Below are 115,614 nucleotides of genomic sequence, written 5' to 3' on the forward strand. Positions count from 1 at the left end.
CAGCTTCTGATACGGCCCGACGGGTTATAATTAGGAGAATGAGTTTCAAGTTGTATGTTTTGGATTTTAACTCTTCTGTTATAACTTCCCTCTTTCTACTATAAACTTTTGACATATAAATAATACTGGTTTACGGTTCTAAATAAAAATCTTAACATTAGTTCTTTTGCGGCAAGAAAAAGGGGCTGGACATTCAAGTCTGAAGCCCACGTAGCTGAAATGGCGAAGAATAATCATCAGACATAAATTGGCAGATTTTCGAGGGCCTTTGGTATAGGAAGAGCAATGTTTAGTAAAGGCAGTGTGTTAGAAAGGTCAATTTATGCATTTGCTCTTCCTTTACCAAATTAGTTTAAGGAGGGCGTTATAAGAATCATTTAATAAATAATGCTAAAATTTAAGGATTTTGATAAAAATTTATAATAAATCTAATATTCTATTCACTTGTAGTTTTCTCTCACATAAACAACCCAACCCTAATATCGTCACTACTATTAACATCACCATTAGTATTACAGAACTTGCAAAGTTTACCATCATTATAGTGTTAGAGGGTGTTTTATTTTTGCACTTAATAAGTGATTTTCACTTAATAAGTGTGGGCCGGCAATTTTAGGCCGTTTGATTTTTTCACTTAATAAGTGAATATCACTTATAAGTGATGTCAGAGTAAGTGCAGAAAAGTAAGCTCCAACTTGGAGCTTATTTTTTTGCACTTACTTTCTGAGTGCTAAAAAAGACATTTTTATCCTTCTCCGAATATAATAATTACTAATATAATTATATCTAAAAAGAAAATCTTAAACCATTGATAAGTCAAAAATCTTCCTACGACTTTAGCGATGACTCTTTTCCTTCTCCACTCATCTTTCACCGAAGTTTTTCTCCTAAATTTTTTTCCCATCCCTTCCTTCACTAATCACGGAACCACCCAAACTCCATGATGCAACGTAAGTTCTTTCTCCTTCATAATTTTTAATTATTTGAGGTTAATATTTTCGACACAAAGTATTCATAAACCATAATTCTCTTGTGTTCAAACTCGCAAGCATAATGAATTAGTATGAAATACTAATATGTTAACACTTTAAGGTCAAAATCGACAATTTCTCATTTTTATGACATTTAGAATTAATATAAAAACCAAAATCAATCACTTAGAAGTGATGGAAAACAAACGTCATACAACTTACAAGTGATATCACTTACTAAGTGATTAGCACTTAGTAAGTGGTCGTACTTATAAGTGTTAAAAAATCAAACGCCCTCTTAGTTTCAAGCTTTTAATGATGCCTCGAGATCTCATCGATGAGGAACCACCATTAATGAAGAAGGAGGCAACCTACATCAAGAAAGAAGAGTCCTTTGACTTAAATGACGACACCGACTTAAACGAAACCATCGACTTAAATGAGGACATCGACTTAAACGAAGATATCGACTTAAACAAAGACATATATAATGAAGATAATATGCCTCAGGTAAAGAAAAATCATTTCCTTCTCTTCTCTATGATTGAACAAACGTTTTAGGGTTTTAGGTCGTTTTTGTTCCGTAAAGGATTTTCGGTTAGGTCCGCTAAAAAAGCCAACAGATTTTGGCCGGTGCGATGAAAAAAACAATAAATTTGGGCCGAGCCAGCTGAAATTGTTCTGTTTTTTCATCCGCTCAGATGAAATTTGTTTAAATTTTCAGATGTTCTGGATGAAATTTTTTACTGTTTTCATCCATGAATTTTTATTTATGCTAAGCGAATTTTTTTTATGAATCTTCAAAAGTTACTTTAATCAGTGTTAAAACCCTGAAAATCTATGGAGAAATCAAACAATAACGAGAGCTACAAACCCCTCTATGGAGATGAGTGTTGTGTTAGTCATCTAAGGTTTAGGTTTCCATCTTTATCCCTCTCTCTTTGATCAAAACGAACAGATTTAGGATTTTTTTTCTCTCTTTTGGTTGAGCAGGTTTTAGTGGTGTTTATCTCTCTTCCCTCCCTTTGATCGACGAACAGGTCTTTGGTCGAACATGATTTTTCTCTCTTCTCTATCATTTGGTCGAAAATAGTTTGAGGGGAGGGACCAAAGTTTAAAATTGGAATACTTTATAAAATAGTGTTTATCTCTCCATATTCTAAAAAGAATGCTCTCCCTATCTAATGCACTGTCTTTGCTAAAAGTTGCTCTTCCTATACCTTTCGAGTACTTAGGTGTAAACGAATGTTCGTGGTAGAAGAAGTGGGAAATGCATTAAAGGGGTAAAGTACACAACTCACTCGTCCTTATCCAAATAGTTTCAAAATGACAAAAAAAAAAAAAAAAATTCTTTTTTCTAATCTAACCAGTTCTTGTGTTCTTCAATTTGTTTAGTTTTATCTACTAGTCCATTACTCACCAGATCTTGTCAGCCAAGACAAAATCAAACATAACCTTATTATTTATGGATGTTACTGTACACAACTTCAATTTTACTAAAGACTACTGTTGGACAAAAATAACTAAATAAAACTAATTAAAATAGTGTCCTAAATTGCTAACCGACACCAAAAATAAAAAACAAGTATAAACGAATTTCTCCTCCATGTTATACAGAATTCTATTTTATTCAAAAAACTATTATACAAAAATAACTAAATAAAACTAATTAAATATCTCCGTAAATTGCTAAACCAACACCACAAGCAAAAAATCAAATATAATCAAATTTTTTGTTTAAAAATCTTGGGGTTCAAAATTTTATTACCATAATTAATTGTTCATAAATAAAATTTTGTCGAATATTAAGCTAAAGAGTTAACCAAATTTTAACAAATAACCAAAAAATATTAGTATATTCCAATCAGAGCATCCCATGTTGTAATTTCAGGTGGAATTGAATCATTTTGTTTTAAAATTACCTTGACAAAGTGATGCCCCTTCTCAGATATAGCAAGTGCAACATTTTTTAAAGTCAAATTAGTAATCCTTTTCTAACAAAAATTATGAAAAAATTGTGTTAGAGTCAAATTATTTTAAAAATAAATTCTATCTATTTTATAATTATTATTTTTTGGGTTTAATTTGGAGTCTTTTTTTAAGATTCTCAGTATAATATTTGCTAGATAACACCAATAAAACAATTTTTTTTATTTTTTTAATAATTTAACAAAAGAAAAGGATGATCCTAGTAAATATTTTGTAGAGTCAAAACATAATTGTATATATTTAGCAATTTAAGATCCAACAAAATATTTGCTAGATAAAACCAATAAACCAACTTTTGGTGTTGTTTAGCAATTTAATAAAAAAATCAGTTGTGTCTAGCAAATAGTTTTGTGAATCAATTATACAGTTGCTTTTAACATTTGTCTTATTTATTTAAGAGTTAATTTTGTTGAAGTCCCCAAGTTGTGATTAACTCATCGTTTGGTTCTCATAAGTGTCTGGCAGTTCGTTTTAACTCCCAAAGACTAGAAAAACTCGAACTCTTTCCGAAAAAACATTCAGGAGCCTAAAAAGAACTCCCAAAAAACTTAAAAACAAAATAAATCCACCTCATATCCCCACTGTCCTCCATTCATCACCTCGCTCCTTCACTCCATCTCTCCCTCCCGTCAGCTCATCATCTTCTTCGACAAAGATTGTCGGCCTGTTTTTATGGCGACCTTCAAATTTAACCAAAATATTTCTACTCATGTCTCTCTCTTCAATTCTTTCTTCCTTTCCTCTCTTATTTCTCATATCTCTCTACCTCTCTACAACGAAGGGAAAAGCTGGAGAAAAAGAGTAGATAGAGATAAGAGAAAGGAAGGGAGAAGTAGAAAGAGGAAGAAGATGAAATAGAGGAGAAAGAGAAACATGAGGTGGATTCAAATTTTTTCAACTTTTCTTTTGGAATCAATATCTTTTTGGCCCCCTATAGATATTTTCGGAGGCCCTTGGGGGCCAACTGAAATGTCAGACACCTATAGGGCCAAAATAGTAAGTTGGTCACAAATTGGGAGCTAAAACTGAATAACCATTTATTTAATTACACTATTTGTTCTTTTCGGGGATTACAACCTCCTCAAACCCCTTTTAGCTATTGTTAGGTTTTGTGTTACTTCCATTTTGACCTCCAATTTGTGATCAACTGGTGGTTTAGCCTCTATAAGTGATAGACAGTTTAATGTGACTTTCAATTGTGTCTGGTAGTTATATTTGCCCCTGATTTTTGTCATATTTACTATTTTACCCATATGGAATTTTTTAATTAAATTTTTTTTATTTGTCCACCTCAATCTTTCTCCCTCTTCCATTTTCCTTTGTCATTCCTCTACTCACATGTCTCTCTTTACCTTATTCTCCTTTCCAACCTCAGAAGGTCGTTCTCCATCTAGTCGTCCCATCACCAATGACTTAGAATTTTTTTTAACTCTCCCTTCTTGTTCCACCTCCAACAACTTTTTTCTCTTTGTTACCGGAAAGGCGATAACCCCTTTAGGTGACCTTCATCTGGATTTTAGGGAAATCACACACCCAGATGAAACCCCCATTTATCTGGAAAACAAACACGAAGGCATCTTTCAGACCAAATGGCATTGTGTCTGGATTTTGAATTCTAGCTCTAGACAGACTCGACTCATTTTCGTCTGGATCTAAGGTTCCAAACCATATGACGATCTGGTGAAAGGGTTCTCCCTTAACCAGAACATATAGAGAAACTAGGAGAAAAAAATAGAGATGGAGGGAGGGGACAGAGGGTCGAGATAGAGAGTAGGTGTTACTGGTGAATGTGGTGTGATGAAAGAAGGAGAAAAAAGAAAAGAAAAAGAGGTGAAGTAAGGGGATGTAAAGAGATATGAGGCGACAAATAAAAAGCCATGATTACAAAAGTACAATAAACAGGGTACAATACGAATTTAGAACTAATTTTATGAGTATGTCTTTCTAGCTTGAGAAACTAACTTGTTCTTCCATCTCTACTATTTCCCAATCCACCAAACTTCTTTGAACGACTTATCACATCCCAATTGATAAATATGTATATCTTTTGTTCATCTTGGGAATTTCCCCACAAGAGTTTTTTTTTCCTTTTTCTCTAGTTGACAAAGTACATGTTTAGGTGTTTTTTGAAGGTTGAATGGTTAGGTACAATATGAATTTAGAACTAATTTTATGAGTATTGTCTTTCCAGCTTGAGAAACTAACTTGTTCTTCCACCTGAGAGTGTTGTGTGAAATTTGTCTACCAACCAATTATAGTTGTGTATTCTACTGCTGGGTGATGATAACTGTTAGGAGAAAGACGTGATGATATCAGGAGGAACATGAGAGCCAAATATTGGACATCTTCGTACTCGTAATTCCATGTAATATATAGGTTTTTAGGATCATTAAATTATCCTCATCTCTCTTGTAACCTCTCTTTAATGTCGCTATGCGAGAGTATTAATGAATTTATATCTTTCTTCGTCAAAATCAAAAGTAAAAAACGATAGAAGAGACTATAAAAGTAGACCTACTCCAAACTTAAACATCAAAAAAATCGTCCATCAAGAATAAACAAGTTCACATAGAGAGAAATAAAGAGTTGATTAAGAAATACAGGTTGTTGATTTAATGTAGGTCTGGAGTAAGCTTTGACTTATAGCCTCTTCCACTCTTTTTCAAAAAAAATATTTATTTTACATATGGCCCCCTAGTTTGTGATCGGGTTCCTTCATGACCCCCTACTTTTAACAATACCCAGATGGTGAACTTTTGAAATTTTCCGTTCATTCATCATTCATTGATTGTTTTATTTTCTTATGTTTCCTAAAATACTGTTGTCTAACTTATTTTACTTCTCTTAATTTTTTTGTTTTCTTTCTTTTACATCATCATATTTTCATCTTTCTTGTTCCAATTGATATTCACTAATGGGGGTCCAAAAATTAATTTCGTAATTTCTTCTTTGGAGAGAGAATATAAATGTATTTTATGTTTCTTCTTCTTCACATACTCATTAAAATCAAATTCAAAACGAATACGAAAACCAAAATCAAAATCTTCTTGTGGTTCCCGATACGTCAGGAAAACCTTCTTCACCTCTGTAGGTTGTGTCTGATTAAGGATGATGAAAAAGTAAACGGCAAAACCAGCTCCTCAATTGCTGGAACAATTTCTTTGATTGCATTGAAGTTATCTCAATTAAGGCTTTTCATCAAATTCTAAGTTTACTTTTTGAAAAATTTATAGAGTATTAACGATATTTTTACTTGAAAAAAGTTAGATTTTTTTTTTTTGAGTTAAACCAGAATTTCATTCATACGTAAGAATACAATCTAACACATTACATGGTTTTGAGTCTTTGAGTACAACATGAATTTTTTTTATGAAAACAAATTAGAGTAATACTAGTTCATAAGTTCCTTTACTTTTGGAATTTATTTCTTCTACACTAATTTTTCTTTTTAAATAGACTTCGTTAAAACAATACAAAGAATTTAACTAACAGAAATCATGAAAATAAATTTTTGTAAAAATATGAAAAACAAATATATAAAATGTAGTTGTGGACCTACATTACTGGAAATCCATTAAAAGAAAATGATCAAAAAGAAGATGATGATGATGTAGAAGAAGAAAGAGAACAAAAAAGTATAAGAAATAAAATAAACGGTTAATTTCATTTTGGCCTCCTAAAGATGACCAACTCACCAAAATAGTCCCCTAAAGATGACCAACTTCTAAAAGGGCCCCCTTTTTAAATTTTTCGTCTATTTTACCGTCTAACAATTATTAATATTATTCTCAATACCCAGTTTGCCCTTGTTTTTTTTTTTTACTTTATGTCAGGTTATGAGGTATTACGTCCATTTATGCCATTATCACATGCAAAGTAATAATGAGAGAGTTATGTTGAGAGTGAAACTATTATTTGTTCTCCCATTGTTTCTCTCTCTAAAATTGTTTCATATTATCTCTGTAAATGTCTCTTTGTTTTTGAAAATCGTAGAGAAAGGTTGCAGAACTCCACGAAGGAAGTAAGGGCATTGATGAAAATACTTTGATGAAAATTAGTTAAGGCTCCATTGACTTCAATATATCTTTGAGACTTGATTTGTTCTTGTACATTTGAGATTCATTCCATGAAAAAGATGTGGTTACACCTAGTTTGTGTTTGATTTATGAGACATTTAATCGCAATTCTTAAAGTGTAAGTTGATAATTATTTGGTGAAATTTGTCAAGACTGTGAACAAAGAGAGATGGTACACATGGTGGGAACTTGAGCAATGAAAATGATTTTATGGAGAAGGTGTGAAAATAATGGTCAAAGAGAACAAAGGTGCTTAGTTGGTGTTGCATGGATGGAGAAAAATGGTTTTCTTATTAAACAACATGAATAACCCAACAATTTTCAAATTGGGAGAATAGGTGCCTAGTAGCACAATGGATTGAATCTCTCTCCAACCTCCATCTTCAGATCCAAGATCTTCGGGTATCGTCGAAAGAAAATCAGTTAGATATTGCATGAATGTTCAGATTTAAGCTATGTACCTAATATGATGTTGATTTTCAGAGTGTAATTGTACCTTCAATGGAGGTTAAGAGGACGATGTTAACATAAAGTTTTGGTTGAAAAAGAGGGAAGTAGAGAGAAAGAGAGAGAGAGAGAGAGAATGAGCGAGAGAGAGAGAGAGAGAGAATGAGCGAGATGGTCGTATCGACATGCATGGCGCCGGTAGATTACGACAGTAGTAGTAGTGACAAATTTTTGCCTCCCATGTTATCACATACTCTCTCCTAATATTGATTTCTCCCTCCTAATATATACAAGATAGATTAAACATATTATCACAAAACACATGACGTCTGGCAAATATGGTAAAAGGGTAAACTGGGTATTATGAGAAGTGAAATAATTGTTTAACAGAAAAGTAAACGAAAAAACTCAAAAGAGAGTCATATTAGAAGCTGGTCATCTTTATGGGGCCATTTTGGTGAGTTGGTCACCTTTAAGAGGTCAAAATAAAATTAATCCTAAAATAAATTAAAAAACGATATTTTAAAAATCATAAATAAAAAAAGAAAACATTCAATGTTCGAAAAAATTCAAAAGAGCACTATCTGAATATCTTTCTACACTTAAAAAGCCAGACAATCATTTCGTCATAAACTACCCAACCATATTACAAATGACCTAAAAAGAAGAGTCCATGGGTATATAGTCCAAAATAATGTTCAAAAAGGGTTTAGGATCTAATCTTCCAAAAAATGGATTTTTAGTCCTTTTACCATATAGACATAAAAACCCCCACTTTCTAAAACATAGTCCCGTCAATGTCCCACCTTCATATTTCACGGGTTTTTAATTTGGGGACAGAAAGAATCTGGAAAGGCAAGATGTGGACGTGATTTGGGGGTTTTTATAGGAAGTAACGGATCAAGGATATTTTCCAAAACAGATTTGGAAAACAGATATTTTCTAAAACAGATTTTCTCTCTCATCCTTTCAGATTTGAAAACCAAATCTATATATCACTTTCTCTCACTTAACTTTCAGATTTGGAAAGAGTATATTTTCTGAGATCAATTAGCGTGATTTGGGGGTTAATATTCAAAACATATATATCAACTTTCTCTCACTTAACTTTCGTTTTTACTCATACATAAACACACATCAAATACAAATTATGAAACAAGTTCGTAAATTATGTGTTATTTATGACGAGGAAACCATCATTTGTCATGTATACAACGTAATGTATCATATGTATGTGTGTCATGTCCGTTATGTACCGTTGAATACTTAGATTATTTTCTGACATAAATTACTTGTTGTTCACGCGTACATGTCCATTATGTACCATAAATTATGGTAACATGTTAGGAAATGTAAATCTGAAATCATGTTTTTTGTTATAAAGTATGTGATTTATCATAAATTATCTATACTGTATAGTAAATAACACAACCTTTGTACAACTGAAATGAAATTTTATTGAACAATAATCTCTGTTTTATTGTAAATGAAAACAACATAGTAGACTAGGTACCTTAAAAACAAACTCCGTTGGAATGTTGCCTGAGCTCTCGATCCTCACTGTCTTTGGTCTTCCAGGTCTATGGCGTATCAAACATGGTAGTGTTTTTTACTCTTCATTAAATGTACGTGGTTCATCAAAGTTAGAGGTAGGACTTATATGTTCCTTGTAAGTCTTCACATAAGACTCCGTTATCCAAACAGGATCATAGAAACAATCTTCTTCATCGTAATTTATACTTCTATAGTTTATGTGATGATTCTGTAAGAAATTCCATCAGTGCTGGTTTACTACAAGAAAAAAAAACATGTACATTAGTTAGAAAAACTTATAATTTATCATAAACGACATTAAACAATGAATAAATTATCCATAATGTTTGATAAACTTCAACATGTGTTGCAGATAAATAGTATTTTAGTTTGAATCACATTGACACTGTAATATAATACAAATATGTGTAATTTGCTATAAATTACATGTACTGTTTCAGATATTACGCAATTATACGTACCTTATGAATAATTAAACATTCTTTTTAAATAAGGCTGCTAAAGTATGTATAACTGTTAACAGATTACATATATTTTACATTATGTTATACAGTTGCAGTACGACCGGAATTGGCGTAATGTACTTTAAAGTATGAAAAATTTAATAGGAATTACTTATAATGTACATTCTGTTAAGAGAAACCGTACGGAATAATATCTTGATAAAAAATTGTACGGATGCAAAGTTCTGATGTGAAGAAATGTTAGAAAATCAAAAACCTAATATCAGAAAATCAAAATTCTAAATTACAAATCTGAAATCTTCTGTATGAAAAAGAGAATGAAAGATGTTTCGATTTTAGAAAGAGATCAAAATCTGGTTTGTAAACAAAATAATTAAAACGATTTATTATCAATAGGAAAACTAAATCTAATGAAATATGATATGATGATTCGATGATAAAGTGATTACAACCATTCATAAACAAAATTATATAAATGTTAGAAGATGTTAAGCGAAAACATAAATTTGAAAGATGGTTTCTTACCTTATAATAAGATGAAACTGTAGATCTTGAAAATAAACTTGATATGAAGAGATATAAATGGAAATGGAGTTTTGAGCTTGTGTATTGGATTAGAAGACGAATGTTTGAAAAACAATCTAATGAAGATGAAACAAGATTTCTGAGTTTAATGGAGGTTTTGTTATGTGAATCGGATTTAGAGAGAAAGAGAATAAAGAGGTTTCGCTTACAAAAAATAATGATTCTTTGTTTGGAAATGTGATTGGGGAAAGAATGTGGGAGATAAAAATGGAAGAAGATCTTTATGGATTTTAAAAATAAATCAGTTATAATATATATTTCTTTGTTTAGAAACGTGATTGGAGAGAGAATGTGGGAGATAAAAATGGAAGAAGATCTTTATGGATTTTGAAGATAAATCAGTTATAATATATGAGGAAGGTTAGATTAGGAATTATGATTTATTTGGTATTCTAGGGATTTGTGTTTCCTCTCTAGATGAGACCGAATGGACTAGATATCCATTTATATTATTATTTTGGTTTTGAAACTCTTTATAGGATTATAGAAGACTATATCTCTTATTAGGACTCGTTTTTTGGGCCATAAATTCAAAAATTATAAAAAGAACTACTATAGTGGAAAGATTATTTATTTATTTTGTTAAAAGTATATATATTATTAAACTATAACAGAGTCGCATTACAATACATATTAAGAAGAAAATACGGAATACAGTTTCACTTTTTACATCTTTCCTTTTCGACGCGCCCATTTCGCTAGCTTGTTTGCTTGAGTATTCTTATCTCGCTTGATGTAATTGAATTTTACCTGTTGCATCTCCTTCTTTACGTTCCTGATTTGCCGAATGTGTACTAGTGATTGCCATTGAACTTGATGCTTTGAGTTATTCAAATGTTTGATCAGATTTATATTGTCACTTTCAATGATGACCTGCATATAATTGTTTTCTTTTGCCCAAATTATACAGTTGAGTATTGCTAAAGCCTCTCCTTCCTCACTGTTCCTTGCTCTTCCAATATTCACACTTGCAGAGATAAACTTTGACCTATAATCAAGGACAATATGACTAGTTCCTATAATTTGAGCTACATTAACAAATGATGCATCCACATTAATTTTCACAAAAGGCTGGGTCGGAGGCTGCCAGTTAGACTTAGCAACGTTATCTTGATTTACTTTTTCTGCACTAATTTTAGGAAAAGTTTTGATCAATTCTATGACTGTATCCACATTATATACCGATTGTTGAAAGCAGTGGTCACATCTCGTTTTCCATATGTACCATAATATTGTAACAAAATGAATATTTTCGATAGTACAATTGGTTTGATCCTGATTTTGCCAAGACATAATCCATTTAGTTAGCGAAGGGATGTGTTCTGAAATAATATTAAAGTGAAACCATATCCTCCTAGCTATGGGACAATACAAGAGAGCGTGCTATATCGATTCGATTTCTGTACATTTTGGACAATGAGTTATATTCCCGATGTATTTACCTATGCGTTGTCTGACTGGAAGTGCTTTCATACATATTTTCCATATGAAAAGTTGGATTCGAGGAATAGTGGGTAAGGTCCAAATGAAACTCCAATTAATTTCTCCTGGAGAAGAAGATTGATCGACTGTGCTAAGATGCTGATACATAGATTTAACCATGAAATTTCCTGATTGCGTTAACTTCCATTTCATTTTATCTATTCCTTCTTGTTGAATCCGAATTGTTTTTATCAGATTACAAATATTAGCAGGGAATGTATGATTGAGGATGTTTTCATTCCATTTATTATTACATATAAGTTCAGACACTTTATTCAAGCTTGAGTTATTGTTGTTTTGAAGTTAATGAACTTCACCCGGTATCCAATTATCTTTCCAAATATTAATGTTTTCTCCTGAATGAACTTCCCACGTGATATGGTTTTCTATAAGATCATAATGCCTTCTCAGAATTTTCCATATCTAGGAGTGATAAGGTTTCGCCGGACCTGGGTGATCAGATTGATGGAAGTACTTAGCTTTGAGGAATTTCACCCAAATTGCATCTGAATCAGTCTTAAGACGCCAAGCCAGTTTGCTAAGTAGGGCTTGATTATCCAGATGCGGATGGTGAATGCCTAACCCTCCTAGCTTCTTTGGCTGACAAATATATGACCAAGCTTTGGTACATATACCTTTGGATTTTCCCCACCAGAATGACTTCTGAGAAGTCGCTATGCGTTTACTTGTGCTCTTCGGAAGAGCAAAGCATTGCATCTGATATCGGGGAATGGCTGCTGCTACGGCAGAAATGACTACCGTACGCCCAGCCTGAGAGAGGAATGCATAATTCCATTTCGATAATTTATTATTTATTTGATCGAGGATAGAGTTAAAAACTTTCGTCTTCTGAGGACCTATGAAGAGTTGAGTTCCAAGGTATTTTTTCGATGTGGAAGCATATTTCACTTTTAGAGTTTTCATTATGATTCGTTTGAATTTTGGATGTGAGTTTTTGGAATAAAAGATATTAGATTTGTTGTAATTTATCATTTGGCCAGAAGCTGAACAGAAAGAGGATAAGATTGCTTTAAGATTGTGCACATTCTCAATAGAATTTTTACCGAAGATGATGCAATCGTCAGCGAAGAGAAGGTGAGAAATCGAAAGATTCTGGTTCTTGGTAGGAAAACCTAAGAATTTACCATCACCTATATTAGCAGTAAGCATACGGCTGAGACCCTCCATAGCAATAGTGAAGAGAAAAGGGGAAAGCGGGTCTCCTTGCCTAATGCCTCGAGTAGGATGAAAGGTAGGACCTGGATGACCATTAATGAGCACCGCCATAGAGGCCGTGGACACACAGTTGAAAATCATCTTTCTCCAATGGTCAGAGAATCCTAACTTCTCCATTATATCTATCAGGAATGGCCATTCAATTCTATCATAGGCTTTCGACATATCCAACTTAAGCCCAAAAAAACCTGCTGCACCTTTCATGTGCTTAAAAGAATAGATGAGTTCCTGACCCATAATAATATTATCTGACATCTGTCTGCCTGGAATGTAAGCTGCCTGAAAAGGAGAAATAATGTCATTGAGATAAATTTTTAGCCTCTCTGCTAGGATTTTTGTGATGATTTTGTAAGTGGTGTTAAGCAAGCTAATAGGTCTATAGTCCGCAGGATTTTGGGGAATGGCTGTTTTGGGAATAAGACAAATATGAGTATGATTAGTGCCTGGAGGTAGTTCCGCCGTCTGAAAGAAATTCTGCACCATCTTGTATATATCTATACTGACAGTATCCCAGTTGGCTTGGAAGAAAAATGGCGGATATCCATCTGGGCCTGGGGCAGAATCCTTCTTCAGCCATTGAATAGCCAAATCAATTTCCGACTTATCAGGCATCGCAGTCATGTCAAGGTTTTGAGCAGGAGTAATAACAGGATGAAAAAGATCAAGGATACTAGCAGAGCTAACACAATTAGATGATGTGTTAATGTTTTGCAGGTGATTGGTGATGATATTAGTGACCTCATCCATGTCATCCTTCCAATCACCATTATGGTCTCTAATTGCTAGTATTCGATTACTTTGGTTTCTTTGGATGGCTTGCGAATGGAAATATTTTGTACCTAAGGACACAAAATTATTTCGTGATTTCTCTTTCCACAAACTTTCCTGCTGCCTATATAGATCTTCTAGACGACTTTTATGTTTGATTCTTTCATTACTATTGATATTTTTATTCTGGATGTAAGCAATTGTGCTATTAATTTGAGTGTCAAGATTACCAAAAACCTCCTTGTTCCATTTAGAGAGATGTTTTACCTAGTTTTGACAGGTTAGGTTGAATCATATGAGGGGATGGGTCACTATTATTTTTCCATTTATTGGCTATAAACTCATGGCAATCTGGATGAGACATTCAAGTTCTAATGAATTTGAACGGTTTTGGTTTCTGTTTAGAAGTATTAATAGAACTCAAAAAGATTGGATTATGATCAGATCCACTAGTGTCTAGATGACTAAGACTCGAATCAGGAAAAGACTTCAACCAATGCTCATTAACTAACGCTCTATCTAGTCTCTCTTGAATAAGCTTGCCATCCAGTTGCCGATTCGTCCAAGTAAAAGGGTTACCCTTATAACCTAAATCTACCAGCCCTAGAAGTTGAATGATATTAAGAATATTGGGTAGGTGTGAATTAGAGGTCTCCTTACCCCCACTTTTTTCCTGAGGATCAAGAATGCTATTAAGGTCACCTATAACTGCCCAAGGAATATTAATGTTAACATTAAGATCTATAAGCATTTTCCAAGGCTTCATTTTATTTTTGGTATAAGGACACCCATGGAAACCTGTAATATAGATAGACGAATTAAGAGAGTCTTTAATTTCAGCATGAATAATGTTGGCATTAGACTGGAGAATCTGGATGTTAATATGGTGCTTCCAAAAAAGAGCTAGACCACAAGCTCTGTTCGTAGGTTCTACGTAATGGCTAGCATAAGTTTTCCTTATGGGAATATGCTTATCGATATTGTGAGATCTGTTCTTCGTTTCAGACAGAAAGATAATATCTGGTTGTTTGATTTTCACTAAATTGAGAAGATATTTTCTAGAGATGTAGGTGGCCGTACCTCTGATATTCCAACTAAGACAGGATAAACAATTGTTGGGCATGGATCGCCGCATGGTAGACGCAGCCATGCCCCAGCAATTGACTAAAGCTCTATTGGACTGATAAGGTGTAAAAGAAGAAGCCTGTACCACCCGCGTCCACCACTAGAGTGTCTGAGTGCAAAATCCCACTAACACACAGAGCAACTACCCGAAACAACCTTTTTTTTTTTTGTTGAGAAAACATGAAAGAAAAAAGAGAAGAAAAAACGAAACTACAACCGAGCCAGCTCCATCAAAGTAATCGACGACCATGACGTTCTTTCCATCTTCCTTCTACCCCATTTTGCGAGCTTATCTGCCTCTTTGTTATTGTCTCTCGAGATGTGTCGGAAGGCTATAAAGTCGAAATTATTTCTGAGCTTACCAATTTCATCGAGATGCTTCTCAGACTGCCAGTGAATCGTAGCTCGTTTGCTATTAAGAATGTTAATTAGGTTCTGGTTGTCACTTTGTATGAGAATCCTTTTAACTCGAAGGTGTACCGTCCATTGAATTGCTTTGAGTATGACAAGGCATTCACATTCCTCAGAATTCTGTCCTCGAATATGGTCCGCTAAAGCCATCACTAAGTTGGAACATTCATCGGTCAATACGCATCCATAACCTGCTGGTTCCTGGGCCGTAGTGAAAGATGCATCTACTTTGACTGTCATATAATTACCTTCCGGTTCTGCCTCTGTCTGATCTATGACCTTGTACTTAGTGTTTGGAAGTGGCTTCATCATTGCTACTGTGTTTTTTATCACTGCTACAACCTGTAATGGGGATTGGTCCCTTCCTGCAAAAATTTTTTCGCATCTTGCCTTCCAGATAAAGTAGATAATTTTCGCAAATAGTATAATTTGTTCTTCTTCTAAGTCTTTCCATTGAATGATCCATTCGTCTAAGTTGTCAATCTTATCGGAGTGTACATGGAATTGGCACCATATTTGTCTAGCATAGTCACACTTCAGTAGAATGTGAGATAACGTTTCTACTTCATCACAGTAGGTACATGTAGTGATGTTGCCTATATATTTCCCAAATCTATCTCTTACCGGTAAGCTATTTGTGCAGCATTTCCATAAGAATAATTTAATTCGGGGGATAGTTTTAAGGTCCCAAATGAAATTCCATTTTATCAATTCCATATCCTGGTCATTTTGGTTTTTTTGTCGTATAAAATGGTACATTGATCGTATAGAGAAATTACCTGTTTTTGTCATTGTCCATCTCATCGTATCCTCGTTGGATTCCTGTAAGTTAATACCGAAAATAGCATTACATATATTAGGTTCAAATGTTTGCATAATAATGTTTTTGTTCCATTGGTTGTTAATTATTAATTGAGATACCGTCTCCAGCTTGCTATTATGGTTATTCGCTATAGGCGGAGGATAGTTTGGAATCCAGAAGTCATTCCAAATATTCACCTTAGTACCTTTATGGACCTCCCAGAAAATCAGCTTTGACACCTGATGATAATGTTTGAATATTGATTTCCATAACCAGGAGTGGGTTTGATTGACTGCTCTGGGTTGGGGCTGTTTTGGAAAGTACTTACTCTTCAGAAGCTTCGCCCAAGGCGTTTCTGGATTTTTCAATGCCCGCCACACTAATTTACTGAGGAATGCTTGGTTATCAATAGTAGGTAGACGGAAGCCCAGGCCTCCTTCTTTCCTGGGTTTGCAAATTCGAGACCATTTGATCGTATGAATGGATTTAGCTTTTCCCCACCAGAAAGACCTTTGTAAGGTCTCGATGCGGTTGCTTATACCCTTGGGAATGGCAAAGCATTGCGTTTGGTATCGGGGAACGGCCGCCGCTATGGTGGAAACCACAACCGAGCGGCCCGCTTGGGAGAGGAGGTTGGTATGCCACTTCGAAAGTTTACTCTGGATTTGAGAAATCAGGGAGGAGAAGATTTGTTTTTTGTTAGCTCCAATGAAAAGGTGAGTGCCTAAATACTTGTCCAAGTTGGAGGATTGGTGCACTTTGAGAGTGCGAATGATCATGCGTTTGAACTTGGGGTGGGTGTTTTTTGAGAAGAAGATGGTAGATTTGGAGTAGTTGATGATCTGACCCGAGTTCTTACCAAAAATCTCGAGGATGTTCATTAGGGTGTTGATGTTGTCGATAGAATTCCTTCCAAAAATAATACAATCATCAGCGAACAATAAATGTCTAATAGAGAGATTGGAATTAGGAATAGGAAAGCCAATAAATTCAGTAGGATTGTTGGTACTCTCAAGCAGTCTGCTCAACCCCTCCATCACTAGAGTAAGGGGGATAGAGGATCCCCTTGTCTAATGCCTCGAGAGACATTAAAAGAAGGGCCCGGCCGCCCATTAATGAGGACCGCCATCGAGGATGTGGCAATGCAAGAATGAATCATTTTAATCCATTTCTCCACAAATCCCAACCTGGACATCACTAGTTCTAGATAGGACCATTCAACACGATCAAAGGCTTTTGACATGTCAAGTTTGAGCCCAAAGTAGCTCTTGGATCCTCGCGTCTTTTTAAAAGAGTGTGCTAGCTCCTGGCTGATGATGATATTATCCGTAATTTGTCTTCCCTGGACATACGCCGCTTGAAAAGAGGATATCAGAGAAGGCAGAGTGCTTTTGAACCGGTTGGCTAGGACTTTGGCAATAATTTTGTAGGTGGTGTTCAGCAGGCTGATTGGTCTGTAATCCGCGGTGTACTGCGGAGTCTTAGTTTTGGGTATCAGACAGATGTGTGTGTGATTTGCACTCTCTGGGAGAAAATTGTATTGGAAGAAATTCTTGACTACTGCTTCTATATCCCTGCTGACTGTTTCCCAATTGGCTTGGTAGAAGTACGGGGGATAGCCATCAGGACCTGGAGCTGCATGCGGTTTAAGAGAGAAGACTGCATTTTTTATTTCTTCTATGTATGGCGTCGCTGTTATTGTTGTATATTGAGCTTCAGAGATTTGGGTAGAGAAAAGGCTCAGGATGTTATTCTCCGCAGCATATCCATTGGTGGTAGAAATATTCTTAAGATTAGTTTGAAAGATGCTTGCTATTTCGCCATGCTCATTGGTCCAAGAGTTGTCTTCCTTTTTGATAGTCATGATTTGATTTTTCCGTCCTCTGTGAATCGCTTTCGAATGAAAATACTTAGTATTTCTGTCTCCTAGTTGGATGCTGTCTATTCTCGATTTTTCGCGCCACAGGCTTTCTTGTTGATTGTACGCTTCTTCCAGCTCTTTGGAGATTCTGTGAACAGAGTCTTGGTCTCTGAGCCCCTGAAGTTGAATCGTCAGATTTTTGATCTTGTTATCTATATTCCCAAAGACTTCTTTATTCCATCTCGAAAGATGTCCCGCCAACTGGTTTAGCGACAGTTGAATGTGGGCGGGATTGAAAGTCCATTTCTCATGAATGAACTGGCTGCACTCTGGATGAGACATCCAGGTGCGAATGAACTTAAACGGTTTGGGACCCAGTCTAGGCTTTGGGTTTGTTGTTGATGAGACATGAAAATGTCTCATTTGAATCTCTTAACTCCGGTTAGTTAGTCCAGTTCGAGCTGTTACTCTGGTGATTTGCTTGATTTTCTTTCTCAGGTATCTTTTACGGAGTTCAGGGTGAAAAACAGATGAAATCGGGAGAAATTGATGTCAGGGGTATTTTGGTCATTTTGTAATTCTGATTTCATGATCAGTATTAGTGCTCGGATGGAAAGTAGAGTCCAAGGTGAACCCGTAGGCGAAAACGGAAGTCAAATCGGAGTCCGGATGAATAAATTAGAGCAAGTCAAAGTTCGGGGCAAATTTGGTATACTAGAAGTCAAGAGGGACACGTGGCATGCATCCGGCAAGAAATCGAATGAACCAGGGAATACGCGGGCTACTGTCTGTCACGTCCAGAGGTACACCAGGCTATACGTGTGATCCGGCCAGCCCGACCCGACCCGAATCGATGACGTCAGCTGACGTCATCATCTTCTTCATCCTTTCCTTATAACCGAGACCTGTTTTCACCGAGATTTTTCCCAACTTTTAAAACAGAAAAGAAAGGAAAGAAAGGAAAGAAAGGAAATAAGAGAGGAGATAAGAGACAGAGAAGGAAAGAGAGAAATGGAGATGGAAAGAAATTTAAACCGAGAAGACAAAGAAGGAAAGGGGGTGAGCTGGATATATAAGAGAGAGAGAGCAACCATTTGAAAGACATCTCGGATTGGGAGCTCTCAAGCTCAACTACGAACAGAAAATTAGAGAGAGAGAGAGAGAGAGAGAGAGAGATCACCAGCTCGGTTTTAAAAGAAGAAAGTTAGAGAGAGGACGAGTTTCGAAAGGGAACAGGAAGGAGAGATAGCACGGTTTTGAAGAAGAAATGGAGTTAGAGAGAGAGGCAACCGAGAACACCATCCATTGATCATCATCATCATCATCTATTTTTCTTCTTTATTGTTTTTGGTGAGAGAAAGGGATAACAGAGAGAGAAAGAAGTTAAAGAACAGAGAGAGAGAAACAAAGAGATAGAGAGATTTGTAGAGAGAGAGAGGCAGAGAATTAATTAAAACCGTTTATTTCATCTTCATATTTCTTGTATCTCTCTGTAATTGTTTAGTTCTTAGTTATAAGAGAGAGAGAGGGTTTAGAAGAAAGTGAAAAACAGTAGAGAGAGAGAGAGAAATCAATTGAGGAAGATGAGAAAATTGAGTTGAAAATTATTTTCTCAGAAGGAAAATATTTCCGGGAAGACGAGAAAATCGTTTTCCGGGAGGGTGCGTTTGGCAGAGCAGTGGAAAATCAGAAGGAAAACTATTCCCTTAGGGTCTGTTTGGTTTGGAAAAAGCGAAAAAGTTGAGTTTTCTTCTTCCTCTCTTTATTTAATTTTCTAATTTATTTTATATATTATCCATGAGTAACTAACTTTCCTATCTAGGGTTTTAGATGAAGTTTTAATAATTGTTCTAATGATAAATTTATTACAGTTTTTATTATTTTAACGATAATATCTTCCGGGTTTTTAGACCATTCATGGACTGAAAACCTGAGTTATATAAAGAACTATCTAATCAGACCAAAATAAATTGTCGTTAGAATTGTTAGAGGGACGGATTCAGAAAACCCTAGGCTCTCCCCCATTTGAGTTCCTTGTATCATTTGTAATTATTTTCTTTTCGTAAATTTATTTTTAATATTTTATTCATTTTAAAACCAAAACTAAAATCAATTTCAAAATCCTATTACTTCCTAGTTTTAGAATAGATTCAACTAGTCTCTGAGGAACGAACCGGTCTTACCGGAAATTATTACAACTTGACACCCGTGCACTTGCGGGTGTAGACCTATTTAGGGTAACCTTTCTAGGCCCATCAAGTTTTTGGCGCCGCTGCCGGGGACTAAGTTCAAAATTTTTTTTTTCTAAACTTGGAAAGTTTTTATTTTTGGTAAGTTTTTATTTTTGGCCACTTTGACTTGCTTCTCTATTTTTGGTGTGCAGGGCATTAAGGAGCGAAAGAGAAGGCGCAAACAAGGAGGAGGAGTCGAAAAGAAGAAATTTACAGTTTTATTTTATTTTATTTTTGGTGAGAGAGAGACTTTAGACTTTCTAGACTTTATTTTTGGATTTAAGTTTTGACCCTAATTTAAAGGGCATAAATTGTAACCGAAAAACCAAAACGAAGCCTCGGGTTCGAACACTCGCGGGGAGAGTGGCCCGAGTCGTCTGCAAAGGTCGTCGCCCGTCTCGAACGGGAGGTAACTTTCTCTAATCACCCACGAATCCCCTGTTAGTGGGTACTTTTTATAAGATCTTAATAGTGCTTCCTCGGTTTTCGTGTTAAAAAAAAAAAAAAAAAAAAAAAAAAAAAAAGGACCAATAAAAAGGAATCGAGTGTAGTTTTTGCAAGTGTCAATTCTTATCTTGTGATCGTGCCTAACCATCATGGCGCGTTTTTCTAATGGTTGGACGTACCCTGTTGATGATGATGACCTTGATTTAAGGGGACCCGTCATCAACCGAACTGACATAACCTTAAGAGAATGCATACAGTTGCGTAAAGACTGGCTTAACCAACGTGGTACGACTCTAAGAGATTGTCAGCAACTTAACGAGGGGAATAGGCTAGTTGAGCCTAACCGAACTGGTATGACCCTAGGAGAGTACCAACAGATGTGTAGAGACGAGCCTAACCGACCGGGTATGACATTTCAGGATTATAAACGAATGTCTAGAAACAGTCCGATTAGTGAGTGGAGTAGACCATATGAGCCTGATCGATCTCATATGACATTAGGAGATTATCAGCAAATGTGTAGAGATGGTCCGATTAGCGATGGATATGGTCCGACGCCAAATATATATGAGAGACCTTATTGTCCACACTATTCTGAGACCAATGACTTTAGAGACAGGTATGATCCTAATATGTACGGTGAGAGTTTTTATCAAGAGTCTTCATTTAATTACACTAGTGAGCCTTATTATGAGGAGACTCTTGAAGATAGATCTCGATCAGAGTCCGAGAGTCGTCTTATTGAGATTATGTCACAATTTACGACTCAAATGCAGCAGGATACTGAGTCCTTGGCTCAACAGATGAAAATGTTTAAGTCACAGTTATTCGCCGACGAGGAAGGGGGTTCACCACCCCAAACTCAGGAAGGTACTAGGTACGATGACGAGGTTAATACGTCTAACCCTAGTACTAAGTTAAATGTCGATGAATTTACTGATAATACCCTAGAGCCTGAAAGGTCTGATGACCTTGTTGTCTTGCTTCCTCCACCTATGTCATCTCACCATGATAGGACTACACTAGACATTGATATTCAAGATGATGGCTCTATGAGCAAGTTTGGGAATGACACTATTCTGAACTTTCCGACATTTGAGATTTGTAAGGAGTCAGCCTTAGATGAAATTCTAGGAAGGCATGATATTATACCTGACTGCGAGACTCCAGATGTATTTGAGGACATTGATGACAGTAGAGACATGTTAGATAGTTTGTCAGACTGTTTACCTAAGGAAACCGTGGACCTAGACTTGGTCCCCGAGCATATTGCCTTACCCTTAGAGTCTAGTTTGACCTTCCACATGGTCTCAGACTCGGTTGTTGATCCCTTTTGGGACACTTCAGATGTCTCCTCGAGAACGTCTATGGAAATAGTGGATATTCTATCCACTAAACTTGCAGATGACTTTCTGCCTTCGACGGATATATTGGCCCTTCATTGTTATGTCGATCCTTTTGATGACTTTTTAGTCATTGGTCCGAGTATTTATAGTTACTTAGTGGACTGTGCATCCACTAAGTTTGGGGATTGCCCCTCTTCTTTGATAGTCTCACATGCACTCTCTGCAATTCACAAAAATGTGAGACTATCGTTCACTGAAAACTTTGTGTTTTGGGTGGACCCACAGATGTATCGGTTATTGGTTTACAGTTAGTTACATTTTTGTAATCCAGTAGGTATAATCTTTTCTATTTTTCGAATCATCTGTTTCGTCTGGCTGAAGACGTTAAACTTAGCGCTTTCTGGGAGGCAACCCATGCAGAGGACGCTGAATCGGGTAATATCTCTCCCTTCACCCTGTTATTTTTTGCATAGTCTTCAGAACATTGAGGACAATGTTCGGTTTAAGTTTGGGGATAGGGGAATGAATTTTTTGCTAAGTCCTTATTTCAAAAATTCAAAAGGGTTTAAAATCTTTCAAAAATTTTTATTTTTGGATTAAAAAGTTGAGTCTAGTTGTTTTTGCTTGTTAATAGTTATAGAGTCTAGTTTGTCAGACTATCCGTTTGCTAAAGGTTTTTCCACGAATTTCGAGTCTTGAAGTTGTTTGTGCACTAGCCATGTGAGTGTTAGATAGGTGAAGAGTTGACTTTTCTGAGAGAACTTGATTGATCATTAGTGGAGACTTAACCCATGTGAGATTCTGAGCCTTTCTTGTTGTTTTGAGTGATCTCTTCTGAGCTAATTCTGAGTAGAATGAAGAGCTACTCAACCTCGCAATATTGAAAGAAGAACTCATTTGATCTCTTGAGTTCAAATTTTACAACCACTAGGGATGTCATCAGGAAGTAAACCCTTCTCTTGTAGTCTGAGAAACTTGAAAGCAATGTCAACTAGAGGAAAATAGATCCAATCCATCATTTAGAACCCTGAGAATAAGGCATGAAGCAAAGTGGAGAAAATTATACCCAAGGAAATTGTTATTTGAGTTGCATTATCAAAAAAAAAAAAAAAAAAAAAAAAAAAAAAAAAAAAAAAAAAATAGAAGAAAAAAAAAAAAAAAAAAAAAAAAAAAAATAGAAGAAAAAGAAATAGAAAAAGAAAAAAAGTGTTTGTGTAGTGTTGTTTAAGTGTTTATCCCTTGAAGTAATTCTTGAAGATTTGAAGACGTCGAGTTTTCAGGAGTTCTAGTCACATCATCATTATAGTCTATTGACCTCTAGGAAGCATTGTTAGATAGTTGATCAGGTGAGAAGAGTTGGTTAACTTCCCCATTTCGTATTAGTGGTTGTTTCCTTCTTTGAGATCAGTCGTCCACTAAATTTTAGTCTGTCTTTTTCATGTGTTGAGTTTTCCTTCATATTCATACTAACACATCGAGTGAACCATTTCTGAGTGACTTTAATTTTTGAGTGTATGACCGTGAGGCAAAAGTCGAGGCGAAATGTATTGAGAAAGTGATCGAAGTCTTGTCTGTTCGGAACTGAAATGATGCTCATATTGGCTGGTCACGTGCACTTCGAGTCTTGATTACTAGTGAAGGGATTTTTTAGCTTTCGTATGGTTTGGTCAACTTTGATTTCATTTCTATTAACTTTTGAAAACTTACCGGATAAACATTTTTAATCCATCTCATATTTGACCCTTATGCATTTTTGAGATTTTTGAATTTTGTGGGTATATTCACTGCAAACCCTCACGAGACAAAACTCGTCCTCTTGGGTAACCTAGAGGTTTAACGGCTTGTTGCACGTGCTAAGTGCAATCGTGATCCCCTACGAAAGTGGTGAAATGGGTTTAGTTTTGTTTTCTGTTTTGCTCGAGGACTAGCAAAATCTAAGTTTGGGGATGTTTGATGAGACATGAAAATGTCTCATTTGAATCTCTTAACTCCGGTTAGTTAGTCCAGTTCGAGCTGTTACTCTGGTGATTTGCTTGATTTTCTTTCTCAGGTATCTTTTACGGAGTTCAGGGTGAAAAACAGATGAAATCGGGAGAAATTGATGTCAGGGGTATTTTGGTCATTTTGTGATTCTGATTTCATGATCAGTATTAGTGCTCGGATGGAAAGTAGAGTCCAAGGTAAACCCGTAGGCGAAAACGGAAGTCAAATCGGAGTCCGGATGAATAAATTAGAGCAAGTCAAAGTTCGGGGCAAATTTGGTATACTAGAAGTCAAGAGGGACACGTGGCATGCATCCGGCAAGAAATCGAATGAACCAGGGAATACGCGGGCTACTGTCTGTCACGTCCAGAGGTACACCAGGCTATACGTGTGATCCGGCCAGCCCGACCCGACCCGAATCGATGACGTCAGCTGACGTCATCATCTTCTTCATCCTTTCCTTATAACCGAGACCTGTTTTCACCGAGATTTTTCCCAACTTTTAAAACAGAAAAGAAAGGAAAGAAAGGAAAGAAAGGAAATAAGAGAGGAGATAAGAGACAGAGAAGGAAAGAGAGAAATGGAGATGGAAAGAAATTTAAACCGAGAAGACAAAGAAGGAAAGGGGGTGAGCTGGATATATAAGAGAGAGAGAGCAACCATTTGAAAGACATCTCGGATTGGGAGCTCTCAAGCTCAACTACGAACAGAAAATTAGAGAGAGAGAGAGAGAGAGAGAGAGAGATCACCAGCTCGGTTTTAAAAGAAGAAAGTTAGAGAGAGGACGAGTTTCGAAAGGGAACAGGAAGGAGAGATAGCACGGTTTTGAAGAAGAAATGGAGTTAGAGAGAGAGGCAACCGAGAACACCATCCATTGATCATCATCATCATCATCTATTTTTCTTCTTTATTGTTTTTGGTGAGAGAAAGGGATAACAGAGAGAGAAAGAAGTTAAAGAACAGAGAGAGAGAAACAAAGAGATAGAGAGATTTGTAGAGAGAGAGAGGCAGAGAATTAATTAAAACCGTTTATTTCATCTTCATATTTCTTGTATCTCTCTGTAATTGTTTAGTTCTTAGTTATAAGAGAGAGAGAGGGTTTAGAAGAAAGTGAAAAACAGTAGAGAGAGAGAGAGAAATCAATTGAGGAAGATGAGAAAATTGAGTTGAAAATTATTTTCTCAGAAGGAAAATATTTCCGGGAAGACGAGAAAATCGTTTTCCGGGAGGGTGCGTTTGGCAGAGCAGTGGAAAATCAGAAGGAAAACTATTCCCTTAGGGTCTGTTTGGTTTGGAAAAAGCGAAAAAGTTGAGTTTTCTTCTTCCTCTCTTTATTTAATTTTCTAATTTATTTTATATATTATCCATGAGTAACTAACTTTCCTATCTAGGGTTTTAGATGAAGTTTTAATAATTGTTCTAATGATAAATTTATTACAGTTTTTATTATTTTAACGATAATATCTTCCGGGTTTTTAGACCATTCATGGACTGAAAACCTGAGTTATATAAAGAACTATCTAATCAGACCAAAATAAATTGTCGTTAGAATTGTTAGAGGGACGGATTCAGAAAACCCTAGGCTCTCCCCCATTTGAGTTCCTTGTATCATTTGTAATTATTTTCTTTTCGTAAATTTATTTTTAATATTTTATTCATTTTAAAACCAAAACTAAAATCAATTTCAAAATCCTATTACTTCCTAGTTTTAGAATAGATTCAACTAGTCTCTGAGGAACGAACCGGTCTTACCGGAAATTATTACAACTTGACACCCGTGCACTTGCGGGTGTAGACCTATTTAGGGTAACCTTTCATTTGTGACCCAGTCTAGGCTTTGGGTTTGTTGTCAGCAGAATGGGGATGTGGTCAGAACCAACCCCAGGGAGATGAATGAGATTAGTACCAGGGAATTCTATTAACCAGTTGTCATTTGTGAGCGCCCGATCCAGCCGCTCACGGATTAAGTTGCCCGAGAATTGCCTATTCGACCATGTATAAGGATAGCCACTGAAGCCCACATCCCGAACCCCTAAATTATTGATCATGTTATTAATGCATTTAACATGGGCCGGAATGTTTTGACTACCTCCCATTTTCTCATCCGGGTGAAGAATGGTGTTCAAATCCCCTATTATTACCCAAGGTAAACTATTATTAGGTGCTAAGCGAACTAAAGTCTGCCAAGGGTCCATTCGGTTGTGTTTGTAGGGACTCCCGTAGAAGCCAGATAAATAAAATTTGAAGTTATCGGGCACGAAAGAGGCTCGGGCCTGAATAATATTCTTATCAGCATGCACTATTTCCATGTCTATATCCTTTGTCCAGAAAAGACCTAGCCCCCCCGCCTTATTATTGGGCTCCACTGTGTAACTGGTACAGTCCATACCCAAATTCAGAAGCTTGTTTATGTTGGTGTTCATGCACTTAGTTTCGGAGAGAAATATAACCTCCGGCTTATGTTCTCTAATCAGGGTCCACAAATGCTTGCGGTTTAGGTAGTTACCACAACCTCTAACATTCCAGGCTAGGGTAGACCATCCGGCCTTAGGCTTATCCATCTGATGGATTGAATAGATGGAGTGCCTATAAAAACACAACCTCCTCACTGACTCAGGGCACCACGTCCCTCCCACACAGACGCTTCAGCAAGCACCGCGATCACCTTACTGTCTAAGGGCACCCTCTATACTGGGGTCTCAATAATCTAATGACACTTTTATTACCTAGGCAGTTAAATCTAAGGGCCCGACTATAAGAGCACCTGGTGTCTAAATTTAATGACACCCAGAACCAAACAAAGAAGGCTACAAAAAGAGAGAAACAAAAAACCAAATTAACTAGCTAGTCAAGCATAGAACAGAACATAAACACTAACAGGACTCAGACCACACTGGGCTCAGCTGGTTCACTGGCAAGAAATCAAAAGGAAGACCTTGTCTCAATGTCTATATCATTGAGCTAGGCAAGGTCATCATTTACCCTCCAATCCTCACTGTGAAAGGAGCAAATTTCTTGCATGCGAACCAACCGAAACACAAAAGCCCACACAAGCAACAAAATATTAAAAACACGACTCAACCAAAAAAACTACAACTGACTTGGGACACAGACTAGAAAGTAGACTACTCGGGTAGATGATAGTCCTCTGTCTCCTCCCTGTTGGTCATGATGTCCAGGCTCCTATGTAAGAACTGAGCTTCTTCCATCATTTCATGCTCATCCACTGAGTCTTCTGATGGGTCAGATGAGATAGAATGATGACTCGAGCTAGCTCGAGTACGCTTACCAGTAGGTGAGAAAAGCTGATGTGGTGGGATAGGATGGTTGACTGGGGAAGGTGGAGGTGCCACTGGTTCAGGGACAGTAGGGGTATAGTCTGGGGACAATACAATGGTCGTATCCATGGGATCCTGGTTGGATTCTTCTTCATCAGAAGTTTCAGGATTGATTGAAGGACATCGAGTGAGAGGATGTTCTACTATCCTACACTGTTGACAAATTGCTCCCGAGAACTTCTGGTAGCTTAGCTTAATCTCCATTTCTCGGTCCACGAAAATGGGGTTAAAGACAGCAAGTAGTGGCATCCTCACATCATAGAGGAAATGCACCCGAATAATTTGGTTATTAACAAAGCCCAAATTCCTTGGCTTAATCTGGATTATCTTTCCCATCCGTTCAAATATTATTTCCAAGTCCACTCTGTTTTGGATAGCAAGAGGAATTCGATAAAGAGTGCACCACATCGGTTCATAAAACAAGTCATGAACATCCTCAGTAAGGGGAAAGTCCACTTGTTTTAACACCACCATCATCCCTCTCATAATCCAGGGTCTCCCAAAGTTCAATGCATTGAGAATAAACAGACTTTTGGGTTTGATTAAGAAAGTGTTTATGGGTCCATCTACCTCAAAATAGTCACAGTCCCTGAAGAACCTGGATTGAGGGTAGAGAAGCCTCTTGAGCTGGTTTAACGAAGCCGCATAAGGACAACACCACCTAGCTACGAACCCCTGATTGATTGGCTGTAGCTCCTGGTTTGTCGAAGGTTTGGAGTAACGAAGAGATAATCTTCCTCTGTTAGCTACTGCATAGTGAGTGGCCATTGAGACAACACACAAGATGAAGAGATGAAGGTGAAGGGTAGAGAGTAAGGAGACAAAGAATATTAGTATGAAAGAAAGAACTAGAAGAATAGAGAACAGATGAGTGGTGTTTATTTGGGAGATGGCCGGAAGGTTATAAATGGAGGAGGAGCTGGGTATCCAAAATACCATGATTGTCGTGCATGCCAGGGGATTGGTGGAGGACTTGCTACCCGAGCCGTCTACTCAGCCGGAAAAGACCTTTGACATCCCTATCGCCTGAGTATATCTAATTACTACTCTTCTACAACCTAATTCAACTAGAAAAAACAAAAACTAGAGAGAGAGAGAGGGGGAAGTAATGATGAAGAGTGAGTTGAAGTGTTACTTATCTCAAGGCTTGGCCTGCATGCATGTCTTAATGACGTCGGTTCTCGGTCTTCGGGTGGATTAGCGTCTGCTTGTTCCAGCTTCCGACCAATCCGGTTGTTCTTCTTGGGACTACACACTGTTCCGTTGGCGTGTGAGATCTCAATTAATGATGCGTGATCTTGGAGTTTATGACTCCTATGGGAATATCAAAGGGTTTTTAATTGTTCTATGAATGATGAAGGAGGAAACCTTGACTGGTGATGGAGGCTGAGTAATGGTGCTTGAAGAAGTTGCGGCTAGGGTTTGCAAAAGGAGAGAGGAAAAACCTTAGGAAGGTGACGTCAGCCCAGACACTCTCTCTCCTCAAAAAACCTTAGGTCCAGTCGTCTGTGGTCTCAATTTGCTTTTCTACCCGAAACAACCTAAAGAAATTAAAACCAAGGGCGGAGCTATGTGGGGGCTAAACCTGGCTGTAGTCAGGGTTAGAATTTGGTATTTGTATTTATAGGAGGAGGTTATGAAAGAGAAATTAAGTAGCTCAGTTGGTTCAACCCTTGTTAGTCCACCTATGTGGTTACTAGTTCGAGTCTGTGAGTAGTGTTCTCAATTGTCCTGCTTTTTTCAATACATTTTCTGTTTGAATCCTTCCATCTATTTCTCATTTTCTCTATCATCTCTACAAATTGATCTCTGTCACTTCACCTCTTTCATTATCTCCTCTCTCTGTACAATTTCATCGTCCCTCTCTACAACCTCACCTTTTGAATCATCTCTCTACAATTTCACTTCTTAGAAATCCATCTCTCTCTACAACTTTCACCTCTTAGATTCTAAGCCTAATAATCAAATGGTCTATCTTTTTAATAATTGTGATGTTTGAAAAATGTGGTTTACAAATAGAGATCTAGACCTCTTTCTCTATATTCTAGATTATGAAGTGAGGTTGTGAAGCAATGCATTGTGGCTATATCGAATAACGACCACTTCGTCATCTACTTGAATTTAGAATTGATGAAGTTTTTTAATGTGTTGAAATTTTTTAAGATCTACTATCACATATCAAATTTTTTGAGACGTATCGATGTTTGTAACGGAGTTCCGGATAACTAAATAGGTCATTTTGATATATCTAATATAACTCGTGGTTTTCAGGCTAGCCAGGACTAGGTTCGGATCCTAGCCCCGCCCCTGATTAAAACTAATACTAACTCTAATTCTTATAAGAATAATATAACTAATTTATATCTAAATAAATAGTGGAAAGATTAATTTAGTTTGATAAAAAAAAGAACGCGTAAATAACGTGGTAACCATGCTTGAATTTGAGAAGTAAGAAAAAATGGTTGGTGGTAGAGAGACGGAGACCTCTCTCTAACGTTATGTATTATTATCATGACATCCGCATGTAAAAAAAGTCCTTCTATAAAATATAAAAACACAAATCCTCCCTATAATCTCTCCCTTCCTCTCTTTCTTCACCGATCCAAGAGGAAGAGAGAGAGAGAGAAGAGTGTGTGCGTGCCTTCCAAACAAATCTCCCCCTTCATTTTCTCTCTTCCCACAACTTTTGCAATTTTCCCTGGCTCTCTCTCCACCGGAGTAGCAGCCATGGACGTTCGCCGGAGAAACCCCAAACCTCCTCGCCCATCCATCACTACTACCATCAAAGCATCACACGACCACCCTCATCAACAGATCAAGGCACCTCCATCCCCAAAAGCATCTGATGCCCTACCTCTCCCTCTTTACCTAACTAATGGTGTCTTCTTCACCCTTTTCTTCTCCGTCGCTTACTTCCTCCTCCACCGATGGCGTGAGAAGATCCGTTCATCTACACCTCTCCATGTCGTTACCTTATCGGAGATGGCTGCTATTATATCTCTGATCGCATCTTTCATCTATCTCCTTGGTTTCTTCGGCATCGATTTCGTTCAATCATTTGCTACTCGCGCATCTACCGATGGTTGGGACGATGAAAATGATCAATTCATCATGGAAGAAGAAGATAGAAAACGAGGTCCTTGTCCTGCTGCCCTTGATTGCCCTACTCCTCCTTCCTCAACAAAGATTGAATCTCTGATCACTCTTTCATCGGAAGAAGATGAAGAAATTATTAAATCTGTGGTTTCTGGGTCTATTCCATCGTACTCGCTCGAATCAAAACTTGGGGATTGTAAACGAGCGGCCGCTATCCGCCGTGAAGCTTTACAGAGAATGACCGGAAGATCTCTGGGTGGATTGCCGTTAGATGGGTTCGATTATGAGTCAATTTTAGGGCAATGTTGTGAGATGCCAGTGGGTTATGTTCAAATACCTGTGGGAATAGCAGGTCCATTGTTGCTTGATGGAAGAGAGTTTATGGTTCCTATGGCGACGACTGAGGGTTGTTTGGTTGCTAGTACGAACAGAGGTTGTAAAGCGATTAACATTTCCGGTGGAGCTTCAAGTGTTCTATTGAAAGATGCCATGACTAGGGCACCTGTTGTTAGGTTTGGAACTGCTAAAAGGGCAGCTGAGCTCAAATTCTTCTTGGAAGATCCAGCCAATTTCGACACTTTGGCTGTCGTTTTTAACAGGTTTTCTGTCTTTTTCTTCTCCTTTTGAATCATTATCCATCATTATTTGATCCAATTGGGTTGGGGGTTTACTGGTTCTATTGATTTTAACCTAATTATTTCATTCTTGTTAATATTATTATCCAGATCTAGTAGATTTGGGAGATTACAAAGCATCCAATGTGCAATTGCAGGGAAAAACCTGTACATGAGATTCAGTTGTAGTACAGGAGATGCCATGGGTATGAACATGGTTTCTAAAGGTGTTCAAAACGTCTTAGATTTCCTTCAAACCGACTTCTCCGATATGGATGTTATCGGTATCTCTGGTTAGTCTTACAAATACCCACTTTTCGATACTAATAAGATCTATTTTTGTTTTTGTTATATCTAATTTGTTGTGGTGGGATTTGAAATTTTGTAGGGAATTATTGTTCAGATAAGAAACCGGCGGCTGTGAATTGGATCGAAGGGCGTGGGAAATCGGTTGTTTGCGAGGCAATTATTAAGGATGAAGTGGTGAGGAAGGTATTGAAGACCACAGTTCCTGCTCTGGTTGAGCTTAATATGCTTAAGAACCTTACTGGTTCAGCCATTGCTGGTGCTCTTGGTGGATTTAATGCTCATGCTAGCAACATAGTCTCAGCCATATATATAGCTACTGGTCAAGATCCGGCACAGAATATTGAGAGCTCTCATTGTATCACCATGATGGAAGCTGTTAATGATGGAAAGGATCTTCATGTCTCTGTCACTATGCCTTCTATTGAGGTATATTCTTAGTACCCACACCTTACTTTTGAGTTTTATGTCCTCATGCTATGCCATTATTAATCTAAAAACAATATATTGGTTGTTAATAAACACCAAACTAAGCTTGGTACCACCATTACTCAACCACCCTTCTTTGGAAAAGAAGAAGAAGAAGAAGAAGAAGGTAGTAGGTAATGATGATTTTGTTCTTTATAAATGTTAAAAGAATCTATTTATTAAATGTTTGGGCCCAAATAGCAAATGGGAAAGTACGTTATAGCGGTCATCTAGTTCAGATCTTTACGAAGAGTAATGCTAGGGAACAAGAAAAACTAGGCATACTTACAGCAGAAATTCTATGTGGCTTGCCATGATTCACGGTTCCGTGGAATAGTGGATCGGATCAGAATCATCGGAACCGCGAATCAGAACAAGCTACATAGGATTTTCTACCCATGAGTCTGTCTAGTTTATCGTGTTCCTAGAATTTCTCTTTACGAAATACGAGGGAAGATGAATTTGGAGTTCTGATTATGGCATTATGTGTTTATATCAGGTTGGAACCGTTGGTGGGGGGACCCAATTGGCATCACAATCAGCTTGTTTGAATCTACTAGGGGTGAAGGGTGCAAACAAGGAATCAGCCGGATCAAATGCAAGGCTTTTGGCTACTATAGTTGCTGGTTCAGTTCTAGCTGGGGAGCTTTCTCTCATGTCGGCACTAGCAGCGGGGCAGCTTGTCAAGAGTCACATGAAATACAATCGATCCAGCAAAGACATGTCAAAAGTTGTCTCCTCCTAGAGAGAGAAAGAAAGAGAGAACAGCAAAGATGGGGATCGATCTAGATGAAAAATATAATAATTAAGGGAAAGAGGAAAAAAGAAGGAAGAAGACAAGTGATGAAGGTGGTGGTGGTGGGGGAGAGTAAAGAAAGAAAGAAAGAGAGAGAGTCAAACTTGTAATTCTATTAATTTTATTCTTCACCCATGTGAGTTTTCTTGCTGGCTAGCTTGCTTGCTCCATCTCTCTCTCTCTTTCTTACTCTCTTGACTTACCTGTAGTGGGCTGCATTGTTTAAGTTGGTGTGTGGGGCTGTTGTTGCTGCTGCTAAGGGTTTCTTTTTTATCTCTCCTTCATCTCTCAGAGTGCCACTTGCTAGCATCTGAGTTTCTCATTATGTAATGTTTGCATTTTCTGATATTTTCTTTGTTCGTTTTCATTTGTCCCTTTCAATATGTTGTTATTAATGTAGCAGTTTGTAATTTTTTAAGTTGAAAATGTTCATGTGAAGGTTTTTAGAGGTTTGTTTGTGGTGTATGTAATTGTGGTTGTTTTTATCACTTGTCAATTTTATCTCTCTTTTTTTTCTTCGATGAAAGAATTTATCTCACTTGTGTCTCTATCCCTCCGACTCTCTCATGTGATCCACACTGTCAGGTTTTAACTTCCTTCCTGTAGGAATTTAGTCAATTTACATCAGGTTTTATCTTCCTCCCCCTGGGAATTTACAAGTGGTTTATTGCTTTTTGACATCTTTGTTTCACGAGAAAACAAGTTGGGGAAACTTATTATCATGAAAGAATTTGTCACATCAGGGCCACGAAATCTGCGAGGATGGTCTCACCAGAAACCCTCCTCGATGTTAGGTTCCAATGAAAGGTACACTTTCTTTGGTTGGAACAGTGTCTGTGTGAGAGGGGGAGAGAAACAATGAAAGATCGAGATCGAGAGAGAGAGAGATCGAGATCGAGAGAGAGAGATCGAGAGATCGAGAGAGAGAGAGAGAGAGAGAGAGATCTATGCCCCTGAGTCAATATTTATTGACAGAATCTTTATCTGGAGAATTTTTTTTATTCCCCAAAGTCAAGGCCTTCTAAAATTGTGACATTTATGAATTTAGGAGAAATTAATAAGTTTTATAACAATTGGAGTATAAGGTTTATTAATATTAAAAGGTTGCGGCTTTGGGGAATAAACAAAAGTCTCGGAGGAATAAAGATTTTGGTAAAAAGAATTTGACTTCTGCACATCTTTATTCCCCATTACCTCTTCTATCCAATTTCTTTCTACTTTCTTTTTCTACATCTACTTTCTAATTCTATTCCCAATTTCTTCCTCAATTTCTTCTCTACAACATATTTCTTTCCATTTTCTTCTCTAAAATTTCTCTTTTCTTATCTTCCAAAAAAAAGCTATTATTTGGATTTGGAGCATAGTTTGGAATATACGTGGAGAATATTTTGGAGCAAGGATTTGGGCTACTTCTTTTCTTTGTCTCATTTATTTTCTTGTATTTTGTTTTATCAATGTATATGTCTATAAATTTAATAAGTAGCTAATCTTGTATCTAGGGTTTTAGAGGAAACCCATACTTGGGCTTTTTTGAGATATGTTTATTGACTAAATAAATCCTTCTTTTGAACTTTAATGTCTTTTTTTTTTTTTTTTTTGTGATGAAAACTTTAATGTCTATTAATTGTTATTTCATATAATATGATCTTTTCATTGTTCATGCTTCTTAATTAGATATTTCATGCTTTTGTTAAGTTATTAAATGGGATGTGCTTTTTAGATGGTGAATGATAGTTAAGGAGTATAGTCCACTACAAAAATCGAGGTTATTGCCCACGGCTCTTACCGACGGTGATCCTAAATTCCGTCGGCAATAGCTTATATGGTCGACGGTTTTCATATTTACCGTCGGTATAGGTTACTACTGCCGACGGTTTCTCGTAAAACCGTCGGCATAGATCACTTCCGTGAACTTCCCGTGTTTCCTTTTCCCGATAGTGTTTGTCGACGGTGATATTTTCCGTCAGGAGTGGTTAGTTGCCGACGGATTTTATTCATTCCGTCAGTGATACTTTGCGCGGGGATATTTTATTTTGGCGGAAAACAAAGCGTTTCACGAAAAATACTTCCGCCAAATTTACTCCCGATCACTTTATCCCTTGCCGTCGTTAGAGTTCCCACTATGTCTTATCTACAGGAGAGCAAAATAGCCCTAGATGAGAACAAAAAAGCCCTAAAACCAGTTTCACTCCTCTTTCTCTCTCTGGTCTGCTCGTTACTTTCTCCAGCTTTTGGTTGAGGAAATCAATTCCTAGCTCTTGGTTGAGGAGATCCTTCATCTTGGTAAGTTCCTTTCTCTCTGTTTCTCTCTCTTCTTCACTCTCTCTTCAACGTGATTTCGGAGTTGATTTAGGAAATTGCTAAGCCTTTATCTTAGCTTGGTTTATGATCCAAAAAACTTCTTTGGATTCAATTTTAGGTTAAACTGTTGTTCTTTTTGTATCTTTTTCTACATTCCAGTTCAACATTGGCTATTGGATTAAAGAAACTAAATAAGTAAGCATTTGAGAGGAAGAAAGGTAACTGACTAATTTTTCCTTCTAAGTTTCTATTTTTTTTCTATTGAAAATATGCCTAATTTTTCTTCTCTGATTTTATTAGGTAAGTCATCATCTTCTTGAGTTTTAGTTAAAGATTTGAACCAAAATTGTTGGATAACTTAATGTGAAAAGGGATTTGTGGAATTTGAGTTTTAGTCAATTAACAATCTTTAGCATCTGGGGCATCAAATTTTGGGTTTCTAGAATTCTGCCATCACAAGTGGGTTTTAATCAACTATTGAATAAATTTGGTTTAGATGTGATTGTCTTTATATATGTGATTGTCTTTACATACGTGGTTGTTTTAATATTGGATCTTATGTTAAATGTTCATGAAATTGTTAATAGACAACTATGTTGGTTTGATTAGTTTGGAATTTCTCTGGTTCATAAGAATAAAGTGAAAATTGAGAATGAATCAGTTGGATCATGAAATATAATCGGCTTAGACTTCATCACTTCTGTATGTTCATTAGTATTTTGTTTGAGTTATTATTAAGATGTCCGGATGTGGGTTTGTACTTTGTAGCCCTAAGCTTTGGTAGTCTTTCAAGGTTATAACCTTCTGAAAGACTTAAACCATGAAATCTATTATTTTCTAACAACGGGTTTCCCCGAGCAGGCGTATTGTTTCCACTGGAAGAGCTTCCGAGGTTCAAGGGACGATGGATGCACTCAAAGTGAAAGCAAACAGTAGCTTTGAGCTGGCTTACAATGTTGTTTGTTCTTTGGTCGAGGTGAATAAATATACAGAGGCAGAACAACAATTGCTTTCAACTAGAAGGTATGTATATTGAGTTATGGAATTATAACGTGAAAGCAAACCGTAGCATTTCTGTTAGTTGGTGCTTGGTCAGGCAGCCAAGCGAAAAATCGTTGTTGCGTTACCGGACTCCAAAACTTTTTCATCCCTTTATTGTTTACTATTCATGAATGAGGTTTATGGTTGTTGTTGCTTATAGTCTTGTACCACTGGTATTATGCGTTCTACTGTTTTATGGTCTGAGCATCTTTATGGACCAAAAATTGAAGTATAAGAAAGGTGATGGGCGCAAGTTATCAAGTCTATCATTACTCCTTTGTATGTCGGCTTTGGATTCATTACCCTTTATCTAATGGGGCCGCGTAGTGTAAGCTAATGTTTTTTCTTCTGACTTTCCGTTATTTTTATGTTTACAAAATTGGTCAAGAAACTCTAATGGATGATAACTATGTTGATGATAAGATAGAGATTGAAGTTACTCCTGTTGCTGTACAACTAGCATATGTTCGACAGGTTATTAAATTTTTTTACTTGTCTAATTGTAATTTGAGAACTTCATGGTTTACTTGTTTCCTATTTATTGAAGAACTTTTAATTTGCGAATTTCACGATTTTCTTGTTTTACTCTCTATATACGCATGCATTCGGAAGTTGTATTTTTTTTCTTGTTTATGCAGGTTTTGAAGAAAGATGTTTGAACCGCCAAGAAATAACGGAAGGGGTCCGAAAATGAAGAAATGAAATTGCGAGATAAAGTATGATTGTGGATAATTATATTTAATTTATGAATGTATTGAATTCTATAAATATACATTTGGATTGATGTGTTATTAATTTGTTGAGATTTATGTTTATGATAGAAATAGCAGGTTATTGTTCGTTACGTTGCTGCAGTTTACGGATCATCAACTGCAGCAACGGGTGCGGATTTTTTTTTTTAAATTTATGAAAAATATTGCCGACGGTATATATTCCGTCGGCAATGGACCTGCCGACAGTGCAATTCCGTCGCCATTTTCGTCGGCAATAGTTTTCCCGACGCCTTTTTAGCCGACGCTTTCCTTCCGTCGAGAGTAACTATTTCCGACGGCTTTTTCTATGTTGTCGACGGTATAGTACCGTCGGCAATAGCCTTAATTTTTGTAGTGGTCTTTATATGATAGTCAATTAAACTTGCATGATTTTGAAATGTGTTAGTAAAGAATATCTTCCGAAATCTAAATAGTTCATTATGTTAGATTTTGAGTTATATAGAAAAAAGGATTAGTTAATAAAGGCCGCGGCTTTGGGGAATAAAGAATAATCTCTAAGGAATAAATTCTCTAGGGAATTCATGTTTTTCTGTACATTCTCGGGGGAATATTTTATTTTAGTCCAAAAACTGACTTGATCAAACATTGCCCCCTAATCTTCATCTTCTTTATCACCTTCACCACCACAACTTCACACCACCACCATTCCGACCACCACCATTCCGACTAACTTCACAAATTAAATCTAACCCAGATTTTTTTATTATGAGGTTTAGCTCTGTTAACTTAATATTCATTAATGGTGACACCCACAACATTAGCTTTTGAATGTGAAGCAATAGCTCTCATGGGTCCACCTACACCACAACCAGCATCTAAAATTCTATCACCAGGTTTGATTTTGATTAAATCAACAGCCATTTCTTCATGAATTCTAGTTGCATCCAGGTAATGAAAGTGAGAAATGAAAAGATTGACCCCAACTCCATTCATGAATATCTGTAACTAGATTATAAAAAGTATCAACAAAAGCTGGAACATTTTCTTTCTTCTCGATCTCTTTAGGACGACGAAAGAAAGACCAGTACTGGTTATAATTATCTTCAACTTTTTCACGAGAAATTGAACCACCTGAAAGATCTATGGCTCTTTTACCCTTTTGTTCAACTGAACCAAGAACACTGATGAACCAGTATAGACCTCCTCCTGCTAGGAGAGAGAAGGTGAAGATTAGAGGGAGAGAATCCATGGATGTATGGGTTTTAGACTGTAGAGAGAGAAAGTGAGAGGAGGAGGAACAAGAAAAGGGTTGGATTCTAAAAAGAGATTTATTGAAGAAGAAAAAATCTGGGTTAGATGGTGAGAGATAGTGTGGTGGGTTTTAGACTTTAGAGAGAGAAAGTGAGAGGAGGAGGAACAAGAATAAGGTTGGATTCTAAAGAGAGATTTGTTGAAGAAGAAAAAATCTGGGTTAGATGGTGAGAGATAGTGTGGTGGGTTTTAGACTTTAGAGAGAGAAAGTGAGAGGAGGAGGAACAAGAATAAGGTTGGATTCTAAAGAGAGATTTGTTGAAGAAGAAAAAATCTGGGTTAGATGGTGAAAGATAGATATATATATATAGAGAGAGAGGGGGGAGGGAGAGAGAAGATGAAGATTAAGGAGCAATGTTTGATCAAGTCAACTTCTGGACTAAAAACAAAATGTACCCATGAGTCAATATTTATTGACCAAATTTTTATTCCCCGGAGAATTTTCTTTATTCCCCAAAGCCGCGACCTTAATAAAATGCATGTTTTAGATAGTCAATTTATGTGGTGGACTCAAAAACTCTAGATTTCTTTCCCTTCTTGATTTCATTTTTCTTAGTTTATTATCTTTTGCTCTTTAAAATAGTTTTCAAAAACCAATCAAATTTACGAAAGGGGATGTTATTTAAGATTTAAGGTGAAGTCTTATCCCTTGGAACCAGACTTACGAACTTACTATAACTTGATCCCGTGTACTTGCGGGAATAGACCCGTTTTGGGCCTATCACAACTCTTTTATCATTTTATTGATGTAGGGGATTGTTAGTTTTGTTTGAATAAAATCTTTAGTTTTTATTTTGGAATAAAATGAGCTAAAGTAAGCTCACCTGTTTGGAGGGAAATTTTTTGAGGGAACTATTTTAATCCATAAACAAACAAAATACTCTTTGTATTTACAACACTTACAGAATAAAGTGTAAAACCTTTTCATCCTCTTTACTAATATAGAAATGGAAACTTCAAACTAAAGTGTTTTGTCCCACATCTTTCGAAGAGAAAAACTAGTTTGTGTTTATATGGAGAAAGTTGGGTGTAAGGGGTGTGGCCTCTTGGGATTACAATAGTGCTCTCCGGAGGAGAGACCCATCACTTTTTAGAGGCACGCCTTACCTTAGGCACACCTGGTCTTGGTCTTGGCCTTGGTCTTGGTTTACCAGAAAAGTGCCTTATTTTTCTCTGACTTTTTCCTCCTACTAATGGCTAGTAGAAATGTCCAAGTACGTGTGTACTGGCTAGTTATGTTCCACCGTTGGATCAAAACTACCTAAACTCATATGATCAAGTTTCCCACTATATAAATTGGGAAACCTCCCAGAAGGAAAAATACACAGGAAAACGAAATCGTCTTCTTTTTTTGTTTCTCTCTCTCTCTCTCTCTCTCTCTTCTGTGCTTTTATCTTCTCTATTATAGTTCTGTCAAGATCAGAAGATCAGAATTGAAGTTTGCTTCTTTAGTTTCTGATAAAGAACAGTTGAACCTTAGGAGGCTTCGCCCACATACTGCAAAAGCAATATCAAATTCGACGGTAGCAGGAGCGTTTTAAGTCTTCAGGACAGTGAGTCTAACTCGTGCCTCTGTTTCACCATTACTGTTATATTGTTTACCTGCAGGTGCATTATCTCAGTTGGTTCACTTACTGTTTATTTGAAGTTCTGCAAAAAGATAAGTTATCTTCTTTAACTTACTGTTTTATTGCTCAATTTTAATTTCCAATTTTCTTTAATTGGTTTTAATACTATTTTACTAACAGATTTCACACAGCTATCAGTTTTTTCCCATGACAAGTACTCTGGATTTGAATATCTCTTTCTCCTTCTATTACAATGTTTGATGGAGCTACAATTGTTCTATCTAATATCCATAAAATCAGTACGAACCAGGATCGTCCAAAATTGATCCTTCCAGATCAAATACTTTGTTCCATCAAGTTTTTCAGAGATGTAATTTGACAATGAGAGATTAAATTAGCTGAACTAGAAGGAATAGGAGAAGAAGTTGATCAAAGACGAAGAAAGGAAGAAGATCAGAAAAAATAACCCTCGCTCTTAAACCATAATAGAAATTAGAGAATATTTATTAATTTAAATGAAGTTTACAACTATTTATAATAGTCACAGCGAGAAAGAGAGAAGAGCAAAACTTAACTAACTGCCCAATTACAAACTCTATAATGACCTTTCACATTCTGTTATGAATTTTCATCAACAAAATGGGAGATTTTATAGGCGATGTCCGTAGTTGTTAAAGGCAATTTCGCTAAAGGCAATTTTTCTTTTGGTTAAAGGCAAATTGTGTTTAAGAGGCAATGCCTCCACCAAAAGTTTGACTCGCCGTTGGGAATGCTCCGACCGACGATCTTGACTGACTTTTTTATTCGGTATCTTCTTCCTTCCTTCTTCATCTTGTTCTTTCATCTACTTCCCTCTCAAAACCTAGAGGCCATAAGATACATCATAAGACTAGAGAAAGAGAGAGAGAGAGTAAAGAGATAACCTCCCTGCAAGCAGCATCAACCTCGGCATAAGCATAACAAACCTCAGCAGGGGGTATAATTTAATGACCATCATGTTGTGAAACTGGATTAACTTGTCCAGATATATCATCTGTCTCGTGCTGATGGGTAGCCAGGGTAGGTGTGGAAGTTACGGTGGTTTGGCCACTTTCAAGTTCTCCCCATTTGTGATCTAATCTACTAATACTATACGGAAATGCCTTATGATAAAGTGTTATTAATTTTGCTACATCTTTCACATACACAATTGTATATGCGAACGCTGGTTACAATCCTCTTCCCGTTAATTGGGTTGCCATTATTCCTAACTAATTTTCTTCCATTTGATTCCATTTTTTTTATTGAAATCATAAATAATTGTTTACCTTGCCGTCTGGATCTAGGGTTCGTCCTCAAATTTAGTCTAAGCAGGAGGTCCCCCAATCGTCGGCGAATAAAGACAAAAGAGAGAGACGAGAGGGAAGAAGAAGAAAATATTTTATTTCATTTTTCTTGAAATCGCGGCAATCTTGCCGATAAGGATGGATGAAATGAACCTTGAAAGATAGCATTGCCTTTAACCAAACTTGGTCATAAGAAGTTGACCAAGATAGCCTTGCAAACTAAATTGCTTAATTGCCTATACCAGTATAGGGCATTGCCCATAAAATTACCCCAACAAAATAACTTTCTGTTATGAAATCTATAGGCACCAGCAACGATCTGTTTAGGAATCTTATAAACACTCTCTTTAACTTGAAGTTAACACTCAAGTTACACCACATCTTCATACTCTAACATTAAGGTTAGTATCTAGTTTTAGTGCGTCAGAGGCCTGAACTCTTTTTTCATTGTTCAAATCAAAGGTATGAACTTAATATATGTAATCATTCTGAAGTGGGATATAGTTTGTAATTTATCATCATTAATCTTTTTTTTTTTTTTGAATTGTTTAGCATGCCTCGAACCCTTGACCTCTAAAGTGGAAGACTAAACCTCTTAACACTCCAACCAAGGGTTGTAATTTATCATCATTAATCCTAAAAACAACACTCAAACTCATATGAGAAAAAATCAGTGGTTGTGGACACCTCCTAACCTGGACTAATATATGAACAACAAATACTTTTGGACAAGTGAAAACTAAGTGGGCTGAAAAGTTTCCAGTTGCTGGAGACAAAAAAGAAAAGCTAGCTCCACCAGGACCACCACCATTGTACACCATCTTTGTTTTTGCTAGTAATCTCTTCTATTGCATGGATTTTGATAGAGGCCTATTATACATATGGAACACTCAAACAGTAAGATATAGGAAACTTCCCCAAGGGTTGCTTCTGTACAACCAAAGAAATGCTGAAACTTAAGTAGAATGATTTGATATATTACTCATATCTTACATGGGTTTTGGTTTAGAATAATAAGAATTTTATTTTGCAAGAAGAAGAAGACAGAAGAAGACAGAAGAAAAGGGAGGTGAACTTCACCCAGGTTAGTTGACCAGGTGTTTATAGAAATCTCGGATCAATAGTTATTGACCCAAGTCAATGAGACGGCCGCCGCCTATAGCCGTTTGGCCCGGTACCTATAGAAACGCCCTAATTGATTTGGCAGGATCTAATTCCTCATTTATTGAACTAATATTACCTTGGATTGTAATTGCTTTCATCAATAGGTTTCAAGTTACAGTGAATTTTTTATGTCTATCACATCTACTTTTTGAGCACCATTTTACACACAATCTTTGAGCAATGAGCATGATCCTAGGCGACCCTTTAACAAATAAAAAGATGAGTAACCATGAGAAGTTGTAGATAATCCATTGGCAAAAGTTATATTGATAGTGACAAAAGATTTAATGAATGATTACCACCACAAGTCTAATAGTGATAGTAAGTGGAAACATCCAACGGCTAATTCTTTTCCCCTTTTCTTTTTCTATATACATGTAACAATGATGACACCCCAATGAGGTTTTTTAACTGATTATGCCACTATAGCCCTGAAAAGTTAAACAAAGAATGTGAACCCCACCCATAGTGAATTGAAATTTTTATAAATACTGACAATATATAGTGGTTTGTATAATATAGTGGTATGCACATGCCCTAGGTGCTCATCAATCATGATATTGTTATCTTCTAGAGACCTAATTAGTTGATGTGGATTTGGATTATGTTATTAGTATAAGCACAAAGTTTAATAAGAATGGGAGAAGACAATGGTGAATATCTGATACCATGAAAATAAGAGCCCGGAACGTTGGAAATGTGTAATCTCAAGTGAGAGACAATTTGCTAAAAAAAAAGTGAGAATAAGCTTGTTTTTCATGGACATAGAGTTATGGATTTGAGGAGAAGCATCATCACAAATAGGAAATTTTAAAAGGTACTTGGGAAAGAACATAGGGTTGGTGAAGAAAAATTCAAAAAACCCAAAACCCATGCACATCCAACTCATTTTGCAGCAAATGACATTTGAAATCCGGAGACAAGTTTAATCATACCGACCCGATGAAATAAATGGACTGACATCGAGTTTTAAAGTGGTATTTGACATCCTGCTTAATCTGATTCTTTCGTGTTTTCTCAACAGTACCAATTTCTAATTAGACGAACTATAATACATATTTTCATGCAATTAATGAGAGGAACTATATTCTAAGTCAAAAGTAAGGTATAGATTTCTTCATTGTTAACTTAAAATAAAATCGAAAGTAATTTATTTTTTTTTAAATTAAACATAAATAATTTTGAGCAAAAACTATAAAAAAGGTCTTCACATAAATATGGTCACGGTCTCAATGTCTTAATGTAAAAAAGAGAGACGGCTTCTTTTACTAGTGAATTTGGCATTAGTTTTCTTTATAAATTCCGAACCCCCACAATTCATATTTGTCTTATGTCTCATTGTTCTCGGGTGCGACCCAGTTCGGGGGACCTAAAAGTGCACCATTTGGTGCGTCTTGAATGTTTCCTTGAAACTAGAATACCAGAACCTAAAAAACCAAAATGGTCCATGAGCTTGGAGTGAAAGGGTACGTGTGCTTAGAGCGAAAGAGAAGTGTAGTTGTTTTTGGCAAATAGCCTGTGATACTTGTTCCTGGGTGGCATATTTGTCAAACAGGCCCCGTGATGAAAAATCAGGGGATTAATGAGTGTGTGAGAGAGAGAGAAAACCAAAAGTAAAAATCTTAGAGCGGGCCGGCTGGGTGAGGGTTTTGGAATCTATCCAAAGTCGAAATCAATAAACAGTGATGAGCTTTGTGTGTGGGAGGGAATTCCTTTTCTTTCCTTTCCTTTTTGTTTTGGCCGTTTGGGGTTCACTATCTCTTTTCTCACTCCCCTTCCTCTTGGGAAACCAAACAAAATACAATTCCCATCCTTTCTTGATTTCTTCTTTCTCTTTCTTCCTTTCTTTCATTATTATAAAGATAAATGCATAATCACACAGACATTCATTGAGTTATCCTTCCTTTCCCTTCTCTCTCTCTCTCTCTCTCTCTCTCTCTCTCTCTCTCTCTCTCTCTCTCTATCTTCAAAATGTTTCCATTGAGTTATACAAAAATTGTTTGCATATTTCTAAGTGTATTCATTAGGGAAATCAGTGTTTGCTTATCTTCAAAGGTGACCCATTCTTCTTCTTCTTATCTGCATTTTCTAATCAACAACAACAACTTCACTTTTCACATCTCTCTGTATTTCATTTCTGTATTTTCTCCTCTTATTTCCAGGTATATGTTGTTTATATGGGTGCCAAAACCAGTAGTGACAACAACCCAGATGAGATATTGATTCAAAACTATCAACTGCTTACTCTTGTTCATGGAGGAAGGTCAGTAGAACCCAGTTATAAGTCTATTCCCCTTTCTGTCTATAAGAAATCAATTTCAAACACCACCACCATTGTTAACTAGAATAATAAACTCTGTTTTTTTTATTCTACAGTATAGAACTAGCACAAGCATCCCATATCTATAGTTATAGATATGGTTTCAGAGGGTTTGCTGCAAAGCTCACAGATGAGCAAGCTCAAGAGATGGCTAGTATGTCTTTGTTACAGAATCTATTCATTCAATTTGAAATACTAGTACTTTTATTTTTGGCATTAATTTTTTGAAAATGGCAGACATTTCAGGGGTGGTATCAGTGTTTCCAAATTTGAAAAGAAGTTTACACACTACCCACTCTTGGAATTTCATGGGTCTTGATAATGAAGAAACAATGGAAATTTCAGGTTACTCTACCAAGAACCAAGAAAATGTCATCATTGGCTTCATTGATACAGGTAGGGTTTCAGGAATTATCCATGCTAAAAAGGGTTTTCTGTGGTGTCTCTTACATAGGTAGTCTCTTCTGAGATAAGGATGTCTTCACATGACCCATAATGCTCTAATGCTGGCACTCTTTAACATCTTCTCTTTTTATCCCTTCATCTCTGAAATAACAAACAATAACCTTGATGGAACCTTTGTCAATTGTTCTAAACTCACAAGAGGTTTTCGAGGAACCAGAATGAAACCTATCTTTCTTGTTGAATTTGTTTGGTTGTTGGATTTGTTAGGATAATCCCACATTGGTGGTGGAAGGGCGCACGAGGGAGTTTGTATCTGTAGGGAAGGGCTTACCTCTTAAGTTAGATTTTGGGGTGAGAGAGGCCCAAAACTATCCAACAGTGGTAGCGGAGCCCAGGATATAAGAAGTTTGGCCCAATAGCTATTGAAGTTAAATTCAAATATGTGGAAAGACTTACCTCGAACTAGCTTTTGGAGTGAGAGAGGCCTAACCACAACACTGGTATCAAAGCTGAGTTTATAGCAAGTCTCGGCCCAATAACTATTGAAGTTAAAACCAATCTGTGAGGGGGGGGATTGTTAGGATGATTGCTACATTGGTAGTGGAGGGGCACGAGGTGAGTTTATAAGTAGGGAAAGCCTTACTCTTGAGCTAGCTTTTGGGGTTAGGGTGAGAGGGGCCCAAAACCACCCAGCAGGATTAAACCCCTCCTTGAGCACGCATTACAATTTTCTCCATTTCTGATCTATACATGTTCTCCGTGCTTCTCCATTGGCACTCATTATGTATCTTGGTAAATTTTCTTATTTAATTTACTTCCTATTCAGGAATATGGCCAGAATCGCCTTGTTTTAGTGATCTTGACATGCCCCCAGTGCCCTCTAAATGGAAGGGAGAATGCCAAGCTGGACAAGAATTCAATGCTTCATCCTGCAACAGGTTGACCGTTTGAAAATTTCGAATCAACATATTTGAGTACAAAAATTCTGGATAAGGTGTATTCGAGTTATTTGTATGTTAAATTTAGTCAGTCATGTATTGTACAGGAAAGTGATAGGTGCTAGGTACTACGCAAGTGGCTATGAAGCGGAAGAAGATTCGTCTGCGTTGATAAAATTCAAATCTCCTCGAGACAGCTCTGGCCATGGAAGCCACACAGCTTCAATAGCTGCTGGCCGGTATGTCACAAACATGAGTTTTAATGGCCTGGCTTCTGGAGGAGCCAGAGGAGGTGCACCCATGTCTAGGATTGCCGTATACAAAACATGTTGGGATTCAGGTTGCTACGATGTTGATTTACTGGCTGCTATTGATGATGCTGTCAGAGATGGAGTTCATATATTATCTTTATCTTTGGGCCCCAATTCTCCTCAAGGGGACTATTTTAGTGATGCCATTTCCATAGGAGCATATCATGCTACTAGCCATGGGATTCTAGTTGTGTCTTCAGTTGGGAACGATGGGAGTCAAGGTTCAGCAACGAATCTTGCGCCATGGTTGATCACTGTAGCTGCTTCTTCTACTGATAGGGATTTCACTTCTAGGGTCTTGCTAGGAGATGGGTCTAACTACACGGTAATTGCTAGAATTAGTTTTTCTTTTGGTTACTTGATCTGATCTTCAACAATATTACCAACTTTACATAGTCTTTATCAAATTTTGATAGGGAGAAAGCCTTACTCTTTTCAGAACAAATGCCTCAACCAGCATCATTGATGCTTCAGAAGCCAAAGCGGGATACTTCACTCCGTACCAGTCAAGGTAAATAGATGAGTGAAATTGCGATTAGTACCTAGTCTTTAGACAATAAGGTAAAAGAAAATCTAATTATGCTTGTCTTATTCTTGCTTTAATCCAGCTACTGTCTAGAGAGCTCTCTAAATAGTACCAAGACAAAAGGAAAGGTTCTTGTTTGCCGCCATGCAGATAGTTCTGCGGAGTCCAAGCTTGCGAAGAGTGTGGTAGTAAAAGAAGCAGGCGGGTCAGGGATGATTCTCATTGATGAAGCCGACAAAGACGTTGCTATTCCCTTCGTGATACCTGCAGCTATTGTTTCGACACAGACAGGGGATATGATTCTGTCATATATCAACCGAACAAGGTATTCTTTCTTGTTTACCTGTTTGAAGAAAGAACAAGATCTTTACATATCTCGATTGTTTATTTTGCGTTTTCTCTATACATTTGTAGGAGACCGACAGTCCAAATCTCTTCTGCGGAAACTGTAGTAGGATCTCAACCTGCTCCTCGGGTTACTGCGTTTTCTTCCAAGGGTCCTAATTCATTGACACAAGAGATTCTGAAGGTATTTTTTGTTTTGGAATCTTTAAGCGTCTTAGTTGCATCTTCTCTAACTACTATGTTCTTGTAGCCTGATATTACAGCTCCAGGTTTGAATATCTTAGCTGCCTGGTCTCCAGCAAATGGAAATATGAATTTCAACATTCTTTCTGGAACTTCTATGGCCTGCCCCCATATAACAGGAATTGTAGCGTTGATCAAAGCTGTTTATCCATTATGGTCTCCTTCTGCCATTAAATCTGCAATTATGACAACCGGTAAAGTTTCTAATTCCATTAAGATTGCATATTTTGTGCTTACTGTTAAAAACTATATATCTTTGATAAGTTAGATTTCATAATGATTTGAAAATTATGCGTACGCTCAAAGGTTTATTTACCGCAAATTGAGTCCTTCAGTTTCCTGGTCGAAATTTTGGTTACCACTTGACTATTGAGACCGTGCATATCCTTGTTGTGGAGTCTGAAATTGTGAAAACTGAAATGCAGCTACCATGTTGGATAAGAACCGAAAACCCATCACAGTGGACCCTGCTGGACGATGGGCCAATCCGTTCGATTATGGAGCTGGTTTTATAAACCCCAAAAGAGTTCTAAATCCAGGTCTTGTATATGATTTAGAAGCCCTTGACTACAAAGCTTTTCTCTGTTCAATTGGCTACAATGAGAAGTCACTACAGCTAATCACAAGAGACAACAGCACCTGTAATAAGATGTTATCATCAGCTTCTGACCTGAACTACCCGTCTATCACGGTGCCAAATCTCAAGCACAGCTACTCAGTGACTCGAACTGTGACGAATGTGGGAGCACCAAGAAGTATATACAGAGCAGTGGTGTCTTCTCCGTTCGGAATTAATGTAACGATAACTCCTAATGTCCTAAGATTCAACAACTATGGAGAGAAGATGAATTTTAATGTGAGTTTTTTGGTGGTTGCTCCATCAAAGGGTTATGTTTTTGGGTCATTGTTATGGAAAAAAGGGAAATTACGAGTTCGGAGCCCGTTGGTTGTTCGTGTCGTATCTCCTCCTAACTCGGGGTTCTAAGATTTACAGATGAGATAAAGAGAGAGAGGATTTAGTGAAACTGTGAATCGAAACAAAACTAGAGCCTAGTGGAGAGAGGAGAGGACTGACTTGCAGGGAGAAGGGAATCATATCAGATAATTAGAAGATGAAGAAGCTATCTAAAGATTAGAAATTCCGTATTTGATTGATTTATTGTATAGATGATTCTTTGTTTGTTGTCTTCCCAACCTGAAAAATGGAACAAATTGTGTATATAACTCAAGGTCAACCTTATAACATGATTGATTGATATGTTGTCTTTATACCTCTGCTCTCTCTTTAGGTCAACCGGATACCATGATTGATTGATATCAATCAACCATATTGGCACCAGTGGAGATATGAAATATGCAAAGTATCTATTATATAAAGAAAGACAAGAAATGCCATTTGGCCCGAAAACGGGAGCTTCACCAAAAGCAGAAAGCTGACGTGGCTGACTCCTATTAGTCCGCACGTTTCTCTCTACATGCCCGGATCAATGAGAGCCGACACTTCAGCTTTTCGCTCGTGGTTGACTATCAATTTCGGGTTAAATAGCATATGTGAAGAAAGATTAAACAAAACAAGGTCGCCTCCCTTAGCCTAATGCATGTGTTTGACTTTGCACCCCCCTCCTCCCTTCATCCCACAAAAACCAACATGTGAGGGTTTGAAAAGGAAGAAAGTCAACTCTTTATCTTACCCACCCACATAGACTAGATAGGGTATCAATTAACCAACCCACCTGATGACAATACAATTTGATTATCAATCTAAATAGGAAAAATCAATCAATCAATCAAAATGAAGTTTATTATTTAAAATTTAAAGATTAAATTACATTTATGAACAAAATTAAGAATTATAATGATGATGACAAAGAAAGGGGAGGAATCCCTAATAGGGTTAATTAAGCAGGGGAGAAAAGAAGGGAGGACCTACAAAGAGGGCAAGTGAATCGGTTGAGTTGGACCCAACTCTTAATACACCCCTTATGATATAGATGTCCACACCCATTCAGTTGTATCACTTCATCCTTATCATCATATTCATATTCTTCACCTTCTTCCTTTAATTCCATCTCTCCTAGGCATACACTACAAACTGATGACGACGACAACGACGAAGATGACCCATCAACCATATGACAATGGTGATAGTAGTTAAGTTCCTCGACGACTAACCCACTCTTCGAAAGTAATGAAGGTAGTCCTCCTACTTCATCTTGCTGCTGGTTATCCTCTTCCTCCTCCATAGACCACCAATCATCTAAGCAATATTCTTCTGGTGTTACATATACCACTGATGAGCCCTCTTCCTCCTCACTACTAGTATTAGTAGATGAAGAGAGAAACATTAACTTACTAATTATGTTTTGAATGGATTTTTTCATTCCAACAAATGGAATCCATATACATGTATAGAATATAATTGTAGCTGTACATAATCGAGACTGCGTTAGCTCTATACAAAACATCTTCTCTCTCGTTCGGTCGATCGATTGAATTCTTTTCTTGAAAATTTGGATGTGTAGATAGTATGTAGTAGAGAGCTAGTAATAGTAGTGTTGACTGTGTGTTTGTTTGTTAGAATTATGGAAAGAATGAAGAAAATGATCAACTCTTCAATACCCTTATATAGGATTTAATCAAGGCTGGGGGGTGGTGGGTCACTTGATTTTTAAGTAAACGGCATGAGATTATTTTATTCTTCTTGGCAGATAGAGAGAGAAAGAAAGAAAGAGTGTTTGTTTATTATGTTCATATATTCAAGTTGTTTATAGGGAGGGTGGTAGTGGTGATGCATATTGACTTCTTAGACAGCAGGGTGGGGCGGGTGAGAGAGAATTGCTATTTAAGATAACAGAAATTGGTCCGAAAATAGAGATCCATCACAACCCAAAAATTGATGTGACCGACTCTCGTTGGTCCAGACATATGGAGAGAAAAACACCTTTCTTGTTTCTTGGGGTTGTAGTCAGTCAGCCCCTATTTCCAGGTCCAATAGCATTTCTCTTAAAATTCTTAGAACCAACTCCTTTCTTCTTGTGTTTGACTAGTGGTGACATATTCCAAACAACCCTTAGATTAATGATTTGGTCAAACATTAAGCTAAAGATTTAGACATCTTGATAATTAGAGAATATTTTTCTTAATTAAATAACAATTAATATTTCACAATGATAGATGAAATTAGAATGTGATGGGATGGGATGGATTGCTGGATGAATGACAGATATGATTCTTAGGGATTGAAAAAACTAACAAGTCAAGTTGAGAGAGAGAAATATAAGTGAATTTATGTTGACTTTGAATGAATAAGAAAGTGTAGTCATTTTCCTTAATTATTAGATTAGTAAGATTAATCTTATTCCCCAGCTCGAGGGGCGGCGCCGACCCCACCCCCCCCTTACCATCATATTAACACCCCCTGGTTCTCATCTTCTTTGGGATCACATGTTTAAGTTATACTAGTAATTTCTAAATTATAATTAGTATAATGTTTTAACATCTGCATCATATGTCGTCACAAGTAACTTCTTTATTTTAAGGGCAAGTTGAATATAAATCTTATAAATGTAAGAACCAAAATTTTTCTTGTGGATGAAATTGTGTGATGTATTTTGTTCGTTCGCGTTATTTTTTGTTTTGTAAGTGTACTTCACACAAACATTTGAATAACTGTGTAAGATAATGCTAACAGTTCTTGGTTAGAGTGATAAGAAGTTTAGTCTTCCACTATATAATTCAGGGGTTCGAAACATGTTGACAATTCAAAAAAAAAAGGGTGTAAGATAATTTTTCGTAGAATAACGAAACAACAAAAATAAGTAGATTGTTTGGTGTTTGCAATATATAGAAACTATTACTGATTTATTTCAAGTTACTTGCTTTTAGGCTCTCTTCATACACACAATTCGTCTATTTGATCTCTGATATTTATGGATTCCATATTTGAGTTCTTTTCTAATATGAGTTTTACTAAATTTCTATCTTAAGACAAATTTTGAAATTAAAAATTCTTTCTTTTCTATAAATCTAAATATGTTGTAAAGCAATCCCACATTGGTGGGAGACAGAAGTGTAGGAGTGTGGTGCTTCACTGCTCCTCTTAAGAGGTTAAGCGCCCTTCCCTAGTGAGGCCTTTTAAAACTGTGAGGTCCAGGTGTGCCAAAACTGACAGTATCATTAGCAGCCCAGAAGGCTGGTCCGCACCATCGTATAAAAAAGTTCAATTTTTGTCACTATTAATTGCACCAACACTAATAAAGTTGTTCAATTAGAAAAGCACTTGCTCGATGGTTTATCATGGGACCTTGACCCACATGTTAGAAAACCTTTAATTAGTATTTAGGTCAACTAGTGACCGACCAAATCGCACAAAGATCTTGTTTGGGAAATTAGGTCAAATGACCTTTGACTGGGTGAAATTTGTTAAAATGACCCTCATTTTGACAAATTGGTCAAATGACCTTATTTTAGCCTGTTTCTTCCGTATTTGCCCCTCAATATAAAAGATTGTCTAGATAATCTAGACTATCTAATTTCCCCCAAAATCAGAGTTTACTCTCTCTCTCTCAAGTCGACGGAAAAGTGAAGGGATAAGGCTCTATCATCTTTCTCCTTCTGGTTCGATTATTCTCGGGCAATCTCTCATCTTTTTCTCTCAATCGATCACTCTCTCTCTCTCTCATCTTTCTCATTCTCGGGCAATCTCTCATCTTTGTAAAAATCAGAGTTTACTCTCTCTCTCTCTCTCTCTAGTCGACCGGAAAAGTAAAGGGGCAAGGCTCTCTCATCTTTCTCATTCTCGGCCAATATCTTTGAATCGAACTCTCTCTCTGACGCAACACTCTCAATCGATCACTCTCTTTCATTCAGGTATTCCTCTATCTCTCTTAAAAATAGGAACCCTAACCCCCAAATTTTATTTCCTAAAACCCTAGATTTTTTTTGAAGAAGTTTTCTACTATAGAAGAAGTTGTTTGTGGGTGAAGCTTTCTACTATAGAAGAAGTTGTTTGTGGGTGTTAATGGAGGTTTCTAGGGCAAAATTTGAATTGTTTGTATGTATCACTCGTTCTGATGATTACATGGGGGACTTAGGGTTTTTTCTCCCGTCGATTTTGATGTGAAAAACCTTTATTTTGATCTGAACTACTCGTTCTTTCACATTTAGGTAATTCAGTTAGGGTTTAGATCATAAGGGTAGAAGATTAGATAATGTGCACTCATTGTGCTTGATGAAATGTCTGTGAGAACTTGAATACTTCAGCTCATAAGTATATTATGCATATAAACACTATGAATTTGATTGCTTTTGCCTTTGGCTTACAAAGAAATGTTATTTGCTGGCAATTTTGAGGAACGGAGTTAAAGAAAAGTGAAATGAACAAGTAGGAAAATTTCTGAGGATTTCGTGGCAAGTGTTTGATATCTATTTTGCCTTTTAATGTGCCCACAAATTGGTCACTTGTTCATGTTTTGGCATAGTTATTCATCATTTATTTATACAAACAAGGGTATGATTCCATTACCTTTCAACTGAAATTTTCATGTTTGGTGTTATTGTGTTTGTTAGGTAAACTGATATTGTCTTAGTGAAGTGGGAAATATGAGACGTCCGAGCCATAAACACATGAATCAGTATAGTTTAGACTTAGAGGATATACAAATCACTGTGATGGGATTCTTTAGTTAGGGTTATGAGTCCGACTATGGTGTTTGAATGTATCGCTATTTCACACATTTACCCAAGAACTAAATTAGGTTCTCTAACTAAACTTCCTTCGTAAGAGTTTTAACTTCATACAGAGAGTGTAGATACTAGCCTAAACTCTGCATTGTCATTGACTTTAATTAACAGAATTATGAAAAAGAAAAAGAGAGTTAGAGACGGCTGAAATGCAAGGTTTATCTTGTATTTCTTGTATGTTTCTACACTAAATACTGTCCGTCCTGTCACTGTATAAATAGGTCTGATTATTTATTTCTTAAACTATACCTCCCTTTGGGTTGATATAGTTTGCCTGTTTTCTTAGTTGGGGTGCTTGATTGACTATTTCGGGCAAGTGCATAATATCATAGGCTAAGGATTAATTTATCTCCATATAGATCTGAAATAGACTGAAAATCACTTGTTAGCTATGGGGTTTACTCGGTTTAGAAAAGGGAGGTATTCTGAAAGAGACTTGGGTGTTGTATGTTTGTCTTGCATTCTTCAAATCAGACTCGTCTTTATCTGGATAGCTGGATACAAACATTCATTATATATTGTTGTTATTGTATTATCTTAAGTAACTCATATAAATACATAAAGCTATATGGTCTGATCTTAAGCAAAGTGTGTATAATGTTCATAGTTGTTCTTAAGAAAAGTGTGGATAACTCCCATTGAGATTGCTGAATTATGAAATTGTGTTATATATGCTTCTTCACATGTTTATTATATTGTTCACTTAGACATGTTTCTTCATAGGAATCTATTGTGTTTGAATGCACATCAATATGTGATTGTAAAATGGTGTTTGTTTAAATTTTGTTTGGGTAAGTTATATTTAGTACTAAAATTGGAGGTTGACAATATGATTTCTTATTTGTTATGCAGGATGACACGTAACCTACCGTTAAAGACTAAAGAAGCACCACGTGCGAAAGTGACGTGCATCTCAAGGATCGAGGATATGATATATGTTAAAGATAACTTGACAAATGATAGACAAATGCAAATGTTCAAAGAAAGTTGTTTTGGACATCTTTTACATGTAAATGACCTCAAGTTTTGTTATGTACTTGTGCATAACATGTTGCTGCGTGAAACTAAATCATCGGATATGGATGATGGTTCGATGAAGTTTTTCGTGGGTAAGAAGGAATTGAAGTTTTCAGTTGTTGACTTTTCTGAGATTATGGGGTTGAAATATGAGAAAGTAGATGAAGAAGACACGGTTGTAGAAGACATGGAGGAAGTTCTTGAGGAGGTATCATTGAGAGAGAAATACTTTTCTGAAGAGTCAAGCATTAACAAGGAAGTCTTAAAGAGATGTATTGAAGACTGTGAAGTTGATGTAGATAAGGTTAAGCTTTGTTTATTGTTTTGTCTAGACTATTTTTTGTTAGGTAAAGATGCTCGTAGGACGAGTGTGGATACAGAACATATAGAGTTGGTGGATAATATAGAGAAATTCAATAAATTTCCATGGGGTCCTAAGGTTTTCCAACGCACTTTATCTTGCCTGAAGAAGGCATTGCCTCGTGCAATGGAATCAAAGAAAGAGAAGAAGGAAAATGGAATAACTTATTATTTGAGTGGCTGCCCATTTGGATTTCTGGTAATGTTATTTGATTGTATTTTCTAAGTTTTATTAGTTTTACACAATGAGTTCAAATCAAATAAGTTTTTAAAATTAAAGAATAGCTTTGTGAAATTGTCTTTGTTCTAATTGATTACAGGTTTGGGCATACGAATGCCTACCCACCGTTGCAGAAGAATGCGCAAACCGAAAAGCTGGAGGGAATGGCGATCCTCCCATCGTTAAGTGGAAATCCAAATGCAAACCTGCCACTTTTGAATCATTAAGGAAAAAATTTGTAGATCCAAATGTAAGATGTTTGTCTCAAATCCTCTTATAATTCACGTATTCTTTGTAACCCTATATTTACTTATACTAACATGTTCATCTTCCAATGATTTTAGGTGGAAGTGACACCTTATAGTAGAGAAGGTGGAGAAGATAGAGAAGGTGGAGAAGATAGAGAAGAGACTTCAGAGTTAGAGAGGCCACGAAGCGAAACCGAGCTACTTAAGAAAGAGATTTTTGACCTAAGAGAAGATCTTCGTCGACGTGACGAGATAATAAAAAATTGGGAATCAAAAAAAATATGTGTTTGTGGTGGATTACAGAGATCTGAAGAAGATATGGAAGAGAAATCACAGAAGCTTATGTCCGAAATGGATAGAAAGGTACTTAATTAGTAGTAGTTTCCTTTTTTGTTTGAACTATATTTAGATTACATCATACAAGGTATTTATACAATAAAATTGCTTACCGTAGGATGATGTAGAAGACACCAATGCAGAGGAGAAGCTCTCAGAGTTCCATGACCGTTTGTCTCTGGAGGTAACGTTATTTGGTAGTGTAGTTGCATAACTATTTCATTATATTGAGGAGTTTGCATATCGGTTTACTGCAGGATACTAAAGGCGATAATGATGTAGATGATCGTCTTGATGAAATGGAAAATGAATGTTCTACAAAGGTAAAATATATGCGTGTGTTAGAATTTGTAATCATTTGAACAAAGAAGGTATTTATTGAATAAAATTTGTAGGTTGCGACAGATGTGGTGGGAGATGATGTTGATGGAGTGAAGAAATTTCCTGTGTCTGAGATGAGAGAAGGTCAATCCGGCCCCCAATTGCAAAATGATTTGATGGAGGTAATAAAACTTACGCAACGCTTTAGGCACTCATGTTTCTCATTCATTCTACTCTACCTTGGGTTAGCATTTCAACTTAACTATCCTTCTTCTTCTCTAACTCTTCCTCCTTTTCACTATCTAACTGAACTGAATTCCCTTGCTTAATGACTTTTCTAGCTTCTCAAATGATTAAGTCACAAAACTAGCCAATAAATCCCAAATCAATATTAAACATGCTTAAATTTCTAATATGTACATTAATATACACCTCTATAAACACATAAATATTCATTCCCAAGTAATAATTTTATCACAACATAACTTTACACAATCATCTTAATTAGGAACTCAGGATCTAATTACTAGTATACAAAAGAAAGACCTAGTATTTCTTCATGGAAAACCCAAGTTAGGTTGAAGTTCTGGTTGAGTTTAGAATCTGGACCCATAGATCTCGCCGTACTATAAACATCATAAGGACCTACATACTTAGGCATATCCACTGGGAACCGAACGTTTACTTTATTAGAATCATCACTAGTAACACCAAATGCAGCTCCATATAAGTAAGGAGAATCATCGTACCAAGTACGAGTAAGTCCAGAATCATTAGTTGGTGGTATATACTGTCCACCAACATTCAATCTATACATAGTCTGAAAATTGGTATTTTGGGGATCGATCAAATGATCCGAAAATCCAACCATAGCTGCAGGTTCGAATAAGTCGAGCATAGAGATGACCTCAATGCCATTGACAAATGCAAAAGAACCATTATGTTTTGGTGAAGGTATGAAATCAAGATTAATCGAACCAGAAGGAGATGGTGATAAAGAATACTAGGTATGAAAGACCAAGTATTTCTTCATCAATTAAACCAACTATCATGGAAGCTAGATTGATAAGAAACCATGACAAGTAACAAAACAATAACAGCTGCAACAATTTGGGGGATGTTTGCGTACAATATGTGAGAGATGAAGATCAAATTTTGCCCTAGAAGCCTCCATTAACACCCTATTAGAGCTTGCTCCAAAAAAATCTAGGGTTTTAGGAAATAAAATTTGGGGGTTAGGGTTCCCAATTTTTAAGAGAGATAGAGGAATACCTGAATCAAAGAGAGTGATCGATTAAGAGTGTTGCGTGAGAAAGATTGTTCGATTCAAAGAGATTGCCCGAGAATGAGAAAGATGAGAGAGTCTCGTTCTTCACTTTTCCGGTCGACTAGAGAGAGAGAGAGTAAACTCTGGTTTTGGGGAAATTAGATAGTCTAGATTATCTAGACAATCTTTTATAGTGAGGGGCAAATACGGAACAAACAGGCTAAAATAAGGTCATTTGACCAATTTCTCAAAATGAGGGTCATTTTAACAAATTTGACCCGGTCAAAGGTCATTTGACCAAAATTCCCATCTTGTTTCAGTAGAGAATTAGATAATTAAAAAGTGGGTTGACCTCTTGGATGGAGTGTGGCAACCAATCTTAAATGACAGACTTACAAATATAACTAAACGTCCAGCCCTAATAGTGTTGTTTATGTACTCGTTATATTATTAATCAAATTGACTTTCTAAGGGATACCTGCATTTGAAGTGGGAGTATGCCAAGCTGGATGACATTTCAATGCTTCATGCTTCATCAGGTTGACTGTTAATTGAAAGATTTGTGATACAACTAAAATGATATGAAATATGTTCCGCGGTCCAGATCATCGGATCAACATCTCACTTCTAGAGATGAGCTGGGATTAAGCGTAGAGAGATAAGGAGATGACGTGGCCTTTAACATTTTCAAAAAAAATTTGGGAATTAATTTTATTTTGCCTCCACGGATATTTCTGTAAAAAGTTGAAAATTCTTTGATCTTTGGAAGACAAAACGAACTGTCAGACCTAAAGAGGCGAAAACAGTGAGTTCCTGACAAATTGGGGGTCAAAATATAATTATCCCATAAATTTTGGTCAGTGTTTTGGAGAAATAAGAAAAGTTTTCGAGAATAAAAAATATCAAAGGGTGGAAAATTAAAGATTTTCTCTCTGACACACCCTCGCTCCGTTTTATGTCACCGACCGACGAATCTCATCGGAGTTCGTCATCTTCTCATCTCTCTTTCCCTCTGTCTTCTCTATTTCTTCTCTCTCTCTATCTCCGACAAAGGAGAAGAGGGGGAGAGAGGGAAAGAGAAAGAGATAGAGATAGAGAAAAAGAGAGAAAAAAAGGGAAGAAGAGAGAGAAAGAAGTGTTGCCAGAAATGGTGGAGGTGTCGCCGGAATTGGTGTTGGATGTCGTCAGAGTTAATGGTGGAGGTGGGAGAGGAAGAAGAAGCTGAAAAATATAAGGATTGTGGTGTTTGGAGGAAACAAAAAGTTCCAATTTTTTTATGTTTCCACCCAAAACTTTGTACTCCGAAAAATTTCTTTATTTCCCCAGAACACCGATCTAAATTTTTCACGTTTCTCATATCATTTAAAATTCGTAGTCCCACCTATCTTTTTAAACTTAACTAAATGTGCTCGAGTATCGACGCTCTTCATGCTGGCAGGGTCGTGGCTGACATTTTAGGGACTTGGTGTCCAACTCCAATAGGAATCCTTTCATATGATCTTGTCTTCCGATATAAAAAGCGGATATTCAGCGCTATGTAGCATTCCATGTAATTGCTATTTCTCCCAAACAAATTAAAATTTGATGTCGAACTTACTTCTATAGACTTCTTTAATCTAGGACTCGGGTGGTAGGGTTTACCCAGGTCCACCTACCTGCTTACTTTCATGTCATGACAAAGTTGCAAGTGTCTAGGAGTCTCATGCCGACTTCCCAACAACCTCTACGCTCAGAGTTAAGCTCAGGTTAGAGAGTTCTTTTAGATTCACCTCACTGGCCATTTTGAAGGTTCCCTAACGTGTTACGTGGAGATTTGACACATGCCGCCCAGGTTAATCTCTAGACGTTTTGACTAGTCAAAGTTGACTAATATTTAACACAATAATCATCATATATGCAGACTATGGAACATCATTTATCAATAATACATTGCTCACTAGTTTCCAGTCAATTGCTAGTATACATTCCTCATTCGTTTCAAAAGATTAAACTTGTATTACAAACAAATAGGAAGAAAGATAAAAAGATAAATGACACCACACAAAAAGAGACCTACATTTTTTTGTTGTTGAAGTGAGAGCTATACATTTAAAATGCGAGTCACGCGAACCAAATTACTAGATGGAACTTGCAGAAAAGCGAATCACAAATTTTTTTATGTTACTTTACTTCCATCTCTCTCTTCCACTTGGTGATATCAATTTCCACACTGCATTCAAACAAATTAATTATACTAGCTATTTGAGTCAAAATAATGTTGAATAAGTGAAAAATCAACTAATATTTACAATTATTTGGGTGTTTATACTTTACCCCCCCAGATAATGGTAAATTGACTTTACCCCCCCCCCCCCCCCCCCCCCAAAAAAAAAATCGACAGTTCAGTATAGGGTTGGGAATTTGGTCCGAAAACCTGAATCCGCCCGCGTCCGCAAAGGACCGCGACCGCCCGTGACCGAATCGGGCAAAGACCGTCCGACCGAGAAGGCTCTAGCGGATGGTCACGGACAAAAGGGCCTGTCCGGAGGTTCGCCCGTGACCGACCACTTTAGATAATGAACGACCGCCCGACCGAATACCCGTCCGTTTGTTTGGAACCGTTTAGTCCACACCACTGTCCGGAAGAAGCGTGACCATTAGATTTGGTAGGGTTTCATCAGAGCTGTTGGAGGGCTTCAGCCTAAGTATATAATAAAAAAAAAAACTAAATCCTCTCATTCTTCTTCTTCTCACCTCTGAAATAAAAAACCTTAGAAGTGGCTAACCTTAAAATCCTAAATCCCTAATTTCGGAAATCTCTAATCTTCTCGAATCGAGTCATCGACCTTCAAGGCTTCAACAGTTCAAACAACCAATCCTAAATCCCTAATCTTTGTTAGTTTTGATTATCATCTTCATTCTTCTACTGTTCAACCCTCAACGATCAAAGGTACGGTTCAACCCTAAATCCCTAATCTCTCTTTTATTCTCCTTTTGTTTAAGATTTAGAAATATTTTGTGGTTCGTATAAAACAAGAACTAGGGCATTTCAGAAAATCCCAACTACAGACTTGTTATGTTACATGATCTTCTTGAGTTGAAACAAGAATTTAACTAGAACAGTTGAAAATCAATATTTTCAGCAAACCCAAGTAGGAAAATTAGTAGTAAGAGAAGAAGGTAAGAAAAAGGTTCAATATAAATTTCTTAAACCCTAATAAGTTACTATAACTTGTCCATAGTAAAACTGCTTGAGAATCACTCAGCCAAATGCAGAGAAAACAAAAAAAAAAAGTAAAATACTAGTTTTCTGACTTGGTTCGTTCTTCTTCTTCATCTTACATGGACTGTGATTATTTTGCATCATAAGATCTACCAGATCAAAAGGTAAAACTCATAACTAGTTTCTGATTCATTTTATTATATTCTAGTTTTCTGATATTGTATAATCTTTTATTATATTCTAGTTTCTGATTCATTTTATTTACTATTTCAGGACAACACAACTCATTTCATTTGAAATTTGCAACCACAGAACCACCTCTCTCTGTGAGTATAAATTTTTGTATCAATTTGATGTTTTATGTTTATGTTGTTGTTGTTATTATTCGAATGAATTCCTTGAGAACGTAGACTTGAGGATTGACCTGATGGTTGTAACTTTGTTGTGTGATGTTCTGTTGGACTTGTGAAGGTAGACTTGAGGATTTACCTCGTTAACCCGATATGATTCCTTGAGAAGTTTTCGGACTTGTTCAAGTTGAGTCGCTTCCTGTTGATGATGGCTGATTTAGAGTTGGCAACATGGTCTGATTTAGGTTGTTTACCAAATGATGACAAATTCTAACATTGTAAATATGTTGTTTCTAGATTTCTAGGCATGTTGTAGAGTTAGGAACAACTGAAATAGTTGTTATGTTGTAGGTCATGGACATTGGCAACATGGTCCGTAAAACATGTATTTGTATGCTTTCTTATATTCATTTTATCTGATATGGGTTGTTAATGTTGACAGATTGTGATGGCATATTAGGGTTAGTAACTATTTCATTTCATTCATGGTCGTGTGATGTTATGTTAGACTCATATATTTTGTTTTTTTGATTTCTTTTTATATCTTATTTGTTATTTCAGGATAGAACAACAACACATGAAGAAGAGGACTGCCAAAATCTGGAAAATGTGGGACATCATTGAAGTACCTGATCCTGATAATGCTGGGAGAATTGTAGAAGTTGCAGTCTGTAAAATTTGTGGTGAAAGAACGATATGCGAGTCTAAGACTGGTACGATTGATTTCTTTCGGCATACTCAAGTTTGTTCGAAAAAGCATCAGGTGGATTTTGAAACAGATTAAGAATGGTGTTTTGTTAATCGTGTATTCGTGTGCATTCAATGGTGTTAAAGAATTGAAGTTAATGATGTTAGGCTACTTTGGTACTTAATTTTTCGATTTATCTTCTGTCTGCTTTGTAATTTAATTTTATTTTTGTTACACTTCTCGCTTAGTTCAGCCTTCCGTAAATTCTAAATATTCGCCTCTTTGCACGTATTTTATTTCTCATTCCCGAAGCCCGACCGACCGGTGCCCGGCATGTCCGGATGGATAAAACGGACGCGGGCGGACATTTTGAGGAAAAAATTCCGTTTAGTCCGTCCGTTTAGTCCGCCAGTCCGAACGGTCATCGTGGAGTTTTGTCCGTTCCGCCCGGACCGGAAGCAAGTCTGTCCGCGGACTGCCCGTCCGGACTGATTCCCAACCCTAGTTCAGTATATCTCCAATAACTCGAACAAAACATGCATAAATTGTTCATATTTTTACTCATTTTAGTTCCTAGACCCCTTTAATATCTTTGGCGATCAAGTCCAACGTGGTGTCTATAACAAAGAGATCTTTCTGAACTCTTTTGTTCATGGACGTAAAAAAAAGAGCTTTCTAGTGTAGGGTAGCATAAATTTGGACTACCTCATTTTCCAATCGTTGCTTGTAAATTCACCAAGAGCTTCTTCCTTCGAATTCTAGTACATTTGAATATTTCTGATATCAGAATTTTTATTCTAATCACATTTGGAACACTGAATTCAGAAGAGAAGAGAAGAGAAGAAATTAAATGAATTTTGAAGTAGCTTTGAGTTCTTTATATAGGAATCGATAAGGTAAATGCACCTATTGGGTTCTAGGGATACATCTCTTCAAAAGGAAAGACTTATCTTGAAGTTTTTCACAAAAATAGGGATGACTGCTCTTTGGGCCGTTAGATTTCTCTCAGAACCTCAGAGAGAAACCCAACCTACGAGTTGTCCTGAATCGCACCCAGAAGATGAGGGGATTGACAGTTAAATGAAGATTTAACTTTATCCCACCCGGTTCCCGACTCGGGTAGGATGCCAGTCGTTGGATCCTTGCGCATCTACTGCTCCTTGGAGTGTGTCCTACTAAAATCCCCAAGAAATCAGCACATGACCATTAGATTCCGGTCTTTCGTGCGGGTCGAACGCGAGCCGTCCAGATTAGGACATGCTCGCTTCGCCCAAATGGCCCCAAACAAACTTGTCCTTTTGTCGTTTAGTCTCTAGCTTAACCGAACTTCTTCCAAACTTTAAACATTAAACTTGTGTTAATAAATAGGTAGTATGACTCAAACGATCTAAGTGAGTTATTTGAAAATCGGCTCGAGTTCAAAGAGAGTCCTAATCGGTCCTTAGTCGAACTTTTGGTTCAGTAGTTCAATGAGATACTCGGGGAAATTCGTGAGTCAATATCTTAATCCGTTTCCTTTTTATTTTAAATAGGAAAAATAAAAAAAAAACTAGAAAAGGAAAGAACTTTCTTTTAAAATCAAGTCACATGACCCTAATTTTTCTCTCCTCTAAATTGACGATCCCAAAAGAAAAAGTAGGAGAACAAAATATTTCAAAATTCTTCTTTCTCTTTGGTGGTGTGAAGGTGATAGTGGTGGTTGTGGTTTGCGATGGTCGTGGTGATGATTTTGGTTGTCCATATAGAATTTATGGAAGACGAAGTTATGGAAGAATAGGGGGGGACTTAAAATAAAAGCTCTAATCTTTTTATTATACAAAAGACGCAAAATAAAATTTCGCCCAGGACCCTCGAATTGTCAACCACGACTCTGCTCACGGACTGGTCTCGTACCAGTCTGACAGGACAAAGCCCACTTGTTGTGGGGTTCAGACTGGTCAGTTTGAGAGCTTAAGCAGGGGTTGAGATTGAATCCGAACCCCAAAGCAAGGGTTCAAACTATCCTGTTCGAAACCTGTCGGACTGACCCGAGTCTGAAACCTTGCTTTAAGTTTCGGATAGGTCGATCTGTGCACGAGAGCCAATAGATGTTTGCGGTCAAAATAAATTGACCTTAATCAATCTCATCATCCGGGTGCTAACAACAATTTTAGCGAGTGCTAGTAGCTCCTTAATAGGAAGGAATGTGGCTTATTTGGTAAGCACGATGCATTTCAGCCACCAGCTCACTAGTGTTCCTTCCTACTGTTCTTTTTGAAATAGTCAATTAGGAGTACCTACCTTACTTGGTATGTTTCCTACTATCCGTAACTGTAAGTATCTGAAGCGTAATTTAATTTTAGCGGGTGCTAGTACCTACCTTACTTGGCTGGAGAAATCCTTGCTTTAAGTAAGTCGGATGTTTTTGGAGAAACGAGAAAAGTTTCCGAGAAAAAGATGGAAACCCCAAAAAAATGTCACCAAACACACCCTACAAGTTGTGGACTTAGGGTCGACCGACTCTTAACCGGCGACCACAATTTCTTTCTCTCTCTCTCCCCATCCCTCACCCTACTTCCCTCACTCTATCCCCCACCCTACTTCTCTTTCTTTCTCTCTAAATTCTGACGAATGAGAGAATTCTTCAGTCTGGATCTAGAAGCACCAAATCCAGAGGAGTTGTCTAGAAAGCCAGAGATATAAGAGGGAAGAAAAGAGAATAAGAGGAGACTGCCAGACTTGGTGGAATGGTGGTGGAGATCGTCGGCGTTAATTGTGGCAGTTGGAATATGGTAAAGGTCGCAGGAGGTACAGTGGAGGTGAGAAGGTGATGTTCCACCCAAAACTTTTTGCAAAGCATTGACCTCTAAGTATTGCCAAGCACCAAATACATACACCTCTAAGTATTGCCAAGCACCAAATACATACAGTTTACATGTTCATTTAAAATTGTCTAAGATGTATAAAACCTTGTCTAATGCAAATCATTGGGATTTAATTGTTTGCAAGGTTTAAGTATAAAAAATGATGTTTTGGCTAACAACTGGTAGCCTGGTTAGTTAGTGCATTACTCTGCAATGCAGAGGTCCTGGGGTCGATCCACTGGAAGTGTAAATCCAAGAATATTGAACTTGAGTTATTAATAGTACTAATGATGTAATATATTTGTCGGCCTTTAGGCCTCTTTCATTTCTTGGTTTAAGGTAGGTAGTTATTGTGCTTATCACATCTTCGTGATGTATCAATGCCTTGTAACGACCAACATAGAACGTAGTCAGTTTCTCAAAAAAAAAAAAAAAAAAAAAATGATGTTCCATTTTCTATTAAGGTATGAGTGGCCCAAATAAAACTCTACATGGGCCTTTTTTTTTTCTCTGCCACTCCCTTTGCTTTTAGATGAAAAACAAAGATAAAAGGAAACTTTTACCCATAAAAAAGCAACCAAAAATCAGCCTTACCATTTCAATCAATGGAGTGGAATCACCAAATTGAGGGCAGCAACACTGACTTCAAATTTCTCTTCATGGTTAATTAAGAGTGGCCAGCGCTTTGGGGAAAGCTAAATAGTTTCCGGGGTGTGAAATTTTAAAGGGAATATGTAGAATTTTAGAAATTTTCCGGGCAAATAAATTTTAAGGGGAAATAAAAAAAAACACTCCACCTCACCTCACTCTCTCTCCACCTCACCTCTTTGTCTTTTAGAAAAGCGATAATTAACTTACAGAATATGGTTACTGCGAACCACTCATTGGCGATTTTAACCCATGTACTAGCCCAGCCTACATCGATGCTCCACTTGGTTGATCTAAATGCGGAGAAATTTACGAGTGAATGATACTTCTAAAACACCTAAAGACCAAATTGTAGGTAAGTTTTAAAGAGGTCGTTACTTTGTGGTTGGATGATCTAGTTCCCAGCTGATGAATAACATTGCAAAGTACATAGCTCCCATTGAAAACACCATGTGAAAATATCCATAGTTGTAAGGTATATCATCATCTTTTCCTTCAACTTCGCTCTTGCGAAACTGCACCAGAGTGATGATAAATGTTTATGGATCATCACAAGGCATGCCCTCTAAATAATTTACATTTGGATTTAGTGTGAATAAATAAGCAACTCACCTGAAAAGATTGTGAATCGATCCCTGTAGAAAATGCTGCCATCACTATTGCACAAATTGCAACAAAGAACCCCTGACCAAAACAACAAAGTAAGTCCCAAGAGTCCTGAAGTAAGAAATCGGTAACTTCTTCCACGATGAAAGGTTTTTAAGGATAGACATATGTTTATTTTTTTTTTTGCAGAACCATGTGATCTATGAATGTGGAAGGTGACACAGAATTTCGAAATATAGCAACATTCCTATCCAAGAAAACTTCACCTCTTAAGTTAACTAATTAACTTGTTATTTCCCACTAACTACTTATTCTGTCATGTGCCTTTCATCATGTGGCGGATCGCCTCACTAAATACATCCATTTTACGCCGTTAAAACGTCCATATACACCAGTATAGTCGCTCAGAAATTTCTAGAAACGGTTGTCAAATTGCACAAGTTTCCCTGTCCGTAGTCTCAGACAGACGCGGTATTCACTAGTAAGTTTGGTAGGAGTGGTTTTGTTTGCAGGGCACTACGCACAGAATGAGTTAGGCGTACCATTCTCTAGCCAATGGTCAACCATATCTCCAATGTTTTGTAGGAGATAAAGCAAAAGAGTTGGGCGGTTTGGCTCCCATAGGCAGAATATTGGAACAATACTTCGTATCATACATCGACAAGAATAACTCCACTTGACGCAGTACGTCGGATATCACCTCTCGCACTAGCATCATATGTTCCGGGCGAAGCACAAACAACGACTTTGGATGAAGAGCTCATACAAAAGGGTCAAATTGTTTCTAACCTCAAGGTCAAGGACCATCTTCATATTGTCCATACAGATCAAACAATATGGTGACCAAGGGCGGAGGGACATAGTACACAAAACAGGAGATTTCATATATTTGAAGTTACAATTGCATCATCAGAGTTCTATGGTAAGAAGTGCTTCTCAGATATTATTTCCAAGGTACTATGGTCCATAAGAAATATTAGAAATAACCGGTTCCGTGGCGTATCGTTTGGAGCTGCCGGAGGGGGCTAAAATTCAGCATGTTTCTGTTTGAAGAAAGCACTTCTCCGCAACACAACAGTGGATGATAGATTACGAAGTGTTGAAGATGAGGAAGAACCAGTTGTAAATATGATCGAGACCATTCTTGACCGCAAAGATGCTGTCAATGGAGGAGAAAGGGTAGAGAAATCGGTTGGAATTTAGTTATAGATTTCTTGAGTGCTCTTTTATTCAATACAAAAAATCTTTGTCCCTCATGAAGATAATCAATAATTATCTAATACTAGGAATCCTACTCTAAGTTTACTCAATATTAAGAGTTTCACCTTCAAGCGAATCTACCTCTCTCATTTTAGAAGATTTTGGTATAACTGCTTGGCTACCTGATGTAGAGGAATTGGTCGAAAAATTACATGGAACAAATTGATGCGGCCAAATATAAAGGTGACAGACTAAAACGGGCAAAACCGAAGCTCCGGATGTCGGAATTGGGCGAAATTTTGAGGATGGTGCGAAATAACCTTCCGCTCATTCGTTGTCGCTTCGCCACAAGCAGACCACTTTGAGGGTCAAATTCCATCCTTTAGGTCCTCAAAACGAACTTTTAGTAGTTTTTTACTATTTCTAGTAAGTATTTTTCAGTTTAGGTAGTTTCTTATTTTCTTGAGATTCTAGTTGACAAACTTGTACTTGAAGACTTTTAGGGATTTAGTTTACAAACTTGTAAATTATTCTTTATATAATTGTACCTTTTTATTGTTATCCCACTATTTTTTATATAAATGTAACTTGTTTAATATTTAATACACAAGAGACTTCCAAATTCACTATGAAAGTTCTCTATTCCCCTCTCTCTCGATCTCGACAACCTATAGTAAAACAAAGGGTAAATGGGAGCAATTACCGCAATTCTAGTATTTGCAGAATGAAGTGTTTAACTTGATAAATCATCTTAACTCTTAAGTTGAGGAGCATAAGGCAAGATTAATTTATCAATGACGAAAAAATTAGCAACGTTAACATTCTTGTGTACATTTAATATGATATCCACACGAAGACCAAGACGATTGATCCCATATCTGAGTCGGGTGGAAATCTCCATTGATGCATTTAATCCAAACCTACCCACCAAGAGAAATCAAAAGAGGGAGAGAGAGAGATAGAGAGAGAGAGAGAGAACTCTTACAAGAACTGTGGCCCAATCATCATTTTCAGATGCTTCCCTTTTTGGACTGCAATTACTACTCACAGGCTCACTGCAAATTCATGTAAACAGAATAGTTATCTGGTAACAGTTTTCAAATTGAAATGGAACTATCAAGCACATAATGGACTATTGACAATAAATGCGGCTTAAATGAAGACAAGTTGGATCTAACAGAAAAAATAAGGAATCATGTCCTTGAAAATAAAACGTCAAGCAAACGCTCGCCTATTGTAGTATACTTTTTCCGAGTGACTTAAATGTCACTAAAGATAAAGATGATAATGCCTGCTATATCTTGTGCTATGTCCTTGTCAGGAAGTTCCAAAATTCATTTTACCTTTAGTAATGGTATTATCAAACTATGACTCTCCAAAAAACTCCTCACATTAGGAACACATCCCAATTTGAAATAAAAGTATCCATTTTGACCTCATCTGATATCTGAAGTATAAAACTCCAGTTAAATCATTCAAAATTTTCTTTAGTTCCTCAATGCATGCATATAAGGACCACAGACAGAAAAGGCAAGAAGCTTTAATGAAAAAAAATGGGAGAGAATAAGTACAGAACAGATTATTGAATAAAATAAGGTAATAAAATGGTTACCTTCTAATAGCAGACCAACAGAGGTAAACGATATAGGAACCCATAATCCCTGAAGATAGAAGGCCTCTATTAACCTGTACCAAGCATCATAATCATATGTCAAATGTAGACAAATCCAAAATGAAGGAATAAGTTAAATGAGATAAAAAAATTCGCTAGCTTTAACTTGAAATTGCGGGAAAGAAATAACAACTATGTAGGTAAAACTTAGCTAATCAATAGTAAAAAATTGGAACAAATAGTCCGAAAAATATTGGTTTAAATGATGAACTTTTTCCTTTCTAAAGAATAACTGTCTAGCAGTTGAAGATGCTCCAAAACTTCAAGAGTCATACGTTCACGTTAAATCGTTTCTTAATGCCAGCTGAAGTACATCTGATAAGTGAAGACGAAAGTGTTATGAATCCGTACCCCTTCTACTCAATCCTATTTGAAACACTTGTTTAGAAAATTTAGAAGCAAAGCATCAATTTCAATGTGCACCTTCAAACAAATTGTTATGAATCCGTACCCCTTCTACTCAATCCTATTTGAAACACTTGTATAGTAAATTTAGAAGCGGGGCATCAATTTCAATGTGCACCGTTTAAACAAAAGGATCGTCTGTACAGCTCCACGTGGTCTATGTGGAAATTATTTAGGAGTTGAACTTTCGTGATAAGTATTACCTCAGGATAGATAGATTATAATTGCTGAAAACAAACCAATGGGCAGGCCCAAAAATCAGAAATTCTTTAAGAGTATGGCTTTTGACAAGTAAGGGCGATCTACATTAAAAGGGGACCATCATGAGAATAATCACTTGGACCGTCCTTATCTGTGCCTAATCCAGCATTGAAAATGCTAAATGAAACGGTTGTCTAGAAAAGATATGATGTAATACTTAAGGGCGAAGATAAAATTAAGCAGAAAAGCAAACCTTTGAATGTAAGGATACAACCATCATTACTCCAAGCAAGACAAAGGTCCACGAGATGAAAAATATGTTGAGAATACATGAGGGCATAGGGGCGTACATATAGTACATCAACACAATTCCACATATAGAAACAGAGTAGAAAATGGTTGACGCGAATAACCCGAGGAAGCATCTGTGAGACAAGTAAAAATTTTAGGAAACAAGTTAGTACATACAATGGTAAATGTTGGATATGCACAATTCATAGAAAGAAGTACCTAATAAATGAAATAATAGACAAAAACTGAATAGCTGATTCTATTTGGCATTATGCATCTGTTTTTCACTATTTGTTCTAAATGCTAAGAATGCTACATACATACATACAAATAAAGAAGATGCAATATTAGTTCTGGAAAGCTGACCTACTAACAAACTTCCTGGACATACTTTCTTGCAGTAGAAAACATTTATATGACTAATTAAGTTGCATATGAGTATATGACCTTAGTTGAACATGAAAATGAAACCTACCACCAACTCCTCATTTTACAAGAATCACCCGTCCAGCACACAGTGAAATCCATTTGCTAATATCTCCAACAATATTAATATTTGATCTTAAGCACTTCTATTTATTTGATAATCAGTTTGAGAATCTATGAGATATTTCAAAGTCCGGGTGGGATGCTTAGTAGCATTAGAAGATCACCCTCTGGCCTTTAGACTCGGCTTCTACAATTTTTTTCCTTCGGTGAAACAGGGAGTAGTATAGGATGGCTGCAGTACTATAACACTTTTTAAAATTATGTAACGTCAATACTCCTTCATAACATCTTCCAGATACTCTGGTACTTGAATACTTGTGCATGACCATATGATTATATGAACACTTTCCCGATACTCATGCCACTTCCATAGGTGTAGTGTGAAATTTTGCATGTAAATCTGATGTGAACTGCACACAGTCGTGTGAGTAACTCAAAATGTCACTCTAGGTTGGCGTCTTTTGCGTAAAATGCCAACATAGTTGGTCAAAAAGTGATTAAAAAAAGTCACAAACTCTTATATGTAGGAACCTCAGTGCAGCGCCTGTAAGGAATTTTCGGGTTTGCATCAAGAAAAGAAAACATTTCTAGATTTTGCACAATATTTTTACCATTTTTCAAGTTAATTCTTCGCAAGATTGATATTTATGCGAAAATAGAAATTTGGTACCTTAACAATATTAAAGAAAATAAGATTTCAGTTGTCAGAGTTCACACCTTACTTGTGATGTAGCATCCGACATCAAACAGTTGTTCCACCAGGTGATGAAGTGGATGACACTTATTAGTTGGAGAAGAAGGAATACCCTGTATCATACAACTAAGAGAACTGTATACATGATACATCATTTGCAGCAATTAGAGTACTCTCTACTAGAGTTAAAAGTTTATGTTCATCTTCTTGTTTAGTTAAATAAGTATGGCCCATACATTTTTCTACTTAATTTCGATTTAAGTTTTCTGTAGTGGCTTCCTCGTACATGATCACTACTTTGTTGCTCAATAAACACAGAAATTTCAGATCTTCGGTCAATATGTAATTTGGAAAATAAAATGCTAGAAGGTGTCTCTATACATCATTTCCTGGAGAGGAAATGATGTATAGAGACACCTTTACTTCTTTCATTGCAAAATGTAAGAGGGAGCAAAGAAAGATGATTATAGGATATGCCCAAATAGATGTACATAAGTAACATAATGAAAAAGGAAAATTACCCAGCACCAATGCGAGCGAATTCACCTGCAAACAAATGATACACTTTCGTCACGACATTATTGACATTTATGGTTTTGGTTTGCTAGGTAATGTTTGTAGTATGCTATCAAATGAAACTATTTTGTAGATGTGATATAAACTACAAATATGCATAAGCTGTTTGGCAGAATTCTTTGTGATATCAATTAATTCCTATAATAGCATCAACACAAACACCACAGAGACATAAATCAGGACATCAATACGTGCAACACCATACAAGACCTTGTGTGGCATTTATAATAAATACGGCTACGATAGAGATGGACTACCCATTAAGGAAACCAAATTAGCTTTCTTACAAAAGCAAGTGGTTGGTTAAGGTCAGCTTGCAATTTCCATTTAAATAGTAAACCTTGGTGATGATATATGTCAAAGTTAAGAGCATTTCGAGAAGAATTCATTGGATACTCCGTCCATAATTCAGCCATAATGCTCTTTTATAAACTAATAGTGTGAATGCACAAGTGAACTGTGAAGTGTGAACCCTTAGAAACAAGAATTCTGGAATCTCTCGCTGTTTAGCAATCGATTGAGAGTGATCCTAACCATATTATTCCCTGATGTTATTTCGCTGCACCAGGCCCATTTTCCCAAATACATGAAGACCAAAATCACAATACTAAATTTCCGTAGATTGTAGGGGTGTTGGGAAGTCACTTTCCATCTTCCGGATATGCTGATTTTCTAGTTTTCTTGGGAAACTAGAAGCCTTGGACTTTAGGCAACCAAATGGCCTGGAGTAAATAAAATGCAAATGAACCCCTATTCCCCCAAAATATCTCCTACAAAAGTGTATATACAAACACCATAAATTCAGTAGCAGAGATGCCTAAATTGTTATGTTACGTGATAGAGGCCTACAAATTGTACTTCTATTTTGAACCTAAAAGGTAAAACCAACACAATTAACTAACTTCGACGAACCATTTTAATAACTGAAATGGATGCAAAGATTAAAATGGTTGTACGGCAAGTTTCATATGACAGATAAAATTACCATATAAATGAATTAAAGGAGCAGGACAGTAGAATGGAATTGCCACTGCTATAATCACCAAAGGAAACTTTAAAGCCCACCATCTTGAATGCCACGTATTGCGTGCTTCATACAATTTACTACTTTGACAGGTAGTGAGAAACATTAACAGGGAAAATATCTTATCTTTTAGTCAAGGATTCATAGCCTGACAAACATGTAATAAAGCAAAGCATTGGTGAAAATTAAATATAATGAATTTTTTGTGAAGCTTGGTTTCACAGTATAAGGCCTAATCTGTATATAATATGAACGTTTTGATTGACAAAGTTCACTAATTCTCAAGCAGATTCTATGTCACATAAAAATGCAGAAAGATTCACGATGGTTAAAGTTTATAGTATTAAATAAAGATACGAAACACCCCAAACTCACGCGGAGAACTCCCATTTTCTGCAAACAATCACGACCTCCTTTTCCACAAGATTCTAGAACTGCAAAATAAATTTTACAAGAAGCTTTGTTTAGATCGTCAACATAAACAAAATTCATTTTGGATAAGAACACAAAAATATGTACCACGGGTGTGTCATTGTTTAACGGAATTTCATTAAACATCCACATATAGCAGTGGCAGAGTTTGATCCATAATGTTGGCTTGTGATGCTAGCAGGTAAACTAAATCAACTAGTGGTAAAAGAAGGTTTGGATTGGAAAATGTCGACTTACATGGGAGATTGGGAAAGACACTGTGGCCGAAATCACGGATGAACCAAGCCATGAGATTTACAAAGAAGAAGATTAAAGCATACACATAGCGAGCTCGTAGAGCCCTCTTTCTCTCTATTGAGTAATCAACACTCTGCCGCCCCGTAGACACAGATGATTCTTCCAATGGAACTACCTTCAAATTCGTGGGAGTGATCTCTATAACAATACTCAATACATTCTCGACGGGGTCACTCATGCTGCGATTTCAGCAAGTGAAAACAATTACTTGACTTAAGATTGCATGTTTTCTGTTGACAAGATTTTAAATTGAACTTGTTTCTGTGGAAACTTAAGATTACATGTTTTATTCTCTAAAGATTACATCCTAAGAGAACAAAGCAACAAAACCCAGTAAAATATAACAATCACATGTTCTTGTGAAAAACCAAATATATGTCCACCTTTTACTCATCCACCATAAGAAATAATATATCTCGATTTTATAAAAATCGAGTGATTACTTACATCAAACAATGGCCACAACAAGGAAACATCAAATAAACCAGGAAAGTCCGTTTGAAACACCATTAATCCATCCAAAAGATGATAATTAAGAAGACAGTTTCAGTGCTTGTTACATGCAACAGAAACAAACACACTTTTTGACATTGAACTAATCATCAAAACTAACTCAAGTAAATTATCTATGTAAGTAGATTAAAAGAGAATTACTCAAAATGCAGATCAAAGTTTTAAAACCCAGATAAGAAACGACTTAAACACGAAGATAAAGCAAAGAGAGCACAGTATGAGTGAACAATAGATGCAGAACCACTTACTCTTCTTCCTCTTCCTTTTGATTAACTAAGAAGTAAGAAATGAAGTGAAAGAGGAAAACTGGTTATACCCATATAGGTGGAATCAATGTACTACTAGTAATATTAATATGAAAGCTAAAAAACTAGAAATCAGACTCCTCTCTCTTTCTCTCCTCAAGAAACATTTTTGAAAACTTATAGGTTTAAGGGGTTATCAATTTACTACTGTATATCCTCATCTGTGTTTAGAATTATAAACCCAAAAACAGAATATGATCCAATCCGTTAAATCTAGGTCTTTTTGGCATCTTCCTTCCTTGATGATCGAACACCTCACAGTCACTCCTTTTTATTTAAGTTGTAGTAGCGATTTTTGGGAAAAAAAGAAGAAAATTACAGTCTGTTCAGAATTAATTAATCTAACACTAACCAATTCCTCTTTTGGGGTTTTCTTGAAAAGTGAATTTACTGATCATACTCAAAAGTGTTTACTATGTGAAATCTAGAAAGAAATATAGAAAAGGAGAAAAACCCAACAAGACTAATAAATATAAAGAAAGAGGAAGACAAGGAAAATGAAGCAAAAGAAATACTGATAAATTTGACTTGTATGAATCATCCATCTCTAATCTGTCTTTTTCTCTTTTGGAAGATTGTGAATTGGAGAGAGAGGGAGAGAGAATCTAGGTTTGCCAAAAGGATTGTGTGGGGGGATTATTGAAATTGGAGGTGTTTTTTAGGAGATTTGAAAAGCTGTAACCCATAAGTTACCGTTAGCTTATCACCATGAGTAGGAACTTCCTTGTAGACTTGTAGTAGACTGAACAACATCATATAAGAATATAATAAAGCAGGTGGATGGGTGCTGACTGGGACAAACCTCTGGATAAATCCGGTCGTCCATCCCACATCACCACCCATCCCAACCGTTGGATTCAATCACCTTTGTATTTTCTGGAGAGGCACATCTCTTCTAATTTACGGACATACCTCTTCTAACTCCCCTCTACCTCTATTAAACCGAAGGCTTGCCTGGTTAAGAAATTGTTTTTGTTTCGTGAGTTTGGGGATTCAGGTTAGTATTTTGTTCTCCTCAATGGAAAGATCTCTATTTTCTGTTTCGATTTTGTTAAAATTGAGAGATCTCTATTTTCTATTTTCTATTCTCTATTTTGATTATGTTCTTTTCAGTTTTCTGTTTCCATTTTGTTCTTAAAATTGAAAGATCTCTATTTTTGTTTGGTTTATGTTTCTTTCACGAGTTTTGGTTGTTTTTTCTGTTCTTGGTATGGATAGTTGTTCATATGCTGTTGAAGTGTTTGGTGAAATGTCTTATAGACGAAAATTGTATGAGTCATCTTTTTTGAGTTTTGGTTGATTTTACTGTCCTTGGTATAAATAGTTGTCCATATGTTGATGAAGTGTTTGAGGAAATGTCTCATAGATGAAGTGTTTTAGGCTTCATTAACATTATAAGTGTTTTAGGAAATATCTATTGTCTAAAAGAGATGGACAGAGAGGGCACCTATAGCCTTCGTTACTCCCTCCTCTTCCTTCTCCACGCTGATTTCCTATTTGCTGACAGACGCATCTTCTCCGTTCACCAACACATCTCCTCCCCCTCACTAAAAGCTACTCTGAAATCATATTTCCTTCATAGACAGTTTAAAATTTTGATCTTTGTTCAGGCCATGTCAAGAAAGGTTAGTGTTTACTCATTGATAAATTAGTTTTAATCTCTGTGATGTTTCTTTGAGTAGAAGGTTAGTGTTTTCTCATAGATAAATTATGCATCAGAGCCGTCAAATGTTTCTTTGAGAAGGTTAGTGTTTTCTAATTTGATGCATTAAAATAGCTTCTGGATACTTCAATATTTGCAATAGTCTCACTGTCCTACTGTTACTGTTTGCTCCTTTGTTTCTCAGCCTTCATAAATTCTACGGATAATGCAATTTTTGATGGTTATTATGATGGAGTAGAAGGTTATTTTGATTTTGATTGTTGTTATGATTGAGTAGAAATGTGTTTGATGCTGCCATGTATGTGTTTGATGAAATGCCTAATAGAAAGAATGCACCTTCATCATACACTCAACAAACAAATGTTTCCCAGCGGTTAAGACTTATCTTTTTCGAACACCAATATAGTCTGGACCGGGTTGGATCCTTTCATGACTTAATTGGATGATTGATCAACAACCATAACAATCTCTTCCAAGGCGAAATAAACATGAGTTGCACGTCAGTCCTAGACCTTACAAATTAGAGAAAATGGAGGGAGGTCGCACATGTCTAGGTTTTGGAAGATTTTTCTGCTGCAATACACATGAATATTATATAAGCGTAGTACAAGGCAACTAAGCGCCTGGTATCAATTCGACACTGTACTATAACAGCGATTAGAGTCATGTAACTACTTTATAGCTGCAAAATAAGGCATTATAGAAATAGGTTGATAGATAGAAGCAACCTTATCTTTATTATAGATAAGGCATTATAGACATAGGTTGATAAATAAAAACAAGCACCATTGCGGACAGATCTCCTCCCCCTGACTGAAAGCCACTCTGAATTCCAGGTATATTCATCAACATTCTTCCTCCTTCTCATTTAGTTACTCAAATCATTAATTCAGATCTACCGCTCTCTACAAAACTACTTCCTTTCTCTTTGCTAATATCTCTCTCATTAGTTTCATTTTCTACCTTTAGGGTTTTACTAATTTTTGGCTCATTTATGGTTTAAACGATTCCACCATGATTGTAGGATATTGATATTGGACTACGAGTTGCTCGACCTAGAAATACCTGTAATACCTATTGTAGGTTCAACAGTGAAGTCCAGAATACCCGTCTTGGTTTACAAGTATTTTTCATCTTCTTCATTTCATTTTATTCTTCTGGGTTTACTGATCTTAGGCTCATTTGAATTCATTGTTTTTATTTTATTCTCTTCCTTTGCCTCAATTAAATTCAGATTTAATCCTAAAATTTCACAAGCGATTCTCGAATTTTAGGCTTAAGTAAATGGAAACAGGGTCAAATGATATCAAAGCCTACCAAGTTACATGCTTTTCTCTACATATATTTTATGGTACCTACAAATGTTTCCTTAAAAAAATGCAAGAAATTTTGCCTTTCTAACATTGAATCAAGTACAATGTTAAAGTTCTATATGCACAGGTTGGTGACAACAACCCTTCTGTATTACTTCCGAATAAATTTTGATAGGTTGTATAGAGGAAAACTGTTAACCCTTTGTAAATAGGGTGAAGGTCAAGTTCTACATATGAGTGTAGATAGATCCATTAACACAAAATGAGCAAAAGATGATGTATACATTATATGAGTATTTTTTATTTTGAATAAAATACACTCTATGGGTATAACATATAAGATATTCCAAAGGTCGTATCTAAATTCAACATTTCACATTCACATAATTGATATTACTTTATACAGATCAAAAGTACAGGAAGTATGAGCAATAGCAAGAATTTAAAGCAGTAAAAGGATACTCACTTCGAGATAAGGAATTATGAACTCCATCTTCTTACTGTTATGATAGTTTGATCGCCCAGCTTGGATGTGTCAATTATTGCAATCTCAATCTGTTCGATGAAGAAATCCCGTATACCAATTTGTGAATTACTGTTTTATCCGTCTAGCAATTAAATTATATAACTACTAAATTTCAGAAAAATTTATGTTCTTTCTTATATGCTTATTGCCTTATTGGTACTCTTATATGTTTTCTCTGGTTCGGATCTTAATGATATTATAAAGTCTGTATTGAAGTGATAAAGTACATAAAACAGTTTCATTTGCCTACATTTATATGTCAGCAAGGCATATACTATGAGTTATAGTTGGTGTTGTTGACGCTTGCCATTCTTTTCTTTAGGTTTTATGCATCGAGATTTGAAACCCCGAGAGTTTTCTTTTCGTTACTCGAAGTGAGGATTCGCAATTTAATACGATCGATTTTGGGATGTTTGTATTTTTCTTGCCAGTTACAATTCTTAAATTCTACTTTTTCGTCTATCTGTGTATGGTTTAGATAATAGTGTTCATATTGATAATCATGGTGGAGAGTCCAATGAGAAGTTCTAATAAAGTTGAGTTAAAATGATTGTTGAGTATGTTGAAGATTTTTTTTTTGTTTCGACTTAAATGCAGTATTAATGCCATTATAGTTTGTTACTAATATATGTTAAGATGGTGAAACCATATTGAAGTTGGTGAAACTATAATAGCTTGGGTAGTGCGAGTTAAAAAAAATTCCTGGTTTATTTGGTAATTGATGTAGATTGTTGCGGAAGCGAAATAATTTTAGAATCCATTACTAGAATTAAGAAGAGAGAGAAGAAATAACTAAAGATAAACTAAAATAACTGTAAAGGAAGAAGATGCAATCAAGGGGTTTGTTTATAACTCAATTCAATGTCTTACAAGATAAACTGAACTTCTCTTATATAGAGATTATGCTTTCCTAATTAGACTCAAAGTAGGAAACAAGATAACTACTAATATTACTTTCCTTGATTGCTAATATTCCTAAACATAGAAACCCTAAATAATAAAATAGGAAACTTATAATAATATAACTTCTAGGCCGGTGGGCCTATAGTTGGGCTAGCCGTGAAGCCCATAGGAGGATGGCCGCCATCATACTCCCCCTCCGTGGAACAACTTGCCCCCAAGTTGGTGTCTTCATAAATTGGTTCGTCCGGAAAAAATGGATAAATATCGGAAACATTAAAAGTGTTGGAAATATTGAAATCCGATGGAAGATCAATCACGAACGCATTATCATTGATTTTGTGGAGAATCTTGAAAGGACCAAATTTCTTTTGGCCTAACTTCTTGAAAGTACCCACGGGAGTACGTTGCTTCGAAATATAAATCATTACCAAATCACCTTCTTTGAAGTCTCTATGAACACGATGACAGTCGGCGGACGCCTTGTAGGACGAATTGGCCAAAGAAATATTATGACGAACCTCATCATGTAAAGCCAAGATATGAGAAGCGAAAGTGTCGGCAAGAGGGTCGAACTCGGCAATAGAAGGGAGAGGGACGAGGTCAACCACATGGTTCGGCCGAGAGGTGTATACTATTTCAAAAGGTGTCTTTCGCGTAATACGGTTAACGGTGCTATTATAAACGAACTCCGCATGAGGAATAGCGGTTTCCCAATTGATACCTTTATCTTTGATAATACAACGAAGTAGGTTACCAAGAGAACGGTTGACAACTTCCGTTTGTCCGTCACTTTGAGGGTGACAAGTACTACTGAAATTAAGCTTAGTATTGAGTCTCTTCCATAAAAAGCGCCAAAAGTGGCTTTAAAATTTCACATCTCGATCTGAGACTATACTTTTAGGTAACCCGTGAAGACGAACAATCTCCCAAAAGAATAAATTCGCAATATTAGAAGCATTGTCAGTTTTCCTGCATGGAATAAAGTGAGCCATCTTGCTAAAACGGTCAACGACTACCATAATTGAATCTCGTCCTTTCTGAGAACGGGGAAGACCAAGAACAAAATCCATCGATAAATCTTCCCAAATAGTACTCGGAGTGGGTAACGGTAAGTAAAGGCCTGAATTTTGTGTTTTGCCTTTACTTGATTGACAAACATAACAACGTTCGACAATTCGGGAAACATCTCTTTTGAGCTTAGGCCAATAAAATCTTTCCGAAACTAACATGAATGTTTTGTCACGTCCTACGTGGCCCTCGTTGTGTAATTCTCGAATAATATGTTCTCGAAGAGAAGAGATAGGAATACATAACTGATTACCACGAAATAAAAACCCGGAAGAGATAAAGAACTCACCTGAAGAACGATTTTGACTGCATGAATCCCAAATTGGACCAAAATCGGGGTCATCTTTATATTGGTCGGGTAATAATTCAAACCCCGGAACGTGAACGGTCATGGTAGTTAACAGACTAGCTTTCCGACTAAAGGCGTCGGCTACTGTGTTAGAAGACCCGGATTTATGCTTGATAACGAAGTTAAAACGTTGAATAAACGAAATCCATCTCATATGCATAGGGTCCGCGGTTCTTTGATCATTAAGTGTTTGTAACGCTTTATGGTCCGTATATAGGACAAACTCTACTCCGAGGAGAAAACGTTGCCAATGACGTAGTGCTCGGTATAGGGCATAAAATTCGGATTCATAGACCGTCCACTTTCGTCTTGCGTCCCCTAATTTTTCACTCATAAATTCAATAGGTCTTTTATGTTGAGACAGTACTGCTCCAATACCTAACCCTGAAGCGTCACATTCCACTTCAAAAAGTTTGGAGAAATCTGGGAATGCCAAGACTGGAGCTGAACATAATCTTTGTTTAATTGTAGAGAAACTCTCATCCTGTTCAGGTCCCCATAAAAATTTACCCTTCTTTAAGCAATCAGTAAGTGGTGCCATAACTGTACTGAAATCCCGAATAAAACGTCTGTAAAAAGAGGCCAAACCATTGAAGCTCCGAACTTCTGACGGTGAGGATGGAACAGGCCACTCAGAAATAGCTCGGACTTTAGCGGGATCAACTTTCATACCGCTCTTACTGATAATGAAACCTAAAAAATAAACTTCAACCAAGAAGAAAAAACTTTTGGGAATATTCATGAAAAGTGAGTTTTGTCTCATAACCTCAAAAACTGCTCTAATATGGTCCAAGTGATCGTTTCTTGATTTGCTAAAGATGAGGATATCATCGAAGTAAACGACCACAAATTTGTTCAAAAAAGGTTTAAGAATTTGATTCATGAAACGCATAAAAGTACTAGGAGCATTAGAGAGGCCAAAAGGCATTACTAACCATTCATAAAGTCCTTCCTTTGTTTTGAAAGCGGTCTTCCATTCATCTCCTTCTCTAATCCTTATTTGGTGATAACCTGATTTTAGATCAATTTTGGAAAAAATTGTAGCCCCAGTGAGGTGATCAAGCATGTCTTCTAAACGAGGGATTGGGAAACCATACTTGATGGTAATTTTGTTGATAGCTCTACTGTCAACACACATACGCCATGTACCGTCTTTCTTTGGAACCAAAAGTGTCGGGACTGCACATGGACTAAGGCTTTCCCGAATAAAGCCTTTAGATAATAAATCTTCTACCTGTTCCTGGAGTAATTTATGTTCCTGAGGGCTCATCTTGTGGTGAGGTAAATTTGGTAAATTAGCTCCCGGTATAAGGTCGATTTGGTGTTGAATATCCCTTAATGGTGGAAGAGAAGGTGGTGTGATGGATGGTATAAGATCATGGAATTCTTCAAGAAGGGGTTTAACGGATGGGTGTGGTGGTCGGTTGGGTGTGGTGGAAGTATCTTTGGTTGCTAGCAAAAAGCCGCGAAGTGGAGCTATCTCGGTGGGTGTAGGCTTCGGTTGTGGTGTGACGGTGGTGGGTTTCGGTTGTTGTTGTAGGTGTGGATCGGTAGATTGAGAGAAAAACCCCTTTGAAGTTTTAATAAAGTTGAGTATTTAGAGTTATTTAATCTTTATTTTTATCGTTCTTATTTAGTTTATTCACCTCTTTTAATTCCGCTGCGTTTCTACATCATGTGGGGATCGGTGATGGTGATCGATCGGTGATCGGTGATGGTGATCGGTTGTGGTGTAGGTGGAGTTCGGTGATGGTGATCGGTGAGGTTTCGGTGTGGTATAGTGGATGGAAGTGGTGTTTCGGTGGTGGTCGTTTGCGGTTGTTGTTGTTGGTGATGACCGGTGATAGTTTTGGTGGCTTGCCGTGGTGGTTCCGTGTTGGAAGTTTGAACCGAGAGATCGGTCTTCTCCGTTAACGGTAGTAGTTTAAGGGTACGGTTTGACCAAGAAAACTCGAATATATTTGCCCGACAATAATATGTGGCGTCGACGTCAAAAATCCATGGTCTTCCGAAAATAAGATGACAATTATCCATATCGACGACGTCACAACAAATTGAATCACGATAATAAGAGCCAATGGAGAACGGGAATGTGCATTGGGTTCTTACCGATAATTCTTTTTGATTAGAAATCCAACCAACTTTGTAAGGATTTGGGTGTTCAGTTGTAGGTAGTTGAAGTGCATTAACGAGTCGTTGAGAAATCATGTTTTCTTCACTACCATTATCGATGATGAAATCACATACCTTTTTATTGATTGTAAGTCATGATTTGAACACCTTATTCCTCTCTGGATGATTTGTTGGAAAAAAAATTTCAGGATTTTGAAGGCTCATGATACCAGCTGATGTAGATTGTTGCGGAAGCGAAATAATTTTAGAATCCATTACTAGAATTAAGAAGAGAGAGAAGAAATAACTAAAGATAAACTAAAATAACTGTAAAGGAAGAAGATGCAATCAAGGGGTTTGTTTATAACTCAATTCAATGTCTTACAAGATAAACTGAACTTCTCTTATATAGAGATTATGCTTTCCTAATTAGACTCAAAGTGGGAAACAAGATAACTACTAATATTACTTTCCTTGATTGCTAATATTCCTAAACATAGAAACCCTAAATAATAAAATAGGAAACTTATAATAATATAACTTCTAGGCCGGTGGGCCTATAGTTGGGCTAGCCGTGAAGCCCATAGGAGGATGGCCGCCATCAGTAATACATCAGCAATTCAATACCATTTGATGTGTGTGTCTATATGAGTTATGAATATGTGATATAGTTCTCTTATTGTTTGTAGCATCTTTATATATGTTATCACGAATGTGTTTAGCGGAAATCTTTGTCCACATCAACTACCATTATGCAATTTACTCAGAATCTGAGATTCTTATACCTTTATACATTATCATGTTAAAAAAGAGATCAAATTTTTTGGTGATATGGTACAATTTCTTTCGTGATGATATTCTGGTATTTTGTCCCAATTGATGGCGTCCTATAATTCCTTTGAAATTGCTACCCGTACTTGCTGAAGTACATTGATTCTCTTTCAGTCTTCCTCATTTAAACTGTTATTTTTAATTTGCGTTTTCAGGGAAAACTCCTACTGATGTGGTTGGTGTTCATTATGTTGCCCAGTTGTGTTACGTGGGTATAAGAAGAATGAGATGCTTGGAGCACTGGGGGTTGTCATATACACATTACTAAGTGGGGTCCGTCTTTTTTTTGGGATGGTGAGAATGTGGTCCTTCAGTTCATCGGCTTCAATATGCTTCACACAAATCTGACTATAAGTCGCTCCAATCATTTGGGTAGGGTATTAGGGAGTATTTGAACAAGTTTCAAGATGAGAAGATTATCCGTAACTTTATTTTGTGGTAACTTTTAGTGTAGTTTTCTTTTGACAAAATAGGTGTTGCTATCTGTAACTTTAATGGTACCTATAAATATTAATTCCAATGTAACTTTTTCATGGAATGGATACGTTATTATGTTTGACGAACTGAGTGGTGTAAAATTCCCCAAACAAAAATCTGATATGTAAATGCATCTTTATGGACCTCATTTTGATCATACTCGAGACATCAACAACTCTGACCCACTCAATCAAGTTCTGTTTACACACACTCAAACAACATTAAGATTTATATCCTTATATAGTTCCCACTTGACATGTTTCTTGAGGCTCTTTTGTAGGTGAAACCAATTGATAATGCTACATTGAAGGATAACTAGGATACATATAATGATATATTGAAGGATGATTAACCTTTGTAGGCAAAACCAAAAAGAAATTAAGTAAAACTAGAGTAAAATGGGTTGGGTGCTTAAGTAGTTAATAAGTTTGGCCGTGCCGGAGGTACGGGCTATACCCTAGTATATAATAAAACGCAAAGTTTTTTGCTGACTGGGACAAGTCGATAGACGAATCCGGTCGTTCGTTATGTTTTTCATTAAGTTCTGATCGCTAGATCTATCACCTACCTTAAAAAATCATAATTTTCTCACCCATTCAATGAGATAATGTTAGAAAACCCAATTACAAATCTAACCACCCACTATTTTATCATTTAATCGTAGCCATCAGATTTTAAATCATTCATTGTGTAGTAAATAATGTCCATTAAAACAGAATGTAATGATACACCCACGCACTTTATTTTCATAAAAACGCTTAATTTTACGAGAAACTCTTCATTTCATGTCTTAGATTTTACTCTTCCCTATCTTCAATAAAGAATTAAAAACGGTAGATTTCAATAGGGAATCCCTCTTTTGATGATCAATTACTCCCTTTAGAGAGTTACAAGGATGCAAATCCCTTCTTCTCATATGATTCCTCAAATCAACAGGAAATTCTTCCTCTCTCTTAAGTTTCATCTTCCATCATCAGTCCTCAGTTCCATCTTCAGCTCATTTTCTTCTTTCTAGATTTGAGGTTTACTTAATTGCATATTTGTATTTATATGTTTATTGCTCATTGGTTTTGTTCTTCCAGTTCCATTTCTCCAATTCTCATGGATTTCTTCAAGTAAGTTTCACTTTCTTTCATTTTCTTCTTTATGGGTTTATTGCATTGTTATGAGTTTAGTTAATTGCTCATTTGGTATTTACTTAATTGCTATGGATGTAATGAATTTCTCATTATCTTCTTTGTTCAAGTAAGCTTTTTCAATTTGGTATTCAATGTAATGAATTTCTCATTTACTGGATTGCTCATTTGTCATTGGAAAGAAAAATCATATATGCTTACTCCATGTTTGATGAAATGTTTCTAGATTTGAGGTATGGGTGTACTTAATTGTATATTTGTATTTATATGTTTATTGCTCATTTGGTTTTGTTCTTCTAGTTCCATTTCTCCAATTTCTCCTGGATTTCTTCAAGTAAGTTTCACTTTCATTTTCTTCTTTATTGGTTTATTGCTGCTATGAGTTTAATTAATTGCTCATTTGGTATTTACTTAATTGCTATGGGTGTAATGAATTTCTCATTATCTTCTTTGTTCAAGTAAGCTTTTTCAATTTGGTATTCAATGTAATGAATTTCTCATTGACTGGATTGTTCATTTGTCATTGGGAAAAAAAATCATATATGCTTCCTCCATGTTTGATGAAATGTTTCATCCACTTGCTTCCTCTATGTTTGATGAAATGCTTCTAGATTTGAGGTATGTGTTTACTTAATTGTGATGATGTCAAAAATTGACCTTCCGTTATATCAGCATGAAAAAGAGAGTTGAAGCATGACAGCTTCCGTTATGTAAGATTATTCTGTTACATTGAGTGTTGTTCAGCCTAGCGTTCCTGCTTCCAGCTCTGCTTCCTGCTCTGCTTCTCTTTGTTCCAGCTCCTGGTTCTTGTTCCTCGCTCCTTGCTCCAACTCCTTGCTCATTGCTCCTGTTCGTCTGTTCCCGAGGGGAAAAACCTGCAAAGGGTTCGAAAACTGCTCTAACGCTCAAGCCAAGGCAGGATGCTATTTGCAGTAAAAGAGTGAATATTGATTGATCCTTTTGGGGGGCGAGTTATGAGAACTCTGAGTTTGTTGTGATCTTTTTGGGTAAAAAAATCGTGTCCTGTGAATGACGATGTGGGGGGCGTTTTATAGGCGATGTTAGGCCGACTCTAAAAGATAAGTTTTCTCCTTTAGATACGTGGAGTCCAAGATGGCTTAAACACTTCGATATGTATAGCCGACTGAGATCTTTCTAAAAGTTTCAGGATTAAGGCGGTAGGTCGCTTGACGCTGTTTTCTCCCCAGTTCTAGGCGTAAGACACTGGTCGAACCTGTGTGGACGCCCCTCACTCCTTTGAGGACCCCAGGCCCGATTTGTCAATGCCAAAGGCGTCTTGCAAGGCTGGTTTCTTCTGGTCGACCTCTCAGTTAGGGGAACATTCGGTGGGCCATCAGGAGCTCAGCGGTCCTGCTGCCTTAAGTCGGCTTGACCTTGTTGACTTCAGGTCTGATCTTGACTCTTCAGACGTTAGTTAACGTCTGGACATTTTATGCATCATCAAATTGCATATTTGTATTTATATGTTGATTGCTCATTTGGTTTTGTTCTTCCAGTTCCATTTCTCCAATTTCTCCTGGATTTCTTCAAGTACGTTTCACTTTCATTTCCTTCTTTATGGGTTTATTGCATTGCTATGAGTTTAGTTAATTGCTCATTTGGTATTTACTTAATTGCTATGGGTGTAATGAATTTCTCACTATCTTCTTTGTTCGAGTAAGCTTTTCCAATTTGGTATTCAATGTAATGAATTTCTCATTTACCAGATTGCTCATTTGTTATTGGAAAATAATCATATATGCTTCCTCCATGTTTGATGAAATGTTTCATCCAATTGCTTCATCCATGTTTGATGAAATGTTTCTAGATTTGAGGTATGGGTTTACTTAATTGCATATTTCTATTTATATGTTTATTGTTCATCTGGCTTTGTTCTTCCAGTTCCATTTCTCCTGGACTTCTTCAAGTAAGTTTCACTTTCATTTTCTTCTTTATTGGTTTATTGCTGCTATGAGTTTAATTAATTGCTTATTTGTTATTTACTTAATTGCTATGAGAGTAATGAATTTCTCATTATCTTCTTTGTTTAAGTAAGCTTTTTCAATTTGGTATTCAATGTAGTGAATTTCTCATTTACTGGATTGCTCATTTGTTATTGGAAAAAAAATTCCACTTGCTTCCTCCATGTTTGATGAAATGTTTCTAGATTTGAGGTATGGGTTTACTTAATTGCATATTTGTATTTATATGTTTATTGCTCATCTAGTTTTGTTCGTCCAGTTCCATTCTCCTGGATTTCTTCAAGTAAGTTTCACTTTCATTTTCTTCTTTATGGGTTTATTGCATTGCTATGAGTTTAGTTAATTGCTTATTTGGTAGTTACTTAATTGCTATGAGAGTAATGAATTTCTCATTATCTTCTTTGTTTAAGTAAGCCTTTTCAATTTGGTATTCAATGTAGTGAATTTCTCATTTACTGGATTGCTCATTTGTTATTGGAAAAAAAATCATATATGCTTCCTCCATGTTTGATGAAATGTTTCATCCACTTGCTTCCTCCATGTTTGATGAAATGTTTCTAGATTTGAGGTATGGGTTTACTTAATTGCATATTTGTATTTATATGTTTATTGCTCATCTGGTTTTGTTCTTCCAGTTCCATTTCTCCTGGATTTCTTCAAGTAAGTTTCACTTTCATTTTCTTCTTTATGGGTTTATTGCATTGCTATGAGTTTAGTTAATTGCTTATTTGGTATTTACTTAATTGCTACGAGAGTAATGAATTTCTCATTATCTTCTTTGTTCAAGTAAGCTTTTTCAATTTGGTATCCAATGTAATGAATTTCTCGTTTATTGGATTGGTCATTTATCATTGGGAAAAAAAAATCATATATGCTTCCTACATGTTTGATGAAATGTTTCATCCACTTGCTTCCTCCTTGTTTGATAAAAAGTTTCTAGATTTGAGGTATGGGTTTACTTAATTGCATATTTGTATTATATGTTTATTGCTCATTTGGTTTTGTTCTTCCAATTCCATATCTCCAATTTGTCCTGGATTTCTTCAAGTAAGTTTCACTTTCATTTTCTTCTTTATGGGTTTATTGCATTGCTATGAGTTTAGTTAATTGCTCATTTGGTATTTACTTAATTGCTATGGGTGTAATGAATTTCTCATTATCTTCTTTGTTCAAGTAAGCTTTTTCAATTTGGTATTCAATGTAATGAATTTCTCAGTTACTGGATTGCTCATTTGTCATTGGAAAAAAAATCATATATGCTTCGTCCATATTTGATGAAATGTTTCATCCACTTGCTATAACCCACTTGAGTTGGTATAGGTTAGTTTTTCATTTGTTTGCTCAATTGCATTCACATTGCGTGTATATCTAACTAGAATTATTGGTCTACATATAGCCCTAACCTTAGGATTAGATTAATATGTATACGAAGTAACTCTACTCTTCTTTTCAGTCTTTTCCCTTCTTGCGTTTTTTCATCATAATATCTTTATCATTCTTTCTATGATTCCATCTCCGTCTGACACTTTTTTTTCATATTGAGTTTCAAATTGCGAGAGTGGAGCGGCGAAAAATCTATGATATAGTCAATCTATTGGAAAGCATCGAGGTAAATAATCTTATCTCTTATATATTGTATATCATATAGTTATGTTCTCTTCAATATCTTGATGAGAAAGGCAAAAATGAGTATTCTTATACAATTAATAAACTTTTTCTGAAAGTTTTACATGATCTAAATTTTATTTCTTATGGTTGCTTAGATCCTTTCAAGTCATCAAAAAAGTATTAGTACATATTTAGCTATTATTCAGGAAGAAGCCTTAAAAATTAACACTTAGAATGTGTGCAGAGCTAGAAAAAATACTTAAACATTGGTTTTTATGTATGATTCTTTGCTTCAGGTTTTCATTGTGGTGAGAGATTAACTGAGAAAGACGAGGCATAAGTAGATTTTATTGTCCCTATGCTAAAATTGGAAATCTTCCTACTTTCCTTCTTCTCTAATTGACAAATTCACATCTATGCATGTTTAATATTAAGTGGTGGGTCTAGCAGAGAAGGCATCTTTATGTTGATACTAAATCATGAAAAATCATAGCCTTTAGATACATCTTCATCTTAACTACTCATGTGTCCCCTCATTAAGATATATTGGTATTCTATTCCTTAATCCCATCCAATTCCTTCGGCCACTGATATTCCTCTCCCCCCCCCCTCCCCCCCACCCAAAAAAAATATATCAATATTTCGTTTTTTTATGTTTGCGTTATCAGTCTATAATTAGAATAACGAAACATATAAACTAAATCAAGTTCAGGTACCCTAATAGACAAAAAATTTGAACTATTTTATTGGGTAATCAGAAGAACAAAACGTTGTTTTGAATCTTGACAGTAAGCAAAGAAAACTACAGTTACTTCAACACAACTATACCAATGGAGAATCAAAGTTAGGCTTGATAGATAATGTCCATTCTTTTCCATAAATGGCTATGGAGGTAACTGCAAGAAGTGTTAGAAGATGATCATAAGTATATATCAACTACTCATGGTAATTGATATATATTGAGCTTCATTAATCAACTACTCATGGTAATTGCCAAGATCAAACACCAGCACCTGCCACTTCTTTCTCACCTTTATTGGCTTATTCTACTTATTCTATTTCCTTGGTTAGTTTGTTGTGGTAGCTTCATATTATGATGATGCATTTTCATGTCTCTTTGATTTGGTGAAGATAATTTTTGTTTTCTTTCAACCCTAAAATGTATCTCATTAAAAAAAAACCCTAAAATGTTAGTTTGGCAAGTCTAATTCAAGGTCTAGGTGATGATGCATTTTCATGTCTCTTTGATTTGGTGAAGATAATTTTTGTTTTCTTTCAACCCTAAAATGTATCTCATTAAAAAAAACCCTAAAATGTTAGTTTGGCAAGTCTAATTCAAGGTCTAGGTAAATTTATTTGAAAGAATGTAATGGACCTTATTTTGTGTATTATTCTGCTTGGATTTCATTGGCCAAATATTTTTGTCGGTAGTCTTCGTCTCTTCAGATATACATTCAAAACTTTTTGTCTAAAACTACAAAGATCAAGGAAAATCTAACCTAACAACTAAGAAATGTGTAGAATTGTAACTTTTGAAATTATTCCAAATACAAAATTATGTTGAAGCTTCTCTGATGTTTATAATTTGATTTTGTCCTGCAAGTCAAAGACATAATGCTTTGATTAATGGTTTTGATACCATTTATAAAGAGTACCTTGTGAGCATTTTGTGTTGCTGCTTTTCTCTCGATAGTGAAACTTCAATGAAAGATCCCGATGCTATATACAAGTAAGAATACTATCACTAACAATTTCATTGTCGATTTGGAGGAATATATTCATATCAGTTTAAAATTGTGTTCATATGATGTTTTTGCTTCTTCTGGCTTAGGTGGTGGTGATGCAGAACTATGATAGAATTGCACAAATAGATCATAGTTGACACTTAGCAATTGAATAAGGAAATTATTATATCAGTGAAGTAAGATAACTGAACCTACCAGTTGTTATGGAGAAGTTGTTCAAGACTCAAGGAAACAATTGAAGAGAAATACTTGAAAAAACGAAGGCCTGAGACTTAAGACTCTGAATCGAAAGACTAATGAGTTTCTTCGCTCTTACTCAAGAACAAAGTCATAGGATGGAAAATAGTAGTTAGGGTGTGGGTATAGACCTGTCAAAATTGGTCATGGAATCATGCAATATTTGTCCAGAGAGCGACTAATGTCCCACAAGTTCAATCTTTTTGGCCATGGAATAATATTAGCTCTGGCTGGTGTAGTCTTATCAACTAATGTACCGGAAGTTCAATCCTTTTGGATATTAATGGTAATTTCCTATCCTTATCTGCAATGTTAGGTACGAAGATCTCATAATCATCTTTTCTGTTTTATTAATATTATTCAATGGATGATGAAGATCATAAAAAACTGTTATTTCAAGTGTCCTAAAAATTACATTTTATGTTTGAAACTTTGTTTTTATCGTGTCGTAAGCACGGGCTATACCTAGTCATATAAGAAACGAACTTTGTGAGTGCAGTGCCCCCTCTTTAGGGCCTATGCGGGACGGTATGAAAAAGCCCAACCAATGGGGACTGGGCCCAGCCCCTCTATAGAAGCTAGCAAACCCAATGTGATGGTGTTGGACTCCCAATTTTGAGAGTCTCTGAATTTTTCAATTCTAATGTCGGACTCCTAAATCAGGGGCTTCCGAATCACGAGCTTCCGATCTAATGTCTCAATTTTAAACTATTGACTCAAAATATTACAATTAAAATTCATTAAAATTAATATATAATTAGAACAACCAATAAAACTTAAAAAATATATTAAACTATATGACCTTTTTTTTTTCAACTAAAATAGATTAAAGAACGTAAGAGTTATTACAATACTTCTGTCTAATAATATTGGGAATAACCTCCCAATTACTAATACACTTATTCTTCCTTGCCCATTTGGCTAGAATGTTTGCGAGCTCGTTGCTTTTTCGTGGAGCGTGAGTGAGGATCGTTCCTTGGAATTGCGAGAGCAGATGCGTGATCTTCTGGACATGAGCTTTGGTTTTCCAGTGAATGTAATGCTTGGAGTTTAGATGATTGATAATAGTTTGATTATTGCTTTCTATATGGAGGTAGTTTAGATTGTGAGTGATCGCCATTTGATTCCTTCAGCTATAGCTATAAATTCACCTTCTTCCGCTCATCTAGGATTGATGATCTTGGTATGTGCTTACAAGAAAGTTGCCCTATCGTTATGAAAGATGGTACTAATCCCTGCTGGTTCGTACATCTGTATTAAGTTTGGCTTAGGGGTTAATAGGAGGTTGCCAAGGGATCTGTAATTTGTTGGACTACTTTTTAATATTGAGATGATTCATTTTAGTAAAAGCTAAAATGTGATGTATAACGTGAGTAGGAGTAGTAGTTGTCTGTTGAAAAGTACAAATGCATCTAGCTTTCCAAATGTGCCACCAAATAACGGCTTGCTTAGCCATTTATTGCCAAATTCCCCTTTAAATATTCTTGCACTAACTTTTTATAAAGAGCAAGTTGTATGCGAGCCATGTTCTGCATTATTTGTTCATCAACTTTATCTTAATTGCATCCGATGAACTTACTTTGCCCGACTCATGCTTATTTTTCCTGCGGGCCCTTCATGGTTCGGGCAAACACCTTCGTGTCACGGGCTTTTGGATGTTTTCCTAGTTACATCGACTTGCCCAATTGATTGGGTGAGCTACACTAGTGTATATTGCTTTCACCTAGAACTCTGCCAGGAAGTTTCGTACCTCATTGTTGTCAAATTGCGTTTCGCGGTTCATCATTACAATTTTAAGAACTCTAGATCGGTAGAGTCTTTTGCCTTTGTCTTTGTTAGTGTTATTGCTTCCACCGGTTTTGTGAAATAGTCTACCCCTCACACCAGGATTACGCTCGCTCCTGGACTTTGGGATGCGCCCCACTAGGTCGAGCCCCCACTGGCAAAAGAACACATAGTGGCAAAAAGACACATACTGGCAATCGACACCTATGCATTGAGATATTGTCTAGGAATGTCCGAATGTACTTAGAAAGACTCAGAGTATTTTGGATGTCTTATCTCTAACACTGTTTACCCAGAATCACATGCACAAATATAACTTGGACTAGCTTAAATTAGAAAGATATATCTTCTGGCTTTTGCGCTAGCTAGAATTTACTTGAGCATTGAAGATGAGAACTCCTTTCTAGACTAGGTAGATAGCTTGGAAATTATTCTCTTTTCTATCTTCAACTTTACATAGCCAGAGACTGAAAACTGATGAGAATTCTTACACATATTTATGTTATAATGAGGTCCTTTTATAGAGACTTCTAAAGTCAGCGTCCTATTAAATAGAATTCCTAAAAGAACCATAAAACAGAACGGCTTAGAATCTCGTTGGGATTACTTAATTGTGACTGGCTAGAAGTCCCATTACCATGGGACTAGTCCGCCCGTTCCATGCTTTTGGTCGGCCTCAACATGGCCCTCCCTTTTGCTGCCTTTGTCAGGCGCTTAGGTGGGCTCTTTTGGATACTTTTAGGCAAATCTAATTCGCGCCCTTTCATCCTTTCCCTCTAGTCAGATCTTCTGATTGAGTCAACACTCTTTTGTGTAACCAGTTGTAGGCTCTGGTCGTTGTTAGCCACGAATCATCCGAGTGACCCTCAGATCGTAGTTGGTTTCTAGCTAAACATTACGATCCCTAAAATGATAGGACTTGATGATCTTCATCATTTGTATTGTCCGACAAATTGAGCACATTTGCCATCTTGGTGTAAGGACATTTCCTTCAAGTTCCTTTACTTGAGACACACAAGAAAATTGACTTAATCTCCACCGGAGGTTACCAAGAACCACAATCAAAGACCTTGATTTCCTTATTATGATGGTGATACTTTGTCTTTGAGATCAGAAAATCTTCGGACGGACTAGATGACTTTCAGTTATGGACAATTAAGTTCTTCTCAATCTTTCTGCTAGAGTAGCTAAAAAGATATATCGAAAATTTTCCCCAGCATTCTAATTTAATCTAAGCCTTTTATAATGGTTAAATCAGAGTCCACGTCTAATTAGGATTCCAGTCAGCCAGAGTCCCATGAAGATGGGTCTCTCGACTCGGCTTCGAAGGGTCACATCCCATCGGACTCCCCACCTTGGGCGACCTTGGCATGGATTGGGCTCTATGCTGATCCATATGAGTTAAATTAGGCCAGACTCTTTTCCAACCCCTTGTGCATCTTTTAACCACTGCTTTACTGGGCCTCAAGTCATGCACTTTTGCCCTACTAGTTGATTCTTCCGGCCAAGCTCAATGTTCTTAGTGTGTAACCGGTTGCGTGGTACAGTCGTCGTTAGCCATTGATAAACCGAGTCAACCATATATCAATGTTGGTTTCTAGCTAGCTAAACACTATGATCCCTAAAGTGACCAAACTTAAAGATTTTTATTATTTCTAACTAAAGGATCACATTGTCAGCTTGATTGAACGTCATCTCCTTTAGTGTTTTGTTAATCGTGATTTTATCGAATTGCCTAATCAAAGCTCTTACTTTTTCCAAGTATTTTATGAGGTTAACTACTCTAGCCTTATACTCTCCCAAAACTTGATTCACGACAAGTTGGGAATCACTTAGATTTAGACCTTTGTTACTTCCTTTCGTAGGGCCAACTAGAGCCCTCATATCAAAGTTTCGTACTTGGCTTTTGAAGGATATATTTGTTCGGTCTGAAGGAGATGTCATTCTGAAGGAGTGTCCTTCGACCAAGGTAACAATGCGATCAATTTGTCAACTAGGATAATGATGAACTAATCATGAAGATCATCCAGTCCGGTCCAATTAGGGGTCGTAATGCTTTGCTAGAAGCCGCTTACGATCGTCGGATTACTTCGGTAATTCGCAGCTAAAATAGATCGGATCCTACCAAGGGTTACACATAAGAGGGGTAGCTTAATCAGAGAGATTTGACTAGTGGGAGCTGGCTAAAGATGATTGGATCCAACTAAATAGGCCAAAAAGGGTTCGAATAGAGATTCAGAACAAAGATAGAATGAACCAGGCTTAAAAGAGAAGCCCGGTTGAAGGCTCATGTTGGCCGGCCATGTTATGGCCGACCAACATAAGTGGGTTTTTTCTTCCAATCCCTCGAGGAACCTGTATTATTAATAATAATTTTTGGGTTCTTAGTCCAAAACTCTACACTTAAACACACATTTAGCCCAGTCTAATATTAATATAGGATTTTAAGCTAAAATAATAATTATAATGGATATTTAGTCCAAATTTACTCATCTCTATAGAAAAAACAGATCTCTATCATTTCTATATTTATCTGTAAACATAAGCTTGAGATGACTTTCTTATTGAAGTGCTTTCAATATTTTCTAAAATAATTTGTGGCTTGAGATGACTTTCCTTGTAGCTGTATCAAACCTTTGGTCCTCATAAGTTTGATCCATCAATTAAGATTTCATGTTATATCTATCTCAATCTTTATCCCACTCTCAGTAAACATAAGCTGTCATATGTTTATCAAAGTTGTTTGACATGGTTTATAGTGTTATGCTCAGTAGTGTGCATTTGAACTTTCTTATTGAAGTGCTTCCAATGTTTTCTAAAAAAAATTGTGGCTTGAGATGACTTTCCTTATAGCTGTATCAAAACTTTGATCCTCAAAACCAAATCAATCTCCGGAAACTCCTTCCTGTAGTTTATTACACACAACTGCATGATAGTGCATTAGCATTACAACGTCATAAAGACCTTGCATGAGTTCTGGGCACCTAAGGATAAATTCATAATTTTGGAGCTAATTGATGTTATGTAGCATTTGTTTTAGCGTTTTTCTTCAATGATTACAAACTATATATCTTATACAGTTTACGGAAAATATGAAATTAATAAATCGCAACATGTTCGATAGAAATCCCGAGAGAGCTTACATAGTTCTGAATACTTTCTTCTTTCATAGTTTTGAGTTTATTGTTTCTAAGTTTTGACTATAGAAAAATTTCCAGGTAAAAAGAGTTGGTCGGTAGAAAAAAAAGTTTTGAATACCTTCATAGTTGAATTTTTTCTAAAGTTAACACTTAGAAACAACTAACAATCACCTACCTCTGGCTAAAATTGACTTTGGCTATATCTTTAGATGTTTATGTGGTGGCTAAAGTTTGGTATGACTCTTATATGCTGAAGTTGGATTATTTGAACTTTTCTGCCAAAATTTATCCATTGATCATAAGAGTTAAATTAGTATTCTCAACAAAAAAAAAAGAGTTAAATTAGTATTACGTTTGGATAAGGAGATTTTTGTTTTCATCTATTTACCCTAAAATTATATAAGTGATTACCACGTTGTCTTAGTCTCATGGTTTACTATGCTATTGTGTACAGAGGGATCAAGAAAGGATTGTCACATGAAAGTGGGGATGAAGTCATCAGAAGACGATCATGCGAGAGAATTGCTCAATAAACCCTTCAATTCAACACGTGAGATAGGTACAATTAAATATATATAAAAATATATCTATAAAGGTGAAGATCATACAACTCTGGTGATCGAAGCGGCAGACGAGATTAAACAATAATTCAACTGTATTACTTTTTTTTTTGTAATAAAGTCCTTTACTATAAATATCTATTTATAAGGAAATGATATTTTCATCTTCAATAAAATTATTTCGATTCTAATTACTGACCATGTATTGGGAATAAAAATTGGTATGTTTTCTATGGGATCAGAGTTTTTTATGCGGAGGACAATCGTCCTAGGTTACACGTCACTAATGTACTGTCTTAAACATGTAATTGCTTTATCCATGTCCCATTTCAGATTTTCATGAAAGCGTAACCTTAGTTTAAGTCATATCAAACCTTATATGATTGATGATTTCATTAACACGAAGCACGATAGTTTAGAAATGAATAAATACAACATACGAATACAAATGGGATGTCTTACACCTAGTGATGTTATAAAGGTCGGGCGGGGGCTAGCCAACCCGGGTTGAAAGTTCCCGGGTCGGGCCTCAATCCGGGTTGGTAATACAAGGGCCCAGCCCGGGTTTGACCGGTCCGCCCCGCGGGCTTCAAAAAACGGGTCAGGCCGGGCCTTATGGAATTTTTTTTTTTTGAGGAACACCACTTTTTTATTTGAAAACACTTTTTCTTTTCATAAAGCCTATAAGTTGTGTATTACTTTTTTTTTTCCTTAGTTTTTTTTATCTAGATTAGTTTGTCTTTTAGTCGTTTCAAATTAACTGGTGTCACTTTTAGTGGTCACTCTTTTGTCTTTTAGTGTAATTCTTTCAGTTTCTTTATTTTTTGGCAAGACAACTAAATTAATTGGAAACATAAATGAAAGACATTCAAATGGTAGAAATAAAATTATTTTTTATTTAATTAAAATAAAATGAAATAAAAAAATTACAAAACAAAAGGTAGATAATTGGATCACTATAGATTAAGCACATCCCAACTAGGTTGGCACCAACTTAACCTATCAATCATTTCCAATTATCTTTACAATAGAAAAATAAAATTAAAACACAACATGATAAATAAGTAACTAATCTTCAATAATTACTTCATCTTCCACTTGTAGATCTTCAAATTCTGTTTGAAGTTCCTCTATGTAAGTGGTTTGTCTAGTTGCAAAATCATCCCAATCTTTCACGCATATAATTGCTTCAAAAATATCGTCATTTAACCGGTTCCTTCTATCGGTCAAAACTCGTGAACATGCACTAAAAGTCGACTCCGATGCAACGGTTGATGCGGGAGGACAAAGTAAATCACGTGCCATAATTTGCATAAGTGGGTAGTAGATTCCATTTTGTCTCCACCATTGTAGAACATCGAAGTTATCATCATTTATGCTTGTGTCTTTGTCTAAAACACCTTGTAAATACATTTTAAGTTCAAAACAGTCACTACAACCTTGATCACCTTGATTATTTCTTTTACTTAGTACCAATCTTTGCCATGGATGATTTTCACTAGACGAAGCAATATTTTGACTACTTTGAATCCTTTGAGTACCATATATCCGTTCATATTGTTCATATAAATCTTTTAATAAACCATACACATATTCGTCAATTGAAAATTTTGGGCGGTTACCAAGGTTATCATAAATATTAAATAATATAAGAGAGGTATTTTCTTCCTTTAATCTAGGATCCATGCATGAAGCTAAAATGAATAAGTTAGGAATTTCTTGCCAATATTTTTTGAATTTTAGCTCCATTTTACTAATTACTTTATCATAAATTTAGTAATGCCTACAACTAACAAAGCTTCGGTCATATCATATAGCTCTCTTAATACTAGATTTGTGGTAGGATAATAAATACCGGATAATATTGTGGTAGATTTATAAAAAAAACCTTTAGAATATTTAAAAATAAATCACATTTTTTAAAATAAAAAATATTCAAACCAAATTGATTTTCAAATCCAACAAAGTCCATAATTACATTTCCAACGAGTGGGTTCATCCGCCATAAATTTTTTGGGTTTTCGACCCCTAGTTTTATGCATTTCCGAGTAATTTTGTCATCTACTATTTGAACTATCAATGAAAGTAAGAGCATCGGAAATTTTTTCAATAAAATTAAGATTCTCATCTTTTGAAATTGTTTTAATAGCATCTTTAACAACTAAATTAATGATATGACATACGCATCTAACATGAGTTATTTTTTTACCGTAAAATTCATTAAAATGTAGAGTTTGAAGTAAAGACATGATGGCACTTGTATTAGCGGACGCATTATCAAAAGTAATACTAATACATTTTTCCATAACACCATATTCTCTAAGTATGCTAGATATGTATTGATATATTTGATTATCATCATGAGGATAACTACATAACCGAAGACCAATAATACGTTTACATAAAATCCATGTCTCAGAGTTAATATAATGTGCGGTTACAACTAGAAAACCGAGTTTGTTGCAACCACTCCATATATCCAAAGTAAAAGAAATTCCTCCTTTCACATTTACGATATAAGGGTTGAACGGAATTCTTAATCCAACGTTCTAATTTTGGATCTTCGGCATATCTTAAAGGTTGTTCACCACTTGCAATATATAAAGCTAAATCTTCCCTCATTTTTTTACTATTATATGTAAATAATGGTTGGCTATTATTTTCACTTCCAACTATGGTTGTCTGAGTTGGAGCACTCCCTTCATGCTTATGTTTACAAGTTTGTAAATGTCGTTTTAAAGTAGACGATTCTTTCGAAGGGTCTCCGACATAATCTCTTTTGCAAAACATACAAACCACCCTCATACTTTTAACCTCTTTGACCGTTCTTTCTTCCATCGTAAAATAATTCCATACATCGGATTTCAATTTTCTTTTAGATTGTTGGGTTCCGAGGGTATTAGTCTCTACAGTTGGTTCTTCACCGGACATTTGGATATTATCATGTCCGGAGGGACTACCAAAATCATAGTTATCCATAACTAAAATAAAAATGAGAGGGTAGGAGAAAAGAAATTATATGTAAAAAACTCAAATAGGTTGATAAGGAAGTAAATTACTTACTTGATACACTTAATTGAAGTCTTGAATAATTGATTACGAAAGTAATTAATTGAAGTCTTCAATAATTGATCACTTGACTCTTGAATAATAGTCCTCTTTAATTACTAAACCAATACTTGAAAATTTTGATATCTTGAATATTTATAGTTTTAAAGAATGAGAGGTAAAATAATAAAGATGAAAATTTTTAGAGCTTGAAGATGAAGTTAAGAGAAGTAGAGAAGATGACCCCCCCCAACAACTAGAAAACGGCTGTAGGGGGGTAATAATGGTAAAAACCCCAACTAGTCGTTTTTGTACTTGGTTAAAAAAAAAGGAATTTTTTTTTTGAAATCTGACCGTTGAGACGGGCCGGGGATAACTCGGCCCGGTTTTGGCCCAGCCCGGGAACATCAACAGACCCGGGCTTACCTGGCCCGGTATCCGTACTGGCTGGGCCTGTACAGAACAGGCCGGTCCCGGGCCCAACCCGGGCAGGCCTGGCCTTTATAACAACACTACTTACACCTTTGGACTTGTGCCAAATAATGTATCAAACAAATTTAGCCGTGACGGAGGCACGGGCTATACCTAGTTACATTTTATTTCATAACCGCAAGAATTACGATACACTTACATAATACAACATTGTGATTGTAAAACTACGAAAATGTATAATTCTTATATAGAAAATATTAGATAATCAAAGATACACTAAAACTACATATTTTTAGTAAATGAGATTTTTAAAATAGTTACATTTTTTTCATAAGCGCAAGAATCACGGTACACTTATTGAATTCAATATACTGATTGTAAAACTATAGATAATCTATAGTTACTTATATAAATTAAATAAACAAGATATAATAAAACTACATATTCTTAATAAAAATATAAAAATATTTATATCAATAAAACAATAAAATATTTATTTAATAAAGATATATTAAAAATATTTCTTTTAATAAATATTTATAAGAAAATAAATGATGTTAAAATGGATAGACAAATAATACAAAATTGATAGTGGAACAATCACACGTGGCCTTACTAGGCTTTAAAGACAACTTTAAAGACTTTTATTTATAAAGAAGTATAAAACTTTAACTCTTAGGGTCTGTTTGATACGTGTGAAAATAAGGTGGGAAAATCGTTTTCGTACGAAAATATCATTTTCCACTGTTTGGTTGGGACAAAAACAGTGAGAAAATTGATTTCGTAAGAAAAGAAAGTGGGAAAATAAGCCAAAAACTTTTACCACTCAAAAGGTGGGAAAACCCCTTTCTCACCTACTTTTAAGAAACACGCTCTCTCTCCTCCACTAACATCCATCTTCAACATAAATCTCTCGTCTATCTTTCGCCCCCCTCTCTGATTCTCTCTTTCTCGTCTCTCTCCTATTTTCCCTCATTTAGATTACCAACTACTAAACCATAGGTTTAGCAAAAGAGATGCTCCCTAGATTCTGTGATTGATCAAGAAGAAGATGGGCTTGACCTAGATTTTGTGATTGGTTTAGCAAAAGAGATGCTCTCTTTCTCGTCTCTCTCCAATTCCTATCTATATGATTGATGTAGTGTGTGTGTGTGAGATAGTCAAGAGTTTTGTAGTATAGAGAGGGGTCGATCACTAGAAGATAGCCCAACACCACATATATATTTCACCAATTATATTACAATTGATTGTTGATTACTGATTCTAAATCTTGAATGTGCTTTTATTTGACTTTTATTTATTAAGATATGACTAGAACTTTCAATTGTAAATCATGAACTTGTTTGTTGGGTTTGACCTTTTCATAATCAACATATGGTTCAATCTTTGGGGAGTTCTTAGTTGTCTTTCCACCAATTACAAGGTTCATAAACATGAATGAAGAAAACATTACAATAGATGGTGTAGTTAGCATTGTGGATGGCGAAGAAGAAGAAGAAATTCTTTATATTGTATGTATGGTTGCTTGTACAATTGGAATGGTAATGGAATTCAAACACCCACAAATTATAAGGGATCCGACAAATTTGAATAAACTTCGAGAGCAATTTTTGAGTCGGTTATATAAAGAGAGTGATCGAGTTTGTCATGAAAACCTTCGGATGAATAGGACTTCATTCCGCATATTTTGTAATAATCTAAGATTGAAGGGCTTGTGTGACGGAAAGTTCGTAACTGTGAAAGAACAAGTTGCAATCTTCCTCTTCATTATCGGCCATGACGTCAAGAATCGAAATGCAAACTTAAATTTTCTTCGTTCAGGAGAGACAGTAAGACGCTACTTTAATGTTGTGCTGAGAGCAGTATTGAAGATGCAGAAAGATTTATTGAAACCCCCTGATAGCAGATCATCTCCTAATGAGAGTACACGCCCCAAAACTTGGCATCACTACTTTAAGGTAATCATGGATGGTGACTATTTTATAATTTTGTTTCATGTAAAGAATTATTCCTCATTTAGTTTCCTATATGTTGTGTAATTTATTTGTAGGATATTGTGGGGGCTATTGATGGTACATATATACATGCAACTGTGCCAACTAGTGATCAACCGAGGTTTCGTAATCGTAAAGGTGATATACGACAAAATGTGCTTGTACATGTTCTTTCAATATGAGGATTATGTATGTTTTAGCTGGATGGGAAGGATCAGCTCATAATGGTAGGGTATTGAAGTCCGCATTAAGAAGTCCAATTGACCCATTGACCGTCCCGACTGGTTAGCTTTAAAAATTAAAATCCGTGTCTACATATTTGTTGCGTGACATTAATTAAATTGTTTCAACTACAACACTAACTTATTACTTATTCATAGGGAAATACTACTTAGGTGATGCAGGCTTTCCAAATGCTCCTGGTTTTATGACTCCGTGTCATCTCAACGAGCATCGTGGTCGGCTTCCTGCCAATGCTAAAGAGTTATTCAATTATCGACATTCTTCATTAAGAAATGTGATAGAAAAGTGTTTTGGGTTACTAAAAAAAAGATTTGCTTGCCTACGAACATTTACATTTTACGCCTTCAAAGCACAAGTTTATATGGTAATAGCTTGCTGCATCATTCACAACCACATAATGAATGTTGATCCGTTGGATATGTGTGACGAAGATCCTGATCCACTTGAAAATACTGAGTTTGAACTTATACCTGAAGAACAAAGTGCCATACTTGTACCAACACCAGAGTGGTCTTCAAAAAGAGATCAATTAGCATCAAATATGTGGGAGGAGTACCGTCGGCGACGTCAGTCATAGATGTTCTCTACTACATTTGTGTTGCTTATTTGTATTTCCTTAAAAAAATGTTGATGCAAATGACGTGAGTATTAACATTACATTTGTGTTGTCTTCAAATGGTATTGGAAATTTCTTGAGTCAGGGATTGAAATGAATTGTGTTTGAAACGAATTGACTTCCTAGTTAATTAGAATTTGAATCGAATTTGAGGTCGTGATTTTTGATGTTCTTAGTCATGGGAATATAAATTTTAGTGAGAGAAAATCTAAGATGATCAATCTGGTATTGGTAGCTTCTAAAGGCATGACTTTATTGCAATTGGCACCTCAATTAAGTGTTAGAAATGGGTGCTCACAGTAATATCTTCGGGTGCTTTTAGATGTTTCCATTACATTTTCACATGGGGTACCAAACACCAAAAAAACGATTTTCTGTAAGAAAAGCTTGCTTTTCTTTCCCATCAGAAAAGCCTTGTTTTCTTTCCCATCGGAAAAAAAATGATTTTCACACCAATCAAACGGATCCTTAATCAATTACCACACAAAAGAAAAAATATTTACTTATTTTTAAACTACTCAATGTTAGCAGAAAATATAAAGTTAAATATTTCTATATTTATAATAAAAAATAAATTCGTTTATAAAAATGTCGAGAGATAGGTAGGATAACCCAAGAACAGAGAAGTTTTGTAAATTCGTAGATATACTTAAGACCCTTTTATAGAGTCGTGGAAGAAAAAAAAAAACATTTGAAAAATTACGCTTAAGCAATGCAATGCATCTAATTAAATTTTCCGGAACTTAAAATTGTATCACTTAAAACTATTTGTGATGCTAAAATAAGGCCAAGTTGAAGTCCCTGAATGTTGTTAAAAAGATGAATGTGTGTCACCTCATGCTAATGATCGAAATGTATAAGAGTGTTGAGGACTGACAGATCCGTATTTCACCGTAAAAATACTACTTCAATCATATCAAATTGTATCAAACAAGACTAAAAAACTAATAGTGGAATAATCGATAGTTATTTATACGAAAACAAATTAAATAAACAAAGATATAACAAAAGTAATAAAATATTATATTAATAAAGACGATACAAAATATTTATTTAATAAAGATATATCAAAAATATAACTCTAATAATGTTTTATTTATTATATTGATGTCATATCATTTAACTAGTGATTTATAATTTTTTAAATTTTCGTACGTAAAACACTACTTTAATACTATCAAATTGGAAAAAACAAGAATACAAAATTAATAGTAAAATAAAAATAGTTAAAAGATATTAAAAATGTTACATGAACAAAGGTATTAAAACTATTTATTTTATAAATATACTAGCAATAACCTGTGACTACAACATATTCGTGGAACGCTTACCTGTTTGAATGTAATATATATGTAATAGTAGGCTACGAAAAAAAATATAAAGATATGACAATACATTATAGATTTAACATTAACAACCAAGATATAAAAAATATAATGGTTCATAAAATAAACATCTATAAATAATATAAACTTTCGTTTTGATTTTGAAAGAATTTCGATGTTTTGCAATTTATGTTTACAATGTTTAGAAAATTTAAGTAGAAATATCATCATCATAGATACCATTAAACAAATGTATTAGTTTTCACAAAGAAAAAATGTAACTTGTAATAAGATATTGACGAAAAAATTCGTGAGTCTTCTACTAAAGTTCAACTACTAACATTATAGATCATTTTAGAATATTTTTTAGAGTTCAAAAATATTGATCGTGTTTTGTACACCTTTTCAGTTCCACCACGTCAAGATGAAAAAATCAGTTAAATATTCTTATTTACTAAATTGATGAAGAAGTGATCGACTTACGTGGAGAAAGATTTAATGAGAGAGGAGATGAGGTGAGATGAATTTTGTCTAATAAGCATGGTAGACATTTATTATGTCCTAGTCAAAGTAGAAAATTCATCTTCGTATAAACAAGTAAAGAAATGTAGTAGTTTTCACACAAAAAAAGATGTAGTTTGTAATAAGATATTGACGCAAATTCGAAAATCTTCTACTAAAACTCAACTGACGAGTATAAATCATTTTAGAATTTTTGTAGAGCTCAGAAATATGGACCGTGCTCTATACGCCTTTCAATTCCACCAAGTGAATATGATAAGATCAATTAAATAATTTACTAAATTGATGGTGAAGTGATTGGTTTATGTGAAAGAGACATTTAATGAGAGAGCAAGATGAGATGAATTTTATCATAATAAGCATGAAAGACATTTATTTTGTCCTAGTCCATTTTGTCCCAGTCAACAAACCCAGTTTTGTTTTGTTATATAGACTAGACATGACCCGTGCCTTTGGCACGGGCTATTTTATAAAGCATTGTATGCGTCATAAGGTCCCCTTTTGCACAGGCTATTTTATAAAGCTGCTATGTCAGATGTTTATCTAAGAAGTCTCCTGACCATTACCAACACTTTTTCACACCAAAAGATAAGCTCTAAATTGAATTGCAGATCTCTTTTGCATGGTTACATGTTTTTTTTTGTCGATGTTTTTTTTTTTGTCAACAACAAAAGAAAACATGTAACCATGCAAAAGGAGATCTGCAATTCAATTTAGAGCTCATCTTTTGGTGTGAAAAAGTGTTGGTAATGGTCAGGAGACTTCTTAGTTATTGTTGTCAAATATACACATTCTCCTTTTTAAGAAAAAAAGAAAGAAATGATAAAGATCAAAAGTGCATCCAATTAATTAATGTCACATTATGAAACAAAGCAATACTCCTTGGTGAAATGAGTACATTAGTTCAAAATACTTTACGGGGGATGTGTTTTAAGTCCAAAATCGCATGATCAATGAGTCTAGAGACCAAAGATAATCTGAAATAGAAAATAAATCCACTCAAAGTAAATTACATGTCTATCCTCTCATTCTCTTTTACTGCCTAACCTATCCTAAGTTAAAAAAAAATAACCTAAAATAATATATATCATAATATTTAGAGATTCATTAAATGATTTCCTCAAAAACAAACTTTCCTTCCGGAAAAATAGTTGCCTTTACCGTTTAGTAGAATACTTTCTTTTATATTTCTATTAGAATTGGGTAAAAGCAAACCGAAGAGAGAGAGAGAGCATCGCCACTTTCTAATATATGAACTAGGTTTTGATTTCATTTATCATCGATGCCCAAATTAAACCGAGTGAAAAAGGTGAAAGCATCGAGTGGGAGAGAGAGAGAATCGATTGATGGTTTCAATCATCATCTACAGTAGTGAAGAGTAAGAAAAAACAAACGTTAAAATAAAATGTTAAAAATGTTGTTAGACTCGATAAGATTCTACCAGCATAAAATTTTATTACAATCAACCTATTGTAACAAATTCATATCAGATGGTAACAGAATCAAGAAAATGCTAGTAAAATACTGAAAATGTAACAAAAACAATTTCACATAATATATTTTAATTACTAAAAAGTATTTGTTAACCTATTGTAACAAATTCATAAGATGCTAGCAAAATATTCTTGCTTTTTAAACTACTATATTCAAATTTATTCAACCGATGATAATAGAATGTAAAAGTTGTTATTAGAATCAATAAGATGCTAGCTAAATAGTATTTGCTTTTTAAACTACTTTATCAAATTCATTCATCAGATGCTAGTAGAATGTATAATATGTTAGTAGAATCAGTAAGATGCTAGCAAAATAGTTTGTTTTTTAACCTCACAAAAGAATTTGTAGATGTTTAATTGGATCGAGGTAGAGATAAAAAGCAAATCAAAAATTCATACTTTCTTGAAGTTCAAAGAACATAGAGTGACAAAGAGAGAAAATCGTTTTTGGGAGAGAGCATCTCGTTTTAGGTAAATATTGGTTGAATTGGTAGGTTAATTTAGACAAATATTAGTTTTGGAAATAATATATTTTCTTGAATTCAAAGAACATATAGTTACAGAAAGAGAAACTCGTGTTTGGGAGAGAGAGAACTAGTTTTAGGTAAATATCCATTGATTTGGTAGGTTACTTTAGAAAAATATAAGTTTTGGAAATAAAGATTAACATTAAATATCCACCATAAATATTCTTCATAAAATTATTAAAAAGTATTTGTTAACCTATTGTAACAAATTCATAAGATGCTAGCAAAATTTTCTTGCTTTTTAAACTACTGTATTCAAATTTATTCAACCGATGCTAATAGAATGTAAAAATTGCTATTAGAATCAATAAGATGCTAGCTAAATAGTATTTGCTTTTTAAACTACTTTGTCCAATTCATTCATCAGATGCTAGTAGAATGTAAAATATGCTAGTAGAATCAGTAAGATGCTAGCAAAATAGTTTGCTTTTTAACCTCACAAAAGAATTTGTAGATGTTTAATTGGATCGAGGTAGAGATAAAAAACAAATCACAAATTCATACTTTCTTGAAGTTCAAAGAACATAGAGTTATAGAGAGAGAAAATCGTTTTTGGGAGAGAGCATCTCGTTTTAGGTAAATATTCATTGAATTGGTAGGTTAATTTAGACAAATATCAGTTTTGGAAATAATATATTTTCTTGAATTCAAAGAACATATAGTTACAGAAAGAGAAACTCGTGTTTGGGAGAGAGAAACTAATTTTAGGTAAATATCCATTGATTTGGTAGGTTACTTTAGAAAAATATAAGTTTTGGAAATAAAGATTAACATTAAATATCCACCATAAATATTCTTTCATAAAATTCATAGAAAGAATAATTGTATTAACTCAACCATTATAAACCTTTGGTTTACCAATGGTTAAAAAATATTTATGAAAGGGCAAAATTGAGAGAAAATTAAAGGATTCATGCATGGGGCCCACCAAATAGTGAATTTTTGGACTTATTTTACATTTTCGGTTTATTTTAGTTTTATTTTATTTATTGATTTAGGAGTGGATATATGACTAATTACCCCCCCTATTTTTGGACCTTAAACTCAAAAATCCTTCAAAATATTACCATCCCCTTTCTGAGGAAATTAAATATATCCACGTGAATATAAATATACAAACAATATTACGTTCCAATGCAGGCCCGTGGCTGACAATTTTGGGGCTCAGTGCCAAACTTTAATCGAAGCTCTTTCACAAAAATTCGAGGTAAAAATTTTTTGTACACGCGAAGTAACAAGCACAAATTTTAAATAATTTACCTAAAAACGTTATAATAAATCATTAGTGAACCAAATTAATGGTGTGTTCTGTGATTGTCTTAACTAAATAAAAGTCTTCTAATTTGTATAAAATTTTAAAAAATTAGAATTTCGATTTTTCTTTTTCACGGAATCTGAAATTAAGGTTTAGAAAGATAGATTGAAGAAAAATTTTAAAAATGCTTCTTGTGGGAGTTAAATCCATGACCGAGTGTGCACAAACCAATCAACCTTACCAATTGGGCTAGGATCCGTCTAGTGCTTTACAGTCAGTCTTCTTTCATTATATACGCTTAATTAGACAAAGACAAAGAACTAATGGGCCCCTAGTGGTGGTGGGCCCAGTGTGGGCGCCCTGCCCGCACTGGCCCATCCACGGGCCTGTTCCAATGTGTCAATAAAGTTGAATCTCAAAAACTCAACCTCGCAACGACTATATCCAAACCCGATCCCCACATATTTTCATGTGTTGCTTTTATATCTTCTTCATCTTTCTTCCAACTATAATAGTAGGGCTTATGGTAATATCGAAAACATAATCAACATTAGCACATAAGTGGATGTGGTCTATTGATGCTTAAAAAATCTAATTTTTAACGTGGATATATGAATGATCAATTGGCTTAAAATGTGTTTCTCTATAATTTTGATATATTATCTCATCAAAAAATAAAAATAATTTTGATATATTTATATGTAAACAACAAAGAACTGCCCTAAAGGAGTGAACCTTATGATCATCGCACTATCAGGTGATGGTTGATTATTGAAACAAACTTGTTTTTTATTCAGAAGATCGGTAAGGTTTTGCCAATACGTTTGCTATCAGAAGCAGAAAATACCGTTCTTTCCACTGTAAATGTGTTGTTGAGAGAAATTGACTGCACATGGATGAATTCAATTACGTTAGTCATATATATTTTCATTACTTAGGCAAAAAAAATACATAAAATTTGATGGATATCCAACCCTTTTGATCTTAGGACCCTTCTCCAACCATGTAGTTGTTCCACCACAGAATAAGGTGATAAGTAAAAAAGCAGCTAAAATCAAACTCATCTTGCTCATATTTGTTGGGTAGACTTTTATTTTTTTTTTGTGCAGGTCACATCATTGAGTGAACTATATCTTAGAGTAAAACAGAGCGCTCAGTCAGTTGCTTGTTTGCTCCTACCATTTGGCTTTGGCTAGCTAGTAGCTGCGGTTTCACTCTCCTATAGGTGTGCCATTCCCGTTCTTTATGACTTATGTCGGCGTGTGCTATGATTTTGATAATTTATATTTCACACATTTAGTATATTATTTTACTCGAAATATAAACATATACATCATTACCATATGGAGCCTGAACATGGGCAGTGCTCATCCCATGGACATTATTAGAAATTCCCACAAATTTATATCCATTTCTTTGTTATATATCTTATTTTTCGATAAGGTTAGATATATATCTATATAGGTAAATTCATCCATCTTAATTAGAGATCAGAAGCAATGTAACTGACAACTCATATAAACGATGAACTCAAAAACTTACCCAGAATAATCATCTATGAAAGTTTAATCACCAGCACAAAGAATACCCATGTCTCTCGACTCTCATCCCAAAAGTCAAAACCAAAGAAAACTCGAAGAACTCAGAGAAGATGTCATCGGTGCTTTTAGGGTTAAACCATAATATTCCAGCACCACCAGCTAAACCGACCTTGAACACCACGAGACTGATAGGAACTTAGGGATCAATATTAATAACAACAAATAAATAAGCATCTTTAATTCTTTTACATGAGTTAAATATATTTAATCATGTTACAAATGTAAGATGGCGGGAAATCATGAATTTGTATCAAAATTTAAAAGAATCAATATTTGGATGATAATGGAATCAAAGGGTAAGATTATGGAACTCCCTAACTCTAGAAAGTCCTTTCCCCAAGACAAAACAGGAATTCCGCAGCATGATTATATAGATTTTACACCATATATTAGAACAAGTGATCTAGGGATAAAAAAATCAAACCTAAATTTCCACAGAAAAATTGATTAAATTAGAAATGAATCATAACTCAATAAACAAATATTTTAAACTCAGTTTCTACCAAAATTAAGAAAGAAGATGAAATAATCAGATTATTCCAAAACAAACAATTGATAAATAAACCTAGAGAAAGAGAGAGAGTACCTAGAAGATCATCACTAAGTGATTTTTGAAACTGAAGTAAATTAATGAATCATATTAAATTTATTCATTAGGGAATTTCAAGGGATGGCGGTTTTTGGGAGTTCAAATAATCGTATGAAATTTGATGTCTAGGTGGTTGTCCAGGTGGCAATTTTTGGCCGGCCACACAAAGTGAATAATTAGGATTTAGTCCTAATTAGCGAATCCCAGATAGAAAAAACTCTAACTTTTCTGAGGGACCTTTTAGGATTCCTTATTTGAGTGGGACTCTACTAAGGTAATGCCTATATAAGGGTCATTGAGAATTCAGAAAAGGTGTGGAATTTTCTCTGAGACAATCATCTCTCTCACACATCAAAGAGAAAAAAGATTAAGAGAAAAGGCTCACGTTCTATCTATCTAGTCAAGAAGAAAGGTTATTCTCAACCTTCCATTAAGTTGTAGCAGACATTAAGGAAGGGAGATCAAGTTAACCTACTCGGTGTCTTAAGTAGAAGAGCGACAATTGGAGTTCTGAATCTTCAGACGAGATTGAAAAGGTTCGAGGAAAAAATTGCTTTAAAGGTTAGTTTTTCCCCATTCTAGTTCTTATTAGTTCTTGCATATGATCCCAGATAACTAGTGTTAAACATTAGATGTTTGAGATTCCGCTTACAACATTAGTTAGTGTATTAGATACATAAAAAACCCAACAAATTTGTTGTTTAAAATGGAGAACTCAAACTGTAGAGTTGGCTAAAAATAGTTTCATTTGGGGGAGATCAACATGGCTCCTGCTCCCTTTAGGGTTTTGCTTAAAGCATCATCCATGTGCAACTTCCATACTATCTCGACCTCTTTCTTCTGTGTTGACCGCGCCTTCCGAGATGAAGTCTCTAAGGATTGCCCTTTCATGACTTTTCTTAGGACGAAAGCAGTATTGAACTCGCTTAGACCTATTTCTCATTTGAGTAGTCTTCTAGCTACATCTAGTTTTCGGTAACACATTTTTCCATCGTAGGATAGTTGACATTTCATGACTTTCTTCTGTGTATGTACCCAAATGACGTGGGTTTGGCCTCATTTCTTTTCCTGTCAAAATAAATTCATAGATGACTTTTTCCATCGTAGGATAGTTGAGCTCTGCTCGAGTAACGACTTTGCTCACTAAATAAATGGGTACATCATTCATTCATTGACTTGATTAAGACTGGAGAAACGACTTCCTTAGAGGCCGATGAGTATAGAACTAAAGCATCCCTTTGACATGGACACACTGACAGAGGTAACGCCATTCAGTGCGATTAGAAGGCTTGTTCCGCTTGTTTTGTATATTCGAACCTCGATAAATTGATCATGATCTTAAAGAATGACAGTGCTTTGTTTTCCATTTTACTCAAGAATTGAGACAAAAAGGCGAGTTTACCTGTAACCCTCTACACTTTTCTCTTCCTGGTTGGGTTCGACATTTTTAACAAAGTAGTGATTTTAATTAGGGTGGGAATCGGTCGGGCTCGGACGCCCGTAGACTTTTTTTTTCGCACTCGGGCGGATCGGGCATGGAAATCTTAAGCCCACTATTGACCGTCGGGCTCATCGGGCCGGACACTTTGCCATTTTATGGTGCCCGCGGCCTGACTGAGCCCGCCGGCCCGAACGGGTTTCAATGGTTACGGGTCGAACGGGCTCCGGGTTATCCGTGAAATCCTAGGGTTTGAACTTTAGTAAAAAAGAGGGATCTAGGATTTTTTTTTTCAAATTTAGAGTTAATGGAGATACAAATCTATAGATATATCTTGACTATTACAGATTTATTAATGAACAAATCAATTAATATATAACAAATATGTAGACGAACAACCGTAGGTCTTTTTAAAAAACGAACCAATCTCTGCATGACCAAATCCCCTTTGAAAATGATCAAAATCTATTAATAATACAAAGAAACTTATTCATGATTGGTGATGCATGAAATGTCCAGACGTTGACTAACGTCTGAAGAGTCAAAGATCATACCAGAAGTTTCTCGGAACAGCTCGACTTAAGGCATCAGGACAGCTAAAACCCCTGATGGTCCACCACACATTCCCCTAATTGGGAGGTCGGCCAGAAGAAACCATCTCTGCACAAAACGCCCTCGGCATGGACAGATCAGCCCTGGGATCTCTAAAGGAATAAGGGGGTCTCCACAGGTTCGGCCCATATCTTACGCCCAGAACTGGGAAGATATCAGCGTTGCGCGACCTAATGACTTAATCCCAGACTCTCCAGAAAGATCTCAGTCGGTTACACATCTTGAAGTGTTTAAGTCCGATTGGACTCCACGTATCTAAAGGAGGAAACTTCTCCTTTAGAGTCTATCACTCCGACAAGATATCAACGAAGTATCCTTGAACTTAGGAACTTTCACTTATCACAGATCCGGGATTGACTCGAAGAGAAACCCTAGATACGCAAAAGAGGTAACTTCTATTACGGTTTGACGGCCACCGCCTCACCACCGCCACTAATCACAGTCGTCATACCTTCGCCTATAAAAGGCCCCCCACATCGTCCTTCAAAGGACATGATCTCTGGAGGAAAAACACACTCTCTCTCCCAAAAATAAGATTTTTTCATACCAAGAAGGATCACCCCCCAAAACAGAGTTCTCATAACTCGCCCCAAAAGGGATCAATCAATATTCATTCTTTTACGGCAAAGAGCACCCTGACTGTCTTGAGCCTCGGAGCGGTTTTCGAATCCATTGCAGGTTTTCCCCCCTCGGGAACAGACGAACAGGAGCAAGGATCCAGGAGCAAGGAGTCAGGAGCTGGAGCAAGGAACGAGGAGCGGAGAAACAGAGACAAAGCACAGGAGCAGAGTAGAAGAGCAGAGCGGAGCATAGAAGCAGAGCTGAACAGAGGAATCTCTCCTCTCCAAACAGAATATATCATCATAACGGAGGCTGTCATGCATCAACTCCTTTTTTCATGTTGATTTAACCGGGAATCAATTTTCGACATCAGCAATGACTTCAACAGATTTCTTGGTTCATGATATGTAATCTAAAGATCGAAGCAGAGAGAAACGAAGAGAGACACCAGATCTGTTAGTTTACTTACCTTTTGTAGGTTAATCATATGTATTAACAGAACTATCATCTACTAATGAGATCTTTATAGAAAAAAAGATGGAGAGAAATAAAAAATATAGATAACAATATGACTCTACAACAAGATTCAAAGAAGACCACTCTCTTCATTTTCTCTCTTCTTCTTGCTAACAATTCAACTCCATAAGTCAAATGTTTATGAAAAAAATGGATAAATTGAGATTGAGAGGCGTGTGAGAGATTGGTTCTTGCTAACCCTTCACCATTGGTTCTTGTTAACAATTCAAACTGATTAGGGGATGTGTGAGAGATTGAGAAGAAGTGAAGAACAAGGTTGAAAATAAAATGGACTGTTAGAGGGGAAGGAAAGATGTATATGGGCGTAATTTTAGGGTGAGGGTTTATAAAAATAACTTTAATCAAAACACGAATCTTAAAGGGAATGTAATCTCAGTCGTTAACTCTATTTACAAACAGGCTCCTACCAGGCCGGTTGCGGGCCGGACATCGGGCAAAGGGCTCCGCCCGTGTCCCCCCTGCTACAGCCCGTTTTAACGGGCCGGGTAATCCCCGCCTCGGGCTCAATTTGCCCACGGGCTCTAACGGTCCGGGTGGTTACCTTCGGGTTGCGGGTTCTCGGACCGTTTTCCCAGCCCTATCTTTAATAGATTGCCCTTGATTCCTAGGTGGTAGACCATAAAGCTCACGAACTTTCCACACGTTACTTCAAAGGCGCACTTTTCTTAATTTGACATCATATTGTATGCATCTAGTTTGTCGAAAGCCACTGTAAGGTTTGGGATAAGGTATGTCTGAATCCTGCTCTTGGCAATCATGTCGCCCACGTAACACTCCACCATTCTTCTGATCTGTTCTCGGAAAATCTCTTTAACTAACTTCTGGTAGGTTGCCTCGACGCGTCTGCTAATAGCAATACAATCCTTTCTCTGTTCTTAAGGTTGTGTGCTTATGATCTACATGGTGCATGGCTATTTGGTGATACCTGAAGAAGGCATATTTTTGTCTAATCTACAAGTTGATCTATCGTGGCCAGAGGGAAGTTGTCTTTGGCAATGTTGTTAAGCCGTATATCTTAGGTTGAATCGTTTTTCGATTTTATGAATCGTATCGTAGATTCAAATAAAAAATCGTAATATTTATTTATAGGGTTATTTTCCTAATGGCCCCCAACTTTGTGACCAGCTTCCCGCCTGGCCCCCTAAATTAGCAAAAATACCCATATGGCCCCCTTTTTCCGTTATCTTTAACTGTCCGTTACTCTCACTCCTCCACCTCATTTCCTCTCTCTGCCAAGTCACCTACAATGCCACATCATCATCTTCTCCGGCAAGGGGTCGCCGGCCGACCAAATTTCCGGTCGGCGACCTTCAAACATAATATAAAAAAAAATAAAAAATTTTCTCTCTCCTCTCTCTCTCTAAATTTTTTTTTTCTTTCCCCTCATATCGGTAATCTTGACTTCTTTATCAACTGCAAATGCTTCCTCAGTTCCGCTTCTTCAATCCCTTTTTTTTTCTTTTTCCGTTGCTTTATCACACAACATTTTCTTAAACTTTTCATAAACTTCTTCTGGATTCTTGTTACAAGCTGCAACATTCTTTTTAGTTCTTTCAAGATGGTTTTTCATTCTAAATACCCCCAATATTCTTTAGCACAATAATTGCATTTTTTTAGTATAATAATTGCATCTCATATGAGACTTATTTTCATCTATGAGCATACAAGTTTTCATGTTACGTCATCATTACTACCTTCTTTCGATTTCATTATATAACATTTCCTATATGTAACATTATCAAAAATCGATTATACATACATAATAATATTAAAGGAAGTAACATAAAAATAAAGTAAAACAAATAACATAAGACCTAAGTAGTAAACTATTATTGCAAAAAAAAATAAGTGGTATACTACTAAGTTACTAACTATTATAAATTTCTTCAACAAAAGAAAGAGTAGTACAATTATTATAATATTTTAAGTCTAAAACATTGAAAAGAACAGAAGTAATGCTGAAAAGTAGTTGTAAAAATATAAAAAGTTGAATAATTTTTAATGTGTAGTCAATTTTTAGGTTGGGTGAAGTGCAAAACTAACCGTTTGTTACGTGGGAAAATAGAGACAAGAAAGTCGTTTTCTTAAGAAAACAGATTTTCTAGTGTTTGATTGGCCAAAAGTGGGAGAAAACCACTTTCTCATGGGAAAAAAGTCTAAGGTGGTGTTTGTTTTTTTTATTGGGTCTGAATCTGAATTGTCTGGATCTGAATTGGCTGAACTGAATTGGAAGAATCTGAATTGACTAAATTATTTTACAAGTCAGATGTTTGGTTTCTAAATCTGAATCACCAAGTTTGAATTGAAAATTTGACTTTTATACCCTTATTAATCTTGTTAACCAAACAACCCTTATAAGTCTTTTTTAACCAAAGAAAACCCTAATACCATTTCAATTTTTCTCACCTCTTTTCTGCTCTCTTCCATGGCTGCCGCTCCCTCTCTCCATCCCCAACGATTGTCTTCTCTCTCTCTCTCTAATAGATCAGAAGTGTCTCTCTCTCTCTCTCTCGAAGATCAGATTGTATCACTCTATCTCTCTCGAATATCAGCAGCTTTCTGTCACTCGAAGAAGAAGATCGAAGCCCTTGAACATAAGGAGCTCTCTCTAGAACGAAGATCAGAAAGTTAAGTCCTTTTTCTGTTTCGACTTCTACCAAGAGTAATCAGAAAGTTCCATAACCAAATGAACAGATTGTTTATCTTCATAAGCACCCTTAAATTCAACAATATTAGGTTGTCCAGTTAAGTGTTGCATCAATTGAATCTCTCTCTTAACATCATCTTTATCACTTCTACTAACAAGTTTTCTCTTTGATATTGATTTACAAGCATAAGTATGACCACTTGAAATTTCAGTACAAAGATAAGTTACCCCAAATTGACCTCTACCCAATTCTTTCCCAAGTGTGTAAAATTTCTTAACATCTTCAAATGGCTTACCAAGAATAGTATCTAGGTTTTGAAGAAGTCTTTGATTTGAAGATAATGTAGATGGTTTTGAAGAAGTCTTTGATTTTGAAGAAGTCTTTGATTTGTGGTGGTGCTCGGATTTGATTTGTGGTGGTTCTCGGATTTGATTTGTGGTGTGCTCGGGTCTTGGTGGTGGTGGTGGTGGTGGTGGTGGTGGTGCCGGTGGTGGTGGTGCCGGCGGTGGTGTCTTGGGCTAGTTGAAAACTTGAAATCTCAGAAGGAATTTTTTTATGAAAGGCAGGGCACATTCGTCATTTGACTCATTTCAGAAATTGGGTTCACATTTCAGACTTCTTTTGAAGTCTGAAACAAGTGTGTTCTAATTCAGTCTATTCAGACAATTTCAGAATTCAGATAACTTTTCAGATTTGCCTAAATTATAAAACAAACATCTGAAATCTGAATTTTGACTCAATTCAGATTTCAGATCTGAAAAAATAGAAAAACAAACACAACCTAAAACTTTTTCCCAGCCTCCACATCTGAAAAGCCTTTTCCCACGTTCTCTCTCAAACTATCGCGCTCTCTCTGTTCTCGTATCTCACCCCCTTTTTCAGTTTCAGAGTTTTCTCGATAACACCCTCTCTCCGAACCCCTTTCAATTATGAAATCTTCAAGTTGATTACTATAAGATCTTCAAACTAATTACTCTCTCAAACTAATAAGCGATGGTGCTGATGGTCGATTGAGTAATGGTGGTGGATTAGGTTGCATCCAATCGAAGAACATGACAATCGAACTCCCTATTTGAACTGTATCTCAAAAGTGAAATTCGAACCCTAGTGAGATCTTCAATCTAATGACTATGAAGGAAGGGTGATGGTGGCCAAATAGGTTGCAGCCAATCGAAGATGACATATAAATTCCCTCTCTGAACTGTCTCTCAAAAGTTGAAATTCTGACCCTAATGAGATCTTCGAACTGATGACTATGAAGAAAGGGTGATAATGGTCGACTAGGTTGCAGACAACTGAAGAAGATGACAACTGATTCATGACAATTGAACCCCAATGAGGTCTCTGCCATACCTTGTCTGTCAACTGATTCATGGGTTTTAAAGCTTGGAAATTTGAAATTTGCACATGAGCTGTTTGATGAAATGCCTAAGAGAATGTTAGTTTCATGGAATGCTTTACTCTCGGTATTTTCAGAATAGGCAGTACGATCAAGCTTTGTTTCCGAAGATGTTGTAATCTGGAATCAAACCTAGTAAGAACACACCCATATCTATTTGTATCCACTGCTAGTGCAATAAGTTCACCGGAAGATGAAGTAGTTCAACATTGAGAATGGGTTATCTCTTGGAGAATGGGTGCATGCTCACATTGAGAAGAATAGCATTGGAGTAGATGTCGATACTTGTATCCGCTGCTATTTGTATCCGGCAGTACGACCAAGCTTTGTTAACTTTTCCGAAGATGTCGATATCGTCCAACTCGCAGAGGGTGCGTTATCTCTTGGAGAATGGGGTCCATAATCACATTGAGAAAAATAGCATTAGAGTAGATGATTTGATGATTTCATAACAAGTGCACTTGTTGACATGGTTGTGTTGT

At 36.0% G+C, this 115,614-nt stretch overlaps 5 protein-coding genes and 3 long non-coding RNA genes across 13 annotated transcripts; 6 read left to right on the forward strand and 2 right to left on the reverse strand.

Moving 5' to 3' along the window:
• Nucleotides 1-29,493: 29,493 nt before the first annotated feature.
• On the forward strand, nucleotides 29,494-32,884 carry LOC147538842 (3-hydroxy-3-methylglutaryl-coenzyme A reductase 1-like). Its single transcript, XM_086644036.1, has 4 exons — nucleotides 29,494-30,811; nucleotides 30,938-31,119; nucleotides 31,215-31,561; nucleotides 32,100-32,884. The coding sequence occupies exons 1-4, from the start codon at nucleotides 29,628-29,630 to the stop codon at nucleotides 32,343-32,345; spliced, it is 1,959 nt and encodes a 652-aa protein (XP_086500162.1). The 5' UTR covers nucleotides 29,494-29,627; the 3' UTR covers nucleotides 32,346-32,884.
• A 10,489-nt stretch (nucleotides 32,885-43,373) lies between these two features.
• On the forward strand, nucleotides 43,374-48,176 carry LOC147538843 (subtilisin-like serine-protease S). Of its 2 annotated transcripts, none has more exons than XM_086644037.1 (11): nucleotides 43,374-43,874; nucleotides 43,982-44,082; nucleotides 44,196-44,293; nucleotides 44,377-44,535; nucleotides 45,371-45,482; nucleotides 45,590-46,118; nucleotides 46,210-46,304; nucleotides 46,402-46,644; nucleotides 46,734-46,848; nucleotides 46,915-47,101; nucleotides 47,333-48,176. In XM_086644037.1, the coding sequence occupies exons 1-11, from the start codon at nucleotides 43,791-43,793 to the stop codon at nucleotides 47,890-47,892; spliced, it is 2,283 nt and encodes a 760-aa protein (XP_086500163.1). In that variant the 5' UTR covers nucleotides 43,374-43,790; the 3' UTR covers nucleotides 47,893-48,176. The 2 variants fall into 2 exon arrangements, 1 of the variants encoding a protein (XP_086500163.1); XR_015226135.1 differs by having other exon boundaries at nucleotides 43,457-43,874; nucleotides 46,928-47,101.
• On the reverse strand, nucleotides 46,132-47,338 carry LOC147538844 (uncharacterized). Its single transcript, XR_015226138.1, has 2 exons — nucleotides 47,224-47,338; nucleotides 46,132-47,083 (listed from the first exon to the last, which is right to left on the reverse strand). It is a non-coding gene; the product is annotated as an uncharacterized LOC147538844 (long non-coding RNA).
• A 5,551-nt stretch (nucleotides 48,177-53,727) lies between the features above and the next one.
• Nucleotides 53,728-55,044, forward strand: LOC147538845 (uncharacterized). Its single transcript, XM_086643027.1, has 4 exons — nucleotides 53,728-54,225; nucleotides 54,347-54,496; nucleotides 54,591-54,857; nucleotides 54,949-55,044. Exons 1-4 carry the CDS (start codon nucleotides 53,728-53,730, stop codon nucleotides 55,042-55,044), a joined length of 1,011 nt encoding a protein of 336 aa, XP_086499153.1.
• Nucleotides 55,045-58,313: 3,269 nt separating this feature from the next.
• LOC147538846 (Serinc-domain containing serine and sphingolipid biosynthesis protein) lies at nucleotides 58,314-73,584 on the reverse strand. Of its 5 annotated transcripts, none has more exons than XM_086644040.1 (13): nucleotides 73,370-73,584; nucleotides 71,977-72,215; nucleotides 71,665-71,741; nucleotides 71,269-71,428; nucleotides 70,229-70,253; nucleotides 69,731-69,820; nucleotides 68,487-68,658; nucleotides 67,568-67,641; nucleotides 66,941-67,010; nucleotides 64,762-64,833; nucleotides 64,528-64,664; nucleotides 64,360-64,442; nucleotides 58,314-58,627 (listed from the first exon to the last, which is right to left on the reverse strand). In XM_086644040.1, the coding sequence occupies exons 1-13, from the start codon at nucleotides 73,393-73,395 to the stop codon at nucleotides 58,584-58,586; spliced, it is 1,269 nt and encodes a 422-aa protein (XP_086500166.1). In that variant the 5' UTR covers nucleotides 73,396-73,584; the 3' UTR covers nucleotides 58,314-58,583. The 5 variants fall into 5 exon arrangements, with proteins under 5 accessions (XP_086500166.1, XP_086500167.1, XP_086500164.1 ...); XM_086644041.1 differs by lacking the exon at nucleotides 73,370-73,584 and adding an exon at nucleotides 72,798-73,154; XM_086644038.1 differs by lacking the exon at nucleotides 58,314-58,627 and having other exon boundaries at nucleotides 64,074-64,442; nucleotides 73,370-73,564.
• On the forward strand, nucleotides 59,208-60,859 carry LOC147538847 (uncharacterized). Its single transcript, XR_015226137.1, has 4 exons — nucleotides 59,208-59,347; nucleotides 59,768-59,784; nucleotides 59,894-59,946; nucleotides 60,532-60,859. It is a non-coding gene; the product is annotated as an uncharacterized LOC147538847 (long non-coding RNA).
• Nucleotides 73,585-82,838: 9,254 nt separating the features above from the next.
• On the forward strand, nucleotides 82,839-89,202 carry LOC147538848 (uncharacterized). The gene is made up of 4 exons (XR_015226332.1): nucleotides 82,839-84,640; nucleotides 84,750-86,823; nucleotides 88,426-88,551; nucleotides 88,654-89,202. It is a non-coding gene; the product is annotated as an uncharacterized LOC147538848 (long non-coding RNA).
• Nucleotides 89,203-99,202: 10,000 nt separating this feature from the next.
• On the forward strand, nucleotides 99,203-100,583 carry LOC147538849 (uncharacterized). Its single transcript, XM_086643028.1, has 4 exons — nucleotides 99,203-99,727; nucleotides 99,820-99,901; nucleotides 99,964-100,047; nucleotides 100,144-100,583. Exons 1-4 carry the CDS (start codon nucleotides 99,203-99,205, stop codon nucleotides 100,581-100,583), a joined length of 1,131 nt encoding a protein of 376 aa, XP_086499154.1.
• Nucleotides 100,584-115,614: the final 15,031 nt, after the last annotated feature.

The sequence above is a fragment of the Eschscholzia californica genome, unplaced genomic scaffold (genome assembly GCF_041429995.1).
Source record: "Eschscholzia californica isolate CP2 unplaced genomic scaffold, dmEscCali1.0.p SCAF_5, whole genome shotgun sequence".
Classification (NCBI taxonomy): Eukaryota; Viridiplantae; Streptophyta; class Magnoliopsida; order Ranunculales; family Papaveraceae; genus Eschscholzia; species Eschscholzia californica.

What these genes read in the sequence shown, in the direction of transcription:
- LOC147538842 (XM_086644036.1), top strand. Translation starts at nt 29,628, where the DNA reads ATGACATCCGCATGTAAAAAAAGTCCTTCTATAAAATATAAAAACACA. An exon ending in GGATGTTATCGGTATCTCTG is followed by an intron (nt 31,120 to 31,214) that starts GTTAGTCTTACA and finishes GAAATTTTGTAG; the next exon opens with GGAATTATTGTTCAGATAAG. An exon ending in TCACTATGCCTTCTATTGAG is followed by an intron (nt 31,562 to 32,099) that starts GTATATTCTTAG and finishes TGTTTATATCAG; the next exon opens with GTTGGAACCGTTGGTGGGGG.
- LOC147538843 (XM_086644037.1), top strand. Translation starts at nt 43,791, where the DNA reads ATGTTTCCATTGAGTTATACAAAAATTGTTTGCATATTTCTAAGTGTA. An exon ending in AATGCTTCATCCTGCAACAG is followed by an intron (nt 45,483 to 45,589) that starts GTTGACCGTTTG and finishes TGTATTGTACAG; the next exon opens with GAAAGTGATAGGTGCTAGGT. An exon ending in TGACACAAGAGATTCTGAAG is followed by an intron (nt 46,849 to 46,914) that starts GTATTTTTTGTT and finishes ATGTTCTTGTAG; the next exon opens with CCTGATATTACAGCTCCAGG.
- LOC147538845 (XM_086643027.1), top strand. Translation starts at nt 53,728, where the DNA reads ATGGATGATGGTTCGATGAAGTTTTTCGTGGGTAAGAAGGAATTGAAG. An exon ending in GCTGCCCATTTGGATTTCTG is followed by an intron (nt 54,226 to 54,346) that starts GTAATGTTATTT and finishes AATTGATTACAG; the next exon opens with GTTTGGGCATACGAATGCCT. An exon ending in AAAAATTTGTAGATCCAAAT is followed by an intron (nt 54,497 to 54,590) that starts GTAAGATGTTTG and finishes CAATGATTTTAG; the next exon opens with GTGGAAGTGACACCTTATAG.
- LOC147538846 (XM_086644038.1), bottom strand. Translation starts at nt 73,395, where the DNA reads ATGATTCATACAAGTCAAATTTATCA. An exon ending in TGTCTTTCCCAATCTCCCAT is followed by an intron (nt 71,742 to 71,976) that starts GTAAGTCGACAT and finishes TTTATTTTGCAG; the next exon opens with TTCTAGAATCTTGTGGAAAA. An exon ending in TCGATTCACAATCTTTTCAG is followed by an intron (nt 64,665 to 64,761) that starts GTGAGTTGCTTA and finishes ACTCTGGTGCAG; the next exon opens with TTTCGCAAGAGCGAAGTTGA.
- LOC147538849 (XM_086643028.1), top strand. Translation starts at nt 99,203, where the DNA reads ATGAATGAAGAAAACATTACAATAGATGGTGTAGTTAGCATTGTGGAT. An exon ending in CTTGGCATCACTACTTTAAG is followed by an intron (nt 99,728 to 99,819) that starts GTAATCATGGAT and finishes ATTTATTTGTAG; the next exon opens with GATATTGTGGGGGCTATTGA. An exon ending in GAGGTTTCGTAATCGTAAAG is followed by an intron (nt 99,902 to 99,963) that starts GTGATATACGAC and finishes TGTATGTTTTAG; the next exon opens with CTGGATGGGAAGGATCAGCT.